Here is a 143,753-nt window from a genome sequence, read left to right on the forward strand (position 1 = left end):
TGTGTGTGTGTGTGTGTGTGTGTGTGTGTGTGTGTGTGTGTGTGTGTGTGTGTGTGTGTGTGTGTTTTGATGGTGATGAAGGAACATGTCAACCAGTGCAACAGTGTGGCTCACTGATGTGTTTTTATGATACATCAGGCTGTGATACACGCATACAGTACTTGTTCTAGATACATTAATTGTTGGTTTGAGTCTGAACATGGGATTTGATGAAACGAAAAGAAAATGTATCCTTTAAATGCAAACTTATTAAGTCAAGTCACACCTTTGTCAACTTTTTTTGAGATCCACAGCTAAGAATTATTACTAGTAGGTCACCAAGATACAGGGAAAACATTGATTATAAAGGATTTAAAGATATGGTTTCCACACACATTAGTAAGAATTTTAATTTGAACTATTGGCAGAAATGCAAGCGCACCGAGCTTAACTGAAAACACACTTCAAATGCTGGAGTTGTGACAGAGTTGTGAAGACTTCAATAACCCAAATTCCTGAAAGGTAACAGGAGAAAACTGCAGGTCTTTATAATATTGACTCATCAGCTTTGGGAACATAGTATAGCAGGATTTAATCTGGGTGTAGGAGGAATGGGTGGTGTATGGGATGAGTGGAGATGGGATGCATGGAGCCTGATGTTGGGATTTGGAATGATAAGAAAGCTGGGACTTTATCCACAAATCTTGCCTAGCACGACTTTAAACTGTGTTGTGATATGAAAAGGTGTGTGTGTGTGTGTGTGTGTGTGTGTGTGTGTGTGTGTGTGTGTGTGTGTGTGTTCGTGTTGTGTGAGTGGATGCGGTATCAGGCTGCTGAAGTGGAAAGCTTTCAGCCTGGTCACTAAGTGGAGTTGCAGCCCAGCACTGATCACTGCACTCCTCCATCCTCTTCTTCACTCACTCCTCTTATCTCTCTCTTCTCTCTCCGTGACCTAGCTCTCCCTCCCCCTTTTCTGTCTGCTGCTGTTTCATATTGTCTATCTGTCCATCTCTCCCCCTGCTTTGTTTTCTCTTTATCTCCCCCATCTCTCCTGTCCTTTCCATTTCTTCAGCCTTCACTCTCTTAAAGCCTTTTCTTCTCTGTCGTTCCATTTCCCCTCAGGCGTCTCGTTCTCTTCATCTCACCACGTCTATTTGCTTTCCATCGCTCTGCTTCTGGTTTTTTTTTTTACTCACTCTCTAACGTCTCTCTCGTCGCCCTGTACGCATCCCTTCAGCTGCAAACACACTTTATGATGTGCTGCTTCCATGCAGTTTCACTGCTTAGATGTAATGTACATTTATAGGTCACATATGGTGGTAATATAATATGCAGAGTTCTTTTTAAGGATAAGGCATGTATTATCTTATATATGGATTTTATATATTTTATGTATCTCATGTGCAGAGCCAAATCAAATATGTATGTAATGTGAACCAGTACATCAGTATGTGCTCTGACAGTAAGTCATTGCTGCTTCTGTGAACCTGTGTCACAGAAGGTAGTTTTTGGCAAATAAAGAGCTTCTAATTCTGTTCCAATCTCTCCCTCCGTCTCTCAAAGGACACTCCTATACTGTCGAGTTGAATCTCTTCCTTCCTCTGCTTTCATGTTGTATAGTTTGCTCTCTCTCTCTCTCTTTCTCTCTCTCTCTCTCTCTCTCTCTCTCTCTCTCGCTCTCTCTTTTTACTTACTCCTCCTCTCTCTCGTCTGTCTCCTTGATTACTCGTTGCTCTCATCCCGACGCCTATCTGCCAACTTGAATTAAACCACAATCTCAGCTGATGGGCTGGGTTTGTACAGCCCAATTGTGTGTGTGTGTGTGTGTGTGTGTGTGTGTGTGTGTGTTTGTGTGTGTGTGTGTGTGTGTGTGTGTGTGTGTGTGTGTGTGTGTGTGTGTGTGTGTGTGTGTGTGTGTGTGTGTGTGGCAACAACACATGGCATGGAGGATGCTTGAGGCTGGAAAGAGTTCCATCACGTTTTTCCACTTTAATGAGAAGAAATATATATAAAAAACACAAGCCAAACACTTAAATAGAAGTCCAACACTCTACCTCTACATGCGGACACTAATGAAGTGCCCTCAAGCAAGGCACTTAATCCCCAATGCATCAGAGACATTGTTATACGATGGTGATTACCCATCGTGATAATGACGAAGGACAACAGCTGCCTGCTGAACAGCACCACTTTCACTGCGAGGCAATTTAGCCTTTTTTGATTCACCGCTTCACTGTTTGCTTATTCTGTGTCGCCTGGGTTTGCTTCTTCTCCCACCCCAGTCTCTATGAATTACCTTCATATACATTTATTCTGAAGGGTGATCATTTTTTTAACGAACGTAACACCGGCCGAAGGTCTAGTGGCACAATAGGAAATAGTGGAACATTTATATAGGTAAAATGTAACATTTGCTCAATAATCAAAATCAGGGGTTAGGGTTAAGAAGAAGTTATCACAATTCATCCTGAGGGGAACATGAATGCGTGCTGCTAGCATGGGTAACAACAGCTTCAGATACAATAGCAGACAACTACATAAGATGCTGATAAACAGACTAATCTGGATATGCAGAATCCCACAACACAACAGCAGTCAAGTAACTTTTTCTTTTTAAAGATTATTTTTTGCCTTTATGTTTAGAGTTTCGAACGCCAACACAAAGTGGAAGGTAACGGACATCCGGCAGAATTTCCGGCGGAGTGGAACGTCGTGGATATAGACTAGTCCCTCGGTGACCACGTTACTAGAAGCTGTCCGCCTTATTCACCGAGGATTTGTTGATATGAAGGGGCATTCCCTTTCAGTATCAAAACAGCATTCATGTTTTTTTGGTAACACTTTACTTGAATGTATCTACATAAGAGTGACATGACACTGTCATGAACACATGACACAGTCATGACACATGAACCCTAACTCTAACCCGAACTTGTCATGACAAAAACCGAATGACACTTAACGACAGAAGTGTTATGTCATAAACGTTTATGACGTGTTTATGTTTATGACATGTTCATGACAGTGTCATGTCACTCTTATGTAGATACCTTCAAGTAAAGTGTAAAGTGTAAGTGTTAACGTTTTTTTTTACGTTTATAGCCATATAGATATCAATGCATTTTAATTAAATATTTCAAATAGTTTAGGCTACTTGCTAGTTGCTTTGGTCTGAGTCTGTGAGATAGTCACGCTTCTCATTTAAATATAGGCATATAATGCTGCGTTCCAGACACAATTTTTAGCCCCGTAAGTTACGACTTCAAGTCACGACTCACGACTTGGTAGCATTCCAGGCAAAGTCAAGACAAACCCTTCTAGCTAGCGTTAGCTAGCAGCTACCTACCATTGACGTTAGCTAGCACAAGCTGATACTAGCGATTTCTAGTTGGCAACATATTTTGGGCTTCATTTAATAAACATAACCTGTAGTAGTACATCATCGTATGTGTATGCGTATGTGCAAAATTTCTTTACGTTGCCTATTGTACATATTGTCTATGTATATTTATTTCTATTTCTCACTGTTAATTACCGCCGTCTGTACAGCATCAACAGGGGTCAACATTGTTGTTTATGTGTGTGACGTCAAAAACTGTAACTGGGAGTACAACGATCTGGTACGAGTTCACGGGTAGTAAGTTACGGGTTTGACTGCCGTTCCAGGGCACTTTCACGGGTAGAAGGTTGTGAAAACACGAGTTACGGGTTGCCTTGAACGCAGCATAAGTAGACAATAAAATAAGTGGGAATCAATAGACATGGCAATAAATAACTGACAATATAAAATAAAAGTACATAACATATTGATTTATTTATTGACCTAAATTGACTCATTTATATATTTATATTTATTCATATATTTATTTAGGCATATTTATTTATTAATTTAATATTGAATAAAATGGCATTCCATATTACCAGTGTATCGCACTGTGTCCTTCGTCCCCAGCAATCCTACCAATTGGTCCGAAAATGACGTAAACATATTCTTTGTAAATCTTTGCAATCATTCCCTGAAAGAACCAAGCAGTCCTGTCTTGTTGCATGGTCCAAATTTTCTTCAAAACTTGGCATTTTAAGCACGTAGCTTGCTAGTTTGAAGTTTGTTGCTTTTTTCCAGAACGGCAACAGAGTGGAAGGTTAGGGGCAAAGCCTGACATTCGGCGCGCTTAAGCTTTATCTTGTAAATGTACTTTCGTTGATCCAGACTAGGCGCATGCTAATGTTCTGAAGGAGCACTGATGGGAGGGGTTTTGTCATTCCTCATATTTCTTTTTTTTTTTTTTTTTACTTGCAGCGATGGACTTTATAGGTTGACCTTTGGCCACTACCACATCATCTTTCTCAGGTGTCTCTTTTTTCTGATGATTGTTACACATTTGTGTACCACTAGTTCACCACTGGAGCTCTGTGATGCCATTACACACTGTTACCGAGAGATTTGCGATGCTACTAAAATGTCTTTACAAGTTGGCCTAGTTTATCAGAGAGCCTGGTGGGGATACATCACTAAATGGTTAACCAGCCTTAAGAGATGAGAAGGCAATGACTAATCTCTCCTCCAGGCAAGGTGCATTCATCTGTCGGGAGGAGCCTGGAAATCCTTCAGAGCGTCTAGTCTGTGTGTGCTCACCAAGCAGCTGAGCATTACATGTTGGACGAAGAGTCAGCGCTCAGTTGAAGCCAACGTATGGAGTTTTTTTTTTTTGTCAGCCTACACTTTGCTTTGATGGAAGGTATAATGCTTTAGATTCAAGCGGTTAACATCACGGCCTGCCACGGAGCCTAGCTATAGAAAGCTTTACTTAATGTACTGTATGGTCTGCTTCGTCTGTAAGTGGCCAGAGCACTTAAACTTCACTGACACTGAATAGCTTCTAATGGGGGTCTGGGCTATTGCTGCACCGTTAAACCCTCTGCTAGCAGCTCTCATCCGTAGGAAGATTCCGCCGACGAATGCTCAGCTTTCAGTTTGGAGCAGGGCAATAAAGATGGTCAGGTCAGCCTGGGAGCCTGTCATGTCCTTACAGCTGTTAAGGGCCACACATTTTAAATGCTACTTGAAATTATTTTATAATTCAAGTAGTTCGATACCAATTTAAAAACCAAAAGTCCTCTTGAAAATCTTTTTGAAAGCAGTCATAAAAAACCATAACAGGATTTCATTCTTGTATAAAATACTTGAAAGCAATACTTGATTAAAAATCCTTTTAGAATATCACTCGAGTAAAAATCTAAAGTATCTAATATTTACTGTACTTAAGTATCAAAAGTAATGTTCTGATATTAAATGTACTTAAGTATTAGAAGTAAAAGTAAAAGTAAAACAAACTTTGATTATGAACTTTATGGCCAAAGGTGTGTAATGTTATCTTCATCACCACTGTCGTCGGGGTGGTCATCGTCTGTTACCATGGCGGTAGAGCCTGCACCAGGTGCTTCCATGACAATATCATATATATATCATGTCATTATGCTTCCTCCTCTTCTTTAGTTTTGGCCTATGTTTTTTTTTGCTGCTTGGCCACAAACAGGCATCACGTCACCAACTGGAATGGAGGGTGCATTATCTTGGCAATTTAGGAGCAATGATTCACCAAACTTCCTTTTTTCCAGTCTAATAAATTTCATCTGATTTTATTTTGTAGTAATGAGTAACTAAGATGCTTAGGGGAAATGTAGTGGAGTAAAAGTATACATTTTATTTTGAAATTGTAGTGGAGTAAAAGTAAAAGTTTACGGAAATATAAATAACGAAGTCAACTACAGATATGTGAAAATTCTACTTAAGTACAGTAGCGAAGTACTTATACTTTGTTACATTACAACACTGCAGGATTTAAGCGAACACCATAGTAAACAACACACACACACACACACACACACACACACACACACACACACACATTGCATGATGACATGGTAGATTAATGGCTCAATTAAGACATTTTAAAATAAATAATTTATGAAGCACTCATTTTTGTGCACAAGCACAAAATGGCATACCCAACATAAATGCCTTACTGTTTTCAACTCTTTTGGAAACAGACAAGATCTAGGACTCTTCTAAAAGGCAACCCTCATTAACAATGTCATCGATTCAAATTACAAAGACAAAAACACAGAAAAGAAGCAATTTCTAAGTGAGCTGATTTTATTGAAGCGTTGTAATTTGTTCCAGGTGTCAGGTGCACTAAAGTTAAAAGCAGTTCTTCCAAGTTCAGACCGAGCTCGTGAAACAAGAAGCATAAGCCAGTCAGCAGAGTGAGTCTGATAATGTCCCTCTGAGTAACAAATAAGTTCTGTAAGGTAGTATGGTAGTTTTCCAACAAGAGCCTTTTATATAGAGATACAGATACAAACCCTATTAGTTGGTTTTTTTTTTGATTGGAAATACAGTATATGCTTGTAGCTGTGCCTGCTGAGCTTCAATACTGTTATGAAACGTCCTATCATCCTATCATCTACTGGCTTGATGCAAAATGCACTTTTCAATGGGGTTCCAACACCATGTGTCCACGCATGTCACGAGACCCCCAAAGTGTGACAAGAGACCAGTGTGACACGTTTTTCTCTTCCATCCATCAGAAAACGTGTGTAAAAACAAACAGACTTGCAGCTGGACATGACATCCTATGGGGTTCGCTGTACTATAGAACAACCTCCAGCTAGGTGGCCATCCCCGCACACAGAGAACCTAATAAATCTACCTCGCTGTCCGACATGGTTTTTTTTCTTGCTATCGCTGACCTGGTAGCACGCAAAGCACACTACTTGTCCTGTTGTTGGCAGCAAGAACCAACAGAAAAGCCTTCATGTACTCCCATCATCTGAGGATGTGAAGTGGACCCAGTGGAAGTACTTTATTTTTGAGTGAAATGTCCGAACAACAACTCGTTGTTTGAGGAAATGTGTCACGTACTAACACTCAGATGCGCTGTGATCGTTGCTTGTTGTTTCGGAATATGTTGAAAACAGGAACAGAGGACGCTGCTCTTCCTGTGAATGTCTATGCCTTATATATTTTCACAAAAAAACTATTCATTCATCTTTTGTCTGCCCTGAGCGCAGTCACGGTCACGGTCTCACTACTCGCTGTGTGTCCGATTATTATTAATCATTTCAAGACTTAAAGCAGCCATATTATGCTCATTTTCAGGTTCATAATTGTATTTTAAGGTTGTACCAGAATAGGTTTACATGGTTTAATTTTCAAAAAACACCATATTTTTGTTGTACTGCAGTGCTCTCTCTCACTGCTGCAGATCCCCTTTTCAGCTGGTCTCTGTTTTAGCTACAGAGTGAGACCTCTTTTCTTCTTCTTCTTCTGGACTATCTCTGATTGCACTGCACATGCCCAGTAGCTCAGATGTAGATCATGTCAGCTAGCTAGCTCCATAGACAGTAAAAGAAAGGCTGTTTCTACAACTTTGGTCAGTTACAAGGCAGGATTAGCTGGGAGACTTCTAAATGAGGGCGCACATGGAAGTAGTTCTTTTGTAGATTGTGGTGAACTTGTGTGTGTTGTAGCAGTGCTTTGCTATTGAGAACGAGGTAGCATGCTAGCGTTAGCATGCTAGCGTTAGCCATAGCGTTAGCATGCTAACGCTACGAGCTAATGGTTGCGGTTAGTCTGCTCGTTTCGGCTTGTGACGTCACAAGCCGATTTTCAACAGCTCACCCAGAGACTGAAGGCAGGACACATTCAGAAACTGTATCTCACTCTAAACAGCATGGATGGATTTTTTTCAAAGTTTGTATGTGTGTGGAAGCACCAGAGACACAACATAACACCCCAAATCCCAGAAAAAGTGATTTTTTCATAATATGGGCACTTTAAGTATTTGTGCCTATCTTGCTTGTGCATGTTTTTAAATAGCATAAATGGACTTCTTTACGGAATGCAGTTCCATAGAGGGAGTCTCTTGATAAATACTTTAATTGTTCTATGATCTGTCTTTCATCCTTCCAGCCTTTTGACATGCAGCAGTTGTTACATTGTGAACCCTATGAAGGCAAATCTTTTCCAGATATTACCTTTTCATTTGTGAGCACCCAAACCATATGAAAAAGTAGCCTTGTTTTGTTTGTGATGCAAAGAAAAATCAGAGTCAATAGTAAGCTTCCAGTGCTTTATGACAGGTTGAAGAGTTGTTTTTGTTTGTGAGGCACAGGTAATCACACATGGCGGGAAAGCAAAATAACGAGGATGGAACAAGACAAGACAGTAAATAACAAAATAATACAGGAATTGACAAAATATAACTGAAAAAGACAAGATACAACAACATGATCTTACGAACAGGAAGTAGACATGACAGTAGCCCCCAGCCCCAGCTTTCCTTCACGGGTTTCACGCAACTAAGGTGGAAGGTGGGATGTACAGTATCCTCATTGTCCTAGGATGTTTTAACCTGACAGTTACAGGTACAGAACATACGAGATTAAGCATGGAGGGGGAGATCTCGGGTTTGCCAGCCAGACTTTTTGACCCTCTTACTAGTGGGGGTGGAGGATCTGTGACTGTCAGCTGCCCTTTTGTAGGCGCAGAGTTGCGGAGAAGAACCTGCCGGGCTCTAGTCCAGGTTTGGCTGCTGCGGGGCACCAGGGCCTGGGCCGACAGAGCCCCCACTTCCCTCTCCAGGCCAAATTCCAGGTTTAAAATGGAATCGGTTAGCCGCTGTAGCTGTCTAGTGCAGTGGTTCTCAAACTTTTTTCAATAATGTACCCCTTTTGAATTGTTTCTTTAAGCCAAGTACCCTCTGACCAGCGCTAATCATTTTTGGTAGAAAAAAAAGTCTATATAAAGAGGAACAGTACAGTGCTGTCAGCGATAGATTTACTAAACAACAGCCTTGTAACTGAAAAAAACATTTAAATGCTAATGAGAAAAACAAACTGTAAAAAAAAGACAAAACCTTAGAAACAGATGGTAGAAAGAAGGTAAGGCAAGAATAGAATAGAATTTCTAAAAAAAACAAAGAGGTTCGAACCACATCTATATTCTGCTTAAACACTGTTTCTTTTACAAAATGATCCTATAACGCAAGATAGTTTGCAGAAAGTTGCGTCCAATATTTGGTAGCCAGTAACCCTGAAACCACAGAACCCAACTGTTGTGGTTCCAGGCAGGCAGGGAGAAGGTTGGAAACGAGGGTTTATTGAACAAAAACACAAAAATAAACCAAGGGAGTCCTGAGGCTTCAACAGGCGAAAAACTATACAAAAATCAAGACAAAAAGGAATCCAAAGAACAAAGGGATCCAAAGAAAAGGCACCAGGCTAAAACACGCTGAAAAACACACAACTGACACAAACAGACACAAAACAGACACAAAACGATGTGACAAGAGACAAGGGAGACACAAGGGCTAAATACACTGGGTAATGAGGTAACGAGGGGCAGGTGACACAGCAGGTGAAACACATTAGGAGAGACAGGGTAATCAGCAAAGGCGGGAAAACACAGGAAGTAAAACTGTACAAGACAAGAGAAGACAGAAAACCAGACTATCAAAATAAAACAGGAAACGGAACATAATACAAAACAGGGAACATAACTATACACAACAAAATATACACAGACCACAGAATACAATAACCACAACAGGAAACATATAGAAATAATAATAACAGGCAACACAGGCAACAGAAAAGTCCAAAACCACAACACCAACACTCAACAAAATCCCCATTTAACCCCTTGTCACAAGCAACATCACTACAGTAGAAAAACATATTGTCACCATTAGTTGGCAGTGCAAGCCACATCAGACTGACTGGAGTATAATCTCAAGACATTGGATTTATTGATATAGATGTGAGGAAATAATTAAAATGAACATGCTAAAGTGTCTTAATATGATAATGACATTACTAAGAAGTTACATGTTTTTAGGAAATGTGGGTGTAGGTAAGGAAAAGTGTAACTGTGCTCATGTCAAATGTGTGTGAGTATGCTTGAGTAGATAATCAATGGTGCTCTTTGCAATATGTGTGTAAGCTTGATTAGATCATTACCCTTATTGTTAACACATGATGAGCTGGTATTGACAGGTTACATCATTATGGGACAGTAGAATAGTATATTAACTGTCTGATTTAGGGAATCGGGGCCATTCTACGGAGCCCCAGGGTGAAGTAGGGTGGTCCACATCGATGTGTGTGTCATGTAATCTTTTTGTTTTAGTCCTTGTATACTTGTATGCAAGTTGCTTTTATTATTCCATCTATAATAAACCACCTTAAATGAGAGAAATGTTTGTCTTCTGTCCTAACCGACCAATTGGAACCCGCCATAGATATGATTACGGTTTTCTTATGCTGCCTTCTTGGTCAGGCCTAAAGATTCATGTTTGCTGCTCTGTCGAACTCATGTTGCAGTACTATTGACTAGAAAAAACACATTTTGTCATATTTTGATGTGCTGTATTTGGAGCACTCTGTTTCTAATGAGATGTTAGCCACCTCATTCACACCAAACAATCCTCCCTTCATCATGACACTGTTGATGCTGTTTTTTAAGCTAATGGAACGTAAAGAGGGCACAGGTGACTTGCTGACATGAGTGCTGTTTGTGGTGTAGTAGTGACCAGAGTACACACAGTGAAGAATTTCAGTGTGCTGTGAGGAAGTATCAAACCAGTCATCAGGATGATTGATTTGACCTGTGCGTTACCCTTTATAAGCCTTGGGCTTTACTTAGGTTGTTTGATCCAGAGATTGATCCAGGCCACATTCAGACTAGATAAAGAGAAAACGCCAGTCCTGTTAAGACAGTTGAGACAGATTCAACTTTTAGATAATGCAAACCCGACATCACCCTCCGGTGGCCAATCATGTAAGCGGCGATCAGACTTGTCAGAGTGTTTTGAGGTGGTGTGAGAGTCCCGTACAGGAAACAGGAAACATCACTGCCTCTATCGCTGCCACAAGTAGGTTTTTCAACACCAAACACATTGTGGGATTAAAGAACACAACAGGACGTCACAAAAATGGGCCGTTTCAGTGACACTCCCACCTGTCCTAGCCTCCTTGCACTGGCTTCCAGTCCAGTCTAGGATACAATTTAAAATGCTGCTGATGGTTTTTGAAGCTCTTCACGCCCTGGCCCCCAGCTACATAGCTGGTGTCATTCATCCCCATGTAGCCCCCAGGTCCCTCAGATCCTCCAGTCAAGGTCTCCTCCATGTCCCACGGTCCCGGCTTAAGCAAAAAGGTGATAGAGCTTTTTCTGTTGCTGGCCCTCACCTGTGGAACCAACTGCCACCTGACATCAGAAATGGCCGTTTAATTACAATATTCAAAACCAGGCTCAAAACTCCCCTATTTACATTGGCCTCGCACCCCGCCCCCCCCCCCATGTTTTAATTGTCTTACCCTGCTATGTCTGTAATTAAATGTTTGTCTATTGATGTCGTCTTAGCTTAAATCACTGATCTGTCAGTGTATTTATTTTATTTTATTGTTATTATTCTGTGGTTAATGCGCTATGTACAGCACTTTGGTCAGTGCAAGCTGTTTTTAAATGTGCTATACAAATAATTTTTACTTACTTACTTACTTACCCTGCGGCAAATAGCAGGAGCCCCTGAGGCAATGTTAATGCGGCCTAATAGTGAAGAAAAACAGCAACTCTCCAGTATGTAGATATAATAGATGCTTTCCAACTCGTGCCAACACATTAAGTGGGTTAAAGTGGAACTCCAAATTTGATTTCAAAATGTGATTAACATTTGGCTGGAGGAGTGTCCTTAACATGTTTAATCATGTATCAGAGGTGGCTTTGCTGGGTTTTTGTTAACTGATGTTAAAGTACCATCTGTGCTCTTGTTACGTGATGGCTGAGGGTCATTATTGTGGAAATGAAAGAGAACTAGATTACCGGTTGGCCCTCGCGCTCCACTAAAAACAAAAGGTGGCTGTGCTTTTGAACTGGTGGCTCTGACACTGTGGAATATTATACTGCGTCTCTATGTTTCCATCCACTTGTCAATTCTGAAGTTCGCTAAAAACATTCATGCTAATGAAGCCGGTAAAATTCAAGCCAATAAAAACCTGTGCGTAATGACATCACAAGCTACATGCCTACAGAAGACACCCATTTATGTACAAAGATGATGTACAAGTTCCACCCATCACATTAGATCTGCCTATGCCTCTGTGTTGAATTTAACTGTCATCTTTACATACCTCACACATTTTGATTCTATTCAGGGTGCTGAATGCTTTCCCACACCATATTACTGACAAAAACAGAGTCAGATGTATTTACTTCCATTATCATTTATGAACAAAGTAAACATGCCAACATGGTAACACATGAGCGAGTCATCATAGCGTCTAACATTGTAAATATTCAACAAGGCAAAGAAGTGGCACTGCTTTGCTCCGGGGTTCACTGCTTTCTTTGAACAACAGGTTGTTTATCCTCTAACTCCAGCTGGAAATATGTCATGTGTCTTCTTAGGTTAGCTGTGTTGCTGAAATATTGCAAATAGTGCATGGTACAGCATCCATGTTCTACAGTATGACTCATATACAGCTCTCTCTTCCATTCCCCTTTACAATTCAAAATGAGTCCATGTGAAAGGGTTACAAAATCAGCTCTATACTCAACGCAATTTTAAGGTAAGGCACTCCAATTTGACACAACTTATTGATGGCATTTACATTTCAATAATGTTTGCCCAGAAAAAAAATCACTTTATAGCCTGGGAAACCGCTGACGAACTTCTGGCAAATTTGAGATTTGCTCTGCAAGTCAGTCTGGCCAAGAGCCCATTCAAGCCCATTTCTATTTTTTCCAAATCCAGGCATCAATCACAACCGTTGAGGCGGGCTTTACACAATGACGATAGTGCAGCGACGGCAAGCAGCTTCTTGTTTACATTCAACATGACGGCCACCTGAAGCGCAGCAACCGGCAACCCGTTGATGCCGCTGTAGCTGCTATGTCACCCGGATCGTTGGTCTGATTGGTTGAAGGACTATCCAATGCGCCCAGAGGCATTTGAGCGGCGTCCGTTTAGTGACGCCCCTTTGGAAATGGGCTGCGAATGAAGCTTGCCCAGACCCACTCTCAGTTACAACTGAGGATGGTCTGGTGTCAACCAGGCTAATCACTCTAAGGACTCAATGGACTTTAATTATAGATAATACCTGAAACAAATCTACATACCTGTAAATTTTACTTTTATTTTAACATTTGATCAACACAAGTGACTCCTTAAAAAACAGGTGCAAAACATGTCTTGATAAGGCTCAGCCTTTAAAGGGATATATCACTTTATTGGAACAGCAGTTATGAACAGTCTTACCTCTATCTATTGTCATCTAAGCTAGCGACCGACCACTACTGTCCCTGTCATTTGCTGTCAACATTACAGCTCTGCAGGTGTCAGGCTCCTCTTTCACTTAATTTTAAGGACAGTAGTGAAATGTAAATGGCCATCAATCAGTTGTTCATGTTTAATTGGTGCACTCAATTTCTGATGTACTCAAATTATGAGCCGTTAATAAATTAATTTTACGTTTTGCATGTTGCGTCATGCATAGATATAATATGTTTTTCACTTTACTTAACTTTACATCTCTCCTTGGTGTATTCAGGAGGGCAGGCAGCTAGCGGGTCAAGGAGAGATGCCTACGATTTGAGACAAAAATGAAATCTCGCTGAAAGCATGCAGGAACTCATAGTGCACCTTTAAACTGTGATGACTGTGAACTGTGAGTCCACTGAATGTGATACGAAACAGTTTGAGCCATTGTGCTCCTTGATCTTGCTTAGTTTAATTAACCACTGCGAGAAGAGTGCTGCATGCTCAGACACACATCTTTATCCTCTTTAACACACAGATCCTACAGCTCCTGTTTCTAACACTGATCAGTTGATGCAGTATACACAGTGTATTCAGGGGGCAGGCAGCTAGTGGATCAAGGAGAGATGGCTACGATTTTAGACAAAAATGAAATTGCGCTGAAACCATGCAGGAACTCATAGTGTACCTTTAAGTAGCCTCCAGACAGACACAAGCAGTTGTCTAAGCTGAAAGCCGGTGCTCAGGCAGCTCAGAGAGTTCAGAGATTTTTGCATCAATTCTGAATTGTTCAGATAAAATTACAATGTATATAAGAATTAATTATTTTTCCACCCTTACTGTTAGATGTTTTAAGGCTAGTCCTAAATTCATAACTTGCTGGGTCCCCCAAGGGAGTGTCCTGGGGCCATTATTTTGTATTATTAATTTATAATTTTATATTAGTCTGCTAATGTGACCTTTGTCTTTATGTGGATGGTTATTGATGACATCACATAGAGCTAAAACAAAAGTAGAGGATGGGTTAAGTATTGTGCTGCAGAATATTACAGTGGCTCTCATAGTAAAACGTTGTCCTTTATTTTGGAAAACCCGGGGCCATTGTTTTAGGATGTTGTATAAAGACAACGAAATGTCCTCAATTTTTAGATAAGGTAGGTCTGAAAGTAATTGCAGCACATTAATTATGAATGATAATCAGCTCTCATGGGAGGCCATGGCACTGAACAAGACGTGTCCAAAACAAGCTTCATACTGCTCAAAATAAGCTTATTAGGGTTATATTCAAACGACCTCGCTGGGCACATCTGGACCCAACACATTTTCAAAATCAAAAAAATATTTTTTTCCTCCTCCATAGCCATAGGAGAACTGTTTTCACAGGCTGAACAAATTACCTGACGTTGATGTGTAAAAGCGGTGGAATGTCCCTTTAAGACAGACTAAACGAAAGTCAGGACATCTCATCCATTGCTGTATTGATCTTTTTAAAGTGTTTCTCCCAACTTTATGGAAATGCAATATTTAATTGTTGGAGTGCCCCTTTATTTAAAGAGAATTTTGATTGACACGACGGTGTCTCTGCCTATTACATATGTTCATGTTTTTCCAATTTGTATGGCTGAAACTTTAGGTATACCAGGGGCCAAACAATGGTTGTCAACCACAGATCAGTTCCTTATAATAATCACTGAAATGCAAAATTGACCTGTTAACCAACCTTCCATAAACTAGGCGGTGTAATTGCTTTATGGGAACTTGATAATTTGTCTGATGCCATCCATGCTCAACAAACCGGAATATCCATCCATAAACAGAGTGGAAGCATCTCTCTCCATCTCTGCAGCCGGGCTCAGTGCCCCTGCTGTCCGCTAGAGGGCGGCACTGAGGGCCCGGCGGTGAAACAGTCCCAGGCAGGCTGGAGTGGAGAGCCGCTGAGCCGGGGAGAGCAGACAGACACAGCGGAGAGCTGGTGGAGGGAAGAAGGTTGCCTCATGCCGCCGGGCTTTACCGGGAATTAATCACCTGACGTCCAGCGGACTCTGTCGGTTCCGGAAGGAGGATATTACAACACAACAAAATGCATCTTTTGGGGATTTGGACGCTGATGGCGGCTCTGCAGGTAAAATATCATTTTACACCAAGTCAGCTCGGATTCGTGGAGGCTGCTGTCGGATACACAGATTGATGCCCGTTTAGAGAAGACAGGGAGAGGAGAGGAAAGGAAAGGAAAGGAAAGGAAAGGAAAAGAAAAGGGGGACAATGTATCTGATTTTGCCTGCTTCATTTGACTTCATTTTTAAGTCGTCACTATCCTCGACTAACGTTAAATACCGGCCAACAAAATCAGCCTCTAACGTTCCCCACATAGCCTAACGTTAACGTTACTGATCCCAGACCTGCTCTGGTCTGGTTTCGCTGCACACGGACCGATATATCAAACAAACAGGGACGCAGTGGAGCCGGATGCTTCCTCCGCATGATCACACAGGAGTTTGGGATTTAATAAAACGCATCTTTATAGGATAGAAGAGAGGAAGGGAGAGCAGAAATAAGCGTTAATCACATCCAGCCACCCTCGGGTGACAGCATCTCATCTACAGTATGACACAATGAATGTTGCTTTGTGTTGAAATCAGATGCTGGACTTTTGTTGGGCTAGCAATCCAGTTAAATAGCCTTCCATGAGTGAATCAAACCCCGATACGTAGCGTGTCTTTTCCCTGCGCGGAGCATCCGCCAATCTCCATTTAAAAAAATGGCAGTTTTATTGCAACGTTAACCGGGCATATGTGTTGGAGCAAAGGTTTAAGACGTTCTCCACTTCGGCATCCTGTCTATTCAGTCGTGCTAGCTGCGTTTATTTCTCTACCGTGGTGTTCTATGCCAACGTTCAACTATATTTTATGTATTTCTCTTGGCCTGTGTGAGAGTAGACATTGTGTGATTGAGATAAAGTGTTGCACAACAACACCATTTTCAAATCATGTCACCTGCTGCCCGGTTGGCACTAAGCAAGCAGAAATGTCACATTTTTGAATAGAGTTTGGCGTGCAGGTTGAGAGAGAACAGGACTGGGGTGCTGCTGTCTGGGCCACCTGCTGTTCAGCCTATTCCCAGAAGTAAGACTCGAACTCTTAAAGGATCAAACCAACGTTTTTCCTCGTTTGTTTGAACTCACTATGGAGCTTATATTACTGCTGTGGGACTTCATACAAATGTATTAAGCAAAATGTAAGACATCTATAAAGGTATGCTTTGAAAAGTGGTCAGTAGCAATGTCATGGGATGCATGACGTTAGATTAGATAGAATTTATTAATCCCAAATTGGGAAATTTCAGTGCTACAGCAGCAAAATATAAGACACACAGAATATACAAGAAATAATAAATAGGATAGAATACAAGAACTATTTAAAAAATATGAAAGAATGTAAAAACGTATATACGAGCGGCAAATTAAGTAAAAACCTATGTTTGTGCAAGTTGCACAAAAGCGCACTGCTGTGCAGGGAAATGATTGTTCCTGTATATTTCCATGTGTGAGCCTCAGAGGTGGGATGGAGCGTGTGAATGCAACTCGAGCAGGATTTAATGACTACAGAAAACGAGGTGATCCACACTATGTGGCCAGATCAATGGAGAGGACAGTGCTGTGCCAAAGGGTCAAATGTCAGGTCCTAGAATAATCCCATCCTCCAAAACAGCAGGGCCAGCACTGTCAAGGTCTCATCTTAAATCCCCTAAAAGCCTTCATACATTTGTTATTGTTGCTTTTTAGCTTTGGTTTTGTTTCATATTTATACCCGAAGACACTTTTACTGTATGCTACTTGTTGTGGGAAGTATGCATATCAGGTGTAGTGATATGGTTATTGATTCAGTTATCCATATCTCTGTATCTCAGCGTTTACTGAGATAAATCAGTGAACATTGTTTAGGTCTGTAGAGATAACCTCCTGTTTCCCAGAGCCTTTAGTCAAATCAAGGATGGATGATGGAAGTTGATTAAGGTTTGATGTTTATTCTCCTCCCTTGTGATCATGACCTCCTGTCTGTTGACCTTTTCACCCAATGTGGGGGTGGGGTTGGTAGGGGGGTGGTTGGGGGGGGTTGATGCAATGTGAATCCTGTACTTAAAGGGTAACTTCTGTATTTTTCAACCTGGACCCTATTTTCTCATGTTTTTGTGTCTAAGTGACTGACGGGAACAACATATTTTGGAATTGGTCCAGCGGCTAAACAAGCTGTAATGTAACGTTAAACCTTCAATTTGCATCCACTAAAAGTTCTGTTTTTGCCGCCGACAAGCTCAGATTATTGTTCTAAGTGTCTGACAACATTACGGAAAGGATCCCTACAGAGATAGACCTCTTTGTTAAAGAGTAAGATCCTTTTAGTTTAACATGAAACAGCCCCGAAATCACCATCACCAAAACCACCAGACCACCAGTCATTTTATTATCGAAAAACACAATTCATTCAAAGTGGACAGAAACTAAATAAAACTATCAAAAGCCGTGTTGGTTCGTCTTTCCACTGTTCCAACTATCACCACTCTGGTTTGTAGGGCTGTCCTCGACTAAAGAAATTCTTAGTCGACTAACACTTATATGATTTTGTCGATTAATCGATTAGTTGATGTAATCGACAGAGCTGTGCTCTTTGAGAGGTGATTAAGACTAGAAAAGCACAATATAAATGTAGTTAATGAACCATCTGTAAAACTGAGTTCTCCACAATTAATCCTGCAAAAGCACCACTTTAAATCTTGTGCTTACCAGAAATGTGCTCATAAGTTTCTTGGAAATGAGTAATTAAGCATGAATAAGCATAAAAAATGACTCATCAACTAAAGAAATCTTAGTCGACTAAGACCAAAACGACCGATTAGTCGACTAATCGACTAAGAGGTGGCAGCCCTACTGGTTTGCTTGCAATAAACCCTTAATTCACCCATTTACATGTGGAAATATGCTGGATCTATACACACTAAAAGTACTGATTATTTACATGGAGTCTGGTGGGTTTGGTGATGGTGATTTCGGGGCCGTTTCATGTTGAACAAAAAGGATCTTACTCTTTAACAAAAAGCTCTATCTCTGTAGGGATCCTTTCCATAATGATGTCAGACACTTAGAATAATAATCTGAGCCTGTCAGCGGCAAAAACAGAACTTTTAGTGGACGCTAACTGACGCTGAACATTTGTCCTGTAGGGTTACATTGCAGCGCAGTTTACGGCTGCAGGTTACAGTGTTCTCACTCAATACTGGACCAAGATTTTTGTTCACATTAGTCACTTAGACACCAATGCATGGGAAAATAGGGTTGAAAAATACCGAAATTACCTTTAATAATAAGTGCCATTCATTTGTCTAATTGGGAACTTTAAAGTAAGCAAACCTTTAACATATACATGTGTGTATATATATATATATATAAATGTTTATATATATAGAGACGTTTCTCAACAATGTCATCAGTGACCCCAGAATGACTCGGAGCTAATCATATGATCAACTTGAGTTGTTTTTGTGTTATAAAATGTTACATAAATTAGGCTAGGAATGATATCTGAACAAATCCCTCTGTAAAACGATTCAAAATATAGAGAGGAATGAAACTGGAAAGGTTGGTGTATGTAAGTGCTAATAAAGTGGAGATTTCTGACTCAGAGTTTGAGAAATCCCCATTTTGAGAAAACAGCCTTTAAAGCTATGGATTATAAAATATCAAGACATTTTGCAAGACATTACAGGTGAATAGGGTAAAACATTTTAACTAACAGATATCAACATGAAACCTCCCCAGTTCATTACTTACATTAAAACATATATGTGTATATTACAAGTTTTCTGAATGTTTCATGTTTAAATATACAAACAAGGCATCATCTACTGCTAACTTTTGGTGAATTTAGGAGAAATATACATAGGCAAAGTAGGGTAAAATAAACATCTAAATGTGTATTTTGGATGTTTTTTTTTCCTATAGTCCGAAAGAAGACATGCTATAGAAACAAAATTTCTGAAAACTGATGGTTTTGCCTGTTGTCTCCCCTAAAAAGCTGCATTAAAAATGACTCAAACCAATCATTCGAGTATCGAAATAGTTGGCGATCCATTCAGTAGTTGACAATGGATGGATTCATCTTTGTAGCTCTACTTATTAGGCTATTCCTCGATATTTTAGAAACTCGTATAATCGCTCGCCCTTCCCTGGTTTAAATCTCAGACGACCCTCACCTTCCTCTTGAACTGCCCCATCTGGCTGCTTTATTAAGAGACATTGGCAGTTTATTAAACTTCCCCACACTGAGTCAAAACAACCTTGTAAAGTCTGTCACCTCTCTCTGTCCTCGGCCTTTTATTCATTCTTCATTTTGATTCTGGAAATGAAAGGAGTTATTGCATTGATTTAGACATCAGTGACAAACAGCCGTGGTTATTTCTAAGGCTGGTTATCATTTTAAAATGTCCAATATTACTAGTAGTGGCAGATATGCCCCTGGCTGCTGGTAACCATGGTAACCACAGTGAAATGACTACACCAGAAACTCGCCGGAACTTTTTGGCACTTGTTTTCACATAAGACTTTGTCGACAGTGGATTAAGATCACTGTATGTATTCGACACAGCCCTTCTGTTCTGTTAGAAACTGTATGAGTCCATCGGTGGCCAAGCACGTGTCATGGAGAGCAACCAGTCATTCCCAACCCGTTAAATACTGACGCTTGGTCAGTGTCTCTCAAAAGTCACCCTTTAGCGTCTGTATGGAACGCACCGGGCAGAGCAGCAGCTCGACCGCGGCGCTGTAAGATGACGTAGTATTAAGAGAGACAACGGTAGAGTGTAGTATGACAGACCGAAAACTTCGTGAGGAGCTTGGTCGAGGTGGTGGATGGGTCAAACAACACAGGACTTTCACCCAGGAGACCGGTGTTCATGTCCCATTCGTGTCCCTCGTGTCACTGAAACATACATTTTGTAACCCCACTCACCATCTTTTCCTAAACCCAACTGTCCCGTTCTTGTGCTGCATGTCAGTTAGTCTCACATGCTGTGTGGACCAGCCAGACCTTCCTCCGCTGCGCTGTTGAGGAAGGTCTGGCTAGTCCACACAACATTCCGGGATGGGAGAAAAACCTGCCCTGGTTTATTGGCATGTCTTTAAACCAATCACAATCGTCTTGGGCGGTGCTAAGCGCCGGACAGAGCCACGGTGCCGCTGCAAAATAGCTTCGGAAAGGAACTTGTTTTGGTGGAACGTGTACGTTCAAAAGTTGTTTTAGTCGTGCAACAGAAAACTCAGATTGGACAGATAGTCTAGCTAGCTGTCTGGATTTACCCTGCAGAGATCTGAGGAGCAGTTAACCATAGTCCTCAGAAATCCACCGGAGTTTAGAACGGCAACACAAAGAAAGAGGAAGGTAACGGACATCCGGCCGAAAAGAGGAACATCCGGTGCAATTTCCGGCGGCACCGGAGCAATCCCGAAAATGGAACGTCGTGGATATAGACGACATGTCAGTTAAACGTAAGTCCCAACCCAGAGCGTCAAAAAGTGACGCCAAGAGTCCCGACCAAGCGCGTCTAAATATGACGCTAAAAGATACTTTTGCATCAATAACAAACGCCAAAGGCACCTGATCAAACGTCACTTTTTGATGCGATGGGAGTGAGAATGTGTTGACCAAGTGGATGCTCAATCTTCCACCTGTTTTCTCTCTTGCTAAAGCGTGTGCTGATGGGAGCCTCACCTCTAAAAAAGGATGTTAAAGCACTAGGGGTGTAAGAAAAAATCGATACACTTGAGTGTCGCGATATTTTATTTTGCAATACTGTATCGATTTTCAAAAAGGCAATATCGATTTTTTTTAAAATTAAAATATTCATGTAAGACAATGGTTCATGTTTATGTTGTGTTTAAACCCCCTACCACTAGATGGCTATGCTGAGACACACCACTAGTGTCCTTGCCTAACAGTGCCTAGCAGTGCCTGACTTTTTGCTCGAAGCTAACAATGTAGCTATGGCTGAACTTTGGCCTACTTTAGCATATCAAAATTAGCTCGCTAAGAAGCTGTAAACCACAATCCCAAACTGGCAGTTTGATTTTCTGTTGTACTGAATTGTTTACCTAAAGTAAACTTCTTTGACTTTTATGAACATCATGTCTTTTTTTAAATAACGTTTTTCATAGAGAAATCCCAATATATCGCCTTACTCACAGTATCGAAATATATTGCAATATATTGAATCGTGACCCATGTATCGTGATACGTATCGTATCGCCAGATTCTTGCCAATACACAGCCCTATAAAACACTGATAATACAACGAGGAAAGGCCTGGTCTCATACCTTCTGTGGATAAAATTACTGTTTGGTCCATCCCAAGGTACCTGTTGTGACATCAAGGCCTTAAGCATGAAAGCTTAGAGCAGCTGAAAGTCTGTGTTTCCATGATACAGTTTCATGTTCTTACTCAGAAACAAGGCTCCTGACGTTAGTTTCATCTGTTAACTTCCTCAATAAACCGATCCAGTCTGGCGTTTGAAATATCAGAAAAAATCGAAAATCCTATGTATCGTGATATTGTTTGCAGCAATCCCCCCCCCCAGCATCGATATTTTGTATTCATTTCTTTTTACCAATGATTCACCTAAATATTTTCTGTTTATACGGTACCGCCGACCGCAACTACATCATATCCATTTTCTGACCGAAAGCAGAAAATATTTATATAGTAATGTACGTCTTTACAAAGTAAATAAATGTCAGACTGACTGACATGTGACGTACATACTTTTTAGAAAACTATTAGTTTTTAGGAATGTCTCATGATATATTGTCTCCAGAAGTGTTTTATTCAACTTTGGTTTTTGTTAAAGAATGAATAGAAAATCCCAAAACTCAATACTATCGAATCACAATACTTCTAGAATCGTAATAAATTATGAATCGCAATACATATCAAATCAGCCCCCATGTAACCCTAACCCTAGCCCAATTTATTATTACATTTTAAAATGATATCAAATGGAGAAAATCAGCAAACATTCACATCATCTTAGCCTTGTGTTGTCTTCCCGTCGACCATGAACTTGTTGTCCTTCCGGGTCAAAATTGAAAAATTTCTTTTGGCACATTTTTTTTTAAATTCATGGTCAATAAACCTAATTTATATGACATTATAGATCATTCTTGAGTTAAATAGCAGGGAATTATGAGTTATTTTGACTGATAGTTAAGATCAGAGGATGTTGAGTGGATCAAAGACTGGTTTGTGTCAAAGTTTAGTCAGGATACTGTTTTGAAACCATTTTAAAGATATTTTTTTCCAATGCTATAAAATTGAATAAAACACCCCAAATTCAATGAAAGTAATCATTAATTATACTTGCGAAGAATGCTTTACGGGTTTCATACAACGAACATCCATGCATCCATGTTATTTTGGGGGCAATTGGGGTTGAAAGAAACCCATATTTCTAATATAAAAAAGTTTAAAAAAATTACCTTTTTGTAATCAAAATGACTTTTCTGTCAATCAATATTGATGAATTGAGTAGGGTTCTGTAACTAGTAATTATTATCATGAACACTATATTGTTGAGTTATTACATAGAAGCCAGTAAGTGCATCTTGTGGTGAGATTGTTTATATTATTTTATATTATAATATAATATTATATATTGTCACATGAAGTGAATGTACTGAAGACGTGATTGGATACTTTTTTTGTGCTGGAACCGGCATGACCTCTGGGTCCTCTTCCCACTTTTATTCCCACTTCCCTTTTCCGCGTGTGTTCTAAATGTCACGCTGAAGCCTGGGTAACGTCATGCAGAAACACAGCATCCGTCCCGAGTCTTACTGTGTGTTTGTCTTCCTCCTTCTTTATGCTAATAGGGGAAGAGATAAAAGCTAGCTGTGCTATGCCCCTCCCTTTCCCCCCGCCCCATCTCTTCAGACATGTCAGGATGGGCAGCAAGGACGCTAGGGTTTAAAGTTGTTTAGGTCAAGCGGAAGCAAATCACAGCACCCCTCTTTGCTTCATTATTTTAACACCCACACACACCAACACACACACACACACACACACACACACACACACCAGCACACACACCAACACACACACACACACACACACACACACACACACACACACAGAGGAGTGGGACTAGTGTGTGTGTGTGTGTGTGTGTGTTGGTGTGTGGGGGTGTTCTTCTGTGATTAAAGTAATGAAGCAAAGAGGGGTGCTGTGATTTGCTTCTGCGAAGAGTGTGAATAGTGTGTGTGTGTGTGTGTGTGTGTGTGTGTGTGTGTGTGTGTGTGGGACTGGAGGTGGAGGGGGGGTGATGTCGGGCCGGGGCTCCAACAACAGGAGAGACAAAAGTCTAGACGCTAATTATCGTCGGAATTAATTGCCCCAGTTGTCTGCTGCTCCTCACGGGGATTATTCATGGTCTCCTGGTTCGGTCTGGTGCTGAACTCAGTTTTATTATTTTTCCCTTTGACGCACGACATTGTTCTTCTGCTTCACTGTTTGGACAGCAAGCCCCATTAAGGAAATGTGGGAAAACTAAATCCCCGCTCATGTTCATATTCGGCCTTTAAAACAAAGAACCACATTAGGCCATATGGGTCCAATCACAGACCTCAGACTCATAAAAAAAAAAAAAATGAAAACTTAGCTTAAGGCGTTTTATATATTGATGAAATCCTCTGAAGGCCATCATTAAAAAGTCACAAAAACATCAGTGGAGAGGTTGCGAGGGCAGTGAGATGTGATCTAAAATGCACGCAAATATCTGAATATTCTTTTCATTCCCTTGTCATCTTTGTGTTCCTTCCCTTCCCAGGTTGTTGTTCTGGCTGAAAAGGCCGAGCCGCTGTCGTCAAGCGAGCTGGGCTCGTTGCCATGCACGCGGGGCTTCACTCAGGAGGAATACATCATCCACACGGAGCAGGAGCTGGCCAAGGGACAGGCCGTCTTCAACGGTCAGCACACACGCACGCGCGCACACACACACACACACACACACACACACACACACACACACACAGTAATAATCCCCTGCTGTTGGGAGGGGGTTGATATTTGAACCGTAATGGAGCTTTGTTGGGACTGAGTGTGAGCCCACATTGTCCTTCTGTCCAGTCTGTGTTGGCCTGATCACTACAGTTTAAAAAATAGCACGATAGAACCATCTTTTTTTAATTGTTTGTAAAAGCATTGATGAAACTTTCCATCTTCTTCTAACTGTTCCAAGAGAACTGTAATAATACTCTTACCGTTAAAGTAATATTACGATAAATATAGTAAATGTTGGTGTAAGACTAAAATCATGCCATAGTCCAGGCATAAGAAAGTGTAAGCTAAGCTGGCATCATTATATTAGAGGACTTCCACCCATGCAGCCTTTAATTTGACGAGCTGAACCTTTACCCTACTTATTTCCAGCCAGGGCTCTGTGGTTCCAGCGTGGGAAAAAGTTCAATATTCAGTCTGAATTCAACGTTCCCAGTGTGTAAGTGCAACAGGCCATGCCTTATATTACAAGAAGGGGGGGGTGGGGGTGGGTGGGGACGACTGAGGAAACAGAGGAAACTGGAAAGCTGTCTGACAGATAATCGGAGTGGTAATGTGTGGAAGCACAATAGATGCAAACATCTTATATAAATGTGAGGCTGCTTGCTAAAAATGCAACTTCCCAAGTCACCTGTTAGCTTAGCACTCGCGTGAAGTGGCATGAACAGCCGGAACCATGTCAATCCAAAGGGTTGAGGGTTAGACTACGCTGGATGAGTTTGAATCAGGTCTGCACGATGTGAGGAAAATATGCGATAACGTTGAATATCGCGAGAAAAATATTACTTGCAAGAATGCAAAAATCAGGAACTATACAGGGCCAGTTACGAGTGGCCATATGTTTGAAACTAGGGCTGCACGATATTAGAAAAAATATATATTTGCGATTATTTTGACATATATTGCGATTGCGATATGATTCACGACATTGGAGGAAAAATTTTGTATCATTATTGTCATTTTCATTGAAAAATATAATAATTATAAAAAAATGATTGAATTGCGATCTGTACCAAACAAAGATTTTTTCTTTAGTCTGTAGGATACGATTTGTAGGCTGGGATGTCTCTGCAGCACCACAATACTTTATTTTAGAATGGTTTGACACATATTTTGCCTTTAAGAAATATTGCGCCTCCCTGCGATTTGGATATTGCACTAGTCCTTATTGCGATTTCGATAAAATTGCGATTAATTGTTTGAAACACAACAAGACTAAAGAAATCATCCACTCGTGTATTGAACACTCAGCTCTTTGTGCCTGGAATAAGTTTAGTAGGTTCCTCTCTCGTGAAATACTGAAGCAGATTTTGATCTACATGAGGTTAGTAATATGACTGCAGGCCTTTTAAAAAGACAAATAGGTCAGACTGTACTCTGCAGTGATAAGTTACCGTGGGAACCAGGATCAATCGGCATGCTATTTCTCACTGCTGTGTGTGTCAGAGTGATCAGCATCATTGACTGGGCCCCAGGAAATCAGCAGCAGGCTGATCAATCAAGAGAGTACATGTGTAGACCAGACGCTGCTCTCTGGCTACGTTCACACCGCAAGTCTTAACGTTTAATTCGGATTTTTTGCTCAGATCCGATTTTTTTGTTTGGCTGTTCACTTTACCTTTTAAAATGTGGCCTATATCAGATTCCAGTGTGAACTGTTTGCGGTTTCGAACTGCCCCGCATGCGCAAAAAAACAATAACAATGACAGACGCAGCACGCCGTTGCACTAAAGTTAGGGAGCTTATGGAGGAAGTAAGCATTTTCGCTTTGATTTCAAAATGTTTGTGCAATGGCAGCCATAACATTAATGAGCAGGAAGAGAATAATGAAGAGAAAGAGAGCCAAATTGGCTATTTTGGCCTTTTGCGGGGTTATGTTTTACTGTCTGTGTCTAGGGCTAACTCCCGCCGGCGCATAATTGTGACAAATGTCGATGTAGATTGTCGTACACTGCGGCCGCATTGACGAAAAAATCAGACCTGGGTCTGATTCAGGACCACATATGGAAGTGGTCTAAATCTGATTTGAAAAAATCTGATCTGGGCAAGATTTGAGTGTTCACACTATTTCTGAAGAAGTCTGACCTGGTCACTTGACCCCCCCCAGAAAAAAATCAGATTTCGGCCACTTTTGCCTTTGTTCTTTTTGAAGGAAGGCTTTATGTGTGCTACTAAACTTACTTTTTGGACAGGCCAAGCTGGCCACATGGCTTACAAGGAGCAACCAGGTGGGAGGGGGTGGGTGGGCTGGGGCTTTCGCTTTTCCCCTTTCCTTTATTGTGTTATAGTTTTTTGTGCACATTATAGGTTTACAAAGTGAAAAAGCCCAAAGTCCACCCCAAAGGGACTTACCATCTCCAACAGAAAACACTGTTCACAAACTGCTCCAAACAGCTCTGTTGTAGTCCAGCCTTTACTTCAGAGACAAACATGGTCACTTTGGAACACACGTTATAATGCTCGCCTAGCTGCTAGCATGGCACGCCCTCATACTCTGCTTCTGACTGGCTAGTAGTCCTTACCTAGGTACTGAGCATGTGCGACTCCCAACAAAGATGGAACAGAAGTGAGATGCCTCACTCTGTAGCTAAAACAGAGAGCTCAACACACAGGGTGAAAAGAGGAGCTGCAGCAATGTGCAGTACAACAAAAATATGGTGTTTTTAAAAAAAAATATTAAACCATGTAAACCTATTCTGATATAATCTCTAAATACAATTGTGAACCTAAAAATGAGCATAATATGAGCACTTTAAAGAGCATCAAAAGTCCGTCTTTTTGAATTCTCCATTGTATGTAATTTCACAGTCTTAAGAAACCTTCCTGAACTAATTTAAACAGGCGTATAGTAGGAGATAAACTTGCTGAAATGGTCTAAGACATGGTTCTACAGAGCTCAGTCTGACTCTAACTTGTTCCCCGCTGGCTCATGTCTCCGTGTGTGTGCACTGGGAGAGATGTGTGTGTGTTGATAGTCAATATCTCCACACAAATGAGACCCTTTTGATCTCTGTGAATTAGCATGTCACTGGCTTTTTAATATCAGGGAATGGTAGGCATTGGGTTTCAGTGGGATTGTGTGCCGCGACTGACTTCACTCTGCTCTGATGAGGGTTCAGGGTTGTGTCAGGGCTTTTGGACTGGAAGGTTGCCAGTTTGAACCCCTGGCCTGTACAAACATCTACTGCAGAGATGCTCTACAGGGTAACCGAAGAAACCTGTGGTTGTGCAGGGCAGCTCCCAGTGTGAACATGTGGAACTGTAATTTGAAGCAGGGTTTGGCTGTCTGGAGAAATAAAGGTCAGAAAGTGACTTACCTCTGCTGGAATGAAATCCCTTTTTGCTGTATTTTTGTGATTTGATTCTAAAGGAATGTATGGATTATAGATGATATATATATATATATATTTTTTTTTTTTCTGAACGATATAGCCGCCCTAAGTTAACTGATCATTAACCGCTAACCGAGAAGCAGGTAACGGAGTCCCGGTGCACCTGTCCTGGAGGCTGTTGCGTGCATCGCCGTGGACACATGCAGCCACATCCCCAAACCTCCGCCACTAGTTCAGGTTGTCAGCTGTAGGATGGACAATTCAAACGCCAGTCCTCATCCATATAGTGGCATGCGTCGCCTGTAAAAAAAAGTTGTTGATCAAGCTAACGGTACCCCAATAACCGGCATTAGTTGTGTTTAAGAAATAGATTGTATAGCCTATATTTTAAGTAGTTATTATTCTTAGTGCCAGTTAACGATGTACAGGCAAATCCCTACAATAACTCAGTGCAGAGGTGTGTGTGTGTGTGTGTGTGTGTGTGTGTGTGTGTGTGTGTGCGCTTGTTTTACTATATTCGTGGGGTCCAAAAACCAGGGAATACAGTATACTTGTGGGGTACCAGCCCAAAATGCTGGACCCCACAAGGTTAAAGGGCTGTTTGAGGGTTAAGACTTGGTTTTAGGATTAAGGTTAGAATTAGGTTATGGTTAGGGTGAGGGTAAGGGTTAAGGTTAGGCATTTAGTTGTGATGGTTAAGGTTAGGGTAAGGGGCTAGGGAATGCATTATGTCAATGACAGGTCCCCACAAAGATAGTGAAACAAACCTTTGTGTGTGTGTGTGTGTGTGTGTGTGTGTTCACGTTTGTGTGCTTCTGTGGACTTGTATGAGCTCTGAGAATGTAACAAGGCAACAGTGACCGAAGCTTACAGAGCAGCCAGGGAAACGAGAGCGTTTCAGTGTGTTGTCTGTGGTGATGCTCGGGTGTGTGTGTGTGTTTGTGTATTTGTGTGGGTGAAAGTGGCCGCGTTGTTTATATAAAGTATAATCATCATATGCAGCCAGGCTACTGGGGAGACGCAGAAAGAAAGATTTGTGTGTCGTCATTTCCACCAACAAGGTGTCCTGGCAAATAATGAATTGTCTTCTCTAAGTATACCTTGCTATTTGCATGGTTGAGTTGACACTTTACAAGTACTAATTAAAATATTCAAAAACCGTAGTAGTGCTGTGCGTGATGTCAGTTTTCAGTTCTCACGTTAGCATTAGTCCATTTGCCTTTTACAGTAGCTCTTTAGTCGCACTAGCCTCAGTCACGCAAACCAATAGTTATTTTGTTAGAAGTAGTCCTGTTAGCCCATCAGCTCTCATGCTAGCAAGTAATATACAGATATGCAACATGAAAACATAGAGTAAAACAACCCTGCTTTTCTATAGTTGCAATGCCAGACTAAACTTGAACCTACAGTAACTAGTCAGATACTAATTAGTTAGATTTTGTTTGTTACTATTAGGTGATAAACTGGGCTTTCTCAGAAGAAAAGCTTGTGAACATGTTAAATTAGCATTGTGTTTGTATGTATATCTCAGGAACATTGATTCAGACCAGTGTTCAACCATTGGCTGAAACTTTGCCTGATTTGAATGGAAAAGGGCCAGCTATCTAGCCTAGAAATCTAGACGCACCCTAGCGGCAGCAAATGTAATTTGCAGCCAGGGTCAGTCTAGCAACTCTCCGTTGGCTTGCGAGTTGGAAATTCTGGTCAGGCCAATCACATCGTGTATAGAGTTGGTGGGCGGGCTTAACATAAGGACGGCAGAGTTGTGCCGGTTCCGCGTGAATTCCCTGCTACTTGAAAACAAAGAAGATGGCTGCTGCTGCTGGCGAACAGCGGTCTTTCGAATCTGCTTTGTCCACGACTCTGGAAGACTTGAGTTAAGCACGGAAGTCATTCTTAAAAAAAGGAAGATGTGTTCGGAGTTTTGCCGACCGGATACGGCAAAAGTTTAATCTATCAACTAGCGTTGCTCTGGTTGGAATTTGAAAGACAACCGTTTATCCCGCCCCTCGGATTGAGCCCTGCCAATGGTGAGTTCCCAGACCCAACATCTAGATGTGGGTCTGGCTTGTCAGGCTACCAGCTATCAGAAATGAGGTCAATTATTAGACAGTTCAGAAAACTAGCATTTTGGTTTTATGTTTGTAATATATGTTTTCAAATGAAATAGGACTTTTGTGTTTTCTCTCCATAATGGCAAAAAGTTCATAGGATTGGATGATTTATTTAGATAATGTTGCTCTTTCTGGAGCAGGATGTGAGGGACTCATTGAGCCAGGGTCTGCCGGGTTACAATCTGATGGCTCTGGGCGCTGTTAATTATTTAATTGGAGCAGAGGAAGACTGAATTATTAACGAGAGGATAGAGGGGAGATACATAATTATAGACAGACAGAGAGACAGAGTGTCTGGGGGATGAGTTGTACAGGAAAGGAGGTTAGAGGTGGAGATCAGCCGACAGTCGGAGGAAACAGGAAGTAGCATGAGAGTAGATATTTGACACAGTCCATTATTTTCAACACAGCTTTTTGGAGGGTTTTGTAAGAGTTCATCCACACTCCAAAGTCCTCTCTTAATCTGATAAGATAAGATAAACTTTATTGTTCCACAATGTGAACATTTTGGCTTGGGCCAACCCCCCATGCTGCTGCCATTACCATTACAAACATACATACAGACATACAACATACATGCATAGATGTTATTGAACAAACACAGCAAGGTTCCTAAAATCTGTCTTAGTCTTTGAACAAACTGTGGAACTGGAAACAGATCCGGGTTTTATATTTAGCCAATCGTGATCCATCAAATATTCCCTAGATCACGCCCAATCCAATTACACCAACATCAAGCTGTTATTACTATTACGGAAAGTTCCTGATTCAAAGACACACTTTACGCTCAAAATGACTTCAATATCTTGAATTCATGAACGTTTTTGTTGCGTGACTCCACGGTGAACGGAGAGAATCAAAAAATGGAGAAAAGTCTTGATGAATTGAAGTTGATGGGGCTCCACGTTTAACAGAACAGAACTATATCAAAACATCCTTTACAAAATCGCACACAACTCGTGCAGCATGATCTAAGTCTCGTTTTATCCGTCGCATGCTCAGAACTTCCCAAACATGCTCTGCACAAACAGTCTCCAGCCTGCGCATGCGCACTACTTGTTCGGACTCACACATGTGATTAGTGCGCATGCGCAAGCTTCTCAGACAAATAGCAGAAGTGTTGTAAACAGTTAGTTATATTTATGTTACCAAATAAAGCCTCATGAAGCTTAGGCTACGGTCACACCGCTTAATTCGGATTTTTTGCTAAGATCCGATTTTTTTGTTTGGCTGTTCACATTACCTTTTAAAATGTGGCCTATATCAGATTCCAGTGTGAACTGTTTGCGGTTTCGAAGTAGTCCGCGTGCGCAAAAGAACAATAACAATGACATCAGACGCAGCATGCTGTTGCACTAAAGTTAGGGAGCTTATGGAGGAAGTAAGCATTTTCGCTTTTATTTCAAAATGTTTGTGCAATGGCAGCCGTAACATTAATGAGCAGGTGCTGAGGAGGAGGAGAAGAATGAAGGGAAAGAGAGCCAAATTGGCTTTTTTTTGGCCTTTTGCGGGGTTATGGCTGCAAATCCACTACAGAGGTCTGTGTGACCCGGCGACTGATTTGCACTTCAGGACCGCTACGGGCCTCCACCAGAGTTTCCTCTGGCTTCGCCCTGCCCAGGCATAGTTCACCATCTTTCGGGTCCTATCGCACGCGCTCACGCTCCACCTCCCCCGACGGTGCGGGCGAGACAGGCCGGGGGTGCGCCCGACCCCGAGGGACCGGGATCCCACCTCATTTCACTTTCATTGCGCTGGGGTTTTGTCAGATCTGGGCAAGATTTGAGTGTTCATACTACTTCTGAAGAAGTCTGACCTGGTCACTTGAAAAAAAAATGGTTTGGGCCACTTTTGCCTGCAGTCTGAACGTAGCCTTAGTGAACTTTTTCTTTATTTTCTGAGTCCACTAGATGGCGCTCTTGGTTTAAAGGGTCCATCTAGGGACGTGCATTGCAAATTAGCTTAGGCTATAAATGCTGTGGTGTGTGGCATTGGTCTATGCTACATACTTCTACCGGTCCCTTTACAAATAAACATAATAAATAAATAATTAAAAGCTCAAGGAATGGCAATTCAGTGGGCTTTCAACCCTTTGTTGAACAGAGAGCCATATCGTGGGCTCAGAAAATGAAGAAAATAGTTCAAGAAGCTTAATTTGGCATTACATCAGGCCAATGTATGCTTCTGTGTTAAACCGACGCCGTGGGTACGTACTTAGGTACGAACTTAGGTACGTACTGAGGTACGTGGAGATACGCCGTAGCCTGACGTGCACCTCTCAAAAAATGTAACTGCACGTCTCCTTCGAGGCTAAAGTTTGAAGTCCCTCTAGTGGACAGAACGTGTAACAACAACCACATGCTGATAGTGGCATTGGCAATGCATAAGCCTGAGTAATGTAGTAAATATCAATAATAGGCAGAACATTTGAAAATTAAAAAAAAAAAATGAATGAAATTCAAATTGTATTATAGAGGAAGATTTACAACTCTATTGAACTCAAATTATTCACCACTTACTGGAAGCTGCCTCTGGTTCTGTGGAAAGGAACAAAAATACATAGAGGAATGGAAAGTTGATTCAGCTGCTGCCAGTCACTGGACTGTCCCTCTGTGTGTGTGTGTGTGTGTGTGTGTAATGAAATAGAGAAATGTGAGAAATAGATGTGGGGGTTTTGGTGTGCTTTTATAGCCATGACGGAGGTGTTTGTGTGGGTCCTCTTCCTGTTTGTCATCTTGGGTATATGTGTGTGTGTGTGTGTGTGTGTGTGTGTGTGTGTGTGTGCTTATCGCTGCAGTGTGTGTTGTTTTTTTCTCCAAGTACAGTATGCATATTTGCTTATGCTGTGTTTGCATTTGTGTACAGTATGTGTGTGTGTTTGTGTACAGTGTGTGTGTGTGTGTTTGAGCGTGTGTGTGTGTGTGTTTGAGTGTGTGTGTGTGTGTGTGTGTGTGTGTGTGTGTGAGTAAGGCAGAGGTCAATGGCTGTCCTGTACTTCCTGTGGAGCGCAGCAGGGCTGACTGCTCTGACCTTCCCGGTTTCCCATCCATCCTTCCTATTAAGGCAGTGTGTGTGAGTCAGCGCTGCGGCCTCCTACAGCCGGCTGCTGGTCTGCACTGCCATACACAGCCGTGGAAACCCCCATCCCACGAGCCAGCAGACACTGACCACATTCATCTTCCCACATCCTCCCTCTAAATCCCCCTCTTTTTCTTCTTTTTCTCCCTTTCTTTTCCCGTTTCTTTCTCTTCTCTTTTCATGCAGGGAATTGCCCTACTTTATTCCAGCCTCATATATCACTGTCTCCCCTTGCAGAGATACAAAATGAGAGCTTGCTCTCTCTCTCTCTCTCTCTCTCTCTCTCTCTCTCTCTCTTTCCCTCTCTCTCAATCTCTCTCTCTCTCTCTCTCTCTGAATCAGTCCCACTCTTTTTTTCCCCCTCTCTATTGACTCCTGCTCTTGCTCTTCTTGTTTTGTTTCTCGTAGGGGCTTATTAACGTCTTAGCAATGGGATGTTCATTGCTTCTATATATTTTTCCCCTTCTGTGTCTAATGTTTTGTAGTTTGTTAAGTACATTTTGTAGTAGAAAGTACTCTATGTGTACCACACCAAGGTACATTTTTCATTTCATTTTAAGGATGGCAGCATGGAGGTCAGTTCTTCTGTCCCCTACATAAGCAGCTCCTTCGGATCAAAGTATCCTGACTTCCAGTGAGGTGGTGGGCAGTAGGGATAAAAGCCGTCAAACCTTTCCTAGAAATAATGTTGATTTACAGACAAAATAACCAGATATACAGTGTATCTGATAGATAGGCACTTCATCGCATTCAGTGTGTTTACATGCAGTTTAAAAACCCGATTATATTTGGGCTAAGGCTAGAGATGTTCCAATACTGCCTAAAACGCTTGTATCGGTATCGGGAAGTACTGGAGTTTATGCACCGATCCGATACCACGTAAGAAAGCCCTAAAGAAAATCTACATTAAAGTAGTTTATTTATGTTCTTTTTCCGTTATAACGGATTGTCAAACTGGATAATAACAGAAAGTTAAAGAGTTTAACCTGAGCCAGACTGACAACAAAGATAGTAATAATATCACATCCATACAGGGATAGTAGTATACAATTGTTAAAACATAATAAAATATATGACACACTGGTATCGGATCGGTACTCGGTATCGGCCAATACGCAAGTTCAGGTATCGGAATCGGTATCAGGAAGCAAAAAATGGTATCGGGCCATCTCTAGCTAAGTTCAATACCACGGTTTCTAAAACGCCATGTTAACACCTTATCCCGGCTAAAAGCTCTAAAAGACTAAGAGTTCTCATACCCTGGTTAACAGGTATTTGTGAATGTACCTTAACTGGGGTAAGCTTGAGTAACGCGTTAGCGCATGCTCCGTAGGTTCCAACTGCCCCTCCTCACTCTGCTGCTGTGGTTTCTGACCCGGAAACAGGAGACAGCAGTTGGAAGCAACGGCGCCAAAGACGGCAGCAACAACACGCGCTTTTAACCTTTAAACTTCTTCATGGCAAGTACTATCAAGAAGACCCGTTTCTGATACAACGAGGAGACATTTTTACATTGCTTTCCAACTTTCCAAGGGTCAACCGGAAGAAAAAGCAACCTACTGTCCGGGAGGTAGAGATATTCTCCTCATTCTTCCATTCTCCCCCGCACATGTACAGTATACAGGGAGAACTGGCAAAACCCGGTCATTCACTTAACCGGGGTAAGACCATACCCTTGTTACTGCTGTGCATGGAAACGCACTGATTGATGCCGTAAATCCAGTGTGGTAAAAATACCCATCTCATTGGTCCACTCAACATGGATGGATTAAAGGTGCAGTAGGTAAGACTTATGACTTCTGTCATATTTGCTGAAACTGACCGTATGTTCGAGTAGAACTACATAAAGTAGGTAATTTAAAAAAATCTGTCTCCTCTGGCACCACCTACAGCCTGTAGTGCGATTTGCAAAAATCCACCACTCCCTGTTCAGATGCACCAATCAGGGACGGGGGGGTGTCTAACTGACTAACTAACAATCGCGTCAAAAAATGACGCTTGGTCAGGTGCCTTTGGCGTTTGTTGCTGAGTCTCCTTTAGCGTCATATTCAGACCCGCTGTGTGCGGCACAAGAACGGGACAGTTGGGTTTAGGAAAAGATGGTGGGTGGGGTTACAAAATGTACGTTTCAGTGACACGCGGGACACGAACGGGACATGAACACCGGTCTCCTGGGTGAAAGTCCTGTGTTGTTTGACCCATCTACCACCTCGACCAAGCTCCTTATGAAGTTTTCGGTCTTTCATACTACTCGCTACCATTGTCTCTCTTAACACTACGTTATCTTACAGCGCCGCGGTCGAGCTGCTGCTCTGCCCGGTGCGTTCCATACAGACGCTAAAGGAGGATATTTGCGTCGGTATCTGACGCTGAGAGACACTGGCCAGGCATCAGTATTTGACGAGCCGGGAGTGAGAACGGGTTGGGATTGTTAGTCTCTGGGGGGGGGCAGAGAAGATTGTTTGCGCAAATATGATTGGTGAACTTTTTTACTGTTTCTCTCAGCCTGACAAGCTTGGAGATCCATCTGCAAATGATCAACTGAATTTCGAAACAAATTCTTGAAAGACGATCCTCTCGTTGTGAAATTAATTTCCGTGAAGGAGAATTACCACGGCAGTGATCAAACATCACGGACATCATAGGAGCTGGTATATGAGGACTTTTTTTTCTTTGGGGACTAGAAAATTCTCCTCAGTGAGTGTTTCTTCCCTGTGGCGTCGAGCTGGACCGCTAGAATGCACAGGCTGTAAATACGGGCCAGCAGCCAGGAATTACTGGCATCCCAACTTTTGTTTTCATGCTCAACACTTCACTGTTTCTTAATTCATGTCCGTATGATGGGGGTGAGAGATTGATATCGCAGCTCAAAAGTGAAGATTAATGAGTCCTGCCAAAGCATGATGAAATTACAGAGTCCAGGTCTAAACGAGTGAATGTCTCTCTCCTGGTTTCCTTGGCTGAACCTGACTGTTAAAAGCCGCAGTGTGAGGAGTGACTGAGAGGTCAGTGAAGCAGGGTGTGTGTGTGTGTGTGTGTGTGTGTGTGTGTGTGTGTGTGTGTGTGTGTGTGTGTGTGTGTGTGCGTGGAGCAGCAGTGTTGTTACCATGCAACTAGTCTATATCGACGACATTTCATTTGTTCAGATGCTCCAGGAAATTCCACCAGATGTCCTTCTTTTCGGCCAGATGTCCTGTTACCTTCCTCTTTCTTTGTGTTGGCGTTCTAAACTCCGGCGGATTTATGAGGACTATGGTTAACTGCTCCTTAGATCTCTGCAGGGTAAATCCAGACAGCTAGCTAGAATATCTGTCCAATCAGAGTTATCTGTTGCACGACTAAAACAACTTTTGAACGTACATGTTCCACCGAAACAAGTTCCTTCCCGAGGCTATTTAGCAGCGGCACCGTAGCTCCGTCTGGGGCAACGGACGATTGTGATTGGTTAAAAGAAATGCCAATAAACCAGAGCACGTTTTTTCCCCCCATCCCAGAATGCTGTGTGGACTAGCCATACCCTCCTCTGCAGTGCTGTGGAGGACGGTCTGGCAACGCGAGACTACCATGCAACCATTGAGCTCATTTTTGAAGTTGTTGTTGTGTTGATCATTTTAACATCTGTGCACCACTGTCAGATAAACTGTGAGGTAGTTGAACAAATGAGACCGCAGTGGAGGTTTCATCTGCCCACTCAAAGAGGATGAAGCTGTTGGAAGGCGTGTTGCCATCTGTCTTTTAGTCCCACCATCTGCCTGTACCAACCTGAGAACGCTCGGCCTGTGCTGTAACGGTGTGTTCCAACTGAAGTACAGAGGTGAATGCATATGAAGACGGAAGTGGATGTTAATCTGTTAAACACGGTGCGAACGGAGGCTAAGGTGCTAGTTGAAAACATTTAATTGTAAAAAGTGATCAGTCGGAGACTGAGGCTTAAAGGACAATTCCGGGGCAAAATGAACCTAGGGTTTAATAACACAAATGTGTACCGGGTCGACCATTCTCTGGGAAATGTTTTCATGCTAATCGAATGTGTCTCTAGCTTGAGACAAGCTGATTAGCTTCTCAAGCTAGTCGGCGGGGCATGGGTAAAGTAAAATGAAAGCGCTATTTCTACACCACTAACAAGGCTCAAAATAGCACCACACTTCCACAGTAGCATAATGAGGGTCCCTACATGTAAACCGAAGCATTGAAATCTTTGTAAGTGTACAGACAGTTTATTAAAAAGATAGATTATAAAGACAGTACAGTTCGCGTATACAATAGGAGTGGGGGAAAAAATCAATACAGAATAGTATCGCCATATTTTCCGTGGCAATACTGTATCGATACACAGACGCCAAGTATCGATCTTTTATTATATATGTGTTGGTCAGTTTGTCTGCTTGACAATCCCATTTTGCAGCAATAAAATTGAAGTGAGATGAACAAACAGAGAAATTTATCTTTTTAGATAAAACAGATGTTGACAAAGTTTCCTTTTGGGGACATCATTTGAATTTGGGAAAAATTTGAAGTTGGAAAAAAAGTTAATAAATTGCAATATATCGCAGAATATTGCAATATGTTTAAAATCGCAATATCGTATCGTGACATAAGTATCGTGATGATATCGTATCGCGAGGCCTCTGGTGATTCCCACCCCTAGTATACAAGCAGGCGCCATCTTGGGAAAACCATGACCATGACCAGTCGAACGACGAACGCCGTGCAACCAGTAACCAGTAACATAGCTCAAGCACGGCGTTCGTCGTTTGACTGATCATGACCGGAATTGTCCTTTAACTGCCATATACACACACAAACAGCATGTGCGGCCGGCCAGTAGTTATCTGTCCCTGAATCTGGGGGGCAGAACTTCTGAAGAAAATATTTCTGCAAGAAATGTGTCATAATAACTGTGGATCAGTATTGCTCTTGTAACTATTTGAAGCTGCACTGATACATATTTGTCTATTAACAGTGGGTCCAATAACTGCGTACATGTGTAATGTGAAAGGGGTCAGAGAATGACCACCTACAGAGCTTTAACAATCCCGGTGGTGTTCTAATCTAAAAAGTCCTGCACATGTGACATTTCTGCAGCTCCCAGTCCATAGCAATTCTGTAACTTGTTTCCCCCCATGAGCCTAAACCATGTCTGTGTCATAATCTGCTTGACAAATGCCATGCATTAACAGATTTCCTCAAGGATATAAATGATAAATGGTTTCTGACGTTCAGAAAACCAGATCATCCTTTTGAATTCTATTCATCATAACTCGCACAAAAATGCTGAAAAGCCAGCTAGAGACAGTCATGGACCACAGACACCACACAATGCAGACGGAAAGAGGCCCAACTATTTGTGTATTGTGTGTGTGTGCGTGCGTGTGTGTGTGCGTGTGCGTGTGCGTGTGTGGAGATTCCGGGTCTGGTTCTCATTATAACGTCTGTATGTTGAACTGACAAAACCCCGGCAGTGCCACTCTCAGCTCCACAGATATGGCTGGAATGTGTGCACTGTGTGTGTTTGTGTGTAAGTAAGTGTGTGTACTCCCACGGGTGCTCTTCCACTTGTGGTTGTTCATGTTCCTCTAAATCCTGTCCTCCCATTTGTCTTCCTCTGCTTCCCTCTCCATGTCTGTGTCTCAGCCATTTTCTGTTTCAGTAAATGAATGATGGCTGCATGCCTAACCTCACATCTGACTAATGAATGTGTGTGTGTGTGTGTGTGTGTGTGTGTGTGTGTGTGTGTGTGTGTGTGTGTGTGTGTGTGTGGAGCTCAGGGTTGTGTGGGTACCTCAGTGTTAGGATGTGCACACTAGCGCCGTGGCTCTCGTCATGGCAATGTTTCTCGCTCCATCAGTTCGGTTTGGACTGAAAATATCTTGACAAATATCGGATAGACTGCCATGACACTTTGTGCAGACGTTCATGATCCCCAGAGAAGGAATCCTCACCTCTTTGTTGATCCTCAGACTTTTTTTGTTGTAGTGCCACTAGCAGGACAAAGACATGATGCAGTGTAAGCAACTGGAGACTCTATCACATTTACCGAGAGAATGCAAGAGGTCCTGTGTTGATGGTGAGCAGGGTTGAGGTCTGCCAGTCAGGAAGTGGAAGATCCAGCTGCACAGGGCAGAGACGACGTCTTCGGTCTTCAGGTTTTGTGATGAATCTGGAGGGGAGGATTCTGATAAACGTTGAGCTGGAGTCTGCCGGGGGGGTGTCAATGAAACGGCCCATTTGTGTGACATGCTGTTGTGTTCTTTAACCCCCCAGCAAAGCACAAGTAGACTTTATATTTCACTACTACTGTTTTCCGTCAGATCATAGATCTCAACGTTTCTGACGCACTTGAAGGCAGCTTCATGCTTTTTGGCTTTTTCCCTTTATTGTGTTCTATATCTTTTTTGTGCACGTTATAGGTTTACAAAGTGAAAAAGCCCAAACTCCACCCCAAAGGGACTTACCATCTCCAACAGAAAACACTGTTCACAAACTGCTCCAAACAGCTCTATTGTAGTCCAGCCTTCACTTCAGAGACAAACGTGCGTCACTTTGTAACACACGTTGTAATGCTCGCCTAGCTGCTAGCGTGGCACGCCCTCATACTTTTCTTCTGACTGGCTAGTAGTCCTGACCTAGCTACTGCGCATGTGCAGTACAACAAAAATATGGTGTTTTTTGAAAATTAAACCATGTAAACCTATTCTGATATAACCTCTAAATACAATTATGAACCTGAAAATGAGCATAATATGAGCACTTTAAGAGATGAGCGAGACACATCTACTGTTGTTGCAGGAAACATTCAGCTCTTACACAAACTCCCGGGCAGTTCAGTGCTTGTGTTTGGTGTTTTGAAACTTTCCTGTGGAAGCGCAGCGCTAGAGGCAGTGATGTTTCCTGTTTCCTGTACGGGACTCTCACACCGCCTCAAAACACACCGACAAGTCTGATCTCCGGTTACGTGACCGCCTTGTTCATATTTGTTGTCTTCTTGTTGAGGGACATCATGGCCGTGCCTTGAAAAGCCTTCTGCGTAGGACACACTGGCGTTAAGGAAACACACACTGCCGACACTCTCCATCATACAACAAACACCATATTTTTGTTGTACTGCACATTGCTGCAGCTCCTCTTTTCACCCTGTGTGTTGAGCTCTCTGTTTTAGCTACAGAGTGAGGCATCTCACTTCTGTTCCATCTTTGTTGGGAGTCGCACATGCGCAGTAGATACTCACTTAGTCAGTGCTTGGGCACAGACATTAGTAACGAGGAGAGTGTAGACTAACGTGACTAGATAGAACTACGTGTGGAAGTTACGGACATGGCGGCAGTAGTTCAACCATACATGTTCGAACCAGAATCAGATCCCAAAGAAGGAGGGGAGTCTCCTGCAGAACCTGAGACTCAGAGAATTCAAATGTTTCGGCCGATGACGTAGACGGCCCTGCAGATTTTGAACCGTTTACCCGGAGACTGAAGGCAGGATACATTCAGAAACCCGTATCTCACTCAAAACAGCATGGATGGGTTTTTTTCCCCAAGTTTGTATGCGTGTGGAAGCACCAGAGACACAAAATAACACCCCAAATCCCAGAAAAAGTGGGTTTTTTTTCTTCATAATATGGGCACTTTAAACATCATTAGCTCTTCCCAGTGTATCTCCGTGTGGACTTTGTCCACAGCAATCCTACCGATCGCTCCCAAAACTTCCCAATTAGACAGAAAATGCCCTAAATATATTCTTTGTAAATCTTTACATTCATTCCCCGAAAGAACCAAGCAGGCCTGTCATGTTGCACCATCCACATTTTCTTCAAAACTCGACATTTTCAGCCTGTGGTTTGTTGTTTCCCAAAGAGAACAGAGTTTGAGAACAGCAACACACACAGCGAGCGGAAGGTGAGGGATAAATCCTGACATCCAGCGTGTGGCTGTCAGGCTTTATCCTGGAAATGTACTTGCGTTGATCCAGACTAGATTACACTTGACATGCCCATGATAACGCTGCAGTAGTGGACTCACCTAAACGTCATAAGCACTTAGTGGTATGACTTAATGTGGTGGAGTGTTTTGGAGACAGAGAGGGGAACAGGAGGAGACAAACTCAATCAGTCCTTTCTGATGGCTGTATTCTGGTCTCGATGTGTTTAAACTCTGTCTCTGTCTCTCTGTCTCTGGCTTTTTGTGTCTCTGTCTCTCGGTCTCTCTCTCTCTCTCTCTCTCTCTCTCTGTCTCTGTCTCTCTGTGGTGACTGACAGCCGCTGTCTGGCCCGTAGCCTCATAATACCATTTACCCACGTGTGTGTAATGCATTGTGTGCTCCCTTGTAAACTCGAGAGAACTGTGAACAAGGTCTGTCTGTGTCTGTGTGTGTGTGTGTGTGTGTGTGTGTGTGTGTGTGTGTGTGTGTGTGTGTGTTTGTTTCTGTCTAATAGTGGTTTAATATAATCAGTAGGGCCTGTTATGATCTATTAGGGCTCTGCTGCCATCATCCTAGTCAGTGTCCTGCCTTAGATTCCAAAAACACGTCAGCATCAGCACGCACACACACACACACACACACACACACACACACACACACACACACACACACACACACACACACGTTAATTGATTCTAATTAATGCTAGCGATATTCCCATGCACATTAGAATCAGGTTAAGACCAGACATGTCTTAACCTGGTACCCACAAGGACAAAATAAAGCCAGGAAGAGCCAGGGACAGCTGGAGAGGGTCTGTGAAGGCAGAACTCAAAGAAACATCATCTTCCTGGAAGGAAACAGAGAAGACCGTCCAACACCGAACCAGATAGAAAGATTCATGAATGGCCGATGCTCCCCACGGAGCAAAATGGGTTAAATAATGATGAACAAAAAGATACACAGAGTTTGCATGTTCTTCCTGTGTTTGCGTTGATTTCCTCCGGGTGCTCCGGTTACCTCCCACCATAAAGACATGCGTTCTAGGAACTCCTGCCATTGCCTTTGACATACTGTAGGCACTAGCATTATAACTGGAGACGGTCCCTGGGCACCAGACTATGGCTGCCCACTGCTCCTAATTAGTTAGGATTGGTTAATCTAGTCTAGTCTATCCTGTTGCTAAACCAAAATCAGTGTGCTGCCGATTAAGATGTGGATCTGAGGATATCACGAAACATGTTTCTTTGTCACAGCTGATGTGTTTTCATCTTTCGTTCTATATAATTGGTGTCTAACTTTGTGTGTATTTGTCCTTCTTTTTTGAGCGGAGCTGCTCGGGAACGCAAAAATGAATTTCAGTGTAAACTGATAATGAAGTTGTATTGTATAGTAACGTAAATGCAGAGGATACATTCCTTGTATGTGTTAAATGTACTTGGCAAATAAAATAAATATCATATTATATATATATATATATATATATATATATATATATATATATATATGATATCTGCTCCAGCCCGGGTTGGTCAGTGTCATAGTCATGCTGTGTCAGATCCACTGGCTGTACCTACCCACAGTAACCATAGGGATATGATCCACCCTGAAAGCTTAAAGCAGACGCATTGCTTTGATTTGATGTGATGCATCGATTCTCGCTGGTGGAGGTTTAAGTGCTGCACAAAGTATCAAATACCCAAATATTTTGTCCCAGTGTCCAGAGCAGCGAGGTGTGGTCCCGTCTCTGGGGCAAGGCCTGGATCAGGGAGGATTATGGGATTGTGCGTGAGGAGGAGGAGGAGACTGGTGGGGAGTTGTTGGTATTAAAGGTCCCATGACATGGTGCTCTTTGGATGCTTTTATATAGGCCTTAGTGGTCCCCTAATACTGTATCTGAAGTCTCTTTTATATAGACCTTAGTGGTCCCCTAATACTGTATCTGAAGTCTCTTTTATATAGGCCTCAGTGGTCCCCTAATACTGTATCTGAAGTCTCTTTTATATAGACCTTAATGGTCCCCTAATACTGTATCTGAAGTCTCTTTTATATAGACCTTAGTGGTCCCCTAATACTGTATCTGAAGTCTCTTTTATATAGGCCTTAGTGGTCACTTAATACTGTATCTGAATTCTCTTTCCCGAAATTCAGCCTTGGTGCAGAATTACAGCCACTAGAGCCAGTCCCACAATGAGCTTTCCTTAGGATGTGCCATTTCTGTGTCTGTAGCTATTGAGGAGGAGAGGGGGGGGGGGCAAGGTGGAGAGTGAGGGTGTGGCCTTGACCAACTGCCACTTTGCTTGTTTGCAAGCCATGATGTCTCTCTCTCTCTCATGGGCGGGCCAAATTCTCTGGGCAGGCAAAGCAGAGAAAGGGGAGGTAACCTTGCCCCTTATGACCTCATAAGGAGAAGATTCCAGATCGGCCCATCTGAGCTTTCATTTTCTCAAAGGCAGAGCAGGATACCCAGGACTCGGTTTACACCTATCACCATTTCTAGCCACTGGGGGACCATAGGCAGGCTGGGGGAACGCATATTAATGTTAAAAAACCTCATAAAGTGAAATTTCCATGCCATGGGACCTTTAAGATAATGTCTAAAGGCAGCATCCTTACATCCATCATCCAAGTGTGTGGTATCATGGATGTATTAAAGGGATATTTCACCGTTGGAAAGATGAATATATCTTTAAATTGGGTCACTTATGTAGTAGAAATGTGAAGAAAAAAAAAAAAAGAAATTGGTGCCTTCTAGGCCGAGAAAAGCCAGAAAATTTGTTTTTGGGTCATGTGGGTGAAAGACACCAAATCCCAGAATGCACTTGCTTCGCTGCTTGAGAGTCCACTCCCAAGCCACGCCTACCGTTTACAGACAGTGAGACGGTCAACTCAACTCAAGTGTGTTTTATTGTCATTTCAACCATATACACGATACAACGTTTCACCGTGGCTCAAGTGGTGTTACACATTTAAAATATATAAAAACGACATACGAAACAGGCTACATTTAGTGCACACACATTATAGGCTCCGTAAAATTCAGCTAACGCATACTAGCATTAGCGCTTGGTGGGCTGTAAACACCGAGTATAAACACACCCGTAAATTTGCGTGGAATGTATAATGGTCAGCATTTAACAGTCACAAACTCCACCAGCAGTTAGCAGTTAGCAGTTCGTCTCAGGGGGACATGAGGGAGGGAAGGACGGTCATTCGAAAATACTACCGTGTTTCTACTGATACAAAGCTTAATGCTAAATCGGTGAAGTATCCCTTTAAGAGAACTGGATCCCCAGTCATTCCAATGATATGAGTAATGATGAGAGTTGCTCAGTGGTGCATGAAGCACTCATCGAAAAATCCAGCACTTAGACGGTACCTTAGAATAACGTTACGTGATACAGGTAATTTTACATCACCGCTCATTTTACATACAGTTTAACAATAAAACAAAATGCTGTCAAAGGCAGCGGGTCCGCAGGGTTAGCTAACGTTAGCTTCTTCGTCTCATGATCTAGGGTCTGATAAACGGCAAATAAAAAAAAAATAAAAAAAGTCTGTCATATACTTCACACGGTTTTCATGGTAAATCAGCTCCCGAGGCTTACACCGCTGTTTGTCTCTCTGCCTGAGGAGAAATTGCTATACTCTCGCTGTTTCATGACTTTGCGAGTGATGATGTCCTGTCGTCGGATTCCTCAAAGCCAAACTGTTCCCAGACAACGGAGTTGGTTTTGCCTTTTTTGGCTGCCCTCCTTCTGCCATCTTAACTCGCGCTGAGTTTTTAAATTCCAGCGGATGATATGCACACGACTTGCCTCCCTGATAGAGTGCGGATCGGGCCACATTTTTCTGTCCGAGCCCGGCCCGCGTCCGACGGAGCAGTAACTGAGCCCGGCCCGAGCCCGACACAGTTAAAATCTCATTTTTTTCTCATACTAATGACACATGTACGTTGTAGGAAGGCATTCGGAAATGTCAACAGATGAGCGCATCAGCGCACACGGGGCAACAAGCGCATATTAACACAGGCACACACCTACATAATAAGCTTTTTTAAATTTAAAATGTTCAATGCCTTATCGCGCTGATGTGACTGGGCCCGACCCAAATTTCCCCCATCATTTCTAAATATCTGTCCGAACCCGGCCCGGCCCGTCGGATACCGCTGGGTCCCGGAAAACTCGCCATCTAAAATATTCACTAATGTCAAACATTGGGTTTTCGCTGTTCCCCAATCGTTTAAATTCATTCAACCTTTATTTCTCCTCGAGAGATCATTGAGGGGCGACCCTCATTTTCAATGTCATCGAGTCAGATTACAAAGACAAATACAGAACAACAGCACAACAAGTACAGTAAGAAATAAAGAATGACAATCAAACATTCAGAATTGGTAAAAGATGTGATAAATCAATTAGGATAATAGGGATGCAAAAAAAAAATACCATCATGTAAAGCAGTTACAAGTAGAAGTGTGCAGGTTTAGAACCAGATTTCTAAATTCCAAGAGTCCAAGAGGCACAATGCTTATGACAATAAACCCACAGATGTATTAAGAGAACCAAGGACATGTAACACACTGATATATAGACGTGTCATTCGCCATGTAATGTCTATAGGAAAAGTCTTTTTTGGGCCAGAAGGTTGCCAGACGTTGCAATTCCATCGTTGGCCGCTAAGCCCATGGTTGTTTCAAAGCCTGGCGCTGTTCGTGGGGGCTCGTGTTGTATATGGCACCCGTGTTGTGTGTGTGTGTGTGTGTGTGTGTGTGTGTGTGTGTGAGAGTGTGTGCGCGTGTGTGCGCATCAGATCAATCAGGTCAGGGCGACAGCTGTCCTCTGAGGATTAGCTGTGGGTGTCTGTAATGTGCCATCCTGTCGTTTTGAGTTTAGTCTGCTCTTCACATACAGACAAACAAAGCTACAGGCGGACTCTAATCTTGGCCTCCAGATTGCAGTCATAATTACTTCCATGCAGTCACTCACATATTTACCGTAAACCCTCAGTCCTACAGTCTCAAGTTGACTCATAAAGTGTGTCTCATAACCTGCCATTAAAGCAAAACTATAGCTGTGACTATAGAAATAGCCTCCAATAGAAGCATGGAGACGGCATGTTTCTGTAGTAGTACAGTGAGGTGCAGAGGTCTTAAATGCATGTTAGTGATGTTAGGTGGCTGTAAAGATGAGGTTGACTCTTTTTGTCCCTGGCTATATTTATAGCATACTTTTACTCAGAGTGTGTGGGCTGAGTCTTGATCAGCAGTATATACAGTACCAGCCACATTGCATACTTGTGTAACCTTATTCTTTTCAGATTCCTAAAGTGCTGTACATGGTGAATGTGTGGCGTTCACTGTCACCGGCGCACACTGCAAGCACTTGGGGTGTTTTCTAAGGCCCTGTTTACACGAAAACGCTCGCCGGTGAAAACAACAAAATATTTTATCAGATGTGCCTTTCGTTTAGACGGCGACGGCATTTTTAGGGCTTAAAAACGCAAAAAAGTGAAACCACCCTTCAGAGTGGAAATCTTAAAAATGCTCCACCGTGACGTTCCCGTCTAAAGGGTAAAAACACACTGTGCGAGAGTGTGTGAGTATGTGTGTGCCGCGTGTGCCGTGTGTGTGTGTGCCGCGTGTGTGTCTGTGTGTGTGTGCGCATTGTTTGGAGCAATAACTCCACCTCCTCGTCTATCCAAACAAAATTGTCAGCTTTTGTTGTGCATACTGCATCGAATTTCACACACTTTTGCGTCACCATATGCACGCAGATTTCCCCCCCACAACGCTTTACTAAACGTGGAATAAAAAGTGAGAACGCAACGCCACTTTTGCGTTTTCTTTTTAGATCGTTTCCATCCAAACATAGCCTTACTCTGCATATTCAGCTGTCAGCAGGACACACTCATGCAATGGTCTTTCTACCTTTTTTTTCGGCTTATAAATGGAAGAAACGTGTACTTGCTGCTCTTCAGCACTACTACTGGATGTCTACCAGTTGTCAACAGTTAGCCAGCGAGTAAACTTTGCTTCTGGGTTGGATTCATTTCAATACTTTTTAGCGGTCTGAGGAAGTCAAATGTTCATTCAAAGATTAAAGTAATTTTGTGTTGCAGAAATAAAAAAATTTTTTTATTCTTACAACCCCTAAGCTTTATTTTTAATCCTATTTTCTAATCTGTTCTCATTTACCACTGAAATCCGCGGAAAAACCGTGAGGTAGGGCTCAGAGCAGAGAGGCAAAGCACAGCGCAGGTATACGTCATCATTGCTTCTGGCTTTGGTTGCGCCTTGAAAGATCAGCGGCAGCGAGGTCAAAGTTGAAATAGAGCTGGGCAATATATCGATATTATGTCGATATCGTGATACGAGACTAGATATCGTCTTAGATTTTGGATATCGTAATATCGTAAATGGCTTAAGTGTTGTCTTTTCCTGGTTTTAAAGGCTGCATTACAGTAAAGTGATGTCATTTTCTGTTACCAGACTGTTCTAGCTCTTCTATTATTTTTACCTTTACCCACTTAGTCATTATATCTACATTACTGAAGATTATTTATCTAAAATCTCATTGTGAAGATATTTTGTGAAAGCACCAATTGTCAGCCCTATAATATCGCCACAATATCGACATCGAGGTATTAGGACAAGAATATCGCGATATCTAATTTTCTCCATATCGCCCAGCCCTTTAAATAATTCGAACTCTGAGTGCAGCGCTGGGCGGCAAACCAAGGGTGGCTCTCCCCATAGGAAAACAATGGAACAGTCAGCGCAGAGCGGCTTCACCGCGGATCATGTGACAGCGGCTTTACAGAGGCCAACCCTGCAGCTGAATGGATTGTTGGCCAGCTCGCTCGTTGAGGATGACTGAGCTCAGTCTTGTTGAGCTCCAGAGTTCTGGAGCAGATATTAGAACAGCAGACACTTGTGTCACAGTAACCTACATTAAATCTGCTTTACCAGACTATTCACTTTGATTTAAGCCGTGCCAGCAGAAACTACACACCATAAATCAGATGGGATGAATTCTGTTGAGAGACGACCTGCAAATTAAAAACCTGCTATAATATTCTGGGATATGAGTTTACACATTTCGTTGGATTAGGGGTTTAACTTGATATTTGTTTTTCGAGACTCCAGACTAAGAAATGTGGTTTGACACTTAGCAGTGAATAAAAAAACTATCCAAACAAGGTTCCAAATTTGATTTTTGTAAGGGCCTAAACTGAAGAAGCATGGATTATGATGGATTATGGATTATGCCTCTGAACAGAATATAAATGCAAGTGACTTAACGAAAACACAAGTAGAGAGTTGGTTCCAAATGAGCATGATAACGCCAGCCACTGCTTGTTTGTCTGGTGATTAAAGTGGAGAACAACTGGATGGAAGTAGGAATTAGAATTGACTTAATATATAAAAAATAAATAAATAAATAAGTAGCACAAAGGAAATCATCGTGGCTGGGCCAAATGGTAACCATAGCAACGTTGAACAGTTTTGCAGTGACTGATGATGTAGGCGAGGCTGGGCTCCATGGGGATGACATGATTATTTTGTGTAAATTGCACGTTATAACCATGTGTATATCATGGATCAAATCTGGCATATCAGCAATAAAAGCGGTGTTGATGACTTATTCTACGTGCACGCCCTTCGAAGCTCTGTCAGCGGTCTCTCTGTCAGGCTTTGTTAAACCAATCAGCTCTACTGTCAGTCAGACCTGTCATATAGAACATCCATGGCAGAACTGCGTATATTTAAAAGGCTGTAAAAACTCCTGTCTGATTAAAAATAAAACCCATTGGCTAGGGCTGGAAAAAAAGCAAAAAACTTATCAAAAAGAAGATCTATCTGATGCACTCTATGGGCCCTGTTTTAACGATCTAATGGCACAGCTGCATTTAGGGCGTGTCCAAATCCACTTTTGCTAGTTTGCTAGTTTTTTCATGGTTCAAAAGGGTTGTACTTAGTGTCTTCATTAATTCATAGGTGTGTTTTGGGCGTAACATGCAATAAACCAATCAGACTAGCTATGTTTCCATCTACACGTTTTTATCTGAATTAAGTGATATCGAATGAAAAATGCCTTATGGAAACAGTAAAATCCGATTGAATTTCATGAATATCGACTCAAAAGAAATATTCGGTCTCATCGGATTTTATCTTGATCGATATACGGCTTATGCGATAGACGCTGATGGAAACGTTATTTGCCGAATAAATAATGAATTGCGATTAAGTTTTAGGTCATTTTATGGTTGCAACCCGCCACAAAATGAAGAAGAAGAAGTTTTAGTTCATTTCCGCCCAGTATTTCCGCTCTGTTTGCACACATGGCGGGTGTCAACAAAGGCAGATGGAAGTGGACGAACGAGGAGACGAGAGACTTCTTGAATTTAATTTACGAGCAAAATATAACGCTGTCGTTCCCACACCACAGGCCGCTTCCGTTGTCGTCGGGCATTTACGTGCATCTGCATCTGCATCATCATAGCAATGTGTTGATAGCGTCGTTGTTTTCTTATTATAGCTTGATATGTCGCTATCAGCTGGCACATAAGCACTATTACAACTTGTGCAATATTGATCATTTGTTGGTAGATGGCGCGATTTTGTCTAGCAAAACCTTGTTCGCAAATGTTTGCTTGAATGTTGTGCGATTCAGTGCGAAAATGAATGGAAACACCTTAAAATGTCTCAGATCAATTCGATATACCAATTTGACCGCAAAACAGCATGTGACGTCATTACGCAACAGGTTTTCATTCGCTTTAAAGCTGTTGGAGGGAAACACACTTTCACCAGCTTTATTCGCATGAGTTTTTTTTACCGAACTTCAGATAATTCGATTGACAAGTGGATGGAAACTTAGCTAGTGTCATCTCCCATTCCCTTTAAAAGCCAGGCGCGTTTGTACCTTGGTGCATTGCTATTATGATTTGGATGATTACGGATTTGCACTGTAATATTTTTATTTGTAATCTTTTGCATGTTTGTGTGCTGCTGCGCTTCCCTGTGTGTGTGTGTAACAAGCATAGTGTGCCCATGGGCGCAAAGATGGGCGCAGGTGCATTCGCTATTTAAACGACGTGGGCGCTGGACGGGAAATTGACAACTGCGTCGGTCTTAAACTAGCAAAGACACTTGCTTCGGGCTTTGCACTGCGCTGCGCCGGGTGCAAGATAGGGCCTTATGACTGTTTGCTGATTCCCTCTGTCAGGCAGTCACTACAACAGCCAATCACATGTAACATCTCAAAGTAACAACCAACACTGTCAGCCAGCATGTGCATATGTTTAATCATAACAGAAAGACTTTTTTATTCTGGTTAACCATGAGTTCAGACTAATTTAGATTGTTTGACCGTGGGTGCGGGAAAAAGTCTTTCCAGCCTGTAGACTCTGCTCTCATCAACATGGTTTCCAGCAGTGGGCAGACACAGCTAGAGACTAGCTGGTGAACACAGTGGAGCATTTAGCAGTTAGAGAGACACATATTCCCCCTGGAGTTGGTGGAGACAGAAACAGCTAAAGGAGAGAGAATGTTGGACAGACATTCACCAAAAACACCACTGAACTGCCCCAGTACCTTACGATGTATTTCCAAAGTTAAAGCTATGTGCCGGTGCGTGAGCTGGTGTGTTCTTCACGTAGCGAGGCGGGAAAACTTCAGGATGGTGGATGGACATGTAAGTAGGGCTGCGTACCCAATTCAATACTTTTTAAGCACCGACCGAATTGCCTCTGAAGTATCGAGTATCGAAAAATGCCTCATCGTTCCATACCCAATTTCAATACTTAAGGAGTAAATCTCATCAGCGTCAGTGAGCCAATCAGCACGCAGCATGCTTCTACCAAGATCTAATATGTAATACATGTCTGTGATTGGCTGTCTAACGTTACACATCGCAGAGACACGCTGGGAAAAACTCTACGTTACACAGAGACGGCTCACGTAGTAGGAGCTGAAAAATACATAAAAAGATTTGTGCTGTAATGTTTAATGCTTAATGTTTCTTTTTGGTAAAATGGATTTTTCTAAAATTGGTTAAAGGTCCACTGTGTAGTGTTTTAAGTATTTTATTAGCTCAAATCAATGTCTTCATTCATAAATATGTCCTCATTGGTGTAAAATGACCTCTGCCAATGATCTGACTTCTCCTCGTAAGCGAAGAATTTCTTATCTGTATTTACATTGGACGGGCAAGTCCAAGGAGGCTTCCATGTCGTTCCGCCATTTTGAAAAACTATAATCGCTAAGAGGGACATAAAGCATTAGCCTACCTGTCTAGCTAATCCACAACGCATTTTCGTTCAGAGCCAGCGTCACGTGACTGAAACCAGCTGAAACGGAGAAGGAGATCAGTGAGAGGCGCTTGTCACCGCCCCGGCTAATTCGAAAGCTTGCACTGCACTTTAGTTCATAATGGAGGATCGTACTTACGCCGAGCCACAGGAGAAGGAATCCTCGTCGCCAAAAAAAGCGAAAATTGGAAGACATGTTGTCATAGCTTGTTGGTACATAACGGCTACCGTAGTTGCAACACGCATTTGAAAAAGCGAGGCGCTAGAGAGCACTATTTGTTTGAATGCAAAATACAATTTCACCGCTAGATGGGAGAAATTCCTACACAGTGTACCTTTAAGAAAAAAGTATCACCGGCATTGAAGTCACAGTATTGGTATCGGTAACGGCATCGAACATTTTTGAGCGATACCCAGCCCTACATGTAAGCATGTCTGACTTTCATGCAAGAGACAGGAGCCTTTTTTTAACCAATCATGACCCCCTTACCCTGACCATACCTTAACCATAATCTGCCATTACCATCATCTCTTCCATAACTTATCCATAGCGTAGTGACCAAGCGCACATACTGTAGAGAGAATAAAAACCAATGTTGGCATTGAATGTAACGAAATGGTACAATATTGTTGCCTTCTGAAATAAATGCTGATGTTGAGCCAACCCATTCCCATTAACTATGATATCAGCTGATAATTCATAGGCTTGTGTTTACGTCTCGTTGCGCTGCCCCCAAGTGGTGAACGGATGATTCAGTGCAGCTTTGACGACCGAATGAGTCAGAATCTAATAATATCTGGGGTTTTTTTCTGCACAAAGAATAAATAATCAGTTTACTGTTAGGGCATAGAGTCTTATTCACAAGTGAATTAAGAAGTGATTGTTTTATCTCCTCCTGCGGTCAGTGTGACAGTTAATCAGAGCAGCCACCTTCACCACAGAGCACCTGAAGGAGCTCCAGCCTCGCTACTGTCACACTCTGTTTATCACTGGATCCTGAACCCTCCCGCACTGCAGTCCATTTCCTCCACAAACAAAGCTCCTCCAGGGTCCTGTTTGCGTCACAGAACCTGATTCCAGACTGCCTAAACACCTCAGGGTTCTACCTCAAAGATTTCTCTGGAGAAAACGCTTCAGGGAAATCTGTTTTGCGTGCTCGAGAGGATCGAGAGGATTGTGCATCGAGAACAATTCCAACTTGGAATCGGTTCAGAAGTTACAATTCCGGTGCGCCATCTGACGCTACGTGTCACACATTGTGGAATTTGTTTTGTACGTCTGAAGGTGCTAATAAAAAACTGATCACAAAAAAAGAAGTTACAATTCCAATGCAAATCCAAAGTGTTTTTTTTATTGAAATCGTTTGGAAAATCCAATCATCGGTTCCAAATTTCACACAAGCAAGTTTTGGTTTCTGTAGCGTCCGGTACTTGTACTTCTGGTAAAACTGTAAATCACCATGGAATCTGAAGCCCCGTTTACACGAAGGGAAGACGCAGATATTTTCCTGCGGTTTGGCCTCTCATTTACACGAAAACCCCGTTTTTATCACAGAAAACGCTTATTTCTAAAAACCCCGGCCAAAGTGGAGATTTTGGAAAACTTCGTTTGCACGTTTGCATGTAAACTGAGACAAACGGAGGTTTAGGCAGCCGAGAGAGAGAAAGAGGAAGTGAGTCGTTGCTGTTGTTGCTATTTTCGGGATTCTGATTGGCTAACATGGGCTTGAGCTTCTTGTTACACTGCCACCTACAGGTGTGGCATGCTCTTGACAGCATTGACAGCATATATACACGGGTACATGTAAACAAACACTTTTCTGAAAACATAGAGGTTCTAAATGTCCGTTTATGAAAATAGCCGGCTACGTGTAAACGTAGTCTAAATAAAATTGTCCTCTTATCTGTGGAATAAGCATGGGAGCCGTTTCAACTCCACCCCTCAAAGAATCCGAATTGGAATCAGAGTTGTTAAAACCAAATGATGCCCAACCCTAGCTCTAACCCAGAGGAGAATGAAGTGGCAACTTGAAATGCCTCTTGCTGAACTGGATAAAAGGTTTATTATATCATCTGAGTGCACAGATTGATGCTTTTCATGCAGGGCCACGTAGACATTCAGGAGGTGGTTGTGGAGGAGTTAGAGCAGCAGGAGAAGGGAGGAGACCTGTGAATGTCTTCATTAACACCGGGCTGGTAGACTCTCTGTGTGTGTGTGTGTGTGTGTGTGTGTGTGTGTGTGTGTGTGTTGGCAGGTGCACTATGTGATAATTGGTAGTAGTCTCATGTTTGCACAGGCTCAGATCTGAAAGTGGAGATCTTCACTGTCTCGTTGGCTCTGAGATCCCAGGTTCCCCTGTGGCTGTCTGGGTCTCTCTTCTCTTTTCTTTCATTCTTTCTGCCTTTTTTCCCCCTCTCCATCTCTCTTTTGCTCTCCTGTGTCCAACCCTCTTTCTCTCTCTGATGGAGGCTAGACCAACCTTGTGTCCTGAATTTTAACCGGTATTGTGTGCTGCGATGATTAGTTGATTAAATCCATCAACACAATCCAACAATTTTGGATTCATTGTTGAAGTGATTCATCAGTTGTCAAAGTGTCAAAAGTGAGCTGGTTACAGCTTTTCACATGTGAGGATATGCTGTTTCCTGCCTTTTATACCAAAAGTGCACGCACATTTTGCTGACAGGACACAAGCTGAATGGCGATGCATGGAGGTAGAGCCCTAAGCGGGACTGTTTCCTTCATCCCGCTCCCGCCCGCTCCCGGCAAATTTCTGACCATTACTGCCCGCACCCGCAACATGTGTGTTACACTCTCACCCGCTCCCGCAATGTGTATGTCCACTCCCGCCCGCACCCGCAAAACTCTGAGAATTTATGCCCGCACAAGAGAGGCATTGATGTTGTGTCTTCTCCCGTCCCGCATGAGAAAACACGTCATATTATAGGTTAATAGGGAGAAGATGCAGGCAAAGAAGGCAGGTGCTTGCTGCTGTTAGACGGGGAGGAAGGAGCAGAAGGAGAGGGAGAGAGGGGGAGGAAGGAGCCGAGGATGTGAGGCTCAGACACGCTGGTGTCTGCTCACAGATGGGCTATACAGTATATACTCAGTCAGTATATATGTATATCTATGGTTTCTGCTGGCGTGGGGGGGTTCCAGGCTACATCCCGATCTCGCAGTGTTTTTTTTAGCCGCCCGCTCCCACCCACAGCAAAGTTAAAACCGCCCGCTCCCGCGAGATTTGCGTTGGATCCCACGGGACCCAATCCCAATGCAGCCCTCTACTTGGAGGTAGTGTATAACGTTGCAATGCGTTAGCGTCGTTAAAGGTGCTGTAGGTAGGATTGTGAAGATCCAGGACTTATCCAAAGAATTTGAACATCGACAACTTCTCAGTCCCTCCCCCCTTTCCGCTAAAGCCCAAAACGGTCTCCTAAGCCCCTCCCCCCACAAGGGAGAATGAATGCGTGTGCATGAGCAGTGATTGACATGCAGTTAGACACCCCCCCCGGCCCTGATTGGTGCAGGGAGCGGTGGATTTTTGCAAATTGCACTACAGGCTGTAGGTGGTGCCAGAGGAGCCGGATTGTTTTTTTTTAATGACCTGCTTCATGTAGTTCTACTGGAACATAGGGTCAGTTTCAGCAAATATGACACAAAGTTAGTTTTATAAGTCTTACCTACTGCACCTTTAACAAATACGTGGCTATCTCAAACACCACATGGAACATGACGTTAGTTTGTTTCACGGCAATAATGCCTCAAACAAACAATATAGGGCTGTGTTTCAGGGTTAGGGTTAGATGTTTTACAGTTTGTCTATGATGTTAATAGTAAAATTTGAGGTAAAATTTGAGGTGTTTCCTCCCTTTGTAATGAACGATGGCTTCAGAGCATCAATTATATGTCCGTTGTCATCCGCCTCGAATGCAAAGTATTTCCATATTAGGCTAAACTTGCAGCTATCTTCTGTAGTTTTTCCCGTGTGCTTGTAGGCATTCTTCTTCTTCTTTTCCACTTGTAGTATACACTTACGCGTATATGCTGCCCCCATCAGATCCGGAAGAATTGCAACCTCGGTACCTTCGTTACCAACGGTACCTACGCTACTGCAGAAAAACAAGTACCATCACGTTTTAAGAATGTTTGTACCGACTTGGTTCCGAAGTACCGGTTGTCGTGACATCCCTAGTCCCATCTCTGCAGATCTTCTCAAAAAGAATGGAAGTCAATATTTAACGGACGGTAGGAAAAATACGATGAGAGATGGAAGGCCCTGTGGCCTGCTTTGGAAAAGCGAGGCGCTAGAGAGCACTATTTGTTTGAATGCAAAATACAATTTCACCGCTAGATGGGAGAAATTCCTACACAGTGTACCTTTAAGAAAATAGTATTGCTTAGGAACCGGTATTGAAGTCACAGTATTGGTATTGGTAACGGCATCGAACATTTTTGAAAGATATCCAGCCCTACATGTAAGCAAAAGGAAAAGGGGGAAAAGGAAAAGGAAAAGGGATGGCAGTCATGTAAAGTGTATGTGTAGTAAATAACGTGTGAAGTATAGTCCTGTTATCGTGTTTAATGTATGTGTGTGTGTGTGTGTGTGTGTGTGTGTGTGTGTGTGTTCGTTCCACGGCCTTGCTGTCTGCAGACACTCTCCTGTGCTTGTTTCCTCCTCCATCCACGTGATGGAGGTTGGGTGGCTGGATCAGCCTCAACATGGCTGCCGTGTGCTCCTCTAAGACACTCGGCTAATCTGTCACTCTGTTTGCACATCTAATGTGTGTGTGCAGTGTGATTAGAGACAGATCAATGCAGGGATTGATCAGAGCCTGAACAAACACAACATTAAGAATTGATCATGCACAGCTCGCTCCTGAGATTGCATACAGTGGCAAAGGAGCCCGGCTCTGTTTCAACCAGAGGCCGTCCGTTCTGCCAAATATTTGTCAAATATTATAACAGACAGTAGCTCTATTGTGCTGTTACAAATGGACCGTTTCTGGAATCGCTCCATTAAAAAAAAAGAAAAAAAAGAAAAGAGAAACATACTTTGTAACCACAGGTCCAGTGGCCAGTAGTCTAATTTCTCCAGAGGTTATTTTGTGGTTCCCTACGTGCGCTGCTACAATTAAATAAAGCAGCATAATGAAGTAAATCTCATTTCGCTGTGAGAGTCCAGCAAGACTATCAGCAGTTGTCGCAGATCTGCGCTACAGATATCGATTGTCTGTCCAGCGCTGAGGGAATAAAAGATGGAGCTCTGTTTAAGATTTCCCTAAACCACTTCACTATGTACTGACTGCCAGCACTCCTGTGTGTGTGTGTGTGTGTGTGTGTGTGTGTGTGTGTGTGTGTGTGTGTGTGTGTGTGTGTGCGTGCGTGTGCGTGTGCGTGCGTGCGTGCGTGTGTGTGTGTGTGCTAAATGAAAAAGCCATTGTAAAAGCAGATTTATATCACATTCATAAAGCAGATTTATATCTCAGAGCGAGTCAGCGATTGGGTGAGATTGTGTTTATTTATGCCGATGCAGGAAGATGCAAAACACTGTGATGTGATACAGTACGATACAAGACTTAACATGACATAGATATGTTAGCTTAACCAAACACAGCAGTATGGTCCTCAAACAGGAACCAGCTGTGATTTTATCATTTATGACCAGTCACACGTCTCTGAATTTTGACAACATGAATAAAAAAATCACTGTCACTATACATTTCCAATGGAATGAAAATAGGTAATAGGTAAAGCTAATATATACATATAGGCCTACAGGGGACGGGGGGACACGGGAGAAGGGTAAGTCTTTTCATTCCACAGTGCCAAAAAGAGAAAAAGCCTACACCCACTCTGTCCCTTTAAACAGGAGCAAATGGAACATATTGCAGTCGTTATACTGTTACTGTTATACAAATGATTAAAAAATAACATATAGAGCCCTATCTTGCGCAATTGACTTTGTACACCGACGCATGTATCATTCCTATTTTGCACCCGACGCACAGCGGACTTTTCCGTCCACAGACTCACGTCGGTAAATTAGGGAATGAACTTGCGCTCCCGGTGGGCAGTTCAGCAAAAAGAGGAGGCGTGTTCCGGCGCAAATGTTCCCTATTTTGCAGTTTCAGAAAACAGTTCCGCCACAGACCAGGAAAAACCTAGTCTGAAGTCAGTGGCGCGTTATTCAGATGCTATTTTAAGGGCGCATGCTTGGCCGTAATGTAGAGTGTGCACACCGCGCATACACTTTGCTTCTCTCATCTCACATACCCAGCAGTTTCCATTTTTGCAAACCATACATAAATACAAGGAAAAATATAACCTTGTTTTACACAACATTGCCATGAATCATGGATGTGTTGATGACATAAATGAGGAAATATTAGAGGACTTAAGGAGATGTGATGTTGAACTGCATGTGCCGATGCCACTTAACCCAAATGCCCCAGCAGCAGCACGGGAGAGGAGAGACAGAAGAGCTGCATCGTCTACAGTGAGGTAATCTCGGTCTAATGTTAGACTACATTGCAAAAATATCACCATGCGTTCATAACCTCGTGATTCAGTGAGAGTGAGCCCAAAACATGGAAAGTATGTTTTTGTGACATTCCTTTATTTACATTTTGTCAAAAAGAAAAATCAATAGCAAACGTCGGTCTCCTCGGCTGTGAACCGCTCCTGGCGTGCGCCCATGGATGTACTAAGAGCGTGCGCCTAGCAAATCCACCATTATAATAGCAATCCGCCATGGAACAAGCGCGCCTGCTTTTAAAGGGAATGTGAGATAACGCTCTGATTGGTTTATTGCACGTTACGCCACACCTATGAGTAATGTAGCTACTTCAGACCAACCCATTTTAGATTTGCGTGATCCGCCCACAAAGTTACTTGCTTTTGGCGTTTGATTCTTGCAGATCGTTAAAATAGGGCCCATACATTTACAAATAACTGCATTGTACAAAATCAAGCCGCTTTCTTTTCGCTTTCCTCGAGCGGGAAGGCCGCTGGGTCGGTAAATGGACGGACCTGTGTGTGTGTGTGTGTGTGTGTGTGTGTGTGTGTGTGTGTGTGTGTGTGTGTGTGTGTGTGTGTTTATTAGCAACATACAACATACATTAGCAAATATCGGCCTTTTCAGGCAGCTGCCAGTAGCTGATTGATTCTGCATGCTTCCCAGTGTTGTCTCTCTCAGGAGGGGTGGTGTGTGTGTGTGTGTGTGTGTGTGTGTGTGGGTGTGTGTGTGTGTTTGTGTGTGTGTGTGGGGGGGGGGGTGATGCTCTCTGACGACACTGGCTTTCGGAGACGGGGCAGTTGCTAGGAGATAGCGGGGCAGTTGCCAGGGGATACCAGAGTGGCGCTAAGAAACCATGTACATTGCTCTGGTGAGGGAGTATTGTTTAAAGTTCAGGGTGGGGGGACAGCACATAGTTCATCTTTTAGGTCATTTCTGGTGGAGTAGTTGAAATCTAGGGATTGTTGTTCCAATATCAGAGTTCAGAGAAGAAAAATAATTTAAAAAAAAAATAAAAAATAAAAAGGACGTCAAATAAAAGGGCACCAAACAGCTGTAGATTTATTACCATGTTTAGATATAATAACTATTGAATATGTTCATATTCTAACTCATTGTACCCCAAAATAACTTACACTTATTGTCTACATCTGACTCACTGTGTACTTCTTCAGAGGAAAACATTGTACTGCTACATTTACCTGAAATGTTACTGCTTACGTTGCAGATTCAGATTTTACTCACAAAATATTATGATTAAAATATGATACATTACTCATTAAACTATCCAGTATTATGTTAGAGTTGAAAGCTCCACCTTGTTGACGTTAAATTAATGTAAGTACTTTGCGCTGTTACAATGCCTCTCTTTCCACTTGAAGTAAACATTTGAATGCAGGACCTGTACTGTGCGGTATTAATAGTTCTACTCTAATAGTTTTACTTCAGAAAAAACCTTTTTGAGTACTTCTTCTACTTCTGCCAATGGCAACATTCCTAGTTAGAGAGAGGGTGAAAAGTAAAGCAAGACGCTGTTTGCCTGAGGCCCCCAAATCATTAAATCTGCCCCTGAATATACCCCAAATTCCTGCTGCTCACGGTCAGAAACACCCAGCGAAATATTCTCAGCGGAGGTGTACATTTCCAAACAGGCGTATTACCCGCCTGCTAACCACCGCTGATATAAAGTACCATCAAAGCATGGATGTAAGCATAGACAGTTAAAGAAATGGACACAGCGACGCCATAGACTTCGACGGAGACCAGTGAAGTATTTTAGAAGCACTTTTCCGGTGTTGGCTGAGCGTTACTGCACAGCCTCAAACTGAGCTTGACGATGTAGATGTGACTTGAGCAACCTGTCGGTTGGAAGTCTTCTGGTAGCTGTGCCAAGAGAAATCTCAGTCATTCCAAATCTTGCAGAGACGGAGAGCATGAGTAGGAGTTGTCCATGAGCGTAGGAGCAGAACTCTCTATGGGCTTCTCCCTTGACTGTATGCCTCCACATCCCCCCGATTGCCTGTGAGCTTCTCCTGACTGTACGGTAATTTCTCTACTGTACGACAGAAAGTCGCGTGGTTATGACACAATCGTTAGCCTATTTTTTCAAAAATGTCTGCTACGGAGCCATAACGTGAGATACAAGGTAATGGAGCCTTTTATACATTGTTGTGTTTCTTTAAAAATAAACAATGGGCAAATAGAGTCTTTAAACGCTTCAGATGTAAAGTTATTCGCTGTCAAAGTGACGCTAAAATGAATGGGAGTCAATGGAATGCTAGCGGAAGGTGATGGCTTGTTAGCCTCAGAATCTCCCCATAGGTGGTACGCTTTCCGGATGCTCGCTTACCCCCTTGGATTTAGTTGGAGTAGTGCTGGTATCTCAATACCAATACTATCACTCAGAAAGCTTAAAGACAAAACTTAAAGCTAAAGAAGGCCATCTACAATCATTAGATCTGAGAAAAGTCTTTTAGTTTGCATTCATTCGGCTTTGAGCTTTGACACACCAACCTGACAGCTGACCGTCTGCAGAGACGGACTGATCTGTCCGCCCTCGTCTCTCAAAAAGGTGCCTCGGAACATACAAGAAGCGACGCCGACTTGAGCGTACGTTCTGCGCGTGCGCGAGACGTAATACGTCTCCATAACAGCAGGCGGCGCTAATCTGTATTGTCGCCCAAAAAATGAAAACCGGAAATGACGGAACATCTCTCTAGACCTAGTAAACACAGAGCACGCTGTCGTCAGTCATTGTTTTCATCAGAGAGCGTTGATAGTAGTCACGAAGGATCGTTGTTGTCATTACTCGCTGAACGGAAGAAAATACCATGGCTAGTAATAAGAAGATACTGGCGTTGTCAGCTCTCGGGCTTCTTCTTGTGGAAGAAGCACTGATTCGCTAGTCAAGGGCTAGCACTCCACCAATCAGATTGGTCATTGAGTCCGACTGCCCATCGGCCGATTCAACAAGTCAAATCGGCCAAATTGGATGCCGAGGGCTCCTCCAACGGACGACGGCACGGAACACACCGAACAGACTCGAGTCACCGACCTCGCCAGACTGTCCGACGGCCGATTATCGGGTTGGTGTGTCAGAGCCTTTAGGTGCCGCCCAAAACGGCTCGAGTGCTGCACCTAAACCTTACAGTGCAGGGAAAACCCTGTAAATGTAATGGATTGAGTGTTATATTGTCAATGTACAGTATTTTTTCCATATCATGTGAACTCAGCATTAGATATCTTGAGGCAAAGCTATGCTAGTTGATATCAAATAATTAAATACAGCGGCAATATTGAAGTACAATGACCATGGTGAGCCAAACATTTTTTTGAAATGACATTTTTGTGCCTCTCATCTCATGCTGGACCTGGACCTCTTAATTGTATGAAATAATAATTCATGAAATATTATCCTCTCTATACTCTCTGTCTGCTCGGATTAGGCTGACAGGGAGATGAAGGAAGTTGGCCTCTGGCTTCGCTCATAGACAGAGTTTATCTAGCTACACCCAGCTGTCACTGTGACACACACACACACACACACACACACACACACACACACACACACACACACACACACACACACACACACATGAAGTTCAGCAGTGTTTGTGAGTATTTAACAGACAGAAAGTTCTTTTGGAAGACTTACACAGGGACTCACCACAAGTTCTATGATTCATGTGTTTACTTCTTCCAACAGCACACTGTTTATCCTGACGCTAGCTTTCTAGAAACATTGAAACGTTGTTCGTAGCGAGGCTGTACGGATGGGGATGTTTCTTGGATGGTCCATGTTGGTCACACAGTATCTCAATATTCATGTTCCCCTCAGGACGAATTGTAATTCGGTGATGCTCTGACTTTTCATCCAGCACCATCATCACGTCAAATCTTCAATGTGTCCCAATACTTTTACACGTTTTATGACCAAATGCCTGCAGAACTGATGGCGTTCCCATCAGCCTTGGCTGCACTTTGTGTTTACTGATAATTATGTTAGCATCTGCGTGTTAGCATTGTGATTGTGAGCATGTTAGCATGCTGACATTAACAACTTTAATATAATTATATATGTAATGCTCTATAAAACACCCTCTAGTCAAAAGTCATTTTGATTTGAGGTAACGGTAAAGTTGCCCTGCAAAGACCTTCCTGCCGTTTGCTGTGTTTTGCACTAGAGATGTTCCAATACCGATAACAGTATCGGTATTGCCTCCGATACTGCCTAAAACGCTGGTATCGGTATCGGGAAGTACTGGAGTTTATGCACCGATCCGATACTATGTAATAAAGCCCTAAAGAAAATCTACGTTAAAGTAGTTTATTTATGTTCTTTTTCCGTTATAACTGACTGTCAAACTGGATAAAAAAAGAAAGTTCTGTGGCATTCATTGTTTGTGTTTGTTCATGTTTCACAAAGAGTTTAACCTGAGCCAGACTGACAACAAAGATAGAAATCATATCACATCCATACAGGGATAGTAGTATACAGAAACATAATAAAATATATGACACACTGGTATCAGATCGGTACTCGGTATCGGCCGATACGCAATTTAAGGTATCAGAATCGGTATCGGGAAGCAAAAAATGGTATCGGACCATCTCTAATTTGCAGCCGATGTAAATACTTGCAACATTTACTGATTGGACTGACTGCAAAGACCTGTACACAGCTCATAGCTGGATTGGTAAACAGTAGGCATTAATATATCTCCCGAAAATGAGACATTTTCTGACCCGGGAGCAGAGGCACGCTAATCCGGGAATCCCGGGAAATTGACTTGTCTTTAAGGTATAACTTCTGTTTCAGTTAAAACACATTGGTCGTATTTCAAGTAACACTAAATGCAACAAGGAGCAATATGCATTAACCTGTGGGTTCCCAACCTGACTGCTTTGGTGTATTATTTGTTGGCATTCATAATTATTAAAGGCAAAAGAATGCCATTTGCGTTGATCAACATTAGAATGAACATTATGAACTTAGCATGCAGCTTGGTTCTAGCTGCGAGGAATGTGAAATGCAAGTGAAATGATCCCAGTGTGCTGTGGGAGTCCAATGCCCTCACCTGCCCTGAGGCGCTGCCAACCCTTCAAAATGATTCATTAGTGTGGCTGTCAGTGGAGAGATGGGGGGGGGGGGCATTGTGGCTAAGATGGTATTTTCGAGGCCTTTATTCTGGCATGAATAACAGTCTGAGGAAAACACTGTACTCTTATCACTTTTGAGGCATGAAAAGGTTATAGTTTAACAATGTTGGTAGCTTTAGTCCAAACACATCTTTAACACTGGTATCAGTTTCTCTGTCCTGTTCTCTGTCCCCCATCGTGTGATGTAACCTCAGTGCATCGATCGAGTGCACTAGTGTGGCACAATCAGGATTGGGAGATACGCTTCCACCATTACTGAGTAGCTCTGTCAGACTCTACTCTTTTTATTTGATTTATGTTAAATGCTAACGTGGGGCGGCAGTGGCTCAAGTGGTAGCGCTACCAATGGGAAGGTTGGTGGTTTGATCCCTGACCCTGCAGTACCATGTCGAAGTTTCCTCGGGCAAGACACTGAACCCCAAATTACTCCTGATGCTGCACCATCGGTGTGTGAATGAGTGTGAATGTTCATCTGATGAACAGGTGGCACCTTGCATGGCAGCCGTCGGCCACAGTGTGTGAATGGGTGCGTGGATGGCGCCTGTATAATGTAAAAGCATTTTTAAGTAGTGACTAGAAAAGCGCTTTATAAATGCAATCCATTTACATTTAAATCCATGGACTGGGTTCGTAACGTTAGACTGGATGTTTTCTGCTGAGATGCTGAAGCATTGACGTCGTGACGTCTAGTTCTTTTTTACGATAGATACAATGTACAGAGTTTTCCTTTTGTTACGCTTGAAATGATCCCAAACTTACAGACAGACAGACAGACAGACAGACAGACAGAGAGACATTGCCATCCCCAGAGCCCTGGCAGAAAATGTAAATAGTTAATGTTTCTGTGCCTGTTAATAGGTTATAGGTTAAGCTAATAGGATAGACCAAAGTCAAATTTGGTATCTGACTGCTCTTACAGCACAGCAGCTTCAGGTTACAGCCCTGATATGCCCATGTTGTTGAGTTTGTTGATTCTCTCAGTGCATGTTGTTATGCTCTAATATGAGAGCCAGCCACTGCTGCCCAGCAACATCTGAAAGCCCCCATGCTTAGTTCTGCCCCAGTTCCCTCTATACTGCAGCAGGGGGGGAGATGTTACAGCTGCAGGGAGGAGTGGGTGTTGAAGCAAGGTGCTTCTTCTCTGTGGCCATCATACGTATTGGGACCGTGTCAAAGTGGAGCTGCTTTTAAAGGGGCACTCCACAGATTTTACACATGGGGATCAAGTTCATGTGTAATAAGGAGTATTACTTAGCCTGTAAAAACATTGGGATTATATCGTCTGAGGCTCTGGAGGACGTGTTCCATGTCTGAAACAACAGCCCTGTGATGTCATCAGGATATCTCCGCTTGGGCTTGAACTATATTTTATAACTTAAAGCCTTTCGTTACAAGCAAGGGGCAAAAAAAATAAATAAGATAGAGCTCAACAGTGACCGCCCAGTTCCTAAACGGCTCCGGTTCCAGAAGTGATTTTCCCCATTCGATTGCTTCATTGATGTTCAGAAAATGCTTATATAAAGATTTTTCAAACCTGAAACCAAGCCAAACAAATACAAGATGAATCATGACCATAAAACCTGTGATTCTGCGCATAAAAAAACCCATTTTGTAAGTAGAAAAACGCAAATGTACGGAGCCCATTCGTGTTCCCCAGAGGATGTCCCCTTTCTGTTTTATTTCCAAATTGTCACCCTTATACACAAAATGCAATGAGGATAAGATTGCCTTGTAATGTGCTTATTACAAGTTTTTTTCCCAAATGATAAACCCTTTTGATTTTGATAAGCCCATTCCCTTTCCTGTTATGCCACCCTCAGGACAAACTTCATATTTGAAGATCCTGCAATAGCATCATTGTTAGAATGTTGTTTGTCCCATTAAACTCTTGAATATTGTGTGTAAAGAATATTTCAGCATCCGGGCAGCTTCTCTTTGTCTTCTCTCAAGTTAAGCAGTTTGGAAATAATTCTATCCCATTGGAGCTGAACATGGAAATACTGTACAAGACAAGGTAGAGGTAAAATACAGTTTGAGAGATCACTACTGCAGAACACTGCAATGTCAGTGCTTCTCAAACTTTTCTGGCTTGTAAAACAACGTGACTTCCACCCTGTCAAGGCGTGCATATGGTGAACAGCTCAACCAGAAAATGATTTTTGCCTTTTCAGCTTGTTTGATTTGATTCATCATCACGGGACGCCTGGAGGCTGAAAAACTCTTTAATATTTCACAAAAAAACAGACACGATGGGAATATATAAAGAAGTTGTTTTTTTTCGATCTCATACATTATCTCAGGCTCAGACTGAGAAGAGCTGGTTTCAATTTCACTATGATCTCAATGTTGTTTTGTTCAGATATTTATGAGGAGGGAGGAAACTCAAACTCTTAGGGCCCTATTTTAACGATCTAAGCGCACGACGTGAAGCGCATGGCGCAGGTGCGTTTAGGGCGTGTCCAAATCCACTTTTGCTAGTTGGACGGCGGAAAAAAGGGTCCGTGTGCCAGGCGCATGGTTCAAAAGGGTTGTACTTAGTGTCTTCATTAATTCATAGGTGTGTTTTGGGCGTAAAATGCAATAAACCAATCAGAGATCATCTCCCATTCCCTTTAAAAGCCAGGCGCGTTTGTACCTTTGCACGGTAATATTTTTATTTGTAATCTTTTGCATGTTTGTGTGCTGCTGCTCTTCCCTGTGTGTGTGTAACAAGCATAGTGTGCGTGCGCTGTGCACGAGCCTAGGCGCATTTTACTAATTTGCTGTTAAAATAACAATGAAATGCTTCGCTATTGACTTTAGACCAGGTTTTTGTTGGTCAATGGTGCAATCACTTCCCGCTGCCTCAAGATAGCAATACGCCAAGAATGCACCTGAACACACCTCCCTGTAAGACCAGCACGCCCATGGGTGCAAAGATGGGCGCAGGAGCATTTGCTATTTAAACGACGTGGGTGCTGGACGGGAAATCGACAACTGCGTCGGTCTTAAACTAGCAAAGACACTTGCGTCGGACTTAGCGCTGCGCCGGGTGCAAGATAGGGCCCTTAATCTCAAATATAAAGGTCTTGAATATTGCCTATAAAATGAGTCGTGTCACTCTAAAAACCCATCTTTTCAGTCATCGATATATTGATACTTTTAGATTGTATTTATTTAATATGTTGTAAAAGTTTAAGACGTTTAGACGTAAAATCTGAATTTGCATAGCACTATAATTAATTTTCAGTGCAGACAATGTGAAGGAGCTTTCCCACACCAGAGCTAATCTGGACCAATTTCAAACGTCTATTCGTCGGTATTTATTTGACAATTTTCTGCAAATAGCAGAGTGACTGAAGCATTTTTTGTGTCTGTCTGATCCGGAGCACAGAAGCTCCACATACATTACTGTGATGAAATTTGATTCACTCTGTTTACACTGTAGTCAGACACAATAAATATACAGGTACATCCAATCACAGCAGTGCTTATCGCTGCTCAGCACAATGTCTGCTGGTCGGTTCTCCACAGTCACCACTTAGTTTCCCTTTCTCTGTTTGTCTCTCTTCCTGTCTTTCTTTCATCGGTCTCGTGAGTGCTATTTCCATCCAGCTATCGGCACATTTCAAATCAAATCAACACCACTAAAAATAAACTGTGAATACGGTGTTTCTATCAGAGAGGTGAATAAATTAGCATCCTGAAGTTTTAAAGCAACCATTCAAGACAAAAAATATGTACTTGTCAGTATTTAGTGTCCTACAATATATGGAATATGGATATTAGTAGGGCTGGGTATCGTTAAGAAATATTCAGTACCGGTACCGATACCAATACCGGGACTTCGATACCAGTTCCTAAACGATACGTTTTTCGATACCAATTTTATAAAAGAAAATGAAATTAAAATATTACACATTATGGTACAAATCTTTTTATGTATTTTTCAGCTCCTACTACGTGAGCCGCCTCGGTGTAACGTAGAGTTTTTCCTGCGTGTCTCTCTACGATGTGTAACGTTAGATAGCCAATCACAGACATTATTAGATCTTGGTAGACTCATGCTGCGTGCTGATTGGCTCACTGACGCTGATGAGATTTACTCCTTAGGTTTTGAAATTGGGTATTGAATGGCGAGGCATTTTTCGATACTCAATACTTTAGAGGCAATTCGGTCTGTGCCTAAAAAGTATTCAATTCGGTCCCCGGCCCTAGATATTAGCATTAGCATGTTTGTTTTTACGTTATGCAACAAGTGCTGATAGGGTTGGGTGATCAACGCCTGTTCCATTTTGGATCTGGTTCCTGGTTTGTAATAGAAGCTCTGATGGCAGCAAATCAAAACTTTTAACTTTTTAGCCACACTAGCAATGCAGCTCTATGGCAACATTTCTGTCCGTTTGTTGTCTGTTGACCAGACTGAAATATATCAACAACGCTCCGATGGATTGCTATGAAATTTTCCACAGACATTAATGGTCCTCAGAGGATGAATCCTGCTAACTTTAGAGACTAAGGCTAACTCCAGCCCCTCCCCCTCGTGTCGTGAAGTTGCGTGCTGCCGTGTGCACTTGCTCAGAGAGGCTATCGTTACGTTAGCTAGTTGCTGGTGTTCTTGCCGTGGGATTAACTGTACTAATAAAACTGTTGAAACACCGCGGCCACGCTGCTGTGAAAGCTCTCCGAACGTCATTTATCAGTCTGATTGTTACCCCTCTCAGTGGCAGCTCCTCCACTCATATCTTTATAACGGAGCTAGTTAACCGCTAACCGGAGCTAACCGCTAATCAGAGCTAATTGTTGCCAACCGAGCCTTGAGTTCTGTGTGCCTGTATTCATTAACTGCATGTATGGACTCGAGCCCGAATAAAACCCTTCATTTTATTAAAATGGCTGTAAAAGTTTTAAACTGCAACGCGGAGTTGTTTGAATGACAGAAATCTGCTCAAGGTACGACGTAGCGTTAGCGTGCTAAGTTGATGCTTTCTCTGCGGAGTGCAGACTGATTTGCTCTTGCGAGTCATGTGACCAAATCGCAGCCTTTGCGATTAGGAAATCGCATTTTAACATATCGCGATATTATCGCAAATGCAATTAATCGTTCAACTCTACTCTAAAGGTAGTTACACACCAACCAGACGGCCGACCGTCAGCAGAAAAGCCAATCGGACTGATCAGTTGGGTCCCCGAGGTCCAAAAAGTGCCTCAGAACACACCGAAGAGACGCCGACTTTAGCATACGCTCTGCCCGTGCGCGAAACGTAATATATCTCCATAGCAGCAGGCGGCGCTGCTCTGTATTGTTTCCATTAACAGTCTGATTATTTCCCAGAAAATGAAAACCGGCAGCTGATTGGACGAACGCGTCACGTGGTTTTTTCTCCGGAAATTCAAAGCCAGACTGTCATGGCGGCTTGTTCAGAATACGATCTCATATTGTACTAAAATAGTTCACCGAAACGTGTTTCTGAAAACATTTTAAGCGAGAAATAGGCCATGCAGTTGCTGAATCTGTCTTCATTTCAGATCGACAAAGGTCAGTTTAAAAGATTTTCGTCAGATTTTGAGCGGCTCATCCGCTCGCCATTTCCGGGTGAGTCCCGATTACCCTGTCTCCGACTGAACATGTCAGGTCGGCCGAAATGAATGCCGACGGCTCCTCGGACGGACGACGGCACGAGACACACCGAACAAACTCGAGTCACCGACCTTGCCAGACGGTCTGACGGCCGATAATCGGCTCTGTGTGTCAGCACCTTAACACCACCAGTAGGGCAAGGTTTTCACTTAATCTGTAGTCTCGCATTGCCAGACCTTCCTCCACAGCGCTGCGGAGGAGGGTCTGGCTAGTCCACACAGCATTCTGGATGGGAGAAAAACGTGCTCTGGTTTATTGCCATGCCTTTGAACCAATCACAATCGTCTTGGGCGGTGCTAAGCGCCGGACGGAGCAACGGTGCCTCTGCAAAATAGCCTCGGGAAGGAGCCTCACAGAGCCACCATTAGTCTTGTTTATTAGCCAAGAACGTGCGGAACATTTAAAGTAATGTTCTCAGACCAATGATGAAACATAAAAAGTCGGCTCAAGGCCCCTCACGATTCCATTCCGATTCAGAGGGTTACAACATTTTTGATTTCTATACGTGATTTATTTTTCCTACTGATACTTTTAAAACAAGGTATTTGTAGTGACCCATAATGATGCATAATTAAAATAAATAGATGAATTTACTTCCATTTTCTTTTGATGAATTTACTACTATTTTATTAATACAATTGTAATAACGAATGAAAGTGATGTGTCAGCCAACATATTGATACATTGAAAAAAAGTCATCGATACCAATTGATTGATTTATTGAAATCAATCCTTAGCTGCGTACGACTGTAATGTTGAGCGTTTTCTGACGCTGTGTTGGACAGACAGAACACGTAAGCTCGCTTTTGTTGCTTCTGCGTGAAGCAAGCATCAAAACATTTATTGTTACTGTGGAAATCTTATGAAATTCCCTCCTTTCCTGGTTTGATCTCCCTCATGGAGATCAATCAAGCAGTTGGACAGAAACCAGGCTGCAGCCTCTCCCTCTCTCTCCTCCAGCTGAGGTGGAAGCAGCCACTCTGGATGCGCTGACTTGTTGTTAATATGCCTGCTGTGATGAGCTGACATTTGCCGTTGACAGCTTTGTTCTGCATGAGTGTGCTGTGTCTGCTCAAATCACACCGCGGACAAACTTGCGCTGATTTCCGGCAAAATGCAGTCACAGTGCGCACCTCCCCCCAGGCATCACAAAAGCTATTTTCCTCTCTGAAGGTAGGCTATACTTGGCAAACAAATAAAGAGGAGAAAATTGCAGGGAGAGAAAAGCCTGCTCTTCCTGCTGAAAGCTGTTCCCGTTTCTGCCTGTTTTTTGGTTTTACTTCTGCAAATCCCGTCTTCAGCTTTGGGATTTACAGGCAGGCTCCACTCTCTCTGGCCAAGTCCATCGATCTTTCCTCTAATTCTCATCTAAAAGCAAGTCAGGTTTTACATGATCTTTGCTCTGTTGCTCTGCGTCCATTTTTTGCCTTTAACCCCAATAAAGCCTTTTTATCCTTTAAAGTTCAAAAGCAGTTTTTGAAAACTCTTTTCTGCACTATTTGACAGCTTCACATATATACTCCGCATCTGTTTGTTCCATGATGGGTAAATAATTCAAACCCATCATGTTTTTAAGGAGCAGATGGAAATGTTCTAGATGTCTTGAGCATCATTTAGGGAACCGTATTCCCAAAATTCAGTCATTCAGACATGTTTGATCATTTGAACAAGCACATGTTGGGGGCTTGGAAAGGCCCACCCACAATGTTCACACATACAGGGAAGACTTTCTCTTATGATCTTGTGGGCATTTGAGGCAGTGAGTAATTTACATACGCAGCTCTGATTGGGCAGCTATCCGCTTCTGGCTGTCATTATAGCTGTGCAACGTTTCCAGAGCAATGTGTTTCCACGCATCGTTTATCTTATTTGAATCCTGGTAGCTCATTAAAGACATACAGGAAGAGAATTGGGAAGCTGTTTACCATGACAATCAGCTTTTTACACTGTATGTAATTGAACATAAAAACAAGTGTGCTTCTGTTTCCTGAAGGAATCAAAATGTTTCCAGGTTGTCTCCCACACATCAGAAGACATTTGCATAGTTAGAAGTTCAACCTTTCTTAAAGGTCCCATGGCATAAAAAATTTCACTTTGAGGTTTTTTAACATTAATATGCGTTCCCCCAGCCTGCCTATGGTCCCCCAGTGGCTAGAAATGGTGATAGGTGTAAACCGAGCCCTGGGTATCCTGCTCTGCCTTTGAGAAAATGAAAGCTCAGATGGGCCAATCTGGAATCTTCCCTTTATGACGTCATAAGGGGAAAGGTTACCTCCCCTTTCTCTGCTTTGCCCGCCCAGAGAATTTGGCCTACCCACGAGTTCGAGAGAGACATCATGGCTTGTAAACAAGCGAAGCATGGCAGTTGGTCAAGGCCACACCCCCACCCTCCACCTTGCCCCTCTCCTCCTCAATAGCATTTAAAGCTACAGACACAGAAATGGCACATCCTAAGGAAAGCTCATTGTAGGACTGGCTCTAGTGGCTGTAATTCTGCACCAAGGCTGAATTTCGGGAAAGAGACTTCAGATACAGTATTAGGGGACCACTAAGGCCTATATAAAAGCATCCAAAAAGCAGCATGTCATGGGACCTTTAACTTCCCCAGGTTGTGCCGCTGAGCGACTATTGAGTCCTGAGTTGGAGGATGGTGCCAGGATGTTATTTCAAGGTTCAATTCACAAAAAAATGCCATTCTGTCCTGCTCCAGTGAAGGCGTGAAGCGTTCAAGCAACCGGAAGGAGCTTAAAGTAGAGCTGATGAAAGCAGCCAGTTGAGGTGGTTTGAGCGTCTGATCAGCATGCCTCGTGGCCTTGACCCTCTGGCATGTCCAACCAGGAGAAGGAGCCTGGGGCAGCCAGAGCATGCTAGAGAGATAACATATCCCATCTGGCTTGGCAAAGGGGGGAATGGGAAAATTGAAGGACGTCTGGGCTACCTTGCTTATCCTGCTGGGTGCTGGGTGTGGCCCCTTAGTTCCAATGAAAATCTTAAATTATTCATAAATGCTAAATCAAAGGTAACTGGACTTCCGGGCTTAGTCTTTAGGTTCTTGAAGACTTTTGAGTCTCATTCAAAAGACATTTTAAGTTCTAACTGACTTATTGGGAGTCCTAGACATTTAAAGATTCCCTTTGGAGATTTTGACCTCTTGAAGCGTTTCTGTGTGGGTCCCCGTTTTGTTTAGTCACATGCACATGCATGAGGATGCAAATGCACGTGGGTGATGTGATAAACGGTCAAGCCAATGGTTTGAAACCATTCCACTGATTTACAGGTGGTGGTAATGTGCCATTAAAGGCAGAGAAGAGGACTGCTATCACGTAAACATGGATGTTAACAATGCAGGATTCAAACTTTAAGGAAAATCTTGGTGTAGTAGTAGTGTTGGATACTTTGGATAGAAACAAATAATCTTAAAGGACCTAAAGCAAGTCCAGTTGCCTTTTCAACTAGCACCCTTAGATTGACAGCGACGTAGGTGATTGAGAATCTTTACAGACAGAAATCTTAATCCTACAGCATCCAATTATATTTTAGACAAAAGTAAGCTTTTGACTTTGTGTCAGCAGTTTGTGGAGGGGCCTGTTTCAACATGACAATGCCCCCGTGCACAAAGCTAGGTCCACAAGGAATTAGTTTCCCCAGTTTGGTGTGAAAGAAGTTGACTGGCTCGCACAGAGCCCCATCCAACAGCTTTGGGATTAATCTACTTTTTTCATGATGGGTTGAATAATTCAAACCAAAGGCAGCTTTTTTATGCCACATCTGGAAATACTCGGATGTTCTTTGCATCCTTTACTTTTCACAAATGACGATATGTAAACATAAACCCACTGGTGGGCCCAGCAGAGATGTAAAAGTGAAACACGCTGCCAGCTGGCTGCTGGGTGTATTTAGACATTTAACCTTATATACATATACCTCTACAGCACACAGCACATCACAAAGGTGATTGATGGTTCTTTCCACTCAGTCTGACGTCTGTCTCCGTCTTTCTCTCTCAGTGAGCTTCGTGGACTGCGGGAGAGGGAAGGTGTGGTTCCAGGCTGGAGATGCGTCTGATTTCAGGGTGAGTGAGGACGGTATGGTCTACGCCCTGCGCCGCCTCAGCCTGGTGGGGAAGGGAAACGCTGTGGAGGTGGTCTACGCTCGAGACCTGCAGTCCAAACAGGTCTGGAAGACCAGAGTGCACCTCCACGTCCGTCCACACGGCAACAGCATGGGACCTGAACAGGTAAGCAGCAGTCAGGAGCTGTTTCCATACACTGTAGAATGACTTGTAGATTTCACAAAGTCCACAGTGTCCCTTTTTTGACTCTGCTGAGCTGAAACATGATTGGTTCTAAAAGCTTAACTCTCCAGCATTAAAAAAAGAAAGAAAAGAAAGGGCTTCTTCTTGTGTTTGGTGTTAGTTATTGAGATAATAAAGGTAAATACAAAGCTGTATCATTATTCACTATACGTACACCCAACATTATTTTTATTGAATACCTTGAACTGTTGGACACACTAAACATCATGTAAAGATGGAAACTTGGGCTCAGAAAACTTGTGTTTGATATCTTATAGATTAAATGAGTACTAAATGATCTCCAAAATTCAATAATGGATATAATTTGCAGTCCTAATACGGTCAGCAATACTGTACATTTGTTAGCTTGGTTTATGGGCTGCGACAATAAAGTGTCCTATTCAAGCAAGAACACTGTACACATTGGAACAGTGCACACAGATCTACTGTCCCTCAGTGAATATACAGTGCACACTGATCTTCGGTCTGCGTGTCGTTAGGTATTTGATAATGAGTGTGTTCGTTAACGCCTACAGGACCTGACAGTGTTAACCAATCCCTGAGTCTGAGTGCCAGCATGTGTGAATCCTTTCTGAGCAGACTGATCTCATGAAATGGCGTATGTATGACACGCCAATTCGTATGCCATTATTGCCGCCTACTCACTTTTTAGCGTGTATATTAACGGCGTTTGGCCTCCATTGACTTACGTTACCTTGCGATTGCGTGTGAATTCATGCCGTAGCGAGTAGTACAAAGGGCGAAAATCCGCGTAGGTAGGAAGGATTGTCGGGGTGGTGGATGGGTAAAACACAGGACTTTGACCCAGGAGAACGGGGATCGTGTCCCGTTTGTCACGTTTCCTAAACTCAACCGTCACTTTCTTCTTTGCCAACCCCGTTGTTCTTTTCCTTAACCCAACCGGTTCTTCTTTTCCTAAACCCAACCCACATGTGATGTTTCCTAAACTCAACTGTCGGTATCTTCTCGCGATAACACGGCATGTGGCGATAACACGGCACGTGGCGATAACACGCCAAGTGGCGTGTATGTTTACGTCCGCTGTACACAGCGTAGACATACACGCGGATAGCTCAAAATGCGTACAGATAACACGAAAGTGGGCATGTATGTTTACGCAAAGTCATGATGTCATGTTGTTCTGAGAGAGAACTGTACATTTTGACAACCAGCATCATAAAACGGCATGATGGGCGGTTATTTACCCCCAAGGCTCCAGTAATGGTGGATGAACTCTGTACAGATATGAGATCAGCTTTTAAAGCGCAGCATGCATATGAGGTGCGCTGTTTGCAAAGACAAAAGGCAGTCAAACAGCCATCTGTTAGCGTGTTTCATGTACAACAGCGATATTAAGGCCCTTTGCAGTTATTTAGACAAGACACTGGCCTTGATTGGCTGTTTCACTAAACACAGCCCAGAAATAGCCAGCTGCCATATGCCTTAGCTGCTATCAGCAGCGCTCGGTGCAGTCGGCGAGGAGGAGAATCACTCAGAGTGAAAGAAGCTGTCAACAATCCTTCATAAGGAAAAGTCACGAGCAGCAGCCATGGCAGTTAACACCCAGTTATCTGCCAGGGGAGCAGTGTCAGCACTGTGCCCTTCAGCTGAGAGCCAGGACCAGGCTCGTTATCCAATCACACTGAAGAGCGAGACAAAGGGGCCGCCGAGCTCCAAACGTCAGGCAAATCACTCTTTGCTTGACGGATTGTGACAGGCTCACCTTAGTTATAGGGCTGCACGATATGGGGGAAATATCTAATTGCGAATTCTTTGACTGTCAGTTCAAGTCAAGTCAGGTCAACTTTATTGTCAATTCTGCAAAATGTAAATATATTGTAATTCTCAAATGGTTCTCAAATGTAAAATTCTCTCATTTATTAACCTCAACTAAACCAGCCTTTACTTCTAATTCCCCAATTACTGTTAGGCTACTCTTATTGTAACCCAACGTTTGCCACAAAGTTTACTTACTTTATATTACAAGACTTCCAGCATCTCACAGATTCCTTTTGTTTCCTGATAGGCTTTTAATGTGAAACATCCTGCAGGAAGTGTTGCATTTCATCGACTGTAGCTTAAAGGAACATGCCGACTTATTGGGACTTAAGCTTACTCACCGTATCCCCCAGAGTTAGATAAGTCCATACATACCCTTCTCATCTCCGTGCGTGTTGTAACTCTGTCTGACGCCCCCACCGCTAGCCTAGCTTAGCACAGATCCTGGAGGTAACCAACTCCAACTAGCCTACTGCTCCCAATTTGCCCGCGGCACCTGAGAAGCCCCGTGGTGAAGAGCAGAGAGTAACAACGGTGCTTTCCAGGTGTTGCGCTAATCACTCCGCCCAAGGAGCAGAAGTAGCAGCTGCTTCACCTTCTGAGAATATAGTTCCCAGTTTGTATACGGTTAGAAGATGGCTGTGTCTCATGTGACCTTGTTATTTGTACACGCTGTGACTATACAAATCACAACATGTAAATAGAAAAATGTTGGCGTTATTTTGTCACTTATTGGGAGCAGTAGGCTAGATGGAGCCGGTTACCTCCAGGATCTGGGCTAAGCTAGGCTAGCGGTGGGTGCATCAGACAGAGTTACGACACGCACAGAGATGAGAAGGGTATGTATGGACTTATCTAACTCTGGGGGATACGGGGAATAAGACAAAGTCCCAATAAGTCGCCGTGTTCCTTTAACAACAATCGAAAATAGAAATGATTGGAATTAATTAGTGAATGAAAACCGTGTTTGCGTTCAAAAGAGAGGTGGATAGTGGAGAAGTTTATACGACATTTATTGTTCAGAGCAATCAGAGATTTATTGTTTTTTTACATTAAATGTAATTGAATTAAAGACTTAGAAAAAAAAAAACAATACCCAACCTAACCTCAAATGGCAGGGGATGAGCTGGCAGCAGGTGAACTGTGTGACTCAACGAGAAGCTCTTCCTTTTCCTTATCATGCTCCAGTGAACCCTGCAGCTACACGCACACACACACACACACACACACACACACACACACACACACTGACAGGTGGTGGTCATTTATCAGACAGACTATAATGAGAGCATTAATCCGAGCCACTGAATGAGGTCAGAAATACCCTGAGTCACCAAGCCTTCCCTCTGCATGTGTGTGTGTGTGTGTGTGTGTGCGTGTGTGTGTGTGTGTGTGTGTGTGTGTGTGTGTGTGTGTGTGCGCGCGCATTTGTGTGTAAAGCTTGTTTACTGTCTCTGCAGGTAAAGCCCAGTGATGCAACACTGACTCAGCAGGTACCAGAGATCTTGTTTCCATGGCGCAGCGTGGTTGTCAGGGGCGATGGCACTCTGAGGCGGGTGAAGAGGGACTGGGTCATTCCGCCTATCAACGTCCCCGAGAACTCGCGAGGACAGTTCCCCGAGGAACTAGTCAGAGTAAGACACACAAACACACACACGCACGCACACACACACACACACACACACACACACACACACACACACACACACACACACACACACACACACACACACACACACACGTCTTCCAGTAGCTGTGAGGACCCTATACTGACTCACCCTGAAGCAAGGAAACAAACAGTTAGAGAGCACATCCATTCCAAGGGAAATACAATGTGCAAAGCAAAGAACACCAAAGGCACATACAGAAACAACACTAACTGTGATTATAACAATCAAATGCAATCTAAAAAGACAACCACAACATAATGAATCTAATGACATGCACAGTTGTTAACAGCGAGGCAGAGCTAATGCAGTCTGACAGAATATTCCAGCAGCTGGGAGCATAGAAACCTACAGCAGCGTCACCAACTTTGATCTCAGCCCCTTGCAAGAGCCCAAAGGCCTGCACCAGATGACCTTAGAGGTCTGACAAGCCTGTCAGAGATGTGCTGTGGGGCGAGGCCATGCCGGACTTTTTAGACAAGAAGTCAAATTAAAGTATGAGCTCCAGAATGAACTGGGAGCCGATGCAGGCATCTGAGAAGTGGTGTAACATGATGCCATTTTCTCTTTTGTTAAAACCCTGGAAGCAGCATTCTGAATAAACTGTAGTCAGCCCACATTCTTTGTAGGCTGAACAGTGAGCAAATGGAGGTAATAGCATGAGCTAGTTTGCATCCAGCTGTGACAAGAAGCCTCTGACTTTAGATACACTAAAGGCAAGCTACACACCGGGCCGATAATCGGCCATTGGTCTGGCGAGGTCGGTGACTCGAGTCTGTTCGGTGTGTTCCGTGCCGTCGTCCGTCCGAGGGGCCGTCGGCCTTCATTTTGGCCGACCTGACGTGTTCAGTCCGAGACAGGGCAGTCGGGACTCACCCGGAAACGGCGAGCGGAATGAGCGTGACTAAGCCTCTCAAAATCTGACGAAAATCTTTTAAACTGACCTTTGTCGATCTGAAATGAAGACAGATTCAGCAACTGCATGGGCTATTTCTCGCTTAAAATGTTTTCAGAAACACGTTTCAGTGAACTATTTTGGTACAATATGAGATCGTATTGTGAACGAGCCGCCATGACAATCTGTCTTTGAATTTCCGGAGAAACCAGACCCACGTGACGCGTTCGTCCAATCAGCTGCTGGTTTTCATTTTTGGCCGACAATACAGATTAGCGCCGCCTGCTGTTATGGAGACGTATTACGTCTCGTCGCTTTGGTGTGTTCCAAGGCACTTTTTTTTTTTACCAACCCTGGAGCGTTTGGTCCGATAGTCGTCGGTTGGTTTGGGGCGGTATGAAAGCTCATCCAAACTTTGCTGCGGATCAAACCTACACACTCTGGTCTGCTTAAAAACAGAGGTCTCACTTCCCTTCCAAGTGTACTAGAGTTCAGTTCACTTCAGGTGAAAACGCGATCCGACCCAAATACAGGAAGTGAACCCAAACTAAATATTGCACATTCGATTAGTTTCAGTCTTCACGGTTGGCTAATCTCGATTTCGATTTGAAAACGGTGAATGGTTCAGCCCTAGCTTGGACCCTATCCGTGTTTGTGTTTTGTACAGGGTAGTGTTCATGTGGAGCCCCGTCTCTGTTTCTTTCCTCTGTTTTCGTCATATGGACACAGCGCAGGATATTAATGTTGCATCAGGCATCACACTTTATTTTGACTTCAGCTCAAATCAGACTTTCTGTAGTCATGTAGCGGCAGCCTCAAGCCTGCGCAAGCCTAAAGTCACACTGACAGACGAGACACATTCAGGTCAGGCTCAGAAAGTTTAGCTTCACATGTATATTATATTATTATATTTTTACCTTTACACAGGCAGTCATGCTTACTGGGAGGAAATATCTCTTAAAATACACTGACAGCAGTCGTGTCACTCGGTATTGTGTAATATAATATAATTTTATTTAAACAGTGACAATGCACAATTAAACATGCATTGCACCAGGATGTAGCACATTTGCTATTTTCCGCCCGTAGTCCCTGGGCAGGTAGATAAAACATTAAATATTCAATGCAAGTGAAGTACAAAATATCAGAATATACCATTTTACAAACACATTCGCACCTACTTTACAATAATGCAAATATGTGCAAAGTTGCATCAATAAAATGATCATGGGCTCAATCATTCCCACATCCTAAAACCAGCCCCCCCCCCCTTCCCCTCTCCCATTACATACACACACAAACACACACCAGGGTTCAATGCTAAGTTTTTTTTCACGTCGTTGGACAGGGAAGTGAAAAAGAATTATACTTGCCCAAAGTCAGCCAGTTTTACTGGCCCCTGTTCAAAGTTTGAAAAAAAACGTTACAGAAGCGTCAAAAATGTAAACAAAATATATATATATATGTGCACCTGCTATACCCACTGAGTCAACCCGGCCACCTAAAAAAATGTCTACAAATTTTTGTTGTTGAAAAAAAGTCGTTGAAACTTTGAATGCATCAGAGTGTAAAAAAAAAACGTGAAAAGCGCCAAACTCTTGATTTGAAATTCTTGATTTGAGAAATTCTTGATTTGAGATTCTTGATTTTTAAATTCTTGATTTGAAATTCTTGATTGGCCAACGGCACATTCAAATCAAATGATTACGATACGATGATGCCCGAACAGTCGAGTGGGTTGTTTTATTTACTTGCCCGACGTGGTCATCGTGCAACCCTTATTGTTGAACCCTGCACACACACACACACACACACACACACACACACACACACACACACACACACACACACACACACACACACACACTGTCATAATTGTTCATGTGTTTTTCGTGCAGGGACTTTTACTACCACTCAACTGTTTATTAGGGGTGTAACTAGTGCTAAAATGTAACTAAGTACATTTACTTAAGTACTGTAGTTAAGTCCAAATGTTGACGTAATTGTACTTTGAGTCTTTTCTTTTCATGCCACTTTCTACTTCTACTCCGCTACATTTCAGAGAGAAATATTGTACTTTTTACTCCACTACATTCATTCAGTATCGGTCGATCCCTACTTTTTTAAACATATTTATCTTTTTTTTATTATGGGTTAAATGGTATGCGTTTGTGTGTTTGTGTGTGGTGGTCTGTATCTGTCTTTATGTGTTTTTAACGGGTACTGACTGCTTTTTGTAATGATCACACTGCACCACATTCCTAGCAAAGTTGCTAGGAATGTGGTGTAAAAAGTGTTGAATCTTGAATCTTGAATCATCTTCTAATTGTCCTTCTGCTCCCCCGTCTGCCTGTGCTCCAGATCCGCTCCGACCGGGATAAGAACCGGATGCTGCGGTATAGCGTGACGGGCCCCGGGGCCGACCAGCCTCCCACTGGCATCTTCATCATCAACCCCATCTCGGGCCAGCTGTCCGTCACCAAGCCTCTGGACAGAGAGCACATCTCCAACTTCCATGTGAGAACAACATTACCTTTCAGTCAAGTCACACTCTCAGAAATATCCCTGTATTAACAGTTGTGTGACTGTATATTTTGACAGAAATTGTCCGTAGAACGTGCTTCTTTATTTACATTTGGAATTGCATTATGGGACCTTTATCTGTGCTCCGACAACTAACATAGTGAGCTATTCACAACGCCATTATCATAAATTATTAACCAGAGTAGCGAGAGTCAAACGTGCCAAAAAAGTGTCTAAAGCATTAAAAAAGTACCGAAGAGGATTATGGCCACATGTGAAAAAATTTATTGAGTTCTGAGTTTAAAGTCAGAATTATGAAAATGATGTCAGAATTCTAAGAAAAGAGTCAGAAATCGCACTTTATTTTCATAATTCTGACTTTTTCTCAGAAGAAAAGTCATAATGGAAGGTTATAGAATCAGATTTGATCCTAAAATTGGGTCTAAAAATGAGCTGAAGCACCCATGTTAGAGAACAGCAGGGACCTTGGAGTGATGTAAGGCCAGCTGCACACAACTGTCACAGTTTTTCACTTAAAGGTCCTATGACATGCTGCTTTTTGGATGCTTTTATATAGCCCTTAGTGGTCCCCTAATACTGTATCTGAAGTCTCTTTTATATAGGCCTTAGTGGTCCCCTAATACTGTATCTGAAGTCTCTTTTATATAGACCTTAGTGGTCCCCTAATACTGTATCTGAAGTCTCTTTTATATAGACCTTAGTGGTCCCCTAATACTGTATCTGAAGTCTCTTTTATATAGACCTTAGTGGTCCCCTAATACTGTATCTGAAGTCTCTTTTATATAGACCTTAGTGGTCCCCTAATACTGTATCTGAAGTCTCTTTTAAATAGGCCTTAGTGGTCCCCTAATACTGTATCTGAAGTCTCTTTTATATAGACCTTAGTGGTCCCCTAATACTGTATCTGAAGTCTCTTTTATATAGGCCTTAGTGGTCCCCTAATACTGTATCTGAAGTCTCTTTTATATAGACCTTAGTGGTTCCCTAATACTGTATCTGAAGTCTCTTTCCCGAAATTCAGCCTTGGTGCAGAATTACAGCCACTAGAGCCAGTCCCACAATGAGCTTTCCTTAGGACGTGCCATTTCTGTGTCTGTAGCTTTAGGAGGAGGAGGGGGGGGGGGGCAAGGTGGAGGGTGGGGGTGTGGCCTTGACCAACTGCCATGCTTCGCTCGTTTGCAAGCCATGATGTCTCTCTCTTTCTCATGGGCGGGCCAACTTCTCTGGGCGGGCAAAGCAGAGAAAGGGGAGGTAACCTTTCCCATTATGACGTCATAAGGAGGAGATTCCAGATTGGTCCATCTGAGCTTTCATTTTCTCAAAGGCAGAGCAGGATACCCAGGGCTCGGTTTACACCTATCACCATTTCTAGCCACTGGGGGACCATAGACAGGCTGGGGGAACGCATATTAATGTTAAAAAACCTCACAAAGTGAAATTTTCATGCCATGGGACCTTTAAAGGAACAGTTTTCATTTTGGGAAATACACTTAATCGCTTTCTTCCTAAGAGTGAGATGAGAAGATCAATACCATTCAGATGAGCTTGCATTCACACTGGCCAAGTGGCCATAGGAACTGACCTTTTGTTATTATAATCACAGCCATCTAACCACCACTATGCAGAAAAGGGAAAAGACCCTACCCTGAAGTAGGAGCTGAAAGAGTTACAGGAACTGTGGCCAGAGGAACTTAATAATCCCCAAATTTGTCCAGTCAGGGTTCTAGGAACGTTATGTTCTAGGAACTGCAAAAATCCCTCTGGTCGGAAAGCGGCTAATGACTCTAGACTCACTACTCGCCTGAAAATAATCTCCGTCACTCGCCACACACACACACACACACACATGCCGGCCCTGCTATTCTCTTAAAGAGATCAATGCGCACACCAACCCACAAGTATAAACTTCAGGCCACTTACGTAGGCCACGGTGAAAGCTATGCGCGGAGCCTCCGCAGAAGCGTTAATCACGCTTTATGCATTATACAGCATATTTACTGAAAGTACATTTCGTATGATTTACCTCCTGCTTCCCTTGCCGGGTGAATCTGCCTCAGCGCCGTGGTCGCATGTCATGCCCCAGTTTTTTATTTTCCTTTGTGCTGTCACTCTGTGCAGGATATCTTCTCTCTCATGCAAAGAGATGAAGAGGAAAGTCTTTCAAAGAAGACTCATGGTGTTTGCTCACTATATCTATTACAGCCACACACACCTCTGAAGGCAGAGTCTAACCTTTTGATCTGTAGGAATGCACACACACACACACACACACACACACAGCTCACACAGGGGAGAGGGAAGCTGCAGTCGCAGCAGGGTGATTTGCATTTAAGCTGTCTGATGAATATTCATGTGATTGGATGTAGTTGTCAGAGCTGGGGGCTGGGATTGGCCAGCATGTTTATTCATGAGGGAGACTTTGGCTCTTTGAGAGCCTTATACACATGCTCCATACGCTGTGAATGAAGCACTTATCCACGGTCCAAGACCATTTAATGCCAACAATGTTTTTTTTTATCCTAGAGAATTTTCCATTCATCAAACAATACATTGACGTATTCCATTATATAAAAATAAACAAAGATGACTAAAACTAGGCAGAGAACAACAACAAAAACAAAACAAAAAACAGCAGCAACATCTGAAACAGACAGATCACCATAAAAAAAGGACCAAACCAAAACACAACAACCACGTGCATCCTAGTTTGTTTAGGTACATAGGACAGATCAGCAATAAATGCATGAGTTTATAGTTCCAGGCCGGGTAAATTGTTTACATAGTTTATTAATGGGTGCCAGGATTTGTAAAATCTCCTAGTACAGCCGTTGAGGGTGCATCGGATTTGTGTTAAGCTTGACATTCATCATCAAATCTTTAATCCATTGTATTTTGTGATGTAGGAAATACATCCTTCCATTTAAATAGAATAGAGCGTCAGGCTAATAGAAAGGAAAAGGCAATGACCTTCTGTAAGCGAGCATGAAAGATTGAGGCCTGCTGTTTTAATTAGAGATGTTCTGATACTGATACCAGTATCTGGAAAAGGCTCCGATACTGCCTTAAATGCTGGTATCGGTATCGGCCGGTCTGTGCCAAATTTGGCGCCAATCAGCCATTAGATGGCGCTGTTTAAATCTTTTTTAAATAATAAGCAAAATATCGATATATGGGAAACCTACTTTGTCTAACTCCTCCCATCTGCACGAAAACTTGCGTACAGACTCGGTGGACCCTCATGACAAAAAGTTATCAAAAGAATTTTGATAGCTAAAACAATGTGCAAGTTATGGAGGACCAACTTCCTGTAGGTGACTGTCGAAACAGGAACGGTTGCAGTCTCAGCTGTGCTTAATGCTTAAGCTTATTGTAAACATTACCTGTTAAACATTTATTGTGAGCATGTTAGCATAGTGTTATTAGCATTTAGCTCAAAACAGCCTCCAAGAGCTGCTAGCATATATATACATATGTATGTATATATATATATATATATATATATATATATATATATATATATATATATATATATATATATATATATATATATATTGTACAGTTTAAGAAACCAGTTTAAAGCAGTGATCGTGTGTGTGTGTGTGTGTGTGTGTGTGTGTGTTTTAACAGTTGCGAGCCCACGCTGTGGACCTGAATGGTAATCAAGTGGAGAACCCCATCGACATCGTTATTAACGTCATCGACCAGAACGACAACAGACCAGAGTTCACACACACCGTCTTCAACGGCTCTGTACCGGAGGGATCCAAGCCTGGTACACACACACACACACACACACACACACACACACACACACAGACACACACACACACACACACACACACACACACACACACATACACATGCACGCACGCACGCACACACACGCACATATCTGTGTCGACTCACTGTGTGTTTCCCTGCAGGATCCTTTGTGATGACGGTGACAGCAGTGGACAAAGATGATCCAAAAACTGCTAATGGGATGCTGCGATACAAGATCGCCTCCCAGAATCCCCAGAGTCCCTCCTCCAACATGTTCACCATAAACAACAAGACTGGTGACATCATCACTGTGGCAGCAGGCCTCGATCGAGAGGTGTGTGTGTGTGTGTGTGTGTGTGTGTGTGTGTGTGTGTGTGTGTGTGTGTGTGTGCGCACGTGCCAGCTGTCTGTCCAGCCTACTGTGTATAGACAGCTTGGAGCTGTTTTCTCTACTCTGTTCCGTCATGCTATTTGCAAGACAGATTATGTTCTGAAGGATTTGTTAATCAGTTCTCTTTAGATAGCTGTATACGTTTCTGAAAATCTAAATCTTTACATTCTCAACACACAATTAGACTTAGTCACTTGTGTCCATATATTCCTTAAACATGGTGCAATTTAATCCTTGAAGGATAACTCCTTTATCTTTGAGACCAAAAGTCCACTCACTAACCTTTTATACAGTAGGTGGTCATATATGTGATACAGTATATGTGACTTGCTATAAAGACACAGCTAGTTAGTGCACTGTAGCTTTAGTTAAGATCATTTCCTAAAACTACTATTTGAGGCACGGCGTGAAGCGCATGGCGCAGGTGCGTTTAGGGCCTGTCCAAATCCACTTTTTCTAGTTTGACGGTGGAAAACAGGTTCCGTGCGCCGGGCGCATGGTTCAAAAGGGTTGTACTTAGTGTCTTCATTAATTCATAGGTGTGTTTTGGGCGTAACATGCAATAAACCAATCAGAGTGTCATCTCCCATTCCCTTTAAAAGCCAGGCGCGTTTGTACCTTGGCGCATTGCTATTATGATGGCGGATTTAACGCATTGCATTTGCATCTTTTGCATGTTTGTGTGCTGCTGTGCGTCCCTGTGTGTGTATAACAAGCATAGTGTGCGCGCGCTGTGCATAAGCCTAGGCACATTTTACTAATTTGCTTCAATGGCACGATCACTTCCCACTGCCTCAAGATAGCAACACGCCCAGATTGCACCTGAACACACCTCCCTGTAAGACCCTGTAAGACCATGGTCGCAAAGATGGGCGCAGGTGCATTTCCTATTTTAACAACGTGGGCACTAGACGGGAAATTGACAACTGCGTCGGGCTTTGCGCTGCACCGGGTGCAAGATAGGGCCTTTAGCCTCAGAGAACGAGACGTTGTGATCGATAAGACCCAACCAGAGGGCGAAACGTTGGCGTCAATGTCGATGTTGCCAAAGGTCTCCGTTTGCGTCCGTTGAAACTGCAACACAAGCCCGCAGATTCCCAACCAAAACGGGTCAGAAGTGTTTCCAAATGTCTCCGGTTTAGGGGCTCGGAAACACCAGAGCAGGGGGGATGAGAGGGGGAAACGTAGCAGAAGATATTCCTTTTTAAACCAAAACGTAGCAGTGGCGATGTAGCCTGAGCAAACGTATTCTGCTGATGACCATGTGATACAGTGGAGAGTCAAGAAGGAGCTGTCAACCTCAGTTGTAATTAATCTAAATCATTGTTTAAGTTATGTTGACTTTGTTGTTGTAATCAAGGTCTGAACAATACATTGAAAACCTTTTAATTTTAGAAAAGTAAGCATTACGTTTGGCCTGGGACACTACGTTAAAGTCTATGTACCTGTAATTATATGCTATATAATATAATTCTAGATTTTCTTTTGCCATGAAAATGATATTATAAAGTCATTAATAAAATTGTGCAGACCCCCGGTTAAATCCAGCACTCATTAGCTCTCTGATGCTGATGACTGACTCCTCAGCTTTACTGTATTGGTGCTTTGACAGAAAGACTTTACACTTTGGTCAAATGTCTTTAATTAGATTGATATCTAACTATGATATGTGCTGCAATATTTAAACTGTGCCTTGTTTAATATATGTTTGACATCCATCCAAATAGTAATATAGTCATAATCATTTCGAAGAAGGCTCAAACGGTCCATCTGTGCAGCTGTTGAGCTTCTTTGTTCTCTGTGTGTCTTTGCAGAAAGTCACCCAGTACACCCTGATCATCATGGCCACGGACATGGAGGGGAACCCTACCTACGGCCTGTCCAACACCGCCACCACCGTCATCAGGGTCACTGATGTCAACGACAATCCCCCGGAATTCACCACGGACACAGTAGGTCCACGCACACACATTCTCTCTCTCTCGCTCTCGCTCTCTCTCACACACACACACACACACACACACACACACACACATAACCAAACAAAGAAATGGACAGGCACACAGGGAAGCAGAGCCAGCACATGCTTTAGTGATGAAATCATTTGTGAGAAAACACAGTTTGGGAACAAAAGAGGAAAACGTCTTTCTCTGGGTAGACTGCAGGAGAAGCTGTGTGTGTGTGTGTGTGTGTGTGTGTGTGTGTGTGTGTGTGTGTGTGTGTGTGTGTGTGTGTGTGTGTGTGTGTGTGTGTGTGTGTGTGTGTGTGTGTGTGTGTGTGTTTGTACCACCGACATAACCAGCGTCTAACCTGTGTTCAGTACACAGCAATGTTCAATTTGAAAAAAAATAACTTCATTTGTACGTTGTTTTGTTGTTGTTTTTTTGGATGTTGTGATATAGATCTTAAATTTCATTCACAAAGGTCTTAAAAAGGTCTCAAATTTCACTTGGTGAAACCTGCAGAAACCCTGACTCACACGGGAAATGTAATGGCTCTAAACAGCAAACGGGGCGAGGCGCTGCAGCTCTCTGAGCTTTTCTTGGCAGCAGCAGATGGTGGTGGAGTGAAAAGCCAAATTAAACGTCCAATCTGTTTATCTGTCTCAGTAAAACTGAGCAGGTTGGACAGGACGAAGCAGCGTTTGTGGGAAACACGGGTCTTTATTTTGTCAAACAGAAGCACTCATCTCCACTTTGGTCACACATTTGTTTACAACCATTGTGCCCAGGTATTAATGCACTGCCGCTGACACAGTGGTGTTAATGCCGCAGAAGAAATGCTTTCAACAAGTCTGTCTTTTTGTCTGTCTTCCAGTTCTTCGGAGAGGTTCATGAGAACAGGGTGAATGTGATCGTTGCTAACCTGACTGTGACGGATAAAGACCAGCCTCACACTTCAGCCTGGAGCGCTGTGTACCGCATCATCGCTGGAGACCCCACTGGACGCTTCTCCATCCCCATGGACCCCACCACCAACGAAGGCCTGCTCACTGTGGTCAAGGTGGGATTGGGTCTACACACACACACATACACATACAGGGTGCGATTTGCTGGTGGGGATGCGTGGGATTTCCCCCTTTCTGGCTATATATCCTGCCTCTGCTGAATAATTTTTATCCCCAATGGGGACAAAATGTACTGCGCCAAGAATGCACCTGAACACACCTCCCTGTAAGACCAGCATGCCCATGAGCGCAAAGACGGGCGCAGGTGCATTTGCTATTTAAACGACACGGGTGCTGGACGGGAAAGATAACAACGGTCTTAAACTAGCAAAGGCACTTGGGTCGGGCTTTGCGCTGCGCTGCGCCGGGTGCAAGATAGGGCCCTTAAGCTTTCAGTTTTAGTTGATTTGCGGACACCTGTGATTACTGGTGGTAACAGCAAGCATGTTTTTTGCTTGTTTTCTTCGATTATTTTGTGGGCATTTCAGGCCTTAGGGACATGCAGCAAATAGCCGCTGCGTCAAGGACTGAGCCTTAGTACATGGGGCGCACGTTCAATCCAGGCGTCCCACAGCAAGCACGTTTTAATCCTACATACAGCTGGACAGGACATGTATGTCCCACACTGGGGCGGTGTCATCTCTGCCAGTGGCTTCTCTTCATCATGATCAGAAGCACAGCAGTTGGTGTTTCTGTCGACAGCACTGACAAACAAAGTCATTGCCTCACTGTGTTTCAAGAAAGAAGAGAGTCAATAATTGGATGTTTACCGTCATCCTGTAAGTTATTTTAGACCGCTGTTGCTCACAGCATGATGGAGAACATCCAAAGTGTTGGAGATGTGCTGCTTCCCACAGACTACAGTAAGAGGCTACTACCTGCAGCTCTCTCTTGCAACAATTAGAAATGATCCAATCTTTTTTTTTTTTTTTTTTTTTTTTTAACTAACCTGCGACAGATACATTACATTTACTGTGGCTGCTTCACGCTAAAATCCACACGCAGCAGCGGTAGGAAATGTCTGCTTGCATTAGTGCAGTATGATGCTGTAGGAGAGTGAACAGTATTTTTTACAAGTGCAAATTTTAGCATAAAAGTGCAGACCTTTCGTTCTGCAAGTTTTCACATCATATTCTACAAGTGCTCACATCAAGTCTACAAGCTCTCGCATTTTGCGCCATATTCACCTTCATATGTTTGTACATCCAGTGTATAATGTCCCTGATATCCTGTCCAGCCCGTAGACTTTGAGCTGAGCCGCTCCTTTATGCTGACGGTGGAGGCGGAGAACGAGGTCCCGCTGGCCCGTGGCATCCACCTGCCTCGCCAGTCCACAGCCACCGTCTCCGTACGCATCCTGGACATCAACGAAAGTCCGGAGTTCAGCCCCAATCCCAAGTCCATCAAACTGGAAGAGGGTCTGCCTGCAGGCTCTCTGCTCACCACCTTCACTGCCCAGGACCCCGACCGCTTCATGAGACAAACTGTCCGGTAAGACACCCGCTGGAAGCTACGCCATTTCTTTTATTTTTTTATTTTTATTTTTTTTCGACATAGGTATCGACATAATCGTGACATGACACTGTCATGAACGTGTCATAAACGTTATAAACAAGTCATAAACGTTTATGACTTCTGTCATTAAGTGTCATTCGGTTTTTGTTACGACAAGTTGACATTGTTTGGGTTGTCTTGATTATGACAACTTGACATTAATCAAAGTGACATTACCAGAAGTTGTCTTGGTCATGACAAGTTGACATTAAATTTGTTTGGGATGTCTTTGTAATGACAACTTGACATTAACCAGGATGACATTACCAGAAGATGTATTTGTCATGACAACTTGACATAAAAAATATGACATAAAGTGTCCTTATTAAGACAATTTGACATTAAACAGGATGACATTATGTCATATTTTACAGTACTTTGTGAACCTAAGACTAAGATAAGTTAAGGTTTGTTTTCAAAAGAGATTTGAGGAATTCCAAAAAGCAAACATTGACATTTTAGCTTTAGTGTCAAATTATCTCTTTACACATTGCTCTAAAAATAAAAATGTGGACGTCACTATATGGTAGGCTGAGTTTGTTGTGAACAGTTTGATATCAAAAAAAACATGGGGATCGGTTTTATGCAAATACCCTAAAAAGGGAAATTAAAGAAGATGTGTGAAAATACCTTTAGACATCAGATGGTTAACATGTCTCTCTCTCAATATCTATCAGTAACCAAATTCAACAACACAATTAGGGTAGGGTGAATGTTTGCCTTCTCAATTAGCCAGGGCGGCATGCTGTCCTCTGGTGCAGCCCCATTTTGAGATAAAAGCTAAAGGGATTTTTTTATTTTTTTATTTTTTTTTACAAACATCTTGACTGGAGGAAATGTGCAGCACTTAGCCAACAGAGAGCCTGCAGGACTCTGCTCTCTGTCCCCATCCTTCTTTATTTTACATCCCACTATTTGTTTCTAAATGTAGTGCTGAAGACTTTGTAGCCTAGCAACAGCCAATGATGGACGCATACTGTGTTCACAAAAACATGTGTACCGCACACACACACACACATGCGCACAAACATGAAGCGAGTGTATTGTGCGGTGTAGTGCGGGCCAGGGAGAGCATTTTGGTTTATGATTTTTCTTTTTTGTTGCTTTGTATTGTGTAGTTGGCGCTGCTCCTTTCTACTCTTTATCTCAGCAATTAAAAATATAACAAATGGACAATATTCCCTATTCATGGGTGGTTTACACTGGCTTATTGGCAGCTCTGCTGGCCTTTGTTGAAAGCTGTGCTATTTGAACTGTCCTGTTTGAAACATGACTGTGCCTGCTGTTACAGCAATGCAGATGTAGGAGGATAAGTACATTCTGTTGGATAAATACATTTCCTCAGCAAGTGACAGGGATTTGAAGTTTCAGTCTGCTTATGGGTTGTTTACAAGTCTAGCACACATTACACGTAACACATTTTGACTGACAAATACATTTTATGATGTAATTTTCCAATCTGTTAAAGGTAGAATCATTTCCAGTGAGAATAAATGCATGAGTTGTGGTTGCCTTATGAGAGTGCTGCAGCCTCTATATATCAGCTCCCCAGTAGTTGCTTGGCCTGCAGCCATGGGAGCAGATAAAGAAGCCTCTCTGTGCTGGTTTCTCATGCAGTCTCTCTCTCTCTCTCTCTCTCTCTCTCTCTCTCTCTCTCTCTCTCTCTCTCTCTCTCTCTCTCTCTCTCTCTCTCTCTCTCAATGAACCCAGGTACTCCAAGATGTACGACCCTGCTAACTGGCTGGAGATTGACCCGGTTAACGGTCGGATTTCCACCATCGCCGTCCTTGACCGAGAGTCTCCCTACGTCAAGAACAGCCTCTACAACGTTACATTCATGGCTTCTGATAACGGTGAGACACCAGGGCTGCACTCGTGTCCTGCAGTACGCCCCCCACCCCCCCCCCAACACACACACACACACACACACACACACACACACACACACAGTGGTGGATTGTGTTCACCGTGCCTCAGTGCTCCTTCAACAATTGCAGTGGTGCTGCTTTTACTGTCCAGCTTCTGCAGAGTATCTGAAGTGTTACTTGGAAAAGTGAAGCTATAAACTAATCTTCACTACACACACACACACACACACACACACACACACACGTTTGTTTCACTATCTTTGTGGGGACCCGTCATTGACATAATGCATTCCCTAGCCCCTTACCCTAACCTTAACCATCACAACTAAATGCCTAACCTTAACCCTTACCCTCAACCTAACCATAACCTAATTCTTTTTTTTTTTTTTTTTTAAGATTTTTTTTTTTGAGGCATTTTAGGCCTTTATTTGTATAGGACAGCTTAGACTTGAAAGGGGAGAGAGAGAGGGGGAATGACATGCAGCAAAGGGCCGCAGGTCGGAGTCGAACCCGCGACCGCTGCGTCGAGGAGTATACCTCTATATATGGGCGCCCGCTCTACCAGGTGAGCTAACCAGGCGCCCGACCATAACCTAATTCTAACCCTAATCCTAAAACCAAGACTTAACCCTCAACAGCCCTTTAACCTTGTGGGGTCCAGCATTTTGCTGTGCAGACCCCACAAGTATACTGTATTCCCCGGTTTTTGGACCCCACGAATATAGTAAAACAAGCACACACAGCGCACACACACACACACACACACACACAGAAATTGCCTATTTCTTGCCTCAAAGGTTTTTCTGAAACATATTTTAGTGTTTAGCTGTAAAATGAGAAAGATTGCTCCTGCTGGTCGGTCAGTGGGCGGTGCTTGGTTTTGGCTCGACTTGATCACAAACGTCTCGCATGTTTATCGGCAATTCGCTGACTCACTGTGACTTGCAGAGGAGCTCTCTGTCAAACATGCAGAAGAGAAGACAGAGAAGCTCACGCGCTCTCAAGTACCACAATTTGGCACGATTGATTTAATGTGAATTGGTACCCAGTAGTTCCAACGTAATACGGCCGGTACAGAGTTGGGTACCCAAGCTTTCTGATAGATTTGGTTCTTTCCCAGTTGAATATACTGTAGCATATTTAGGCTGGGTTTGTGTACCAACATGTCATGATTCCAGTCTGAAGTCAAGCTCTTATTTCACGTAATGGGAAGAGGATGACTTCCTTCTGAAGACAACAGATTGTACTGTCCACCTTTATTTACATTTCAATGCTTAACTCCCGTGATCAAATGTCGTGATCAGGGAGACTTGTCGTATTACGTAGACAGTTCTTTGGACACAGTAGTCCCATTGATTTCTAATGGAGATGTTTTTCTGCCTATTTAGTACATCATTCCCAAAGACATGTCTTTGTCCTGATCACAACTGCACTTTATAGCCATAGAAAAGAGGATTCTCTGTTCAAAGTGGAAAATTGTTCAAGAGGAATGTCATTCAGCAGCAGCAGCCGCTCCATCCGTCCACTCTACCCGGCTCCCTCTCCATACAGAGACCCCGCTGTGCTCCGAGCTTCCTGCTAACTGACTGTCTTAGCACATTTTCTGCCCTTGTCGAGCACACACGGACTGCAAGGAGCTCACTGATAAAAAAATTCAGACATAAGGACAAACACACGCAAGCTTGTGCAAGAGGTTACAGTGTTTCCACGGTCACCATATGTGCACCGGTCAGCTCCTATTACTGAGCATACTGTAGTTTATACTGTCTCCATGAAGAATACAGAGGGCATGCATTCATTTCAGATAAGTGATGCAGTAGCAGTAGTATGTGCATACTCTGCAGCTTCGTGCATTCTTTTTCAGTAACTACATTGTCCATTATCCCCCATGTGTTGCATCCAAAAATCTACTGGGAATGATTTTGCTGTACAGGTTGTGCATTCTGACATGAGGCATTATGAAACAGAATATTTATTTAAAGGATAAGGCTGGTGATATTCTATATACGTTTGGTATGGTCAACAAATCCAGTGAAAAGACTCAAACCAATGTGTTAGTGTCTCTCAATACTTTCCGACTTCCCTACAGAGGAATGTCAATATTTGATGCACACGCACAATACTTGTTGGTAGATACATTTTCTGTACCGTTTGCATGATATATCGACTCAATATCATTATCGCGATATCACGTGTTGCGATAAGTATGCAATATTTTGTTTATTTTGTGGAGCGCTGCGTCCCGTCCGTTGGCTGCGTGGCTTACTTGTGTTCAATTTAGAGCCCGCTTGAAACACTATAATGATCATGTTTCATTGGCCAGTTACCGTGCCACTTGCACATGTTAGTGCACGTTAGCGCACAGGTCCACTACGTGACAAACCCTATGGAGCGTACCATGTGATGTGTGTGCATATTTCGATAGAGTGACAGTGTAAGTGAAAAAATAGATAGAGAAAACAAAACGGAACGAATCAGAGAAGCGAAAGAAAAGTTGTGCCCTGTTCTGTAGACATGGTCCTTATTTATTTATTCATGTTGTACCAGTCCAATATGACCGTCAGTTGAAATAAACCTTGTGTTGTAAGAAAACTTGTTTTATTTGTTATGAATCTATTTTGATGCGTTTTTCCATAACTTATACATTTACATATGTTTAAAAATATCGAAATTATATAAATATCGATATCGCAATATTCATAATCAATATCCCAATATAACATTTTGTCAATATCGTGCAACCCTACAGTTGACTATAGGAAAAATATGGAATTGTGAATGAATTTGCAGAGCAACAGACCCTTTTTACACTGCATAAGCTACTGTGCCTCTCCCGGGACAGAATATTAACGTTGCCCATATGATGTCTTGATGTAACAGTTGCCTGTTACATTAATCAACCCCAGGGAATAAACCTTTTCTGGTTGTAATAACACTAAGATCCTTTTCTACCACAATCCACACAACAGATTTGAAAGAAACTTCTTAAATGTCCTTTACCTGACATTCAGAAAATCGATATAACAGCAAACAAATATTTGCTATGTAAATATAAAGAGGAGTAATGGCGTCCTGAACAGAGAATGAAGTCACTCTCCCTCTGTGTGTGTTGTAATTTGAGCTTCTCTGGTTTTTCTTCCGATAGCCGGTCCGGCCGCACGTGCATGTTAGCGCACGTTGACGTGAAAAAACATAAGATATCACATATCTGTGAGAGCCGTGTGGAGGCAATCCCAGCCCGCTGGGTTTTTCAGTGTTTCGAGTACAGCCCCTTTGAAGCTAACAGAGAAAGACATTGTGCACCATGTTTATTTTCTTCAGCAAAGCCAATGGGCAGGAGAATATTGATTCACCTCAACTGACTATTAACTTTTACTTCCTCAACCTTCATCACTGGTGGCCTCTGCTCAGGGACTACAGATGGGGTAACACTTTATTTGGAGGGGTGTGCATAAGACTGACATGACACCGTCATTATTATGACATGACACCTATCATGAACATGAAGGAGTCATTTTGAGTGTTCATGACTGTTATTAAGTGTCATTCGGGAAATTCTGACACTTTTAATGCTAAGTTAGCATTGTCCGAGATGTATTTGTCGTGACAACTTGACATTAACGAAGACAACAATCGCTAACACTTTACTTGAAGGTATCTACATAAGAGTGATATGACACTGTCATGAACACATGACACTGTCATGACACATGAACCCTAACTCTGACCATAACCCGAACTTGTCATGACTTAAACCGAATGACACTTAATGACAGAAGCGTTATGTCATAAACGTTCATGACAGTGTCATGTCACTCTTATGTAGATACCTTCTAGTAAAGTGTAACCCAACAATCTCTGTGTTATGACAACTTGACATGTAAAACTTGACAATAAAACCTGTCAATGTCTCTGTAATGACAGCGTGACATTATCCTAGACAACATAAATAAATATGTCATGACAGGCCCAATTATCAAACTTTAATAAACTATTTAGCTTTATGTGTTAACATTACATTAAACTGTCATCAAGATGTTCTTTAGAGCAAAAAACAAACCGGTACAAATGTTCTTTTGTTCCTTGTGCAAATAAAGCTGTTAACTTGCACAACTCTTGAATGCACAGGTTTTATTACTGTCACTTGGGCCTTCTCAATGACACTTAGAAATCACTTTTCCAGACAATCTTAAGGGATTTTATTCGACATTTCAGTTTTTTAAGTGACGAAATTGTTCTTAATGAGTTGGTTGTGTGCTGCTCAGAAGTTTCATGCCTTGTTACATTGTTTTGTTTAAGTGCAGATCAAATTTCCCCTCGAGGGACAATAAAGATCTCTGAACTGAACTCTGATGTATTGTGCACTGTCACTGTTAAATAAACACTAAAGTAAAAGATAAGACTAAATATTGAACATCCTGATTGTGTGTCCAGGCATCCCACCTGCCAGCGGGACTGGCACCCTTCAGATGTACCTGCTGGACATAAATGACAACGCACCTCACGTGTTCCCCCCTGAGGTGGAGATGTGTGAGAGGCCAGATCCAAACGCCATCAACATCACAGCCAGTGACCCCGACCTGACGCCTAACGCAGGACCCTTCAGCTTCGAGCTGGCCGGTCGTCCATCAGACGTACGCCGCAACTGGACGCTCAATCGCCTCAATGGTCAGTATGAGATCATGTGTCCGAAAAATTATCCATTGTTTTGACGAAACTTTAAAAAAAAAACAACGAAACTTTATTCTTAATTCGTCACATACACACAATACAATGTAGTGACATGTAATTACTGCACTTAATCCATCCTAAGTATTAGGAGCAGTGGACAGCTATACATACAGCACCCAGGGAGCAACTTTGGGTTCAGTGTCTAGCTGAGCAGGGACACTTGTGGCCGGAGGAGCCTGGGATCCCACCGCCAATCTTGCGATTGAGGGGCAACCTTGCTACCTCCGAGCCACAAGCCACCCTAAGACCCTTGGACATGACTGCAAGGAGACGGGAGTTATTTGAGACCTGACTTTGAACACTTGACATGAGAACTTCCAGTGTCACGCTTTTATCCAGAAAAAAAAGCAATAACATTAAAAAAGCCTTATTTATTAAATAGGTCGGTATAATAAAGGACATAGTCTCAGCTTTGTTTAAAAAGAAAAAAAAAAAAAAAAAAACGGTTGCTAATACTGTTTGAAAGTGAAATGTTTAAGTTCTGTGTCAGTTTAAAGGATATTCTGACTTGCAGTTTGCTCGTACAGACTGGAGTCTTGCTTTAACAGACTAACAATGATGTCGATTTACAGAAGACAATATATATAATATTCCAAACTCAAAGTCCAATTCCTGGCTCATTTCAGAGCTTACAGCCTTGCTCAGAGAATAGGACTGGCTCAGTTGTCATCACGTGGTGTAAATACGGATCTTCTAACGGGTGGTCATATATGGGTGGAGATGGTAACTCCTGTCTCTGGTGTCAGCTGTGAATGTCCTCCGGTCACCGCTGACTGCTGCTCCATGACTTTTGACTTATTTTCGGTCAATGCTTTGAGCAGTTTTGTGCTCACAGACAACCGGTTCCCATGTTGTATTTGTTTTATAAGATAAGTTTAAAAGTCATACAGCACTCAGTGGGGGACCGTCATAAGGATGCAGCAGAACTCTAGAAAGGTATAGAAAGGTTTGTAAGTGCTGATGGCTGGTGACTGTTGCACCAGCCTCTGAATGTAAAGACGTCCCACTGTGATGCTCCCCCTGCTCCCTGTTGATTAAGTCCAGCCTGCTTTTAATTATCATCCTCCACTCCTTATACCCATTTGCCTGGAGTGCCCATCAAATCTGCTGCACCTACCCGATCCTCCTGACCGCGTGATGATACTTGAGTGTGTTCTTTTAGCTGAAGAAGGCGTTGAGATATGGTTCAAAGCTCTGGAATAAGCCACCAAGTGAACCTTGAGTTTAGAATATTTACCCCAGAGGTTTTTTTCCCTTGACGACTTGAGACAAGAAAATGATCCGCTTTCTCCTCTTGATTAAAGCCACGTTACAAGGTCAGTCTGGGCCTGTTGGACTCCCTGGGCATCAGGTGTATTTTGTGGCAGTAGCTATTTAGAAATATATTTTATTCAATTTTTTACTTCAGTAGTTTTTGGAAGTCACCTCACAGTCACTGATAGTTTTTTGTGAGGTCAGACGTGTAATGTTTGGGCAAAGCTTCTTTTTCTGTGTCTGATTCGACTTCAATTGGTATCCTAAAACACATGCAGAACTCTTCTATCAATCAGAGGTAGACAGTCTGCTGAAATGCTTTTTGCAATGCAAAGAACCCCCAGCTGCTCCGGTGATAACCATTAGCAGTACCGGGCAGCTCCCAGTGTAATTGAGTGGAAGTGTATAAGTGTATGTCCAAGGATGAAGTCCGTACGTGAGGAATTACCGCTCAACACTTACCTATCAATTTCTCCATCTATCTGCCCTTCCATCACACTCCAGGCGAGTACACCCAGCTCCGACTGAGGATCGGCTACCTGGCCAGTGGGAACTACGAGGTACCCATCATGATCACAGACTCTGGCAACCTGCCCATGTCCAACACATCCTATCTGAGAGTCAAGGTCTGCCAGTGTGATCACCATGGAGACTGTGTGGACATGGAGCGAATCATCGCAGCTGGACTGGGCACTGGAGCCATCATCGCCATCCTCATCTGTATCATCATACTGTTAGGTGAGCCTCCCTTACACACACACACACACACACACATATACACACACACGTGTTGCTGTAGGACTTAGTAGACCTTGAATTTCAACAGTATAAAATATCAATATAAAATTATGAAGAAATGATAACAGTACTTTCTGCTTACACTACCTGAAAGAAAATGTTAATAAAATGTGTATATCATTTTGAAGCTGACATCTGAAGCTTTCAAAACTTTGTGAAATGACATTACATCAGTTGTTGTGGCAGGCTGCGTGGAAGACGTTTGGAACATGCTCTACCTAGTGAAGTGTGAATCTACTGGGCTGAAAACTGATTGAAAATGTACATGGAGGTGGACAAAATAATAGAGACACCTCTAACACACACTTACTTCAGCCTGAAAAATGAGTACACAGTTGAATCAACGCAGAGCCAACAAACACTGAGTCTGAGTTCAGTGAAAATTAGTGATGGCCTAAAGAAGTCTCATAAAGCTTCATGAAGCATGTTCCTCATTTTCTGAGCCCACTAGATGGCGCTCTCTGTACAACAAAGGGTTGAAAGCACACTGAGTTGTCATTTCTGGAGCCTTTTTCTTTAAAGCAAGAGCACCATCTAGTGGAGTCAAAAAATAAATACTGTAAAATGGTTCATGAAGCTTCCTTTGAACATCACTAACCCTAATGCAGCCAGTGGGCTCCTAACCTAATCTTGCCCCAGGGCCCCAGAATACGTTATTTCAGCCATGCCAACCTCTCTTACCACATTTTACTCCATCTATTGTTTGCATTTAAAGGCACAGAAATCCCCAGTTTTGTTCCATTTGTCACTGTGAGTGGAGCTTGTTTGGTAAAGCGTAGGTTTGCCATGCTCTAATCCCAAGTGTGAATATCAAGCTGGTTGCAATTTTTCATAAATTGTGTGCTTGTTAACAAGTAGCACTTCATGTGTTTGGACACTGTGCGTAGCCCTTTTGAGCTTCTTCCCCCACTATAATGCTACAAGGTGACAGAGTGGACAAACAAAGCTTACTGAGTGCTCAGCTCGAGTAATAATGAATGATTATATCAAGTAATTACAATACATTACTGTATCAGACATTAGATTCAAAGTGCATCAGCAATGAGCAAAACTTTTTTTCATCTCCAGCCCCAGCCTGCTGCATGCAACGATTGCATCACATATTTAAAACAAGGGAGAGAAATTACGATGGTGCTCTTACTCATACAGGGTTTCTTCTTTTTTTCCTCGCGGGTGCTTTTTGAGATTAAATCAAAATGTTTGATTAGACTATTAATAAAAAATACCTTGATCAACTGGACTTTTTAAAAAACAGACCCAGTGTTAGAGCTCTGCAGGCTGCAGTGAGCCGTGCAGCAGGCAACACTTGGGACTAGAGAAGCCTTACTGAAATCTACTGCATTTATTTTAACTGCCAATTCCATTGGCCATTGGAATATCTCAAGTTGTGCAAGAAATGTACAAATCAATCCAATGTCAAAAGTCATTTTTGAGCACAAGCTGTAGGATGGTGATGAAGTCCAACCGTACCCATAGTAGGCAAATGAAAAGGAATTACAGCTACAAGCTACAAGTTAGTGTGGGTGGAATCTCATGTTTCCCACAGTCAGAGCACACTGAAAGAAGTTGGTGTCACAGTAAAATAAAATTACAGACAGAAGTTAAAAGGACAATTTAAATAGAAGGGCTGAAGGAGTTTGAGTGTAATTGCCAAATGAAGGTGAAGTGTCAACTTAAGCGAGCTTCATACTTTCCTGGGAAATGGCAATTCATCTATGACATGTCCTCTGGCTTCCCACAGAATTTCACAAAGGCTTGGTAAATTACTACTTTAAAAATAAAAAAGCAATATTTACAGTAGCACTTACGGTGTTACCGGCCTGAAATTCTGATCAGATCAAAATGTCTTGTTCAGGTCTCAAGAAGTTAACCTGACGCGCCAGATGGTTTGTTACACAGAACCATCTGAGAAGCCGTCATTGTAAACTGTTTGGACAAGGGCAGGCACTTAAAAAAAGAAGGGAAAAAAAGTAATACCTGGCAGGTGATTGGACCCCTTGCTCCTTCCCAGCTTCACCCTCTCGTCCAAATATGGTTACTTCTGGATCCAAAAAACCAAGATGGCGACGGCAAAAATGCCAAACTCAAGGCTTCAAAAACAGTAGTCCACAAACCAATGGGTGATGTCACGGTGGCTTCGTCCACTTCTTTTATGCAGTCTTTTATAAGTACAACCTTAGATTGGAACAAACTATTCAAGCGTGGAAGGTTTTAATTAGCTTTAATTTAATTCAGTTAAATGCGTTACTAACGGTGTTAACACAAACCCATTTTAACGCCGTCAATTGTTTTATCGCGAGATTAACGTTCTTTTTGGCCTAGCAAACTTTGTCGTTTTTTTCACATGCTGTTGCAACAACTAGTAACGTTAGAAAAACTACAACACCACACCGGATCTAGCTAGACCAGAAACAAAACAACAGACACACTTGTTTGTGCTTGCGAGCCGGCCAAAGAGTAGTACATACCTGCAAACTAGTCGCTTTTCGGCAAAAATCGCCGTTCTGAATGGGAAAATATCATCCACGTGACCAAGACCGTGATCCAAGACCCGGTGCTAATACGGCACCGGTGCCATAACGTCCGTTATCTACCGGACCGAATAGCAACGCGGATTTCGGTGCCTCATTTAGGTGCCACTTAAATGCCTGCGCTTCTCTCTGATGCTCCGAAAAACGGACGTTAGAGGGAACTGAAACATTGCCGCACGTGACGCTAGTCAACACTACACTTAGCAGCAGCTAACGTTAACCTACTGTTAGCTAGCAGCTGGAGTAAACACGGTTAAAATGCTGACAGCTAAACGGTGTAAAGTGGGACTGTATTTCACTGTAGAGCAGGGGTCTCAAACTCAATCTACCTGGGGGCCGCTCGAGGTAGCGTGTGGGTCAGGCTGGGCCGCATCAAGTATTCAACAAAAGTATTCTTTGTTTGCTTTCTTAAATAAATCTTGTTGCCTCAATAGACATTTTTTAAGATTGGCGACCCGGTTCTTTCTCTCATCTCCCTGGTATTTTGTATACTCCTCAGCATGTCTAGTTGAGTAATGATGTCTGATGTTATATTCCTTGTACACCACAACTTTCTCTGTGCATATGAGACATATAGGGGTGCCCCTGTGCTCGATAGAAAAAAGTCTCCCACTTTCACTGAAATTGCCTGTGCTCGTCACCAACCTTTCTCTTCACGGCACGTTTTGAGAGAGACATGACTGGAACTGGGTGAAGGCATATATTTTCCGTCACCCAGGAACACGTTTCAACCAAGTGACTAGCGTTGACCCTGCTGTAGAGGATTCTAACACCAGACTGTAGCTGCCGTTCAAAACAGGATTTTTTTCCAAACCAAAACGGGTCAGAAGTGTTTACAAATGCCTCCGTTTTAGGGGCTCGGAAATGCCAGAGCAGGGGGAATGAGAGGGGGAAACGTAGCAAAAGATAATTAGTTTTTTAAACAAAAATGTAGCAATGTAAATGTAGCCTTAAATAGACTAGATATGTTGTCTGCATTGTCTCTTTAAAAGCCATCCCTGCTGGTTTCACTGAGATGGTGACAAGCCATTTTTCAAATCCCCTCTCTAGGGTTTAAATTGTCCTCACTTAGAATTTCACTCAGCATCCTAATGCATTTTAGCCCTTGCAGTTACAGCAGTGTACAAACACATGCACACCCGGAGCTTCCCGGCTCTCATAAATCCACCCAGATGAATACGATCAAAAGATTCACATCAAGTTTATTAACCCACCGGTTGTCTCAAAATAAGAACTTTGTGATTCTGTCCTCCCTTAAAATACTTAGTCCCATATGAGGGGATTTCAGTTGGTGTTTGATATTGAACTATCAGAGATGCTCAAGTCTCTGAGCTAGAGTCCAAGTCAAGTCTCAAGTCTCTGGTGGTTATAATGAGTGTTGTATCCCCTGCTGCTCTCCACCCAGGCTGCTCACAACACTGCGGAGCCATATAAAGGAACTTAAAGCATTTCAGCCAGCGGGAAATGTAAATGATTCATAAATCTACTACCACAAGTTTGGCAAACAAACAAACGTTCATTCATCTCTTCATAACATCTAGTGAATGACAGTCGGAGTTTAACCTCCATAGGTCGCGGCTAAAGCAAGAAGCAAGCTAACGTTAGATGGCTAATGCTGAGCTAAACAGAATACGTTTTCAGGTGCCTGATAAAATCCGACGTGGTTGAGCCAGAATCCTTTTTCTAGATACCACATATTCAGGCACTGCAGCTGCCGATGCCAGGTGTGGCCGCCGAGTCTTAAGGCCCTGACACACCAACCCGATTATTGGCCGTCGGACAGTCTGGCGAGGTCAGTGACTCAAATCTGTTCGGTGTGTTCCATGCCGTCGTCAGTCGGAGGAGCCGTCGGCCTTCATTTGGGCCGATTTGACATGTCGAATCGGAAGGCGGGCAGTCGGACTCAATGGCCAGTCTGATTGGTGGAGCGCTAACCCGGAAATGATGAGCGGGATGAGCCTCTCAAAATCTGACAAAAATCTTTTAAACTGACCTTTGTCGATCTGAAATGAAGACAGTCCCTGGTGTTCAGTAAGGCTCACATCAAATAATGTCCTTATCTTCTTTTTGTGCCACTTGTCCTGCAGTGCTGGTGCTGCTGTTTGTGATGTGGATGAAGAGGAGGGACAAAGAGCGGCAGGCCAAGCAGCTCCTCATCGACCCAGAGGACGACGTCCGAGATAACATCCTGAAATATGATGAGGAGGGAGGGGGAGAGGAGGACCAGGTACACATCTGTGAAAAGTGCTATATAAATAAATTTACTTACTTACAAACATGCACACACACAGACATACACACACACACACACACACACACACACACACAAAAGTTTAAAAAACAAAAAAGTAACGATGAAATTGACCAAGAAGCTGTCTGAACAGATCACTCAGTCTGGATTGGGTTTCTCTCTTTTTGGTTTCTATGTTATTTCTGATTTCTCATTCTCAGAAACAAACAGTGAGATACGCAGCATGTTGCCACGCACACACACACACACACACACACACACACACACTCTGCTTCTCTACAGTTTCCAATCATCTGTCCTCCAGCTAAGATTAAGTGTACTACAAAAGAGGACCTAGAAACAGGATTAATTGCTTTCTGTTGGAGAACAATTTCCTGTGTCCCTCCACACGACTCCTCTGCTGCTGCCAAGCACATAAGCTGTTCCACACTTCAGCTGAGAAAATGTTTAACCCTCATTTACCCAGCTGACCACATGTTTGACTTTTTACAGCAGGGAGTACACTGTATATGTACAACCATACACACACAGTACTGTACAAGTGGGGGATCACTGTTTGCTCAATGTTTCCACACTTGCGCTGGCTTAAACTGAACACACAAATCTTTTTTACCAGATCAGAAGGTGGATCCTAATTGGTTGATCCCCTGACTTTTTATCTAGCGTCCCCCAGCAGGTCTTAGCTTTTGTTTATCTCTTACTCTATCTCTTATATTATCTCTCATTCATGCCACCTGGAAAAAATACTACTCAAGTTGTCTAGAGCTGTCATCAGGTCAAACGTTTGCTTCGGCCAATAGTTTGGCTGACGACATTCCCATCAGCCTCAGGTGCACACTAACATTCTGAACTTAACATGGTAAGCATTGTAACAGCTAAGCATCAGCAGTTAGCATTGTCATTGTGATCATGTTAGCATGCTGATGTTAGCATTTAGTTCAAAACAACATTGTGTCTATCTGCTAGCATGACTAGGGTTCGGTACCGAGACCTGGTGCTAATATGGCATCGATGCCTAAACGACCGGTATCTACCGGACGGAATAACAACGCGGATTTCGGTGCCTCACTTCGGTGTCACTGAAATGCCTGCGCTGCTCTCTGATGCTCCGAAACAGACGTTAGAGGCAACAGAAGCGTCGCTACACTTGACAGCAGGTAACGTTAGCCTACTGTTAGCTAGCAGCTGGATTAAACATTAAACGCAGTTAAAATGCTGACAGCTTACGTTAAACGGTGTTAAGTGTGATTGTATTACACTGTAGAGGATTCCAACACCGGGACGTAAAAGCTTTTTTCATGCTTCTTGCATTCAGCGCGGTTGGCGCGGTGCGGACGGCTATGTGACACAAACGAGGCCTGGGCGACTGTGCGCGGAAGGTCTGATCACCGAGCCGCGCACCTCCCAAGATTTTGTAACAATGCGGACGTGGTTGCATAGACCGGTTGCAATGATTGGCTACAGGAGAGAAGAAGTCGGTTCTTTGAGCCGCTCTGACTGCAATCAGTATGAAAGACCAGACGGTTCGCGGCGATCATGCGCACCGACCATGCTGAACGCAAGAAGCATGCCTCGTGGTGCATTCATAGTTATTTTCCCATCTCGTAGTTATTCTTGTCGTTTAACAGCAATTTACTGGCAAAACAAATTATTGTTATTACATTATTAATAAATCATTTAATTTTGACCATATGGCCTTAGCATTAAACAAGCCGTTCCTAAATGTGACTGGCGTTTTGTGCTCTTTTAAAAAAATATATACTGTATATATATTTTTAAATCTTTCTAAAAGTAACGGTTCATGCACCATTTAGGCACCGTTTTAAAAGTATCGTTGTAGCACCGGTATCTGAAAAAAATCCAAACGATATTTTATCAGAATACAGCATAGAAAATCTGCTTAGAAATATAGGAAATATTGGATAGGATAGAACAACACAATGTAATTCTGCTAAATAAAACACATTCATTATTAATTTAGGGGTCCAAGCCCGAGTCTGTAAGAACCGGCAATAGCAAAGCTATGCCGTTCGTACAGCAGGGCTGTAGAACCCTATTGTTTTTCTACTGATTTTTCATCATCATCATCATAATTATTATTCTTCTCCACGTAAAACTCTGACTACAGCCTAAACCGTACATGGTGGGGGGTTGCCGTTTTCAGGACTAGTCCCAAACGCCGCAAGGACCTCAGGCACAAACATTCACCCACTTCCACCACTAGGTGGCGCTATAGCAGAAAAAACGCGTTTGGCCCTATAACTCCCACACCGTACACCTCACATTTAAAAACCATATATCCACGCGTTCCCTGGATCCAACTGAATCACGTGATATAGGCCACGCCCATTTCCGCCTAGACTTTTATGCGTGAAAAATCGCAATTTATCAAAAACCTACTTTTTCGAACTCCTCCTAGACCGTGCGACCGAACTGCACGAAACTTGGACCGTAGCATCTCCAGACCGACCTGACAAAAAGTTAATAAAAAGAATTTTGATAGGACAAAAATTGCTCATATTACGCACGAACAAATTTGTGTAGCTAACTATGAAAACACCAACTTTCCCATATCTCGGCCAAAATAAATGCTATCAACGCCAAACTTTAGATTCTTGTTTGCCATGACCCTCTGGAGGTGCCCCACGCGTTTTACGAAGATTGGTCACTAGGGGGCGCTACAAGTACAAAAAGTTTATATCTCATGAACGGCTCATCTGATTTTTACAAAATTTGATGGGCACCATCTAGGGACACTTCTGAGGCCATGTCTAGAGTGGGGTACTGAGGGGTCAAAGTGGGCGTGGCCTATGGGACCCAAGTCTAGATTCACCACTTACACTAATGTGAACAACTTTAAATTTACAGGGTAGATAGACAATGGGTCATGGACCACACCTACCAAAAATTACACATGTGGACCACTAGGTGGCGCTATAATGTTTTTTTGCCTTTATCTCCCACATTACACATCGCACATTAGAAAACCATACATCCACGTGTTCCTTGAATCAAGCTGAATCACATGATATAGGCCACGCCCATTTTTGCTTAAAATCTTTTTCGCAAAATCGCGCAATGCGCAAAACCAACTTTTTCGAACTCGTCCTAGGCCGTGCGACGGATCAGCTCGAAACCTGGTAGGTAGCATCTCCAGATGGACCTGACCAAAAGTTACTCAAGGAATTTTGCTACGTTAAAGTATGCACATTTGACGACCAAACAAATTTTCATAGCTAGCTACCACACACGTATCATATCATATCTCGGCCAAATTAAAAGTTATCAGCAAGGAACTTGGGATCCTTGTTCAACATGCCATTACGACGCTCTGTACCAAATTTGGCGAAGATCGGCCTTCAGGGGGCGCTATAAGCAACGTTTATTTGTTTTGGCCAATGACTCAATGCATTTAAATGGGAAAATTTGCATATGCAATATCTCTGCCACGGTAAAAGCAATCACCACGAAACTTGTGCTGCTCGTTCGGCATACGGCTCTGAGGCGCTGTACCAAATTTGGCGAAGATCGGCCATTAGGGGGCGCTATAATCAACGTAGACCAGTTTTGGCCCTTTTACTCAATTTTAATGGGATATTTGCAATGGAAATATACCACAGACCTTGCAGCTCACACTTCTTAATATTTACTGATGTTTGCCTCCTACCGTTAGGTTTTTGTTTTCATTTTTGCGTGCTCCTTTGGTTTTTTACAATAAACAAACTTCTTAACCCACCTGACAAAGTTTCTACAACCTTCACAGTGGACAAATGCAACTCTTTTCTCTCACTTTTTAAATCCAATATCAACACCATTCATAGGCGGCGATACCGTGCAATTAAACATTGCAATTGGTGCTAAGTGGAGCACCTGTCGTAGCGTGATCGGTTAAGTCGGTGGCATCGATGCTTAATTTGCCACGAAGCACCCACGGAGGAAAACATAAATCGGCGCCTATGACGCCATTTACAACAACTTGACCGCCTCCCCTGCTCCTTCAACAACCACACCTGCCTCCCCCCTCCACCCTCTCGGTCACTCTCTCATTTTTCTCCGCTGTCTCCCGCGGTCAGGGGGGTTAAGAAGTTTGTTTGTTGTAGAGCATTCTTAAAGGCGGTCCGTACACGCTTGGAGGTGAACCGTCGACCGCTACGTTTGCGACGGCGACGTACCGCAGACGTCGCGGCTCGCGCCTCTCGATGTTTAGCGCCGTTTGCCTCCCCGCCGCCCGGCTTCGGGTTCCGCTTCCGCGCGTTCCCCCGGGCGTCGGGGGCGACTGGCGTGGGAGGCTTGGACCCCGTCATAACTGCTTGCAGTTCTAGTTTCACTTGTTTTCATTTTCAACAAATTGCATATCAGAATACAATACACATTTTCTATAGGCTCAGTCTGCCACTTTTTTAAAACACAAATCCGGTGCTGGTTCCATGGTACCAGAATTTTGGATAGTCGTCATGGAAACATGAATTCGTCATGTGACAAGGGCTGGGAAGATTGGCAGCCAAGTGACAGTACTCTGATCCAGTGGAAATCACAATTATTAATAGATTAGATAGATAATTAGATTTTATTAGATTTTCACATTAGCCTTTTCATTCTACAGGCAGCCTGGGTCTTTATTTGTCTGGATTCAAGCTTGGGATAAAAGGCAGACTCAGTTCTCAGGAACACACTCATACTTTAAGCAGGACAAATACACACACACATACACCCTCTCACACACACACACACACAGTACACACATATTATTAGACCTTCATTAGAAGCAGTTGTTCCCTGGCTTCTAATCCTTACTTAAAACTAATACTTCTTTAACCTTAAAAGCTTATTAAAGGTTACATCATGCAGTGGAGTATATTTCAGTTTTACCAGAGCAGAATATGGCTGGTAAATATCAGCAGAGGTTTCTGATTGGTGTAGATCTTTCAGCAGTGAATGTTGCATTTCAAAGCACAGGAGCAGGCTGAGGCGCTGTACATTCTGCGTGGAAACAGCGACCTATACTCATGTATAGATGTATAGGTTTGATAAAGGTTTGGTCACAGTCTTAGACTGTATAAAAAAACACATGCAATCAGACATGTAATCATGTCGCATCATCTCATATTTTTCATAGATATGTTACTTTTTTTCTGAACTTTATTCAAAAGTGGTGCTTAGCAGCGTAGCATATTTACATGCCAAGGTGTTATGTGTATACTGTATATAGGGGCTGTCAATCGATTAAAATATTCAAAGGGGAATTTTGTTTTCTTCAATCTGGACCCCATTTCCCCATGCATTTGTGTCCAATAGACTGATGTGAACAAAAATGTTTAAAATCGGTCCAGTATTGAGCAAGATTGCAGTGACCGGCCGACCCCGAGCTAACTGGGATTATGCTGCGTTCCATTTACCTCAGAAGTCAGAGCTGGGAATCACGTCACACCCCGAGTTGACATCGTCCAGTACAACAAGTCGGAATAAGCGTGGGGTTAGCTCTAGCCAGGTTAGCCATTGTTAGCAATACCAGCTGATAACAACGCATTACGCTGTATTTTTTGTCCATTTGAAATTTCCGACTTGGAACTCCAAAATTCCAACTTCCGAGCACAAATGGAACGCACCAGTCTCGGTGAGTGTTCCTGATTTACCAAACTACAGAGCGGGCGAAGGCCCAAATCACAGAAAGCGTGTGCATTTATCTCTCGTCAGAAAAAATAGAGGTATTAAAAAAAAAATTGCGTTAACTCATTATTATTAATTTTGACAGCCCTAGTATATATCTATAGGGGTCTATCAGTGTTGCCAGTGTATTATCATGTAGTTTTCTAGTTTGCTGGTTTGTAGAGGCTATACAGCTATAGCAGTGTTTTGAATATTTTAGTGCAACTATGTACACTTAACATTATATACCATAGTGTGTTACATTTTGCAATCCAGTCTTTATTGTCTATTCATTGTCATAAAATATGTACCTCAAATTGCAGAAATTAGAGCTTGAGTTTGGTCATCCATCACATCGAAAACTACAACTGCTTTTATTGTTATACATTTTATCTCACAGGTAATGCAGTGCAGTCTGCATATACAATCGTGTAACCATGAACAATTAACAATGAAATAATTGAATAAAATGCAAACTAATGACCTCCTGGAAGGAAATACTATTCAAAACACTACAACATGCTCTAAAACGCGGTACGGAATAATGTAAAGTGTACATCATTATGGCGTTATATATGTGTCACATTCCTGAGCGAGTAATTGTATGTTTTGAGCACAGAGAACTATATTTTGCAAGCGCATTACATTGCATTTTGAACAGAAATGTACACTCGCAAAAAACAATTCAGTTTGAGTAAACAAAAACCTATTTCGTGCACAATAAATGTATTTGCATGTCTTTCTCTGCTCGCAGGTAGACGCTGCTGCGCTCCGGTCATGTCTCCCTCGCTCTCAACCTCTTCTCTCTACGCGCTCAACTCTAGACACGCTCGCTCAGATTTTCACAGCGTTACAAGTGTGCCACAAAACCAACCAATCGCAGAATCAAAAGGTCAATTCTAATTGGCTGTTCGTCTCCAATTAGATCGCAAGTAGCAGGAAACCGTCTTTTTCAGTTTACACCTGTTGGTACAGCAAATACTGACTACAGTTGAGCTGTTCAACTAATGTTACTGGATTAAAACACATTTCGGTCAGTATTTTGTATTATTGACTTATATCACAGAAATGTCTTAATATTTGTGTGTACTATAATGCCGTTGTTTTCTTTGACTTATATCTCCTTGTGTGTTTAACGTTAATTTGACTCATCTTTCACAAGCAATCTAGCTAGCTCACACACTGCAGCCGACATGTCATCTGAACAGGCCTCGCAGCACTGTAACTAGCTAAGTTAGCTAGGTCTCGCAATGCGAGACTGAACAGCAGTAGACCTGTCACACTATAGCCACATGTAGCTAAGTAGTTTTTAATACTTTGGTTACATTACCGTATTTTATTAACCTGAATTATGTTACTATATTAGCTTGCGAAGGAGCTATCCGTTGCTAACGCTAATTTATCTCAAAAAGCAGAAACGTTAGCTAACTACTGCCAAGATATGATTTCACTAGAGACCAGAGAGGTGTTGTAAGACTCGTCAAGTGTTGTCATGTGTTTACGCTGTTTTACAATGAAACCATATCTTGGCAGTAACATTAGTTAGCTACTGCTTTTTGACATAAATTAGCTAGCTAACGTTAGCGTTAGCAACGGATAGCTACTTTGCAAGCCAATAAAATATAGCCTTGGCTAACAGAATTAAGGTTAATAAAACACGATAACTATGTAACCAGTATTACAAACTTCTTACAAGTGGCTGGATTGTGACATTTTAGGTGTGTTCGGATGAATACGTTGGATGCATAGCTGGACTTTATCCATGCTGGGCTAATGTTAGATTGCTTGTGAAGGATGACGTTAGTCACACACGGAGATATGTAATTCAAACAACGGTATTGTGATTAACACAACTATTAAGGCATGTCTGTAATATACCGGTCGGTCAATAATATAAAATACTGTAGATCAGTGCTTTCCAACCCTTCTGGTCTGAGTTTCCCCCCACAGCCCTGTCATATAAACTCACATACCCCGCCCCATCAATTCCCAATGTATTCACACTATTTATCATATTAAAGTGAATATTCTTACATTTTCATGCAATTGAACTGTAAACATTTAGGTTGGTTTGGTCAGACATTCTACTAGCTAGCTAGGCCTTTTACTTGAAGTGTGGTTAATGTTTCAAAATTCATCCATTACTTTTAGCTAATCATTTCAACTGTTAGTTAAGCCAGTAGGCCACTTTTAGCTGTTTATTTCTACCATTGATTACTTCGCTATATGTTTAAACATGTGTTGAGCTGTTTTAGCTGATATATTGTTTTAAATCAATCATAATTCAATTATTTTAATTAGTTAAGCTACTCCACAATCTTTCCAAGTACCCACTGGCTACAGCAGAGATACCCCTTGCTGGGGCATCACGGCAGGTGTTGCGTCAAAGACTGTTTCCCTGTAGATGTCTTTCCTGCTACTTGCGATCTAATTGGAGACGAACAGCCAATCAGAATTGACCTTTTGATTCTGCGATTGGTTGGTTTTGTGGCACACTTGTAACGCTGTGAAAATCTGAGCGAGCGTGTCTAGAGTTGAGCGCGTAGAGAGAAGAGGTTGAGAGCGAGGGAGACATGACCGGAGCGCAGCAGCGTCTACCTGCGAGCAGAGAAAGACATGCAAATACATTTATTGTGCACGAAATAGGTTTTTGTTTACTCCAACTGAATTGTTTTTTGCGAGTGTACATTTCTGTTCAAAATGCAATGTAATGCGCTTGCAAAATATAGTTCTCTGTGCTCAAAACATACAATTACTCGCTCAGGAATGTGACACATATATAACGCCATACATCATTTGCAGGAAAGAGGCCAAACATGCATGAATACTGGTATAGTTTTTTAAATAGTCCTTTAAAGAAGTGGAAATGTCCTAACTGAGAGGACATCCATCTGTCTGGTCCTTTTGGATTGGTACATTTGGTTTCTCCCTGCAGGTTTATTGCAGGGCTCTCAGCCACTCTTCAGTAAAAGGTTTTTCTGTTGGTCAGCCATTATTGTGAACAAAGCCCAAGGTCAGTCCACAGCATGCTGTTATTGTCCTGAAAGTGGCTGCTTTAGTCCATTTCCTTGGAGACCAGAGGGCACCAAATGGTTTCTGGATGGTTGGTGCTTTGACTCAGACACTAGCATTCAACATGAAGAGATCAGAGGCTGTGACACACATTTCCCCTCTGACTGGGCTGGTGTTGTGTGAGAGAAGGTGAACAAGGAACTGCGTCTCTCTAAGTGGATGCTAATTAGATAGCATTAGAGTCCTCCCCGAGGACAGATGATGATGTGAAGAAATGGGAGACGTTGCATCAGTGGAGCTCCTGGTGCTCGTTTAACTTATTGAAATTCTCACTACATCAGCCGTTAAATACATGATAGATCCGTCGATTGTAAGAGGTTTGTATGTATGTTCTATCGTCCTGATGAAGACTGCTACTCTCATCATGAATCATTTGTTCGTTGTGAGCGCCGGCACATTTTTATATCCAAAAGACATACAGTGCACCTGGTGTGAGGAAGAATGCATTATTATGCATACGTGTAGGTCGGTTTGTTTGGATTTGGTATGGAAGTTCAAGCCAAGAACTAATTGTTCTCATTCAGCTTGTAGTGTGAATTTACAGCAGCACAAATATTCTGCCCAAAACAGATGTCTCTTTTTCAGTGGAAGTGTTTGAAGTTGAAGTCATGTTTCAGGAAAGGCCGGAGGTCGTTATCTCTCCATGCATAATCGTGTGCAAGTTAACTTGGAATCACAATAATCCACAAAATAACCATTATTTCCATTCAAAATCATATTGTCAAAGTAAAAACAATGTCCAGTGTTTTGCAGGTTGTTTTAATCAAGCGATTATTGAAGTTGCATTCAGTTAGATTTGACTCTAAATGCAACAATTAAGTGAATCCTGTCCCACTGTGAAATTGTCTGTACATCATTGCATTGCTGGTTTTTAGACAATTCAGAGATAATAGTGGATTCTCAGTTATGTCTCACAACAATATGCATTTTTAAACATGATTTCAACATATCATGTTGTGCTTTGCAGCAACTAGTGATGTCCGAATAAAGCTCTATGAACTATGAGTTGTATTTGTTGACCCCACTAGATGGCGCTCTTGGTTTAAAGAAAAAGACTGAAGGAATGGCAATTCATCGTGCTTTCAACCCTTTGTTGAACATAGAGCGCCATCTAGTTGGCTCAGAAAATAAATCTTTAGCAGCAACAGGTCAACTTCTTCTGCAATGATTGATTCTTAAGGGGATTAGTGTGCACTGTTTGGTTACTAGGGAACACCAGTATAAGCGAAGAAAAATCTTTAGGAAAAACTTGTACTTGCACACACCCATGTGGAAATAGATCCTCTAATGTCTTCACAGTGATAGAAGTATGAGGAAGGTTATCTATACTTTCAGTTGAATATTGTCACAATGCTGTGGTCCAGGTTAGGGAAGGGTTAAAGCTGCATTCAGAGATTTTTGACTGCTAGAGGACAGAAAGTAGACCATAAGCAGTGTTGCTATTTCATATCAGCAGCAGATCTTCTCTTTCCTAATACATGTCAAATCAGAAATAAGGATTTAAGGATTTATGGCCAAGTAAGTAACACTAACAGGGGATTTGCCTTGGTGGTTAGTGCATATACAAACATGTTAAACATGAATATGAGAAACAAATAAATACAGAAACAAATATATACAAAATAGCTGTTAACATAAGAAAAAGGAGGCTGTGTGGTTTAGTGCAGAATGTGCAGAAAAATAAATATAAATGTCCAATGAGGAGTTTTAATCACTGGTGTTGTCCAGCGAGAAATTTCAGAGAGAAATCTGCATGTGTCTCCTATTGGTTTTCACTTTTGCACCAGACACAGAGGACGAATGGGTGGGGTTATTCGTTGACACGAGTCAAAGAATTTAGCAAATTTCATTGGAAGTTAGGAAAATCAGTTTTTTTATTGAGTCACAATACAGTCAGATTATAACTACAAGCAGCCCAACAACTATAGCATGTGCTCCCCTTAAAGGCAACGTTAGGCCTGCAGCTCAGAGTCAGAATGTGTTGCTTATCTTGGCAGCTGGCTCTTGGTATGGTATGGCTGTCTGTTGATCAGTCGGTCAGCCACAGACTGAAATATCTCGTCAGCAATTAGATAGATCCCATTCAGGTTTCGCTTCAGACTTCAGACTGGTGATCCTCTGACTTTTCCTCTAGCGCCATCATCTGGTCACTTTGGTTTATGATTAATTACCTGCAGAACTAATGACGTTCCCATCAGCCTCACATACCTCTCAAGTCTCACGCATTGGGCGTGAGACACACGCATTTCAACCCATTCACACGCTCACACGCCACACCTTGTATTTCTCACGCAGAGAAATTACCAGTATAACGCCCACCAAGTTGCGCCACTGTTTTTTAAACAGTGGAACAGGCAGAGGAATCAAGTGAGTTCCCCATAGAGTTCAGAACGCCCTGCCACGCACCACCTGAGTGAGTGCGGATTTCAAGTTGCGGCTTTTGTCTCTGTTTGTGACTTTGCCTAAGATTGAGTGACAAGTGTTCTTATATACAGTCTATGGTGTACTCGCCCTGTTGTTTATTTGGTTGCCATGACTTCGCGAGTGATGACGTCCTGTCACTGTTCCAGTTGAGGGGAGAGAGAGCGGATGACAGTTCGCTTGAGTTCAGTAGCGCACACGGCTCTGTAGAGTCATGTATGACTTTATATACTACATGTAACTAGCAGAAACCCTGTTGTGCGTCTGCCCTTTTTCTGATACTGTGGCGGCAGAAATCAACATAGAGGAAACACTGGGTAGCTTTTGCGCCTATTATTATTATTATAGCTACGTTGCTATGTTGAATCGGCTGCAGGGCTACTCTGACAGTTTTATATTTTTATAAAGATACCCATTTTATAATAGGCCTACCCATAATACTTTTATAACAATACCCATAATAATTTGGAATATTTTTAGTTTTTTCTTTCCTTTTATTTTTACTGCACAACCTCCCGGTCCCCATTGTGAAAACCTTTGGCCTAGGCCAGGGGTGGCGAACCTGTGGCTCTTGAGCCATATGCGGCTCTTTGCCTGCTCCTTTGAGGCTCTTACTGTGTGGCTGGGGACTGTGTTATTGGTGGATTTATTTTTATTTTTTTTTTACTTTTTGAAACATTTCAGATAAGTACAATTGCCACTTGCCAATACATTTGCCAATTATTTTAAAATAAAAAATAATGCAGCAGAGTTTTGAGGACAAATTCTGCAACCCGAGGAAAAAAAAGCTGCCACAGATCACCTTCCTCATTAACCCTTTCACTGCTGAATCAGATTGTTTGAAAGCCCCTCTAGTGACAAACGAGTGAAAGAGTCAACCGAGTTCTAGCAAGACCTGAAAAGGATTGTGGATAACAAAGACTGTCAGATTTCCCACTGAGTCAGTCTAAGTAAGAAAACAAAACTATGAAAACTGCTATGTATTATGACTGTCATCAGATCTGGAAGTCACTGTTGCTGTTGTAGTGTGGACGTGCATGTGTTGTGTGGCTTTTTGCTATGGTGCGGGTTTTTTTGTGGCTCTTTATGCTGAAATGGTTGGCCACCCCTGGCCTAGGCTATTTCATTATATTTTATCCAGACAATGCATAGTATTAATTATTGCACACACACACACCCACACACACACAAAGAAATACTGAATTAAATAAACATTTTTTTATTTGTACGAATTTATGTGTCATTTATCAGATCAGACTCCGTCCCCACCCAAACCCCTGCCGCCAAAATCTCACTCTGAACTCTGTTCAAAACTTGAGAGCCCTGGCCTCAGCTGGACTTTGTGTTCACCGCTAGTAAGCTAAAGCTAGTGATGTCTAAATCAAGCTTCAGCATTTGCTTTATTTTCTGTTAAATAGAATGAATGTATGTAATACCAACGTGTTTGTTTTGTGTGTGTGTGTGTGTGTGTGTGTGTGTGTGTTTAGGACTACGATCTGAGTCAGCTGCAGCAGCCTGATGCCCTGGAGCCAGAGTGTGTCAAAGTGGGGATCAGACGTCTGGATGAGAGGCCCCTCCATCATGAGCACCAGTACCCCCTCCGCTCCGCTGCCCCCCACCCAGGAGACATAGGAGACTTCATCCACGAGGTACGGCAACACACTGGGTCTGTTCTGGACGTCTTTGTGTGGGACGTCCGTGTTGTTGCCAGTCCAAACCAGTTCTTCAATCTGTTCCCCCAGATTACATTCTGGCATCGGGCACACAGGAAGTGATGAATCACAACTTGAGTGAAATGCAAGCTGTCTGTTCGAGAGCAGTAAGCAAACGCTGTGTCCAGAAAAGGCGGGATTTGCCAACGTTAGATCTTTTGCCTCTCTCATCGCTTTTCTATCCTTTGGTGAAAAGCATCAAAGATGTGTTCAGCTTAACTCATCACCTCAAAGGATTTAGGGATATTGAAGTTCAAACGGTCACTACCCTTAGCTATTCAGAGCAGCCAGTGTGGGAACTAACCAACTTTGATTACTGCAAATTAAAACAGAATGCAGTGCATTTCTGCAGACAGGGAAGTACACAGAAGGATGCACGTTTAAAACCCATTTAGGTCTAGGCTCAGTTGAACAGTGGGCTCCCTGGTATGACAGCATAGCATCAGTGATGCATCAGTGGTATGTGATGATGTGTGGTTGGACTGTTAACAAACAGAAGCGAGTGAGAGGCAGAAAAACACAGAGAGTACAGTGTCTGTGTGATTCTTAATTAGCTTTGCGAATGGTCAGGATTAGCTGGCCTCAGACCTGCTACAGCCTGGCTACCTAATTAGAGGTAAATCCATTGCGTTGAGTTAATCCCACGGACTGGCTGCAGGCCGTCCACAGCTCCTTAAAGGGACAGTGTGGGTTCTTTTTTCATACTATATAACATATTACATCTTGTCGGTGCACAGGGCATAGCAGGTACAGTATAGCGTTTTGTGCCAACAGGAAATGACACCGTGTTTGTGCCAACAGACGAGAATCAATCGATGAGAAAACTTAGCTAACTAAGCTGCATTAATTGGATTTTTGGGCCACTGTGGGGTAGCAAAACAAGTTCTAAACACATCAGTGACACGACTTAATGACTTTATGAAATTGATTTGATGAATGTGTTAGCGAACAGCATGCGTCATGTGCATATCAGCCACTTTAGTATGTTCACCAGCTAGCTTGCGAACTTGGTCTGTCTGCTGTTTGCTGCTGGACAGACACATGTTGTGTACGGTGGCTTTATCACTGAAAACAGCTGCTGGAAATAAGTCGATGAGAGACAGAACCAAACAATTGTAAGGCTGAGTGGAACTGCACAGTTGGTGGTGATGTGGGTTTGTCACTACGAACCACACTTTTCACTTTAGCTATTTGATCCATTGAACAGTTTTTTTGTGATTGTTGCGGGCAAAAATCCTTGATTATGCGGCACGTTTCTTAAAAAAAAGTGATGGAATATGCGGGATATTTATGCAACTTTATGCGATTGAAATTGCAGGAACTTGCAAAAACTGCGGTTTCATCATGCGTTTCATCATTCATTCAACTGTGGCTTCATCACGGTGTTTGCAGCTTTTCGATGATGTTCACATTGCGTAATTACGTCACTCCATAACGTTCTCATGGCAACAGGGGAAAATGGCTGCTCTTGTGTGAAGTAAACGCAACATTTTTCAACTTTCTGCTAAGATATATGTGACTTTTTTGCAACGAAAATGCGAGGATTATGAAATCATGCAAGCCCCGCATATTTTGCGTGGAAATCGGCAATTTATGCGGCGAAAGTGCGGCGTATTTGAAAAAATGCAGCCCCCACATAAATATGTGGACTTTGGCTGATTATGCATTGAATTATACGATCGCATAATCGCGTTTTTCTGGAGGGACTGATTGAAATATAAAACTATGTATTCCTGCAGCTTGAACCAAAGGCTGGTTAGTAGTTTTCCAAGCATTTATTACATTATTGTAAGTATTATACAGCAGCATCCTGTGTCAAAATCATATACTCTGTAGACCCAGCCAACCACTACAACAGCAACACATCACTTCTGCCTTTGCTCCCCAAAGACAGGTGTCATAAGTCAAGCGGTCTCTTGACAGTTAACGTGCAAATATAGGTCGTATCCAGACATTTGAACAAATGATGCTATCATTTTCTTGGAGGACGGTGAGAATGTATTCAGGCTGTCCAAAGAGGGTTTGTGTCAGTACTTTGGTTGCTGATATTTGAATATATGTCACTGGTTTTCATCGGTGCTGCTGCTCTGCGTTCAAACCTTCTGGAAAGCGTTACTTTCTCAGAATTCTGATAACTTGAATGCATGGCGCCCGGCAGAGGGGCGTCTCGGGCGTGAAGACTCATCGTCGCGGATGCATTTGGCTCTCTGTGTGCTAGCTGCGTCCATATTGTTTGTGTGTGTGTGTGTGTGTGTGTGTGTGTGTGTGTGTGTGTCTTTTAGTCGGGCTGCATAAAGACATCTGCCAAGCCGAGCTATGAATAATGAGGGGGAGCTGTCAGACATGGCGAGTTGATCTAGACAGCTTAATCCGGGAGACATGACAAGCGGATGCTTCTCGCCCTCCCTCTCCCTCTCTCCCTCTCATTCTCCCCCTCTCCTTCTCCCTCTTTCCCTCTCCCTCTCCTTCTCCCTCTCTCCCCTTCTCCCCCTCTCCCTCTCTTCTTCTCTTTCTCCCTCTCCGCGTTAATTCTCTCCTCCCATTGAGTTTCAGAGTTCAGAGAGACGTTCGGGAGTGTCTTCAGTCAGACGTCGCCCACAAGACATTTCCACTGCTTATCAGATTTACCATTCTGAGCGGCAATAAGAGGCAAAAAACTGCCATTTTGTTTGTTTTTTTAGATGTTAATTTTAGACGGTACTTTTATTCTCCCAGTGTGCCGTTTTTTGAGTGAGTTCATAAAAATGATGTATGTGTCTAAAACGTGTATGTGTTCGTGGGGGTGTGTGGGTGTGTGGAAGGGGGTGGTGGCGGTGGTTTTAAGTTCAGGCTGGGTAATCTGCTGAATCTCCTCCTGGAGATAAAGTCAGCATCTGTCCGGCCTGACCCAAATCCTCCTCTCTTCTACGCGCCTCCATAATCCCTCCTTCTCCCCCGGCACTCACTACTGTCCATCTCAAGCCCTCCACACACACACACACACACACACATGAACACAACCTTTCTACCTTTCTACTCCCTCCCTAAACTCACCCTTATTCTGATCTCCAGGTCCCTCTCTTGTACCTGTTCTAGAGGGGGGAGGGGTGGGGTTGCTGTCTTGTGATTGGAAGGGAGACATTTTGAATCCCAGTTCTTTGGGAGAGCGAACTGTGCTCCGTCTGAATGGGTCAACAAAGGTCATCAGACGGGGCTTAACATGCTCTTACGCTGCTCTGCTTTGGTATGAAAGCATGAACACAGGTTTCTTTAATACTCTCAGCTGTACTGTACAGTTACTATAAACATATTATAGGATTACTATAATCCTGCACTAGATATCCTCAGAGTCTTGTGGCTCTCTCAACCATAAATTCAGTTTTTTCTCAGTCTCAGAGATATATGTGGAACATCTCTGGTGCAAACAGGGCATTTTTAATGACTGTCCTCTGGTTTAGAAGTGATGAGTATGGGAACGCCAGAGATAAACCTGTGACATGAGTCTGATCTGAATGTGCATGCTTTTTATCCCACATTAAACACAAGCTGTGTTGGAAACCGTTCCCTCATTCTCTCACTCACTATTCCCTATATAGTGTTTAATTAATAGTGAACTATACAGGGAATGACCAAACCAGATTTCGGACACTCACTGAAAGTATCGTTGGGTCAGGAGATGCCAGATTAGTGTGACGGAAGCGGGCGCGCCCAGCAACATCTTAACAAACCGAAACAAAAATACTTTTAATACGTCCCTGAAACAAACCGAGCACTGAGGAGGATAGTAAATGGTCAGTGTAACGCTTATCAGTTCATTTTTCTAAGCACAAACGGACATTTGGAAAAACAGAAAAATGGGTTCAAATATCCAATTTTTCATTTTATTGCGCCTTGACAAATGAAGAAATTGGATCTTTTCCAATTTTCTGTTTTTTATTCAGAGGATCAGAAATTGAGAAAATTACAGAATTGCGTCTGGGCTCCAATTATTCAATACTGCAATGGTATTCTCTTCCTCTACTTTGTAGAATATGCAGGTCATTAACTGCATATGGACCAAAACAAAACAAACTGATAGACTTTGGGGTCAGAGGTGCTTGCAACTGATGGTTTCAAGTGGGGGCGGAACGAGGGAGAGAATATCATTGCAGTATTGAATAATTGGAGCCCAGACGCAATTCTGTAATTTTCTCAATTTCTGATCCTCTGAATAAAAACAGAAAATTGGAAAAACAGTTTAAAGATCCAATTTTTTAATTTGTCAAGGCGGAAAAAAATGAAAAATTGGATATTTGAACCCATTTTTCTGTTTTTCCAAATGTCCGTTTGTGCTTAGAAAATTGAACTGATAAGTGTTACACTGACCGTAAATGGTTGCATATACTGTATGTTAGAGCTGAAGATCTTTGCCCGAACCCGACGGGACCAGAGGCGGGCTTCTGGAGGACTTATTTTATTTCTTTGTTCCAACTTCCATGTGGCCTATAGCCTCCGTTAGTCATGAATAAATGATGTTAACAAAATGTATAAATTACTCATTCTTGACGGAAGACAAAAGAGCTGTGTGCGTGCGGCGCAGCAGTTTGCTAAACCCAACCGTCCTTTCTTCTTTTCCTAAACCCAACCGTCCCGTTTTTTCCCGCGTGTCATGGAAACGTAAGCCCACCCACGACCTTTTCCTAAACCTAACTGCGTCAAAAGTGATGCCAATAGTCCCGACCAAGCGCGTTTAGTTAAAGTGCGTTTAGATATGACGCTAAAGGAGAGTTTTAGCGTCGATAACAACGCCAAAGGCACCTGACCAAGCGTCCGTATTTTACGCGATGGGAATTAGAATCTGTTGAAATCAACCACGTTTCAAGAAAAACGCGTTTTTTTTCGCGAGAGGAATTACTACACTTCCCACAATTCTAAGCGTAACGGCGATGTCTCTGATTAGTGGAGCTCGCTATTACCGTGAAAATGTTTACCGCACCCGCGAACCGCTAGCGAGCTGCTACCACTGAAGTCTATGATCGTTATTAACACAGTCTTGTACCTTTTGCTTTTATTCTGTTTTCTAAATATTGTTTTTCACCGAATCAAATGTTTTATGGTCACATTCATCTCGTAGCTGCTTGGCTTGGTTCCAGATTTAAAAACTCTATTTTTTCGGAAACGAATGGGGAAGATCACTTCCAGAACCATTCAAAAAGTGGACACTCACTGTTGAGCTCTATGTGACATCAAGCAACAAATGGAACCCCCAGCTGATCCACTGCTGATGTATAGTCACCAACAGTCAGTGATGTCCAAATCAAGCTTCATGAGGCTCAAGGAATGGCAACTCAGTGGGCTTTCAACCCTTTGTTTATTTTTGATTATTTTTGGGCTTTTCAGCCTTTATTTGATAGGACAGCTAGTTGGTAGAGCGCCTGCTCTACCCATTGAGCCAACCCGGCCACACAACCCTTTGTTAAACAGAGAGTGCCATTTAGTGCGCTCATAAAATAAAGAAAATGCTTCATGAAGCCTTATGAGGCTTTATTTGGTCACCAGTAGCCAACAGTAGACTGGCCAGTCTGGTAGTCCATCTATCTATCACACTGATGAATGTGATGCAGAAACATCCTGATTTCTCTTCCTGTCTCCTCCAGGGCCTGAAGGCAGCAGACAACGACCCCACCGCCCCCCCCTACGACTCCCTGCTGGTGTTTGACTACGAGGGCAGCGGCTCCACCGCCGGCTCCCTCAGCTCCCTGTACTCCTCCTCCAGCTGCGGAGACCAGGACTACGACTACCTCGGCGACTGGGGGCCGCGCTTCCGCAAGCTGGCCGACCTGTACGGCGGCAGCGACGACTAGCACTCTCCAACCCGACCTACCACACACCCCGCTCCCCCATCCCCCCACCCCCAACCCCATCCCACCCCACCCTAGCTCCAGGGCTCAGGTGGGGGGTGGGGGGTGGGATGGGATGGGATTAAGGAAAGAGCATCGGCACTTCTAGATCGGCACTTCTGTATTACCACAGGACAGCTTGTAAAGAGACTCGCTGCCATGACGACGGTTGATGACACTAGGGACCATTCTGACTCCTGGCCTAGCAGTTGAGGCTAAAGGACTTTATTATGTGAGCGCCAGCCCCTGTGCTAACTAACGTGAGCGCTCAGAGGGGCTGTTGTCTCTACGATGGCCATGCTACAGACGCTCATTTACACTTGAATCTCACAGTACAGGAGCACTGGGGTCAAATGTGCCTTTTTGTACATTCTTTTGATTGTGTTCAGTCTTGATTCTATACGTTGCTTCAAAGCTCCCAGTGTTTTGCAACAGCAACTGCAGGACCACTTTGCCATGATAATGATTGTGTGTGTGTGTGTGTGTGTGTGTGTGTGTGTGTGTTTGGATTCCACCTCATTACCTGTATATGTGTGTGTGCGTGTGTGTGTGTGTGTGTGTGTGTGTGTGTGTGTGTGAGACTGTGTGTGTGAGTCATTTCCACAGAGACACACTGGATGGACACTCTAAATGGCAAAGCCTATTATGAGACGCCTTGGATGATCCTACCAGCAAAAACATGGCTTTACTTGTACGGCTCTGGGTGTTTCCATCTGATTCAACCTGAAAACAACAACTACGGTCCCAATATATTTCAATGTGTAGATGTTAATCAGTCACAGAGGTTAGCACAATCAAATATACATATTTAGGTTTGTCTTTTAATTTGTAACTACTCCCAATACTCTCCTCTGACAAGAAGGCTTAATCACAGCTGGTGTCGTTCCATATCTGTGATACCGCAGCAAAAACGTTGGGCTCATTTCGCTACATTGCTCCACTATTAATGCGATTGACTGCCCGTGTTAACAAGGCCGAGATCAGAGATGTCCTGTCTGCGCTCCACCTACTCTGCAGAGTCTCATCATTCAACATCACGTCAACGCTTTGATTGAATTGCTCTAAAGAGCGGCTGTCTCTCCCGGCTTTCAACACTTTTTTTTTTTGTGTGTGCCACAGTGAATTTAAATGACTTTTTGTCTGAATTTGGGATGTTTTTACAAGCAGAACATGTTGTTTGTAGTGCAGTTTAAATAATGTGTCCTTGCTGCGATTTCACAAATGGGACCTTCAATGTTTTCTTTTTTTTTTTTTTTTTTTTTGCAAGATGACAAAATACAAAATCAAAAGTGGTGAAAGACACAGTGATGAAATGTGATTTCTATTGATGTGTTTGTGCAGATGAATGAAAACACAAAGCAAAAACAGCGACAAAGAATCAAGGCCACGAGCAAAGAAAACTAAATCTGAAAGCATTTGAAGCGGAGCAACAGTAAGATCTGTGAAATGACAAAATTCCCAACATGATGAAAATGAATTGAGTTTGTATCTACAGATGAATATGTTTAATGAACAGGTTGCGAACAGAATATAAAAGGGACTGAGTGGTGACTTATATTCAGGTCTGCTGTTTAAAACGACCAACCCACTACGTTTCCTGTGTACTGTCTGGATCTGAGCAGAGCGGTGAGAAGGTGGAGGACATGAATGTGAAACAGGCAGAAAAGCCATTAAGCAAACCGCTGTCTCTACTTCTGCTCATACATGTTGACGTACAAAATGTGAATTTGAGGAAAAAAAGTTGTTGTAACTTCACTGATTTTGCTTGTTGCAGTGGAGCAGTTATGTACGTATGTGTTGCTGCATTTCTCTGTTGCTTTTTTATTTGGAGACCGTTTTGCCACAGTAGCAGTCCATTCAACAGTTGGATCTGGTTTTTCATGAACTTTTACATATTCATGGTCACTGGAGGATAAATTCAAAGATGAAAAGTTCCACCAATGTAAAAGCAATGGTACAAGAAAAGTATATCTATTATAAGATAATATATATATATATATATATATATATATCTCACAGAATCTCTGACAGTTAGCATCCTCATTATGGCATTCGGCCGATGGACTGATGAACCGTCCCAGGTCTGTTTCTGCAGTAAAGACGTCCAGAAATTACACGCACACATCCACACATTAAAATGACCTTGCAGGAACTTGCTAGCCTAGCAACATTGCGGCTACATAGGACCCATAATGCAACCCCTTTCTTGGTGTATGAGGCTCACTCTGTTGGAGCTGGTACTTTCATTCAATGAGAACATCTGCTGCTGTGGATGTCTTATTTCATGTTCTGTATCCAGAATAAAATATCAGCTTCAAATTTGGGCCAATACGATACTACTACGATTTTAAATTCCTGTACATTTAAAATCTAATGGGCAAATTGCTATGAAGTTTTCGAGTACCTTTGTGCTCCTAAAGGGATGAACTCCAGCATCATATTCAGGACCAGTGTTACGTCGTGGTAAGGATGTATGAGTAGCATTCCTTCCTGCCGAGTCACAGCGTTTGAGTGTTGTCGTTGGTTTCTATTGGTGGGAAGCAGACGTTGGTCAAACCCAGAGCTGTACAAAAGAGCTGCATATTTTTGCCAGTTTGGTGTTCCAAAGCTCGTGATAAGACATGTACAGTAATGCTAGACTTTAGATAGACATCTTCTGTTTTTTTTTTTGTTTTGCTTTTATCACAATGTAACTTATGCAGCTGACTGCTAATAAAGGGAGACTTCAGTCCTTGTTTTGTAGCAAAGATACTTCTTGATACTCTGCTGTGGTGGATTAAATACAAAAAAAGGCAATGTTTCTTTTGTCTGCTGATGATTTGCCTTAGTGTTCTCTGGTACTCTTCAACTGGCTACTCACTGTAAACTGAAATATGTACAGATTGTATTTTTTTTCTCTTGTTGTTCTTTTGGCTGTGGTCTCTGAAAATGACATGCTGATATCCTGAATCCTTGTATATGTGTAATTTGGATTACAAATTAAAATGTTTTTGCATGTTTTTATCTTTTCATTATGGGAAAACAGTATTTTTCGCATCTTTTGCATGTAAGTCCAGCACAAGTCACACACACACCAACACACAAAGTGATTGTACAGTATATGTCGAATAAAAGTCATAGTACAGTATGTCGAAAAAAGTAATAAAAAGTCATAGTATTGTATGTCAAAAAAGGTAATAAAAAGGTTCATAGTAGAGCATGTAAAAAAAAAAAAAGTGTATGAGTCGAAAAAGCCATAATAAAGTCAGTATGTATAAAAGGTCATACAAATGTCATAGTATAGTATGTCAGAAAGTCATAGTATAGTATGTCGGAAAAGTTATAAAAAGTCAAAGTATAGTGTGTCGAAAAAGTAATAAAAAAGTCATAGTATAGTGTGTTGAAAAAGTCACAATATAGTATGTCAAAAAGTCACAAGTCATAGTATAGCATGTCGAAAAAGTAAAAAAGTCTTAGTATAGTAAAAAAAAGGTTATAAAAAGTCATAGTACTGTATGTCGATAAAAAGTAATACAAAAATCAAAGTATCGTACAATATGTCAAAAAGGTAATAAAAAGGTCATAGTATAGCATCTAAAAAAAACAGTATGAGACGAAAAAGTCATAAAAAAGCCATTTGTCGAGAAAAGGCATATGTCATATTTTAGTATGTCAGAAAAGTTATCAAAGTCATTGTAGTACAGTATGTTGAAAAAGACATAAAAGGTCCTAGTATAGTAGATCTAAAAAGGTATAAAAAGTCATACAGAATGTCGAAAAAAGTCATACTATAGTATGTTGAAAAAGTCATAAAAAGTCATAAAAAAGTAGTAGATTATAGCTGAGCAATGGTTGGGACTGAGCATTTTGAGCAGGAAAAAAAAAGGATGGAGAAGAGGATAAAAAATGGCAAATAAAAGAAGATTCTGTCAGCAAAAGGGCCAAACTGAGATATTCCTGCTCACCTGTTGAGTATGCCCAGTTAACAGGGCTACTGTTTAAGTGAGGGTTGGTGAGTGGTCCGTGGGGGATTTATACTCCTAACCTCTCGTTTTGAAAACCAGTAAAAACTGTTACAACTCTTATAGATACCTACTTATCCAATCCGCAAAGCATAATTCCAGAGTACACAGTGGCATGTTAAGCTAGGACACAAACTAATGAGCTCATCATTTCAGACAGGTGTGTTGATGCACAGAAACATCTAAATCATGCCGGAAAGGTGTCCACAGCACAATGGCTGAGTATAAGATGGTCACCTTGTTATTTTTGGTGCTTGAACTCCCAACCTTTGGGTCTGAATGCAAGTGTTGATCTCAGTAAGCTCATAAAGTTAGTATAATATGTTGACAAAAGTCATAGTATAGGATGGTGAAAAAAGTCATAGTATAATATGTCAAAGTAGTCATAAAATATTCATAGTATAGTATGTCGGAAAACGTCATACATAGTATTGTATGTCGAGAACAGGTATAAAAAGTTGTTGTATAATATGTCAAAAAAGTCATTAAAAAGTCACAGTATAGTATCTCAAAAAAAGTCATAGTATAGTATGTCGAAAAAAGTCATAGTATAGTATGTTGAAAAAAAGTCATAAAAGTCGTAGTATATGTAAAAAAAAATCATAAAAAAGCCATAGTATAATAGGTCGAAAGAGTCATGAAATATTCATAGTATAGTATGTCGAAAAAAGTCATAAAAAGTCATACTATAGAATGTCGAAAAAAGTCATAGTATAGTATCTCGAAAAAAAGTCATAAAAGTCATAATATAATATGTCGAAAAAGTCATAAAAAAGTCACAGTTATAGTATCTCAAAAAAAAAAGTCATAAAAAGTGAAGCTAAGAAACAAACTAATGAGCTGATAATTTCAGACAGGTGTGTTGATGAAGAAAAACATCTAAAACATGCAGGAAGGTGTGAGCAGCACAATGGCTGAGTAGGTATAAGATGGTCCTCTTGTTATCCTTGGTACTTGAACTCGCAATCTTTGGGTCTGAAGGCAGGTGTTGAGCTCAGTGAGCTATTGGACAAGTGATGGCGTGACTAGTGTATAGTCATAAAAAGTCATAGTATAGCATGTCGGAAAAGTCATAAAAAGTCATAGTATACTATGTTGAAAAAAGTCATAGTATAGTATCTCAAAAAAAGTCGTAAAAAGTCATAGTATAGTATCTCGAAAAAAGTCATAGTATATATGTCGAAAGAGTCATAAAAAAGTCATAAAAAGTCAAGCTAGGACACAAACTAATGAGCTGATAATTTCAGACAGGTGTGTTGATGAAGACATGCAGGAAGGTGTGAACCGCACAATGGCTGAGTAGGTATAAGTTGGTCCTCTTGTTATCCTTGGACTTGAACTCACAATCTTTGGGTCTGAAAGAAGGTGTTGATCTCAGTGAGCCATTGGACAGGTGATGGGCTTGAATTGTGTATAGTCATGAAAAGTCATAGTATAGCATGTTGGAAAAGTGATAAAAAGTCATAGTATACTATGTTAAAAAAAAGCATAGTATATATAGAAAAAGTTATAAAAAGCCATAAAATTGTTTGTCAAAAGTCATAAAACATTATAGTACATGTCTAAAAAAGCAGTTAAAAGCAATAAAGAGTTAGTATAGTATGTCAAAAAAAAGTCATAAAATATTCACAGTATTGTATGTCGAGATCAGATATAAAAAGTCGTAGTATAGTATGTTGAAAATCTCATTAAAAAGTCATAGTATTGTATGTCGAGAACAGATATAAAAAGTCGTAGTATAGTATGCTGAAAAAAGTCATAGTATAGTATGTTGAAAAAAGTCATAGTATAGTATCTCGAAAAAAGTCATAAAAAGTCATACTGTAATATGTCAAAAAGTCATAGTATAGTATGTTGAAAAAGTCATAAAAGTCATTATATGTCAAAAAAAGTCATAAAAAGTCATAGTATAATATGTCGAAAGAGTCATAAAATATTCATAGTTTAGTATGTCAAAAAAAGTCATATTATAGTATCTCGAAAAAAGTCATAGGATAAGTATGTCGAAAAAAGTCATAAAAAAGTCATACTGTAGTATGTCGAAAAGTCATAGTATAGTATGTTGAAAAAGTCATAAAAGTCGTAGTATATGTAAAAAAACGAAAATATTCATAGTTTAGTATGTCAAAAAAACTCTAAAAAGTCATAGTATAGTATGTCGTAAAAAGTCATACTATAGTATGTCGAAAAAGTAAAAAAAGTCATAGTATAGTATGTTGCAAAAGTCATAAAAAGTCATAGTATAGTATGTCGAAAAAAAGTCATAGTAGATTATGTCGAAAAAAGTCATAGTAGAGTATGTCTAAAAAAGTCATAAAAAAGTCAGTATACTATGTCAAAAATAGTCACAGACATTACTGTATGTCTGTAAAAAAGTCATAGTACAGTATGTTGAAAAAAGTCATAGTATAGTATGTCAAAAAAAAGTCATAAAATATTCACAGTATTGTATGTCGAGATCAGATATAAAAAGTCGTAGTATAGTATGTTGAAAATCTCATTAAAAAGTCATAGTATTGTATGTCGAGAACAGATATAAAAAGTCGTAGTATAGTATGCTGAAAAAAGTCATAGTATAGTATGTTGAAAAAAGTCATAGTATAGTATCTCGAAAAAAGTCATAAAAAGTCATACTGTAATATGTCAAAAAGTCATAGTATAGTATGTTGAAAAAGTCATAAAAGTCATTATATGTCAAAAAAAGTCATAAAAAGTCATAGTATAATATGTCGAAAGAGTCATAAAATATTCATAGTTTAGTATGTCAAAAAAAGTCATATTATAGTATCTCGAAAAAAGTCATAGGATAAGTATGTCGAAAAAAGTCATAAAAAAGTCATACTGTAGTATGTCGAAAAGTCATAGTATAGTATGTTGAAAAAGTCATAAAAGTCGTAGTATATGTAAAAAAACGAAAATATTCATAGTTTAGTATGTCAAAAAAACTCTAAAAAGTCATAGTATAGTATGTCGTAAAAAGTCATACTATAGTATGTCGAAAAAGTAAAAAAAGTCATAGTATAGTATGTTGCAAAAGTCATAAAAAGTCATAGTATAGTATGTCGAAAAAAAGTCATAGTAGATTATGTCGAAAAAAGTCATAGTAGAGTATGTCTAAAAAAGTCATAAAAAAGTCAGTATACTATGTCAAAAATAGTCACAGACATTACTGTATGTCTGTAAAAAAGTCATAGTACAGTATGTTGAAAAAAGTCATAGTATAGTATGTCAAAAAAGTCATAGGAAAATATTTTGAAAAGTCATTAAAAAGTCACACTATAGTAAGTTGATATTGAAATGTATGCTACTTGCTACAGGCAGAAAGGTCAAAACAATTACATCAATGCACATAACATTGTGCTATATCAACCCAGCCTGACTCCTAGTACGAAGCTGATTGACAGGGCCTTTAAGAACACTGTTTGTCAGTCGTCCATCACGTATTGCAGTGAATTATCAAAATTCATGCTGTGAACCAGTGGTACCAGCAATGTTTGAAATGTTGAGTGGGGCCTTAATGCATCACAGCTTTGGTCTCTGAGGGTAGACTGTCTTATTTGGGTAGGAGGTCTTCAGGTCTTTCATGGCCCACATCCTTCAGAGGACCCAGCCTCTGAATTTGGAACAGTTTACATTGCCTGGAGGTGTAACTGTGCCTGTACATGTTGGCACTGGGATTGACTAGCACCTGTCTGGTTTAGACTGCCTCTAACCCAATGCATTCTGGGATAGGCTGCAGTTTACCTGACAGAACTAGTTTTAGAAAATGGATGTATTCACCTTAGGCCTGTTAGTTGGCCAACACTGATCAATAACTGTTTTTAATTTCAGTGGTTTTACTGTTGTGGGTAGTTGTATGTGACTGAATCATATAAATATAACCCGATGAGAGCATATTATAAATGGGTTAATGCCAGGTCTGGTACACCCCTGGGACAAAGTAAAGACTGACACAGTGTCTCGCTTCTTGTGGCAGCTTTAAATTGTCTTCTCCCTCCGACTTTTCATCTCCAATCCGACATGAAACACACAGAGTGTCTGTGTTTTCCAGACCCAAGGGCACGTCAGTAGTTTCTTTGCCCAGCAGTCAGCCATCAACACAGGCATAACAACAGTGATAGAGGAAGAAAACACAGGAAAACGCAGTCCCTCTCCTGAGATCACTCACAATTAGACAAACATTGTTTCTGCTGCACTGCTCTGTGTGTGTGTATGTTCAATCAACAGAAAACAGTGAGTGTGTGTCTGCCCGTGTATAGAGGCTTTGCAGATGCATAAAAAATAGGGCTGTCAATCGATTAAAAATGTTAATCTAATTAATTACATACTCTGTGATTAATTAATCGAAATTAATCGCATACATAATTAACAGTGCCTGAACCGATACGTTTTAAGAAAGTAAAAAAAAAAAAAAATAATAAAAGAAGGGTACTAAACAACAGTTGGTGACATTAAAGAACGGCTTGTTTATTGCTAAGGCCATATGGTCAAAATGAAATGATTTAATAATAATGTAATCACTATAACAATAACTTATTTCACTAGTAAACTGCTGTTGAACGACAAAAACAACTACCAGATAGGAAAAGGACATTTAACAATAACTTCGAATGCACCACAAGGCTGTAGTTTACCAGTTTCATTGAACGCACCGTCTGTGTTGTTTTTCCGACAACGGCTCTTAATACATCCATGGACAACGGCAGCTGCAGATTGTTACATCCTGGTGTTGAATCCTCTACAGTGAAATACAGACAAACTTTACACCGTTTAGCATTAGCTGTCAGCATTTTAACCGTTTTTAATCCAGCTACTAGCTAGCGGTAGGCTGACGTTAGCTGCTGTTGAGTATAGTGTTAACTAGCTAGCGGTAGGCTAACGTTAGCTGCTGTTGAGTATAGTGTTAACTAGCGTCACGTGCAGCGGTATTTGTGTTGCTTGTATCGTCTGTTTCAGAGCATCAGAGAGAAGTGCAGACATATCAGTGGCACCAGATTTCGGTACCCAACCCTATTCAGGAAGAAGATTTTTACAAGTAAATGTTCCAATTAATGATCCAGGCAGCACATTCTTGTCTCCCTCCATTTTACAGTCGAATGGTGGCTAGAACGGCTCCGGGTCAAACGTCAATATGGAATGGATTAATCTGCGTTATTTATTTTTTCTCAGATTAATTAATCAAAATTAACGTGTTATTTTGACAGCCCTAATAAAAAAACATGGAGGTCCATGGCTGGAGAGCTGACTACAGCTAGAGACAGACCGCTAGATGATCATTATAACATAGGATTACCATTTTGGGGAGAGGATGCTGAATTTCCCGATAATCGCTGTGTGCTAGAACAGCGGGCCCTCAGTCGTCAGCAAATTCATTCAGTGATACTGTTTTAGACTTGTGCCATTCTGCGTGGTCCTGATCTGTTTCTTCCACAGATATGCAGCACACTTTGAGCACGGGAAGCTGCACCGTTTGTAAATGCAGCTCATGACGTAATCCAGGCTCATACACACACAGCACAGAGGCACTTTGAGACGGGCACGGCAGCCACTTCTCTTTCCACTTCACAACTTTGTGACTGCAGCTGATTACATAATCCCCACTCACACAGCACAGAAGCATAGACAGGCACAAAAGCTGCTTTTTGTTCACTTCAAAAAGCGGCTGTAGAGCGGTCGCCTACCAATCGGAAGGTTGTTGGTTCAATCCCTGACCCTGCAGTACCATGTCGAAGTGTCCTTGGGCAAGACACTGAACCTCAAATTGCTCCCGATGCTGCACCATCGGTGTGTGAATGTTTATCTGATGAGCAGGTGGCACCTTGCATGGCAGTCTTGTGTGACAGTGTGAATGGTAAGTGGTGCCTGTACTATGTAAAAGCGCTTTGAGTAGTCGGTAAGACTAGAAAAGCGCTATGTAAATACAGTCCATTTGCATGTATTCAAACATTAAAGATGTTCTAGCCTTATACGTTCATTCTATCCACTCCAAAGTTAGACTCAACAGCTGATTTAGGTTTTACATTACGTTCGCTGCTATTTAAGTTGTCAGTCTGCATTCATCCAGCGTAGTTTTTGACAATATAAAGGCAATCCAATAAACAAAACTTGCCTTCAGCCTCCAGGTATGATGTATGCAGTTAGACGCGCCCCAAATTGCAGTTTAGACTATAAAGATCTGATGTATTTAACTGACAAACAAGATTTAATTTGAATGCAAGGTATATTTGTACAACAGCCCCAATGACTTGCTTTAACTAGAAACAAACAAAAAAGGTTCTGTAAACTAACTAGACAACACAATTAGACAAACATTGTTTCTGCTGCACTGCTCTGTGTGTGTGTATGTTCAATCAACAGAAAACAGTGAGTGTGTGTCTGCCCGTGTATAGAGGCTTTGCAGATGCATAAAAAATAGGACTGTCAATCGATTAAAAATGTTAATCTAATTAATTACATACTCTGTGATTAATTAATCGAAATGAATCGCATACATAATTAACAGTGCCTGAACTGATACTTTTTAAGAAAGTAAAAAAAATATAATAATAATAAAAGAAGGGTACTAACAACCACTATAACAATAACTTATTTCACTAGTAAACTGCTGTTGAACGACAAAAACAACTACCAGATAGGAAAAGGACATTTAACAATAACTTCGAATACACCACAAGGCTGTAGTTTACCAGTTTCATTGAACGCACCGTCTGTGTTGTTTTTCCGACAACGGCTCTTAATACATCCATGGACAACGGCAACAAGATTTAATTTGAATGCAAGGTATATTTGTACAACAGCCCCAATGACTTGCTTTAACTAGAAACAAACAAAAAAGGTTCTGTAAAATAAACTGTTAAACTGACTTACTTGTTGCACAAGGTTAGGGTTAGTGCCTTGAAGTCAATGGTCGCAGCGCTGCCTGGAAGGAGACGTTGGGGTCTTAAAACACCATTGAGCGTCTCATTTTCCCTACGTGTTGCGTTTAACGTGAGAGTGTATGTCTTTCCTACTGTGTATGTCTTTCCTACTTCATGAGGGGTTTGTGCTGTGTTACTGACTCACCAACTTCCTTGTTGTTGTAGTTCAGGTTTTAAAAGAAAGGCAAAGTCTTTTCCGTCAGAAACAGTCTTTCTGAAAAGTGCCGCTTCTCCGGATTACGTCTCGCCATGACGTAAATTGTAGGGGCGAGGCCTCAAAATCGAGAATACATTGGGGCGTGATATTTAAATTACAATCGTTTCCAGCCGCTGCATTTATCAAAATACGACCATTCTTATGCTCTGATTGGTGTGATACAAACGTTTTAATGAATCACACGTGAAGCCTGTCGTAAGATGATTTCTGTGCTCATATCTGCACTGGTTTCTGTGTTAGGTTGATAAATGAGGGCTAGTGTGTTTCTCCATGTGGTAGCGTCTGGTTTGCAGCCCGTCAGCATGAGGCTTTTTTCCACTGCTTCCAGCCAGAAGCAATCTCCTCAATGAAACTCCATCACATCCACAAACTTGTCTTTTTTCTTCTTTTTTTCTTTCTTTCTTTCTAAATCCTCTCAATTAAAGCTAAATAACATCCCGTGCCGTTAATAATTATGTACAACATCCTTTTATTGAAGAAGGATAGTTACATGTACTAAACTTGTAAGTAAACAACTTTCCTTTTGGAGATACACACAATTTAACACAAGTTATTTATCACCATTAGGTGACCGCTGAGAGCAATAGATGTTTAATACAAATAGCTTGTTATGAAAAGGAAGGAACTCCAGTCTTCACTCATTAGGGATGTAATGCTTTCCCACTTCATTACCTCTACTGTGGGAGACCGGAGAGACGGAAATAGTATCATTTTATAACTGATCTACTGTTGTGAAAGAGTTTAATATTATAGTTTTACATTACTTTGTAAAGTTATTAAGCTGTAGGGGATGTTAAGACAGTGACACAGGTGGGACAAACTAAAGATATATACATAAAACTTATTACACTTGATTATGTATGATTGTAACCACAGATTCAAATCCAGAACCTTGAACCTTGAAGTAATAATGATTTTGATGATTTGAAGTTGAAAATGCTTCCAGGTTAAAAGTGAGTGTACATTTTTAGCATTTCACTATATCTATAACATGCATCTATATATGCTGCATATACTGTATATATATTGTATGTATATATACAGTATATACTGTATATATATCTGTATACCTGTCCTGCTACCTGACTTGACTCAAGAAATGTGTTAACAAACTATAATTACATTATGGACCACATCATTCCTCTCAAAAGACGTAAAAAACAAACAAACAGGGGAACTGTACTATGTTTCCTGTGTACTCAGGTCTGCAGTTCCACAGTGATGCACATGAGATTAGTCTGAATTCAGTTTCATCATCTCAAACTGAATACAGAAACTTGAATAGGCAGAGACTGCGGTGCATCCTAAATGGTAGCTGGCATGCACACTGACGCTTTTTAACTTTACAACAAATAAATGTCTAAGGAATTTTGACCTGCTGTTGGAGCAAGAGGAAAGGCCAGAAAAGGGTGACCAGTTGTCGCTACAATCATCCGCTGGTGACTATGAATATCCACAAAATATGTCATGGCCATCTGGCCAAGTGTTAGATAGAGAGAGAGAACAGACTCACTATCCAACCTGCATTTCCAGCCTTATGGTCATTCTGCTATAACCCCCCCCCAACTGAATAATAACGACAGAGAATTCTCTGATTGGTAATATTTCTACTTTATTACAACCGATTGGAAAACTAGGTTGGACTTATTGGCACAGTCCTAGACTGGTTTGAATCCTACTTAAATAAAAGGAACTACTTTGTGTCTAGGTAATTACTCATCTGAGTGGACACATATTCCTCAAGGCTCCATTCTGGGGCCTCTTCTGATTAACATCTACATGCTTCCACTGGCTCAGATTATGGACAACAACAAAATAAGTTACCATAATTATGCGGACGACAGATAAATGTACTTTACCATATCACTGGAGGACTATGGTCCAATAGAAGCACTGAGTAAATGCATTGAGCAAATCAATGATTGAATGTGTCAGTACTTTCTAAAAGACAAAACTGCGGTGGTTGTTGAGCCAAAGAAGAACGATTAAATGTCTAGGACAGGTCTGCTTTCTGTCCCCAGAACTAAACATGGAGAAGCAGCGTTCAGTTTTTATGCACACATATCTGGAACAAACTCCCAGAAAACTTCAGGTCCGCTGCAACTCTGAGTTCTTTCAAATCAAGGCTGAAGACTTTCCTTTTTGATGCTGCCTTTTGTTATATCAAATACTTTTAAATGTATTACACAGCACTTTTATTCTTGTATTTCATACCTGTCTTATTCTCATTTAACTATGTTTATATTAGCTTTAACAAATGTTTTAAATTGTTAACTTGTAGCCTTTTTTCACAGACCAGGTATAGTACACCCAAGGTGCCCTTATATAGTACAACATCTTCGTCGCAGACCCAAACCTTGATGTTCTCCCCTCCTCCCTCGAAAACATGTTTTGCACTCAATTGTTTGCTTCAACACATGTGGCGAAAATGCAATGTTTGGATGTCTTGCTATGTTCAGTTCTACTACTGCTGTAGCTTGAATATACACCTCTGTGATTAATGTTTAGTTTCACTCCTACAGTGTGTTATTGTTTGTAATCTTGCTGTGCAGCTGTAGGCCTACAGCGTGTGTGTGCAGATGCATATGCATGTATGATATGTAACATTTCCATGCCTGCTGTTTGCAATTCCCATGTGCTGCATGTACAGCAGTGTCTGAAGGCGTTGCAGTACAGATAGGGTCCAAATAAACCTCCCCGCAGAATGAACTCCTCAGAGGATGAACATACAATCCTCTCTGTCTTCCTCTGCCTGTGTGTGTGTGTGTGTGTGTTTGACTGATATGGGTTGTTGAAAACAGTTGCTACAATTTTGAAGTAAAACAGCTGTTACATGATATTTTTGCTTATGATATTCAATATCTTTTGTCTAAATGCAAGAACTGACTGCAGGGTTATTAAGCCACAAATGAGCTGTGTCTCACTGCTGCTTCTCTAACTGATATCCTGGCTTTAAATTAATTTCTTTATTTCCTGTTAACTCTGAGATCCTCCGTTATTGTGCTTTTCTTCCCGTGACTGCTGTGTTCTGGATAGAAATTGTCTATCGCTGCAACTTCTTCCTGCAGTTCAATATCTTACAGCTTTCCTTTTTTCATGTTGAACCCATCCGAAAGTGATTTCCCCTGAGCATTGTTCTCAACAGCCTTCAGACCATTGTGAAATAGGATAGCTCAAATTCTACATTTGTATCTGCATACACTCAAAGTCCTCAGTGTGATGTAAATGTTGTCATCTGCCCATGAGCTCCAACTGTACAGCTAGCCTGGCTCTGTCTAAAGGTCCCCAAATCCTACTGCCAACACCTCTAAAGCCCCCAAATTAACATGTTGTATCTTGTTAGTTGAATCTTTACAAAAGCCAAAGTGTAACAGCAACAATTTGTGGTTATACGGGGAGTTATGTATGCGTCAGCCAGCCAGCAGAGACTCCAGGAAGTTGCAGTCCAGTCGCAGAGCCAGAACCAGGCTAACTGTCTCCCCGTTTCCAGCCTTTGTGCTAAGCTAAGTTATCCAGCTGCTGGTTGTAGCCTTACATTCAGCAGACAGATATGTGTGTTCGTTCTTGTACTGCAAAAAATACTTCTGACAATTCAGGCTCTGAAACAAAAATTAAGACACTAGTACAGCCTTAGCAACAAGTAAACAGGACAGAGAGAGTGAGAGTTATCACCAACACAGAAAACAGCTGATTTCTGAAGCAAAATGCAAATCCTCCTGTTACATTTTAGTCAGTGTCAGCTGATAGTGTGTGTAGTTAGGCTGGTGGACAGGGCCAGACTGATGTCACATGAGGCGGGCATGTTGGTTGATCTGATTTAACTCAGCCATTGAGGCTGTGTTGGATGAGATTCATTCAGGAGATTGTTTCCGGCTTGAGAAAATCATGGACCCTGCATACTGACGGCTGCAAACCACACGCTTTCAGACAAAGACGCTGGAAGACCACAAACCACTACACGACTTCTGTAAATACACCTTTTTAAACCTGAACTACCCACCAAGGAGCAGGCTGGCAGAGAAGTCAACGAGGGACGCTGGAAAGCCGACCCGGAGCAGAGCAGCAGGCCCGGCTTCAGAACGCGAAGTGAGACAGTTTAACGCAGCACAACTCCCATAGAAGTAGGAGAGACATACACTCATCCAGGCAATTTTAGTCTCATTCTCATGTTATTTTCAACATGCAGGGAAAATGAGACAGGGGGATTTATGTTACCGGCTAAGTTAGCCTTTAGTAGCTGTGTTCCTTTGTGTTACGAGCCCACGTTAGCTTTGTATGACTCCTTACAAATAATCGCATCATCACCCAAGCTGTGTGTGCACTTCAGCGGAACATGGTGACAACAGGCTGGGGTGCAAAAGGCCTGCAGCTTTAATTTTTTAGCTAATGCTACACTAGAGGGCAGGGGCGGATCTAGAAAAATAGTTATGAGGTGGCAAGAGGGGGGCAGGAATTTTTGAGGGGTGGCAACATATGGCAGACGTATATATACTGAATCACAGTTATCATAGTTTGATGAGAAATAGTATGTAAACACTACAAAAGGGCACAGGCTGCCATTTACAAACTCATACAGACAAACTTAATCTCATGCAATCAATGTCTGGCATTTGAGCTTTCATGTGAAACAGTTCATATTAGGAATAAGTGACCATACGATGTGATCTCACTTAATAGGAGATAGAAGTATGATAGAAGTAAGGGGCATTATCACAGGAAAGGCATTAAGGTAAGACACAGGTGATGAGTGGCAGATGTGTGAGAGGGGAAGCAAACAGTTTTTGACTGCAGTCGGACATTGGAGATTCGCGCTCGTAAATTGTCAAATTGGCCATCACTTTTAATTCATTGCTGCCAAATGGGGTGGCAGCAGGGGTGGTAAGGCTTTCTTTTAGGGTGGCATTTGCCACCCTATGCCACCCCGGTAGATCCGCCCCTGCTTGATATTCTACCAATGGGCCTTTTCAAAAATGTTGCAAATTGTTTGGCTACAGATCTTCTACAGATTGTAAACATGTCTCTTCTCTCAGGTATCTTCCCACAGGCCCTGAAAACTGCAGTCATTAAGCCACTCTTAAAAAAAAACAATCTAGACACGTCACTAATGAGCAACTATAGGCCGATATCAAACCTTCCATTTTTAAGTAAAATCATTGAAAAAACGGTTTCTCAACAACTCAACCTTTTCTTGTCACTAAACAACAGTGTTGATGCCTTCCAGTCGGGTTTTCGACCACACCACAGCACTGAGACAGCTCTTGTTAAAGTCTTTAATGACATCCACTTAAACACAGATAGTGGCAAAATTTCAGTCTTAGTATTACTTGATCTCAGTGCTGCGTTTGATACGGTCGACCATGACATATTACTAGACCGATTGGAAAACTGGGTTGGCATTTCTGGCTCAGTACTAAAGTGGTTTGAGTCTTATTTAAAGAATAGGGACTACTTTGTGTCTATAGGGAATTATACATCTGAGCATACAAATATGACGTGCGGAGTTCCCCAAGGCTCCATTCTGGGGCCTCTCCTGTTTAACATCTACATGCTTCCACTGGCTGAAATTATGGAAAACAATAAAATAAATTACCATAGTTATGCGGATGACACACAAATTTATATAACCTTATCGCCAGGGGACTATAGTCCAATACAACAACTGACTAAGTGCATTGAACAAATTAACGACTGGATGTGCCAGAACTTTCTTAAATTAAATGAAGAAAAAACTGAGGTGGTTGTTTTTGGAGCAAAAGAGGAACGATTAAAAGTCAGCGCTCAGCTTCAAACGATAATGTTAAAAACAACAGACAAAGCCAGAAATCTTGGTGTAGTCATAGACTCAGACCTGAATTTTAACAGCCACATTAAGACAATTACAAAGTCAGCCTATTACCACCTTAAAAATATATCAAGGGTTAAAGGACTTATGTCTCAGCAGGACTTGGAAAAACTTGTCCATGCTTTTATCTTCAGTAGACTTGACTACTGTAACGGTGTCTTTACAGGTCTCCCTAAAAAAATCAATCAGACAGCTGCAGCTGATTCAGAATGCTGCTGCTCGAGTCCTCACTAAGACCAAGAAAGTGGATCACATCACTCCAGTACTGAAGTCTCTACACTGGCTTCCAGTGCCTCAAAGAGTTGATTTCAAAATACTTTTGCTGGTTTATAAATCACTAAACGGTTTAGGGCCAAAATACATTTCTGATCTGCTACTACAGTATGAACCACCCAGACCTCTCAGGTCGTCTGGGACAGGTCTGCTTGTTGTGCCCAGAGAGACTAAACAGGGGGAAGCAGCGTTCAGTTTTTATGCTCCACATATCTGGAACAAACTCCCAGAAAACTGCAGGTCTGCCGCAACTCTCAGTTCTTTTAAATCAAGGCTGAAGACCTTTCTTTTTGATGTTGCCTTTCTTTAAATAACTGTTCATTTCTTATACTGAAGTTGCATTGTTGACACTGTATGACAATCTATATAAGCATATAAAGAGAAATTCCTATTTTATCTGCTTTTATATATTTAACTGTTTTAATTGCTCTTCAATGTTTAATTTCTTATACTGCACTGTAACTTTTATTCTCGTATTTTATCTGTTTTAAATTTTTTAATCTGTTTTCATGTAAAGCACTTTGAATTTCCCTGTTGCTGAAATGTGCTATACAAATAAAGCTGCCTTGCCTTGCCTTGCCTAGAGGGTTACTTGAATAGTGCCCCTGCCCCTAAACTCTAATCTAGTTGGGGGACTATTTTGACTGCAACCATAGTGGCCCAACCAATTTAAATTCTTAATTCTAAGCAGCAACAACAACAACAACAACAACAACAACAACAGCGCAACACCAGGGACCAATTCCATCAAGCAGGCTAAAGGCAAAGCCAAGCTTAAATGGCCAAGTCTGGCTAATATGAGTGAGAGTTCGGTTCCATCAAAGAGGCTGAGATTAGCCCCAACTCAGTAACCATGGAAACTATGACTCTGGCTAACCCTCAACCATGGCTAAGCCAGAACTGTGGCTCAGGTTTCCGTTCCATCAATCTGAGCCTCAACCCCGTTCCACCAAGGTGGCTAATGTGAATGCCAGCCAAGTAACCATGGTAACTTATCCTGCCGGGCAAACCTGGTCTGTAGCAGGCTAAAAGTGAAGCTTAGCACCATCTATGATCAAAGAATGTCCAATAGACAGAAACAGAGTCACACAACTGTCATGGAATGATAAAATAATATGTAAAACATAAAATATAATATTTTGTTTTTATTATTTATACTAATATCAAATCAAAACCAAAGTTCAGTGTCTCTGACTAAGTGAGACAGGACATAGTAGTGTTGAAACATTTGAATGTTATGTTGGTGGGTCACGCAGGTCATGCTGTGGAGACAGAATGGAACATTAACTACAGTAAGAACAATGACCTTTTGCTGTGCATTTGGATTCATACTTACATCCTTTTCCATCTTCCTGATCTCAAGTTTGATCTTCTTAATCTGTAGCCTCTTATACTCCATTGCATGGAGGAGATACCGCTTATAAATTGCACGGATGTCCTATGATGACTTAATGTGTCAGTGCAACCAACTATGCAATTAATGGTGGGTAAAAGGGAATGGCTACTCACTTCACTTCGTCCAGCAGATGTAGTCCTCTTGCCAGCTGGGGAAGGCCTAGGTTCCTGCAGGAGGGTGTGTGGTACATTATTAAGGTGTGATTTTAACATTTCAAACACAACCAGTACATTAATGATTAGGCTTACATCTTGGAGCTCACTGTCTCGACCGGTGAGTGTTTCATCATCGTCGTCATCATCATCATCATGTGGCTGTTGGCTTGGGCCTTCTCCCTGCAAATAGAGAAACAGTTAATGGGGGAGAGGGAGGGGGCTGACTGCATGTAGTGCAATGTTTCAACAGGTTAGGACCTACTGGGTCGACTTGGGTCCCGGCTGCATCCTCAGTGTGCACTTGTGGTGGGTCAAGGAGAATAATTTGATCCCCTGTCACTCATCAGACACACAGGTGCATAGTTAGTTATCCCTAATGAGGGTCTGTCACCAGAATAGGGGCAGTGATTGACAATACATTCAACATATGGGGCCCGGATCTCTGGGGCCACAGGGTTGGAGGAGCTCCCCCCCCCTCGATCCCAACTATCTTGGGCCCCTTATTTATCCCAAGGGTCAGGATCTCAGCTGGTGTGAGCTCCTCCGGCGGCGGTCCCCCACCAGTACCCATGGATGCAGTCTGCTTTTTGGTGGCTGCAAGACATGTATATATTCATAGCTGCGCATCTATTTTGACTGATACATTTCACATTACATTATGGAACACTTACCATTGCTAAGAATGTTCTTATATTTGATTTTGACCTGGTGGCCGGTCCTCCTCTGGCTACTGAGATTGCTTCTGTTGAGACATAACCGTGAGGGACACACACCATGTCTGCCCTATAGCACATTTCATACATAGAGGCAATTTAAAGAGATCATCATTCTTTTGATGTAACAAGGGTTAGGGCCTCCGATTGATAGGAGATAGATGATTGATTTGCTGTCACCTGCATTCATGTAGTTACTGTAACAGGGGTCCTCATCTCCATAGAATTGCTTGATTTGCTAAATGATTCTAGACAAATAATAATGCAGGAAATAAATGAAAGCTATCCCATCGATTTGCATAACAATCAGTTGATAAATGTGATGAGTATCACTTTCTAACATTACTACTAGGGCTGCCAAATGATAAAATATGGAGAATTTCCCATAAATTGCAGTGAAACAATAATGCTATTTTAATTATGTTCATATGAATGTTACTTATTAGGGCTGTCTTTTTGTTCTTTGGGGATTTTCCTTTTAATTTTAGGGATTTGGTTGCATTAATAGGTCCACATAATTGATTAGTTTAAAACAAAAACCATCAAGAAATCAATTGGTAGATTATTGTCTACATATATTTTGTCCCTTTGATGGGGGATTTATATAACATGATGATGCTGAAATACTTAAATTTCTTTATCACTTACGCATTCAGCCTGTTGGCAATGTTCTGCCACGCCACATCCCTCGCTTTATTGATTGCCGCGGTATTGCCCTTCTTTCGGATTATGTGGCTGTAATCCTCATATACCTCCATGAGGAGGGTTTGTTCCGCTGCGGAGAACATTTCTGCACGCTCTTTTCCCTTGCTTTTCGGCATTTTGGACAGTTTTCGTTCTCGACTAGAATGGGCTTTTTATTTTCCCTGTGGGCGTGCACAAGTTGAGGCTTAACAGGTGAGGCTTGACTAAGTGTCAAGTGGAGCCAGCTGATTTCACTTGATGGAACGACTTGGAGCTAGATTGGGAAGTGGAGCTTAGTCAAGCTTCAAGCTTACACCTAAGTCTGGCAATTCTTAGCTACGTTGATGGAATACCCCCCTGAAAAGCACCGTTGTTACTCTCTGCTCCTCACCACTTGGCTTCTCGTGTGCTGCGAGCAAATCACTCCGCCCAAGTAACAGAAGTTGCAGTGCTTCGCCTTCTGAGAATATAGTTCCCAGTATGTATACGGTTAGAAGATGGCTGTGTCTCTTGTGACCTTGTTATTTGTACATGCTGTGACTATACAAATCACAACATGTAAATAGGAAAATGTTGGCATTATTTTGTCACTTATTGGGAGAAGTAGACTAGTTGGAGCCGGTAACCTCCAGGATCTGGGCTAAACTAGGCTAGCAGTGGGTGCGCCAGACAGAGTTACGACACACACGGAGATGAGAAGGGTATGTATGGACTTATCTAACTCTGGGGGATACGGGGAATAAGACAAAGTCCCAATAAGTCTGCGTGTTCCTTTAAGAGGGGTTGTGCTGTGCCATACTGACTCACCCAGTTGCCCCGTCACTCTGTGTTCTGCGTTTTTTAGCCGGGCCTTGTCATGTGCTCCGAGCAGCGCCAGCCCGCTCCTTGGTGGGTAGTTCAGGTTTTCAAAGGTGTATTTACAAATGTTCTGTGTTGTCTTTCAGCATCTTTGTCTTCAGTAGTGTTATCCGCGTGAAAATGTGTGGTTTGCAGCGTGCAGTCTCCGTGATTGTCTCCCTCCGGAAACAATTTCAATCACCTCTCACACACCTGCAACAGCTGGGTTAAATCAGATTAACCAACACACCCCCTCCCTCATGTGTCATTTGTCAGTCTGCCCCTCTCAGCAGGCTAACTACACACACCATCAGCTGACACAGACTAAAACGTAACAACATCTAAGTGAGTGAATTTTTTCTGCTGCACCCATCCGGGTGTCAATATGTTTACTTGCTTAACTCCAGGTTATTTACCCCCTCTCCAATCTCTTTACTTCATGCCACATAACACATTTCATTATTGTCTGACATACACAGCTTTTAATGGTCGAATGGTTACTTTTAATTAGTATTTCTTTTTGTTTTGTTGAGTCTTTGTAAATTATAGAGTGTGGTCTAGACCTATTCTAGCTGTAAAGTGTCCTGAGATAATTCCTGTTGTAATGTATGTAAGCTTAACGTTAAAAGTCGTGTGGGAGGTAGATCCAGAGAGCAGACTTGAGGGGTTCATGGTTTGAAGTATGGTGTTGTACTGACATCCTCTATTCAGTTTGCTACATAAGGGCAGACAGTGGAGGGAATGAATCATTCAACAAAGCCATGTTGACAGCTCTTGGATGGAGCGGCATGGCGCCCTGGTCTCCTCTGTGTTTGCTGAGCTAAAACTGTAGCTCACCTTCAGAGGCTTCCACTGAGAACCAGTTTAACCCCACTGCCTGCTCACTGGGAAAGTGCTTCACTGTTTACACATGAGCTAAATAATTCACTGTTAGACTAAAAGCACTGAGTGAAGTTTTGCTACAGCAGGCAGGCTCACTCAACAGCTATCCCTGTACAAGTTAAAAATCTTCTGCTTGGCTTCACTCACTGGACCAGATCCAAGAGGAGCCAACAGTAGAAACTACATGATGTCCATGCTTCTGTTCACGTTTACAAAGAGAATAGTGTGAGCCTCGGTGTTCACTTCGGCACCTGATTTTGATTTAGTTTTAGTCTTTTGCCAAAAATGTTTTTTTGTGTTTCAGTCAAATTTTTTCATTGGATTTTCCTCACTGACATGTTTGTCTCATGTCGGTCCTGCATTTTTAATTTCTGTCTGCTAAGCATTTTGAGACTACAGCTGTTGCCATCTTTGTTGTGTACAGTAACCATGGTTACAGGCGTTGTTCTTGTCTATTGCAAGGTTAGTGGGAAAGGCATACACACCAAGGCACACAGGCACGCATGCACGCATGCATGTGTCTTGTGACTGCAGTGACGCAACAGACTGACTCGCCTCAGTAAATCCAGTCATCATTATAAACTCTGTGTGTTTGAACTCTCCTGCTCACACATATATATACACACATATACACATATATATACACACATATACACATATATATATATATATATATATATATATATATATATATAATTTTTTTTTTTTTTGTAATAAACTGTCTGTACACTTACACAGTTCTCAATGCTTTGGTTTGCATGTAGGGACCCTCATTATGCTACCATTTAAGTGTGGTGCTATTTTGAGCCTTGTTAGTGGTGTAGAAATAGTGATTTACCCTCTTCCCCGAAAGCTAGCGTTAGCAGCTAACCCCCGGTTTGCGGTAGCTAGTTTCAAGCTACAGACATATTCGATTAGCATGAAAACAGATCCCAGAGAGCGTTCAACTCGGTACACATATGTTATTAACCCCTAGGTTCATTTTGCGCCGGAATTGTCCTTTAAGGAAAAGTTCATCAAAGTAATAGTGCTTTTATTTAAAGCTACATTGTGTAAGAATTTCTCCCATCTAGCGGTGAAATTGTATATGACAACCAACTGAATATTACTTTCTAGCCCTTCCCATTCTGAGTGCGTTTTAACTCCTACCCGAAATTAGCTCTTAGTATCTCCATCGTTTACAGGCAGCTGTTCTAGCCACTCCAATATTAACTTTGGTCTTTTGTTTAGCCTGTCGCGTTGTCGTTTTAATTCTCTTTTTCGCTTCCCTGGCGAGTAATCTGCCCCTTGCATTCATCACGGTGCCATTGAGTGTAAGAGGGCGAAATGCAGAGGTATGTCCCTCTTTGGCTATTGTATTTTGGATGGAGGCGCTACATGGCGGCCATCATTGGA

General features: G+C 42.1%; 1 protein-coding gene across 1 annotated transcript; it reads left to right on the forward strand.

The window, feature by feature from the left end:
• The first annotated feature begins 15,177 nt into the window (after positions 1 to 15,177).
• On the forward strand, positions 15,178 to 120,943 carry LOC116058778 (cadherin-2-like). Its single transcript, XM_031311633.2, has 16 exons — positions 15,178 to 15,423; positions 24,169 to 24,307; positions 72,453 to 72,682; positions 76,000 to 76,173; positions 79,463 to 79,618; positions 83,273 to 83,417; positions 83,569 to 83,741; positions 85,613 to 85,750; positions 86,616 to 86,801; positions 87,983 to 88,236; positions 90,010 to 90,152; positions 94,602 to 94,835; positions 96,657 to 96,890; positions 101,569 to 101,708; positions 114,359 to 114,520; positions 120,199 to 120,943. Exons 1-16 carry the CDS (start codon positions 15,382 to 15,384, stop codon positions 120,403 to 120,405), a joined length of 2,757 nt encoding a protein of 918 aa, XP_031167493.1. The 5' UTR covers positions 15,178 to 15,381; the 3' UTR covers positions 120,406 to 120,943.
• Positions 120,944 to 143,753: the final 22,810 nt, after the last annotated feature.

This window comes from Sander lucioperca, chromosome 11 (assembly GCF_008315115.2).
Source record: "Sander lucioperca isolate FBNREF2018 chromosome 11, SLUC_FBN_1.2, whole genome shotgun sequence".
In the NCBI taxonomy this organism is placed as follows: Eukaryota; Metazoa; Chordata; class Actinopteri; order Perciformes; family Percidae; genus Sander; species Sander lucioperca.

What these genes read in the sequence shown, in the direction of transcription:
- LOC116058778 (XM_031311633.2), top strand. Translation starts at nt 15,382, where the DNA reads ATGCATCTTTTGGGGATTTGGACGCTGATGGCGGCTCTGCAG. An exon ending in ACAGCATGGGACCTGAACAG is followed by an intron (nt 72,683 to 75,999) that starts GTAAGCAGCAGT and finishes CTGTCTCTGCAG; the next exon opens with GTAAAGCCCAGTGATGCAAC. An exon ending in CTGTATCATCATACTGTTAG is followed by an intron (nt 96,891 to 101,568) that starts GTGAGCCTCCCT and finishes CTTGTCCTGCAG; the next exon opens with TGCTGGTGCTGCTGTTTGTG.